This window comes from Sander vitreus, chromosome 2, assembly GCF_031162955.1.
Source record: "Sander vitreus isolate 19-12246 chromosome 2, sanVit1, whole genome shotgun sequence".
Classification (NCBI taxonomy): domain Eukaryota; kingdom Metazoa; phylum Chordata; class Actinopteri; order Perciformes; family Percidae; genus Sander; species Sander vitreus.
In genome coordinates, this window is record NC_135856.1 from 26,991,757 (window position 1) to 27,097,993 (window position 106,237).

Sequence of the window (106,237 nt, forward strand, 5' to 3'; positions counted from 1 at the left end):
ACAGCACAAAGACCAGCCTGGTCTCCGGCAATTTCATTATAATGAGCACAATTTCTAAAAATGATAACCTTCCGTGTGCAAGTAAAATGAGAGAATTGCAGTTTTCAGTCCCAACAGGATTACATGGCAGCTTCGCACCTGGAAAAGGGCAATAGTTTGACATTGCAGCTTTACTGTCTACCACTCTATTTCAGAGGTCAGGGTGACAGAAAGCTAGGACGCAAGTTGCTTAAGATAATAACACCGGTAAAATATTGCATCTATGTCATGATTGGTACATAAGCATAGAGGAGTGTCGTCTTTACACACTTGTCCACAAGTATAGAATTTCAGCACCTGTGCTCATTTTTCTGACTCTTTTGAGGTTGTTTTGTTTGTACTGACAGTGCTGCTCTTGGACTCTGGGAAACTGCCACTGCACAGAGCAGCCTGTTCCCAGGTGCAGTCATATCAAGGCTTGCACAGGACAGCGATGTTTGAACACCCTAATCCTCAGCCTTCATTCTTCCCAAACTTCAATAGCCGCCGCTGTTGCCACTTCCCCCCACAACAACTGCCTCTGTAATGTTTTGCACACAAACCGAAAAAAGAGGGCCCGTGCTGCAACAAACATTCGTTAGACCTTCAAAGGAGAGCCGAACCTGCTTGATGATAAAACACTGTTTTGACCCGTCTCTTTGAAGAATGTTACAATACATGAACTGTACCAAAAGCTTGATCACACATACACTTGTACAAACGCTCTCATCCACACACACACACACACACACACACACACACACACACACACACATGGGTATACATACAAAATGACGCAAGGAAAAGATGGATAGCAGGAGCGAGTACAGTCCATTTTGCTGCAACCTTCAGATCAATCCAAAAACGAAAGGGCACGGTTCTCGCCCTATCAGTATAACAGAGTCTGTTGACCTTTTTAAATGAGTGAAAGATACGCTAAGGTAAAGTAAACAGTGGTTTGTTTGCAGCATCATGGAAAGCTGTATTGATCCCTGTTCTCAGTAAAGGTCATGCACTTGAGAGGTGATTGTTATTAGATAAGCAAAAAAAACTTTCCGTTTTTCGGTGGCAAAGGCAGACAATGATTTTTAATTGTATTAGATCCGTCATATTGCAGCACTGGAAGTTTATTTTCATTTTATGCACATATTTGTGTTATGTACTGTACTTAAGCTTGGCTTTGGCCGGACATCTGTGCTGAATCAGCAGTAGAGTTGTGTGTGTGACGGGTCATTAGCTAACAAGGGCCAGTCTAATTTCTGCTAAATAGCTATTAACTGCAGGGAAGGCAGCCAGAAAGGGATGAATGTACTCTCAGCAGTCTCCATGTGGTGCATTTCATGTCTATAATGCTGTAGTGCTTTTGGCAATCAGGTCATCATTGTAGCGCTTGTTTTCTTGGTTTTCATTAAAATGTAGTCAGGTTGTAATAGCTCCACAAAAACAATCTGTGTATCTGTCTCCCTGTCTGCCACTTTGTTTCTTCCTTCCTTCCTTTCTTTGTTTCTTTGTTTCTTTCTTTGTTTCTTTCTTTGTTTCTTAATTTCTTTTTTTCTTTCTTTCTTACTTTCTTTCTGTCTTTTCTTTTTGGATACGGAGCTCAAATAATTTATAACTACCAAATTGTTCGATAGGCATGTAAAGGTATGTTCTCTGCAGGGGACCTGTTCCATCTTTGTTCTAAAATGTGTGGGCGAGCCAATCACAAGTGAATATACAAAACATTTACAAAAACTGATGTCACCCTGACAACAAAACATGAAGAAGAACATTTGGATTTAATTAATCTGGGCTCCTAATAGCTCATTTCACTTTTAACATGGTTTAATGACAATTGTTTCAATAAGAGCATATTAAGAGGTATGTGTTGAGGTGCTCTTGCTACGACTGACAGGTGTCTCAGGCTATTACTCTCAACTGGTGCTTGTTGCTTGCTTGCTTTTCCTTGTTTCCAAATTGGAATTTTTGACAGCAAGCAAGTCAAACTCAACTCCAGACTTCAAAACATCTGTTCAGAAAGTCGCATGTGACATCACAGATCCTTTTTTCCTAACACTGTATGTATGACATGAAGCGTATTCTGATGCCAGATGTGAACAGCTGTCCCTCTAAACTGGATGTAAACATAATCTGGGTGCACGACATAGGAGGGCCTCTGAAACCTTCATTTTTAATCCCAGGACTCCTGTTTGCATGTGAAGGCCCATTTATATGTGATTATGCATTACACATATACTGCCACAAGGCATTATTCAGTTTAAAAAGCCATAAACAGTATGTAAAGCACGACTCTTTGTTATGCTGATGAGGCGTTGTCTTGATAATTAGCTGACTGACTTGGCTGCTGTGTGCATCTGCCTGAACTTCTACATCTAAATAAGCTTAATATTTCAGCAGCATTACCAGTTTTTTTTGTTTTTTTTATTCCAACAAATCAAAAACGTAACAGTGGGATTACTGAACCTAAACATGCTCCAAAGGCGACACGTCTTTTCAGCAACAAGTGTCAAAATGTCAGGAAGTAGTGTGTGTGATGTCTTTCTCTAAGGGACAGAGGGTGGAAACTGATGTATTAAAAATAATCCTGAGCACTGCAAGCAGGCACATTTTACCCCATTATATCTAATTGAATGACAGACAGTGAAGAAAGGGCTTTCACTCATAAAGCAACTGACGAGCTCCCACGGAGACAAGGAAGTTGATGAAAATGGAATGAGTTATTCCTTCAAGGTCTTTTAAAAAAAAAAAGTTTATGTATGGAATATTGATCTAGACAAAATGTGACATGATAATGACCCTGCTGTGTGTGCTTGCCTCTGGCTCATCTCTTCGTGCTGTTGTGAGTCCTCAAGACTGCTGCTAACAAAGAAAGAAAGAAAGAAGCCCATCAAACATTGATGAATGCCACTCTCCACCTACTGCTTCACTGATTTGCATCTCTGTCCTGGCACTGATTTCCAGCTCTGGGACTTGCAGCGGGGACTTCAACACGCATTACTTATATAAAGTGTTGCCCCTTTTAAAAACACACAAGTATAACACACTGGCACAGACACACACACACATACAGAGGAACATATTGCCTTATTACAATGACAACGCTGTTAGGGCCACCAGCGCAGCCCTCTCTGAACATGTCCTGAGGGTAGATTATTTGCCATCGAAGCCATTTTTTTCCTGCTGTGGGTCTTTGAGAAAAAGAGACAGGGCTGAGGTCCATCTCACAGTGTCAGTTTCATGCACTTAATGCGCCATGAGAATACATCTCTCATGTCCCATGAATGTTGAATTAACTCTGGGGAGCAAGAAGCAAACATGAAAAGACATTGCTGGCTGGCAATCTGACCACCAAATCTACACCCATATATATGCTGATTTGAAGATAACCATCAATGGATTTCCATTGACTGATTGGTGGGATTGCTGTGGACTAAGTACACACGGCCATACAGTGGTAAGAGCGAATTACGTTTAACCATGTATGCAGCTAAGTAGTTCACATTGCTGTCACTACTAACTTCATTTAATATTGCATGTGGAGTGTATGTGGTGTTTTCTTTTGTAGGGTGGAAATGTTCCACCAAAACAAGTTCCTTCCCAAGACTATTTTGCAGAGCCAGCATCGCTATATCTGGAACGTAGCACCGCCCAAGAAGATTGTGATTGGTTTAAAGAAATGCAAACAACCCAGAGTGTTTTTTCCTCCTATCCTAGAATGTATGTGTGCTGTAGCCAGACCTTACTACGCAGCATAGGTCTGGCAATGCGAGACAAAATTTTGGGTTACCTGTGGCAAAGAACTGGTGATTTACAGACATCAGCAACAAGACACCTACAATTACAAAAGAGTAATTTGTACCTGTCGTGAAAAAGGATACCATCTGAACGTGGTGGCCTGTCTGTTTGCCGGAGAAGTGATTACACAAAATATTGTCTGCAGGCAAGGACCAAGCACCCATCTTCTGCTATGACTGTGCCAAGGTTGACACACATTATTCCAGCACATAAATGTTCTCTGTTTTGTACACAAGATTGAGAGAAAAGAGAATGAGGCAAACTTTAGTCCTTTTAGATGGTTTTATTTACTCCCAGGAGAGATTTTACATCCCCCAGATCTGAGGATTAGGAAGCAGCGGGAGGGCCTTAAGGCATTTCCTAAGCTGTCTAAATCTGAGACGTGATATGGCTCCTATTAGATAAGCAAATGTGTCTGTAAATACATAATACATGACTGCCAGAGGACTTTGATTGGCTTGTTTTTGTACAAAGAATGCAATTGAAGAGTGAGGCGGTGTCTTGTAGAGCCCGAATGAATACACTGTGAAGGACTTAATGGTTTCGTTTTATTTGCAATTTTCTGTTTGCTGAGCACCAGTTTGTTCAAGGGAAAATGTGGGCTGGGTGGGAGTGAAAGGCAACATCATCCTCAGGGCTTCAAAGCACTCCCAATCCTCTGTATCACTGTCTTAAAGCCCTTAACAGCAAATGAACACACAGCACTGGGTGTCTGCTGTTTTGAGTGGCTTGTTGACACGTGAAACTGTCCTTGTAAAGCAGAAGGTTTCCGACATCTGTTTCTTGCTGATATATACAAATTCACAACTTTAATAGCAATGACAAATTATCTGTGCTCCCAGGGTGGGAGATGAGTAATGTGTGTTAACATGAATTGGAGCGCTGCATCATTTTCATGTGCAACAACAAGAGGATGGAGGTTTCTCTGCAAGCACCAGCCTCCATTACAAGGCTTTACTAATCCATCCATGCAAATCCATGTCCAAAATGCGCCTTTTGTGTATAATCCCGACACAATTTCTGTGGGATTAGGATTTAGTATAAAGACAAAAATGACTGGTGGAGTACAGTACATCAAAAATATCAGCCAGTGTTGTGTTCAATTTGTTGTTTATCCCCCACCGCCTTAATATATTACATCACATCAAAGAGCCTCCCAAAAGTGAAAACTGAAGAAGGTGTAACCAGATTCTGTAAATTCACAAGCTGCTGCGTATGTACGAAAAATAACTGCAGAACCAGAGAGGTAGTCTGCTCGCAAAGTCAGATTAAATTACTCTAAACAAGACCAGTGTCAGTCTTCTCACACTACGTTTTTGTGCATTTCCCAGGATAGTTCAACATGTTGGCTACTTTTTTACACTACGGTTAGGGTTAGGTGAACAAGGTATTACATATTCACTAGCAGGCTTTAGAGGTGCCCGGAAAGAAGGTTTTGTTACCTTTGGACTAGTCTATATCGATGACGTTTAATTTCCGGGATTGTTCAGGTGCTGCCGGAAATTCCGCCGGATGTCCCTCATTTCGGCCAGATGTCCGTCACCTTCCGCTTTCTTTGTGTTGGAATTCTAAACTCCGGTGGATTTCTGAGGACTATGGTTAACTGCTCCTCAGATCTCTGCAGGGTAAATCCAGACAGCTAGCTAGACTATCTGTCCAATCTGAGTTTTCTGTTGCACGACTAAAACAACTTTGAACGTACACATGTTCCACCAAAACAAGTTCTATTTTGCAGAGGCACCGTGGCTTCGTCCAGCGCGTAGCGCTGCTCGATACGATTGTGATTGGTTTTAAGAAATGGCAATAAACCAGAGCACGTTTTTCTCCCATCCCGGATTGCTGTGTGGACTAGCCAGACCCTCCTCCGCAGCGCTGTGGAGGAAGGTCTGGCAATGCGAGACTACCTTTAGACAGAGCTAGGCTAGCTGTTTCCCTGTCTTCAGTCTTTATGCTAAGCTAGGCTAACTGACTATAGCTTCATATTTAACAAAATTGTGAAACACTTGTCTGTATTGAAAAAATATAAAAAGAGAGAATAAAATACACTAAAATATTAAAAAGACAGAATTATTGTGAGTCAGTGCCCCTTCTCTTCTTGGGTGACTAGATGGACTTTAAAAACAGGCCTAATAGGGCGAACAGTCTGTTTACAGTACATTTTGAATGCACTACTGTGATCCATCTGGGGACCTCTCCAGGGACGGCCATCTTATTTGGATAATGAACCAGTGAATAACAAAGAGCATCGAAATGCAACCAAGTCTGAGTCAAATGAAGAGTTTATAAACAGGAAAAAAGGGGTTATTGATTTCCCTGAGGACATGATGGAGGTTTGCATGCAGAGACTAATCTATTTCACACCTTTTACTTTTCACTTGCACGCTCTCTTAAAGTTACACCACCAAATAAATAATGCAGTGTTAACTCTACAAATAGGTTGTGCCATAAATAGCACAGTGTATTCTTGTGTCATTTCTTTTCTTTTTTTTTGTTAGGTAATTACGGAAGCTTCTACAACCAAGGGGCTCTGCTAAGATAATCTCATGCTTTGCTTGAGGCAGCATGAAGACTTTATTTTCAGAGCACAGCAGTTTGTATCCAGCTGCAGGGGAAATGTCAATTGTTTATAATTATTCACATAATGTTCTCATGTTATTATCTACTCCCGCACACTGAAATTACAAGGTACATTGTGTGACAAAATAATGCCCAAAATATCAGTTTTTTTGGGTAGTAGTTCACTTTGCGATAATGTGTTCTCTTTTTGCGCAGAGGCCCATCTTAAGAACAGGGCCACCAGCTCTGGGAGGGTCAGTGCCTTCACTTGAGGACACTACAGCAGGGTGGATATTGAATTATTTTAATCTCTCTTACAGTTAAGCTCTGCCTCAGGATTCAGATTCTACAGATTGGTTGGTGGGAGAAACGGATACCTGGGTGCTCTATTGCTGCAGGCGCACTACAAATCATCTGAATCTTTTCCTGATCTCTCTCCAGTTTCAAGTTGCAGGGGAACCTACAGCTTAAGACATTAGTCACAGGGGAAAGGAGAAGTAATTCACTCAGCACGCCAGTCTGTGCCCGTTTCCTAACATCTCTCAACAACACGAGGACGATCTGCAGCGGATTAGTATGACTCCAAGAGGAAATTGAGCCTGCAGTGTGTTACATGAGAGGAAATGTGCAGCATACTGTATATACTCTTTCATAATGAGGCTTTTAGACAGAAGACTGGAGTGTCTTTCACACCAGTATGGCACAGGAGACGGATGAGCCAGCCTTCAAGCTATGACACTATACATAGTCAGAGTGACATAAAGAAAATTCTCCAATAAAAAGCCTCCTAGATGTTATTCCCTCAGTGCCTCCTGATTTCAAGTTGATGTAGGATTATCTAGTTGATTTAACTTATTATTATGGGACTGGCTGTGTTCCCCAATGCAAACACTGTCCTCCCCATACATATATAGGGTCTATACGGCACTAGGACCTTACTTACCCCTAGCAGCCAGGACTGCAAACACTAAGGTAAGATCAAAGCAGTGGAACCAGCCCTGGGCATCATCTGACCTGAATTCAATTAAAGCTTTACAGGCAGATCAGAGGGAAGGCTAAAAAGAGAGAGGGAGAGAGAGAAGAAAAAGGCTGTTTCAGATACCTAACATTGTCTAGGACAAAGGTGGGAGCAAGGTAGAGGGGAGACCAGGAGAGGAGAGAGAGATGAAACATTACACACTTGCTCTCTGACACACAAGCTCAATCTTTCCCTCCCTCCCTCTCTCCCTCCTTATTTTCCTTCTCTCTCTCTCTCTCTCTCTCTCTCTCTCACACACACACACACACACACACACACACACACACACACACACACACACACACACACACACACACACACACACACACATGCACACACACCAAACCAAACCCATAGGTCTTGTTCGTTTACTCAGCCTGTGGGCAAATGTGACTTTAATGAGCCAGTGCTGAATGGACATTAGGCGGAGATTCTCACGCTGGACCACTGGCTCCAACAGCCCCGCTCTGCTCTGGCATTTTTTGGCTGCCACTTCACAGCATGGTGTCAAGTTTAGTTGTTAACCACATGTTCGAGGAGCCGAATGGAGACATTTGCTTCTCTGATGCTCAAGTGTGCTGACTGATCACTACTCAAACTACAGTACACTGTGGTTTCTTAAAGGGTTGGAGAACACAAGAACACAATCCATAATAAACAGAATGAATTGAGAAAGCCATCAACAAATAAACATGCTGTGGGGTTGGTTGCTTAGAATTCTGGAGAGAATAAACAAGGCTAAACTGCAGGCAACACACTGAGCTGTGCATGCATGGAATGACTGAGGCATCCGTGACGTCAGAGCCGAAGGTGTAAGACCCTGGATGTCTTTAGGGAGATCTCATACATCCCTACTTTCAAACTTTGTGGTTTTTCAAATGACTTTCAAGTTCTTTTGGTATAGGCTACTAAAAAAAAAGACCTGCAACCAAATGTGTTTCAATTACTGTTTATTAAAAGAAAGAAAAAAATGCATCCAACTAGAATATGCTGAAGGAATAAATATGCACCAGACATACATTTCACGTTTTAATAATTCCATTAGACTAAGTGTTATCATGCATGACAAATAATCAGATAAGCAGAAATCCAAAGCATAAAGGCTAATAATCACAGACATCAGTTGTTGGTGTGACTTCCTTTCTCTCCGCCCCCTCAGTAGCTCTGTCACTTATCCGAATAGCAGTAGCTGATGACGGAAAGAAAATCACGACTTTGCTATTTCTTTACTATTTTTTTTTTTTTTTTTGGTCTCCTTGCGCGCTCCTATCAGGGTTACGATATTTCCGATATCACCTGAAGGCAGCAACCGCACGCAACTCCACCTGAATCGTTGTGGAGGAGAGGAGCGAGGCAAACCATAGCCTAACAACTCTCTACTGTATCAAGCCACCAAGTGGGATGACTCTGAGCGGATCGGAACAGAAGGCTCTGAAAACGGTGAGGGACTGAAGAGGAATAAGGTGACGGATTATCACAAACAGAAGCCTCCCTCATCTGAGACATGCTCACAAAGAACATTTCCCAAAAAACTGCCGGGATTTATGTGAAGTGAAGTTTGGAGCGGCAGCCGGGCGATCACCCAGCTGGTCTGGTGAGTAGCTTGGAGTAAAATTAGAACACAGGCTCGTGGTTTTGTGTCTAAATGAGGCTTAAATGACTCTTAAAACTTTGTGTTCAACTCGGAGCACATTTTAAAAGTGTGTTTCTGCCCGACTTGTGCCAAACAACCAAATGCGCAAATACGCACGCTTAGCTCACTCAAACGCACCTGCACGCACGCACACGCGCACGCACACACACACACACACACACACACACACACACACACACACACACACACACACAGGCAGGAGCAGTACAAGTTGACAAGTTGTCAAGCTGCATGGAGCACACAGGCTTTCTGCAGGCGCACCAGCTGGATCACCGCAGTCCGGGCAAGAGCAGTGAGACAGCGCCATCAATCGCATATCAGCCACACTCCTGAGCGCCTGTAGAGGGAATGTAGTGCAGCTTTTGGTCTGAGAAGCAGTCAGGATGGCTGTGTTAGGAAAAGGGGTTGATGGGATCAGCGCCTTCATGGCGAGTGTATACTTCCACCATCACTCAGTCACCCTGCTCTAATGCCAAAATACAGATCCATGGGGCGCACCGCTGGACACTACATTTCCAAGCCCTGACCCAGGCTATCAAAAGACGATAACATGAGAAGAAGATAATCTCCAGAATTGATGTGAAAACACCTGAATTGAAACCACACGCGCAAGAAAACTTTGTATTTGCAATTTATCATCGTGAGGGATGCCCTGAACTTTATCCACCTTTTTTATTGCTGACAACAACATTATGATGCGAGTTCACGGGTCATTGTTCAGCACAGCAAGCAAAAAATATTGTCTAATTGACACTACATGTAGTGTTTTTAGCTTGCCACCAGCTTAACGTCAGAATACTGGACTCACCTTTTTTATTTGTCAAAAAAGAGCCCAGTCACGGCACATAAGTGGTTTGGGCAGCAGCTGAGGAGGTGAATATTGGATTAACGTTAGTCCCATTTAAGCAGGGCGAGGTTTTGCCCTTCGTAAGGATATCTCACGTGCCGTAGCCTAACGTCAAGAGGACCTTCGTGTAGGTTATTTAAAAAAAGAATGATGGTAATGATAAACAAAGATGAAGCAAAATACATCGAAAAAAAGAGAATTCATAGGGAGAAAAAAAAAGTCCCAACAGAGTCACATAGGGTATTTCTAAATTAGCCTACATCTCTAAATATCAATGAGCAATTTGAGCAAAAAAATACATTACAAAAAATAATGGCAGCTATATCATCTACTCATTTTATAATCAACATTCCCGTCACAAGTGGATGTATAGGGATTTAACAGTTTTGGTGATATCATTTCAGTAAAAGACACTCCTATAGGCTATTGGGGTCCTAATTGGTTACGAGATTATGATTCATCTGATTTAGTTGAGCACAGCCTTTTGGCCTTTTTCTGATTTTTTTTTTTTTTTTTTTTTTATAAATTACAATGGTCAACCACAGTAAATCAAAGTAGCCTAGTCTACCCTGGTCCTGGGTTCACAGCGGAAAGGTTTTATCCCGCTATCAGCCGGTAAGTAGATCCGGACGTGCGCAGCGCGGAGAGATACCGGGCAGCTCCAGTATGGGAGAGAAAGGGAAGGAGTGAGGAAAAAGAGAGCGGCTGCCTGGTGGTGGTAGATGGAGTAACGGAGAGGAGACAAGTCCACGTATTACCATGCCGAGATTTGGACTACATAAACTACATGCAAAACCTCCAAATATATGAGATTTATAATAGAAAAGGTACGTGAATCATTGTTTTTGTACGCGGTGGTCCTTTAGCTTCTTTAGCGTTTAGCTTCTGCATCTGTAACGAGTAAAAAAAGTTGAGATAGGTTAGGTCGGCTATTGTGAGCTGCGGGCTGTGAAAGAAACCAGTCGCCGCTGCTTTCTCTACCTCTTTAGGGGAAGTTTAGCCTCAGCAAAACTATTGGTTTAGTGTCGTTTTGGACAGCACAGTGTTTTTTGTATGTTGTTATTTACCCTCACAGTAGTTCATGCGTTGTTTTACGTTTTGTCGGAAAAGTGTGGAGTGCTTTTTCAAGCCAATCTCTGCTCAGCGCACGGCTACCATCGTTTCATGAAGCGAATGGCTTTAGTTGGGGGATGGGGTTTGAAATTAAACAGTCTGGAGGCACCTAACTTATTTTCTTGAAATATTGTATTTTTTTCTTCTTAATGAAAACAGGTCACTGGTTAGAGGTCGCAGAGAAACCGAATTAAAAAAAAGCATCTTGTGTTGTAGGCTATGTGTAAAAAAATAATAAAAATAAAGTAGAAGTTTCAGTTTAGTTTGAATTTTTACAATGGTCGCCCACAAGCAGATGGTTCTTTTGTACCTGCAGGCGATAGTCTCAGATTTAAGGTATTTTCAGTTAGACGCTGTCACTTATTAACCCCACATAACGCATTAATAACTAAACCCTGCACGGGTCATTTTGACACGCCAAAAGTACATAATGTAGGTTTTAGACACAGCACTTTTGCGCAGACATAGCGACGTCTTGCTTTTATTTGTCTTTGTACCTACGGACTCACACCCAGCCCGAGACGTTGTAAAGCGGCTGTAAACGAATGAATCTGCAATTTTAAAGCAGTTTCATAGTCATAACTCGATGACATAGAAAACAGCACCCTTGTATTTGATTTACCACGGCAGGCTTTCTTACTAGCAGAAAAGTCCATTTATTGAATTAGATAGTTGTTTTTGCAGGTGTAATTATTATTTTGTTTTAATCCTGAGTGGGTGAGCAGAAATAACATTTTTAATGCATTTCTATACACGGAAAGAATAATGCAGTATTAAATGTGCAGTCTTACATTGAAACTACTTTTGCATCGAAAAGGAAATTAAAGATTTACAGATGTTCTTATTGCCAGTTCTTTCTCTGAGCTCATTAAGCTGATGTTTGGATAAATGATGTTCCTCTGTTATTTAAGTGCACATATGGCATCTTGCATTGTGCAGACATCTTGTCACCTGACTGACCGCTCTGCTTTATCTTATTACCACATGAAAACCTATTTTGGCTATTTATCATTCCGGCCATCACTTGTCATGACATTTAAAGGAGTCTGGGAAGGTGCACAGTGATGAAAGGAAGACAGTTTTCGGCAATTTACATCTTTTCATGAGGGATGATTTTAGAAAATGCTGATTTCATGTGGTTATTTGCGATTAATTGTAATTACAGTTAGTTTGATGTACTAAAGGCACTTGCACGATGCTGTGTTATAATACTAACAATTATATTTTGTTTGTTTCCAGGTGGTTCTGTGAAGATCACGGTACGATAATGGGTAAGCACTTGGTTTCACTGCTTGTGCTGCTCCTGCAGCTCCTCTGTGGCTGCGCAGGGAACCAAAGGATGGCGAGGGCCCCCTCCATGCAATTCACCCACTCTGTTTACAATGCCACCATATATGAGAACTCTGCTGCTAAGACTTACTTGGAGAGTCACACCAAGATGGGGATCTATATCACAAACCCAGCCTGGGAGATACGGTACAAAATCATCTCTGGAGACAATGAGAACTTATTCAAAGCAGAGGACTACCTGCTTGGAGATTTCAGTTTTTTGCGAATAAGGACCAAAGGAGGCAGCACTGCCATTCTGAACCGGGAGGTTAAAGACCACTACATGCTGACTGTTAAAGCTTCAGAGAGGAGCACTAGTTTTGAGTGTCGCACTAGAGTTAAGGTGCAGGTACAGGACACCAATGATCTGAGGCCTCTCTTCTCGCCAACATCCTATAGCATCTCGCTGCCAGAGAACACTGCCATACGCACAAGTGTGGCCAAAGTCACGGCAACGGATGCAGATATCGGTACCAACGGAGAATACTACTATAGTTTCAGGGAGTGGACGGACATGTTTGCCGTTCATCCAACAAGCGGTGTAGTGACACTGACCGGCAAACTCGACCACTCTGAGACAAAGCTGTACGAGTTGGAGATCCTTGCAGTGGACAGAGGAATGAAACTGTATGGCAGCAGTGGCTTCAGTAGCATGGCCAAACTCACAGTGAGGGTGGAGCAGGCCAATGAGCATGCACCTGTAATCACTGCCGCAACCTTGGCCCCCTCAGATGCAGACCGTGACCCCACCTATGCTATCGTGACAGTGGAGGACAGTGACCAGGGACCAAATGGCGAGATAGCCTCATTGAGTATTGTGGCTGGTGACCCTCTTCAGCAGTTCAAGGCTGTGAGAAGCAGCCCCGGGAGCAAGGAGTATAAAATAAAAGCTGTCAAAGATGTAGACTGGGACAGCCAGCCTTTTGGATACAACCTCACTTTACAGGCGAAGGACAAAGGCAGCCCCCCTCAATTTTCATCTGCTAAATTGGTACATGTCACTTCTGCACAGTTCAAAGTGGGCCCTCCTATATTTGAAAAGGCTGTTTACAGAGTCAATCTAAGTGAATTTGCCCCTCTTCTCACACCTGTCACTATGGTAACAGCTGTGCCAAAGTATCCACAGCTAAAGTACGCCTTTAAACACAAATCTGACAGGAACAGATTTACTATCAATCCCGATACTGGCTTGATCAGCACGTCAGGACCAATCAATGCTGATTTTGCCCCCCGTTTTGAGCTAGACGTGATCACTAGTGACAAAAACGCGGCAACTAAAGTGATCGTTGATGTGATTGATGTGAATAACAATGCACCTGAGTTCCAGCAGACATCTTACAAGGCCAGTGTCGACGAGAATGTACCCATAGGGACCAGTGTGGTAACAGTTAAAGCCACTGATTTGGACACAGGTGATAATGGCTATGTGACCTACAGCATTACCAATATGAGCCCTCAACCATTTGTCATCGACTACTTCTCTGGTGTCATCAGTACCTCAGAGGTCCTAGATTATGAGCTCATGCCAAGGATTTATAATCTTAAAGTCAGGGCGTCAGATTGGGGATCCCCTTACCGGAGAGAGGTGGAGGTATCAGTCACCATAACATTAAATAACCTGAATGACAATAAGCCCTTGTTTGAAAATGTAGACTGTGAAGTGACTGTGCCAAGGGATCACGGCGAGGGAGAGCAGATAACAACTGTGTCTGCCATAGATGCTGATGAGCTGCAGCTAGTACGGTACCATATTAAAGCTGGGAATGATTTGGATCTGTTCGAACTGAACCCAAACTCTGGCGTGCTTTCCCTGAAGCACACGCTGAGTGAGGGAGAGGCGGCTAAAGTTTCCTTTCATAGTTTACGAGTCATTGCGACGGACGGCGAACGCGAGACTCAGCCAATGGTCATGAACATAACTGTCATCACGGCACGCAAGCCCGTCCAGTTAAAATGTGTCGAAACTGGTATCGCTACCATGTTGGCTGAAAAGCTACTCCAGGGCAGCAAAATCCACACGCAAACTGAGCCGGATGACAACTTTATGGACTTCCACTCTGTCAACCGGTATGCTCCTCAGTTTGCAGAGTCTTTCCCTAGTGTTATTGAAGTCAAAGAGGACCTGCCTGTTGGGGCCCGGATTGTCCATTTGAGTGCCACGGACTCAGACAGCGGCTTCAATGGGAAACTAGTCTACGTTATTTCAGGAGGGGACACAGAAAGCCGCTTCAAAGTAGATATGGAAACCGGTTGGCTTTTGGTTTATTCCCCTTTTGACAGGGAAACAACAGACCAGTACACCCTCAACATTACAGTTTATGACCTCGGCTTACCACAGAAATCCTCATCACGCCTCTTGGGTGTTAAGATCCTAGATGCAAATGATAACAGCCCTCAATTTTTGCAAGATTCGTATTCAGTTGAAATAAGTGAGAGCACGCCTGTCGGGACAGAAATCATCCAAGTGGATTCGACAGACAGGGATCAAGGAGATAATGGAGTCCTGAAGTACTCAATTTTGGGAGGCACAGATCATTTCGCGATCCATGAGGAGACCGGTGTTGTGACTGTGACAAAGCCGTTGGATCGCGAGCTCCATCCAGTTTATGTCTTGAAGATCGCAGCACGCGACCAGGCAGTGACCGAGCCACAGTTGGTGTCCACAGTGCCTCTTAAAATTACCTTGGAAGATGTGAATGATAATCCACCTAGATTTGTCCCCCCTAACTATCGCGTGAAGATAAGGGAAGACCTTCCTATCGGTACGGTAATTATGTGGCTGGAGGCTCACGATCCCGATATTGGACCTTCCAGTCAGGTACGATACAGCCTTATTGATAACGGAGACGGGAATTTTGAAGTAGACAAACTCAGCGGTGCTCTGCGGATCGTGCAAAATCTAGACTATGAGACAAAACAGGTGTACAACCTGACGGCAAAAGCTAAAGACAAAGGGAAGCCCATGTCCTTGTCGTCAACCTGCTTCATTGAGGTGGACATCGTGGATGTGAATGAGAATCTCTACAGGCCTTTGTTCCGATCATTTGTGGAAAAGGGATTTATAAAAGAGGATGCACTTGTCGGGACTTCGGTGATGACTGTATCAGCTGAAGATGAAGACAAAGGCCAAGACGGACAGATTCGGTACTCCATACGAGATGGATCTGGCCTGGGGATATTTACCATAGATGAGGAAACTGGTAAGTCTCTTTTCTCTGTGTTACTGTAGAGCTGTGTGAAGCTTGTGTTTTTCGTTTGAAATATGGATGCATGAGCTTGAAATAATTTGCATAAGGAAAGTTTTATGCAGCTAGAGTTTATTCAGTTCATTTCATTGTGTGGAACAATGAGGTAAGGGAGTCTTCCAGGAGACGGGTAAGGTTCCTGATTCCAGTCATTCTTTTCTCTTTGGGAGAATTGACGGCAGGAGCAGATGGACCAGCTGTCTCTCAGACCTGTGTGGACATTCTTGAGTAGTTGTTGTGGTGTGAAGATGTTTCTAAGTGGTTTCACCTCCTCTTTTTGCAGCCCTGTATTAATACATACTCTTTTTCTTTTAAATACTGCCAATTTAGAAAATGGTCATGGTTTGTTGGAGCTAAGATTAAAACATTATAATAGCATTTACAAATGTAACGTTTTTTAATAACATCATATGAAGGCAGGATTTGCTTGCAGGTTTCTTATTATGCTGCAGAAAATATGTTAATACTTTCTCAGCTGCCCAGAATGATTTTAACAGCTGACTCATATTAGCTCAAAATAAGCAGTCTGGAATTCCAGGAGTTCCTACCCATAACCTGGCAATCCCCTGATTTGGATGTTTTGGACTTGGCTTGCTGCCCTCCTTTTAAAACTTAGTAACCACATTCTCGAGCAGCTTAATGCCCCCCCCCCCCCCCATTTGAAATAAAAACATATCTCTGCATTATACATATTTAATGTCTAAATGGGGCAGTGAATCTTAATGCATAATACATTGATTTCTCTTGGCACGTGTAACCTCAAAGGTCCATATCTACATAAGAAAGCTGGAAATGCAATGTATTAGTGTGCTGCTGACCTGTACCGTTCTAAAAGTGGTTTATATTTTTAGTTTAATGTTTATTAAGGATCCGATATACTGTATGTGAATAATTCAATAAGTTGACAGGAAGTTTCCTCTGTGAACCTGTTGGGAAATACTTGCTTCTGTCTGGTACATTTAGTATGAGGAGACAAGCCTTTATGAAGGATCTGTCCTACAGGGCTGTGTGTCAGCTGTGGTGTGTCTGTGATTGTTTCTGTGGTAGTGGTTGGATTCTGATTTATAATGAGATTTTGCAGACATGCTGCGAGCATAAACTAGTGACTGTATTTGCCTTCGTGCAAAAATTACAAGTGCTGCTTCATGATGTTTTATTCCAGTTTCTTCCTTTTTTTGTACTAAATTGACTGTAATGGAAGTTAGGACTGGGCGATAGGGAGAAAGTCAGATATCACGATATTCTTGACCAAATACCTCGATATCGAGGCGATATTCTAGGGTTGACAATTGGTGCTTTAACAAAACATCTTCACACTTAGATTATAGATAAATAATCATCACATTATGTGGACGTAATTAGAGATGGTCCAATACCATTTTTTGCTTCCCGATACCGATTGCGATACCTGAACTTGCGTATCGGCCGATACGGAGTACCGATCCGATACTAGTGTGTCATATATTTTATTATGTTTTAAGAACTGTATACTACTATCCCTGTATGGATGTGATATGATTTCTATCTTTGTTGTTGGTCTGGCTCAGGTTAAACTCTTTGTGAAACATGAATGCCACAGAACGTTCTTTTATTATCCAGTTTGACAGTCAGTTATAACGGAAAAAGAACATAAATAAACTACTTTAACGTATTTTTTTTGGTATCTGGAGATGTTTCGATACCGATACCAGTATCGGTATCGGTATCGGCTCCGATACTGCCTAAATGCTGGTATCGGTATCGGGAAGTACTGAGTTTATGCACCGATCCGATACCACGTAATAAAGCCCTAAAGAAAAAATACGTTAAAGTAGTTCATTTATATTCTTTTTCCGTTATAACTGACTGTCAAACTGGAGAATAAAAGAACGTTCTGTGGCATTCCTGTTTCACAAAGAGTTTAACCTGAGCCAGACTGACAACAAAGATAGAAATCATATCACATCCATACATGGATAGTATACAGTTCTTAAAACATAATAAAATATATGACACACTAGTATCGGATCGGTACTCGGTATCGGAATCGGTATCGGGAAGCAAAAAATGGTATCGGACCATCTCTACTGGTATTGGTATCGGAACATCTCTAGACGTAATGTCTAAGTGGGGAAAAGGCAAATAATAGAACAGCTGGAACAGTCTGGTAAGTTCAGAAAAGTACATCACTTTACTGTAATGTAACAACACCTGTGTCATATCACGATATTGCGATATCCCAAATCTAAGACAATATCTAGTCTCATATCATGATATCGATATAATATAGATATATTGCCCAGCCCTAATGGAAGTTGAATTTTGCAAGGAGTAGTATAGATTTAAGATGGACTGCAGTGCTAGAGAATTAGGCTTGATAGGGCCACATGCAGGCCAGTGGTAGTCCATGTCTAACTCAAAATCTTGTGTAGGGTTACAGAGACAGGGAGCCTGGTCTGATCTTCTACTTAATCCCAGAGGCCTATATTAAGTGATTATCAGGAGGTGCAATGATAGGATTGTCCTGGGTTGGGTCCTGTTATTATGGATTACATCTGAGGTCAGTAGACAACTAAATACAGCCAAGGTGGTAATGCCCCTCCTATGATTTCACTAGATGAACTGTGTGTGGTTTGTAAGACTGCCATATGCATTTAGAATATTTTCTTCTAAAAAGGAAAATATAAGCAGGGGTGCACTCAACGCTATATATTCAGTTCTGCAGCTGCATGTTGTGAATCTAAACCAGAATGTTCTAAAATAGTTAAAAATTGGAAAACAAATGAAAAAGCGGTGTAAGGAAAAATGCCAGGAGCCACACACCTTCAGTCATGGAATTTCTTTTTTAGGGTGGGAGGGAAGACTGTTCTACTTGCCGCTTGTAATTCTAAACCCATGCAGTTTTGTTTGTTAAGAGTACATCAGTGTACTGCATGGTTTTTATCTATGTTGTGTTGTTGTGTTTGTTCTATCATCAGAGTATAAATCACTATTCTTAGTTTTAGCTATTCCTCTTACAGTGGCATCCACAATAACACAGTAACAATACTAGTTTGTGGGTAACAAAGTGTTGCTGTGAAAAAAAAAAACATTGCACTGTGTGGTGTTTGATGCTAGAAGTAGGCCTAGTGAGTGATTCTCCTAGAGTAGGCGTATCTAACAAATCTGAACATGGGTTGTATTTTAGAACAGGCTTGCTACCCACTTGACTGACGTTCCCAAACCACACAAGGAACAAACAATGTTATTTGTTTGTGAGACATTGCGATTAAATTTAAAAGTGGTAATTGCTGTTTATTGAATGTCATCATGTTCTCATTTACATCAATGCAGAGTAAAAGAAACCCTTTTATGCAAGCATCTTTACCAGCTATGGTTCCTATTCTGTCGGACTGCTCAGGGAGTCCATGGCAACTGTTTGCCCGGACATTCTCTGTGTTATTAAAAACTCTGTGGTCACTGGCTCAGTGCCATCTTAATTTAAACTTACTCTTATCAAGACTCTTTTCTGGGCCCCTTCCCATGCTGCTGTAGACCAAATGTACCATTCCTCGCTTTAATTGGAAAACTTGCCAATAGTTAAAGTGAATTTTGACTGACAGGGACCTAAACGGAACTTTAATGTAGCCTACTGAAAGCACTCCAAGTGCTTATGTTTAACATATTAACCAACATGGAGATTCAGCAGAAATAAAAGATGGACATTTTGCTGTCGAATATAAGTCCAGCATTAGCTTTTAACCGTGGTTTATTCAACCAATCTTGAGAAATATATCTGCATCTCATAGTTTGCAAGACGTTTGAGTTCCTTTGCCACCCACCAGTGCACTTTGTTTGTCCACCATTTTATGCTGGGGAGGAAGCACACACTTTACTCGCGATGAGGGCTTGTATGCCAAGTGGCTGGCTACAGTTTTACATGTTTAGGCCCTTGAGGTCAACCGATATGGATTTTCAAGGGCTCATGCCAATTTTGAAGAGGCAAGTGTGGCAAATGGACAATTTATTGTCCTCTTCAGAAAGGCTATAAAACCATGGAAAACTATTTTTAAAGATAGCTGTTTTAGACTAGACACACCCTCGGCTGTCAGTATGGCTGCAGAGTAATCCAAAAGAGCACTGCATATTGTATGTGGGTCTGTAGTGAAGACAGTTGTGAGGATTGTAACTCCTTGTGCAGGGTCCAACTATAATATCGGTCTTGCACATAAAATCAGTAGTAAATATGTCAAAGGATAGTCCTGAACAAACAAACACTTCCAAAAGTTGCAGTAGTATTGAGATGAGCAATGAAACAATTATTATCATCATGCACCTAATCAAGTCTCCACTCCTCTAAGTACACACCTGACTCACATTCCCCCTGACACACCTTCAGATATCAACCAAAAGGGTGAGGTTTTTTATTACTTTATTGCCAATGAGTAACTGTCGTTTCATTTCCTTATGCTGGGATGACTAAAGGCCCTGACACACCAACCAGACGGCCGACCGTCGGCAGAAAAGGCAGTCGGACTGATCAGTCGGGTCCCCGAGGTCCAAAAAGTTCCTCAGAACACACTGAGGCGACGCCGACTTGAGTGTACGCTCTGCGCGTGCGCGAAACGTAATACGTCTCCATAGCAGCAGGCGGCGCTGCTCTGTATTGTTTCCATTAACAGTCTGATTATTTCCCAGAAAATGAAAACCGGCAGCTGATTGGACGAACGCGTCACATGGTTCTTTTTTCTCCGGAAATTCACAGCCAGACTGTCATGGCGGCTTGTTCAGAATACGATCTCATATTGTACTAAAGTAGTTCACCGAAACGTGTTTCTGAAAACATTTTAAGCGAGAAATAGGCCATGCAGCTGCTGAATCTGTCTTCATTTCAGATCAACAAAGGTCAGTTTAAAAGATTTTCATCAGATTTTGAGCAGCTCATCCGCTCCCCATTTCCGGGCGAGTCCCGACTGCCCTGTCTCCAGACTGAACATGTCGGGTCGGCCCAAATGAAGGCCGATGGCTCCTTGTACGGGACACACCGAACAGACTCGAGTCACCGACCTCGCCAGACGGTCCGACGGCTGATTATCGGGCTGGTGTGTCTCCTCTATAAGGGAGAAATCAAAACACTGCCCTAATTGATCAAAAACTCAGACTAGACAATTGCAGAAAAATGGGAAAGTCAAAGGGAAAGAGCCAACTTCACAAAAGGCCTTTTTCAGTCCATTTAGATAAACCATTGCACAACTTCATCTCAGGCGGCAGGATGGAGTATTCTTAGATTCAAAAATGTCCTGAGTGTTTGAATTGAAGGATGTTGGATAGTGAAGTCCTTGGCTTTGCATTTGTGCAAGGGAGCCACACACCTTCAAGAATCTGCAGTTAAGAATGTCTGTAAACAAACGCTGCTTATAAATTAGATTTGTAAATCACACAGGGTCCTAGATGATACTAATGCCGTGCGAATAGGGCTTTAGATTAGTTTAGCTATATAAATGTAGATATACATTGTATGCATTAACACCCAATCGTTGCGTGAACATCAACTAAAGTAGGCCACAGGACAATCAATTTGTGCATCTCCACTTGAAAGTAAAGAGTAACTCAAGGCTATATTGCCGTGGAGGTGATGGTATGGAGCTACAACACAACTTACCTTGAAAATGTGCTCAAAAGCAAGTTGTGTCTCAGTTTGAAGTGAACTAATCCAGCATACATGGTGACCAGAGCAGAGAGTGTTCAGTCTAGATGAGACACAGACGTTGATTGTATAATGTATGCATTGCCCTTTCTTGGTGGATAATATATTCATTGCCCTTTCACTTTAATCTGTTTGCAGCCTGTGCTGTAAATGTGTTCTATGTGAAAGCAAATGAAACAGTTTGATGCATAATGACAAAGTCCTGTTAGTGTGTTTTCCATTCCCCCCAAAAAACTGCCTGTCCTTCACTTCTTTCCCCATTGTTCTCCATTCAAGGTAAACAGATTCTTGGCAATAATGAAAATGCTTGTATTTGTTTATGGTCAGTCTTTTGGCATCAAGTATAGCTAGCTAAAAGTGAGAACTGTTGCCCTCTGTCCATAATTTTCCATCCAGTACCTATATGTTTGAGATAAAAGTGGGACAGCAAAGTGGCACATGATTCCAAGTAGTCTTTGCTTGAGTGCTGTTACTGTGGAGACGGGACCAGGAATGTGCAGCGGGACAAAGTTGATTGTAGGTTGCTAAATAGAAAACACACTTTCCCTAGTTAAAAGTATGTTGTTCTCTCAGTCCATTAAATCTTTTTAAAGAAACGTAAGGCTGCCTTGTGCAGAGGATGTGCTTCATTATGTGTATGCTAACACTATCATGAATTAGAGCTATACTCTCTATTCCTGTTGATGTACTATGGATAGTAGACTTTTCACTTTTAAAGCAGTGTTTTTTTTTCAGTGGGCCCCAAGGAACATTCAGAAGTCCATAATGACGTTACGTACATTTGCTTATTTAATTTAGTAAAATACAAACCTGGTTTCATTAAACAGTTTGAGTTTGTTGTTATTTAATACTTCAAGCCACTGGTGCTAAACAGAACCACTGCCATGAACAGCATTGTATAGCATTACGGAGTACAAACAGAAGTGATATTTTGAAAACATTAGCATCTTCCCCACAGACACATTTTCAGCATCTTCACCAGGGGCTCTCGATCTGAATTATGGCAGAGATATAAGAGATACCGACGTGCTCTTATCCTTTTATTCAAACTTCAGCAAAGTCCTATTTCAAGCATTTCATGCTGTCTGGTACTTGACAAGAGACCTGACCACAAATACATTAAGGTGCAGTGAAGTGTGTGTACTAAAATTCATTCACCTGTCTTTCAACCAATAATTTGTTGACTGACACTAATATTGGAGGACGGGGGGTCAAATTGGGGGGAATTCTTTTTAAATTTTAACTACATTTATTTTTGCCAAATCTCTTAAAGATTAGAACTCTAGGATGTGGACACAACAACATCACCACCTTCACAAGATAATATAACCCAGTGACTTCTTTGCCTTGCTAAATAGTTTGAAATTATGGGAAATTTGCCTATTCACTTTCTTGCCGCAAGTTAGGCTAGATGAGAAGATCAATACCACTAGTGTTTGAATGGTTGATATGAAGCTACCACCATCAGCCGGTTATCTTAGCTTAAAGACTGCAACAGGTGGGAACTTTATATCTTGTTTGTTTAATCCGTAGATAAACTAAGGTGTAAAAACACCAGGTTGTGGTTTTACACGGCGTTGTGTTTCCGATGTTTTTTTGGCTGTGCATAGTCTTGGAGTTGTTGTTACAGTGAGGTTGCCAGGAAACCAGCAGGGACTCAAGATATATAACAAGTTAATTAGTAAGCTTCAGAGGTACTAATAGGTGGATTTTGTTACCATACCTATTTTAGCGGTTTCCCCGTTTCGGTTTTTAAGCTTGTATATAGGCCTATATTTTTTTGTTAAAACTTTTGTTGCGTCTGTTCGAGAGGTAGCCTATCGAACTGTAGTCACGTTCTATGATGATTGGCTTCGCTTCATGGGTGAGAAGCCAGCAGGAGATCATTTCCTGGTCAGTGCAGTCGCATCTGGGCAGATGACATGAATCTCAACTCATATGAAGGGAAAATTGTTTGCTTTGAGCTCAAAGTCTACATCCTCCTTAGGCTAGCTGGGGTTACCATGTACAATGGGAATATATATATAGAGAGTAGTAGAGAGCGTAGGAAGAAAGAAAAAATATTCAGAGGGGTGGGGATATAGATATGCATGAAGACGGACCCTGTGTTTCCCTCATTGTTACCAAAGGCACAGGCAGAGAGCTAGGAGGCATTATAACAACACCTAAATAATACTGTGATATTGAATCAAGGAGTATTGCTCTAAGGCCTGTTCAAAGGCCTTTGAAATAACGCTGTTCCCAGTAACAATGGAAGCTTTGTATCGTCAGCTAAGTCCCAAAAAGCTATCTCAACTGGAATTAATAGGCAATTTTCTTTTAAACAAGGAAAGAAAAAAATATACAGACATGCATCACAGCAATGTACCAAGTGTATCAAAATATGTTTTGTCATTCTCTTTCCAAGGCCAAATGCTTGTCATGTTTTCTCAAGGCACCCTTTTACATTATGGCTTATTAAGACATTTTGAACTCATTATCAAGTACTGGCTGTAAAAAAAACAATCAAAAACTATAGGATTACACTGATAGACTCAGTGTTTTCCATTGTTAGGCTGGTGAAATGATGGAGCTTGTCTTGAGTACCATGTTCCCTTTAGCCAGCTGTTGACAGCCATTTCTCTGTCGGTACTGACAGTATACAGCGTGCACAGTAATGCATGAAGTGTAAATGGCTCACTGGCTCAATAGACCGGGATATTGAAGGAGATAAGATAGACATGGCTTTTGTGTGATACTGTATCATTGTTATGATTATCTCTGAGACCTATCAGAATGTTTTATGACCACTGTGTACCCTTCAAACAAAACAAGAGGAATTGAAAAGAGAGAAAGGTCCAAGGCACTCTTCTTACAAAAAGTTAAAAAAAAAACTTGATTTAAATGGCTATTTCATATTTAAATCTTTAGTACATTTAAAATAGAACTGGAAAGCAACCCACGTGTATCGGCACTAAACAGCCTTCTTTAGGGTAAAAAACAGAGGAATTAAGGTAAGCGAGAGAGCCATGACACTAACTGTAAGCCTATTTACATGTACAATTAGTTACAACGTGTTTACTACACATTGCTATATTAATATGGGTTACACAAAGTAGTTCTAATGTAGATATTAGTTGTTACTAAGTGTTGGCACCGCACTTACTGCCAGGTGTAACAGTTGCATGGCTAACTGAATTAGCTGACAAAGCTAACGTTAGCTCGCTAATATGGAATGTGGTCGACACATCAAAGTGCAGCTAAAAAATAAACAATGTTTTTTTAATTACAGTACCAGTCAAACGTTTGGACACACTTTCTCATTCAAGTGAATGGGAAAGTGTGTCCAAACCTTTGACTGGTACTGTATATGTTACAAAAACAACACAAGGTACCTGAAATAATAGAACTTTATGCTAGTGACGTTTTGCTAAATTACTTAGCTAAGGTCGCATAATCAAATATTTCCCACTCATGCTAAACTGCATGAATACTGCAAACTAATCTTTAGTTTGAAACTAGCTAGTAGTTACTAAGAACTTTGGAAGGACACACACTTAGCAAAACCATTACACACAAAATTAGTAATAGACTTACGAATAGACCGTGCAACCCAGTCCATATGCATTTTTATTTTATTTACAGTGACTTAAGGTTTTAAGAATTTTTTGCCTTTGACTAAAAAAAAAAAACTCATCATATTGCACCGCTATTATGAAGTCAATGCACCAGACAATGCTTTGAATAATACAACAACAAAACCTCGGACCATACTTTTTAGATCTATGAAATTTTCAAAAGGTTTCAGGCATTGCAACAGGCTTGATGTCTTTGAAGCACGGATCTTGGCTACAGATGTCTGGGAACTTTGGGATGATGTGATATTAAGTTTCTGGCTAACAGAAAGCCTACAACGTGGTAGTGGAATTTGAAGCATTTTGCCAGGACTGTGGAAAGAGAAGAGGGGATAAAGCACTGAGAAAGTTAATGTAAGCATGTGAGCGAGAGGCCTGTGAAGAGTGAGGAATGTGGGGTAGGGGTGAGCGGAATTACCGGAGGTAGTTCAAAGCAAACCCAGATTTTTCAACTGCAGAATGAACAAGGAAGTCCTGGAGTACGCTGAACCAGTAGCACGTAATCACAACATTTTGGGTGAATAATCAAATTCCCATAGTCGGGGTGAAATGAGAAAATCAGCACAACTGCCAATCTGGAATTTGTGAGTCTTAATCTTGTATTGACAGCATATACTATAGTACACTACTTTGTTTCACTTGACAACTTGTGACATGCAGTGAACAGTTTCAAGCTGATTTTCAAAAGCAAATGTCACCCTCTTCCAACTGTGGCTTCATTGTTACTGGAAGTTGTAGTACACTCGTATATAAAATACCTGTTGGTCTTGATAATTTGAAATCCTTAATGGCTGTCTGAAGGCTCCACTACGCTGTCACTGTGCTCAAGTAACTTTGAAGAACAAAGCCAGAGGAAAAAGAAAAGAGCAAGGGGAAAGAAAGTTTTTTTTTCTTGTGGCCTATGGACAGGTTTTGCCCCTGCCTCAGTGGGTAGGCTAGGTATATGGAATAGGTGTGGCAACTAAATTCTTCAGATTCGTCTTTCATGTGCCTTGTTTGTAACTCGTCAGCCAAAGTTCGTGGCAGCTTTTCATACTCTGTGCCGTTTTACACATTTTAGGTCAAGTTGTTTTGTTTTGAGTCTCTGACAGTCCTTCCAGAAAAATGCGGAGTTTTTTTGTGGTTGGTGCGGGCAAAAATCCTTGATTATGCGGCACGTTTTCTTAAAAAATGCGCTGGAATATGCGGTATATTTATGCAATTTTATGCGATGAAATTGCGGGAACTTGCAAAAACTGCAGTTTCATCATGGCTTCATCGCGGGGTTTGCAGCTTTTCGATGAATGTTCACGTCGCGTAATTACGTCACTTCATAACGTCACTTCATAACGTCACTTCATAACGTCACTTCATAACGTCACTTCATAACGTCACTTCATAACGTTCCAATGGCAACAGGGGAAAATGGCTGCTCTTGTGTGAAGTAAACGCAACATTTTTCAACTTTCTGCTAAGATATATGTGACTTTTTTGCAACGAAAATGCGGGGATTATGAAATCATGCAAGCCCCGCATATTTTGTGCGGAAATCGGCAATTAATGCGCCGAAAGTGCGCCGTATTTGAAAAAAATGCGCCCCCCGCATAAATATGTGGAATTTGGCTGATTATGCATTGAATTATGCGATCGCATAATCGCGTTTTTCTGGAGGGACTGTTCAGAGATAAATATGGCCAAAGTAAAAAAAAATTGTGCAAGTTGACATTGGCATTTAGTTTGAAAAGGTGAAATTGTGGACAATTGTGGACAGTAACATTCCTCTTGCAGCTGCAGTTGTATTCTTGTTGCAAGTTATTAACTGCAACATATGAAGTTATCTCCTTTATGCTGACAGAATCAGGGTGAAGAACTTTGAGCAAAACGCATGACACTGGAGAAAGTGGAATTGTTCTGCTAGGCTGGTTTCTGCCAGTCAAACACATGAGCATTCAAGCATGGGCTTCTCCTTGGCACAGGCACAAAAGAGTTCTCATACTTTCCCATTTGTCTCTTATTTTCTCTTGTACTTTGTCTTATTAGCACTTTGCTCTATTCCACCAGTTCCCTCTCTACGGTTGTCCGATACATTTATCTTCCTATCCTTTTGTGTTTCTGCTCTGGATGCCTCACATTCACATCTGCATGTCTTAATTATGTCTAACAATTGCAATTACCTGCACATAGATTCTTCCATAATTGCGATAATTGCAAAAAAAAGTAGTAGTAGTATTTTATATCTGTTATTCTTATTTTATGACTTCTCCAAATGTTTGGTTGTGTTTGTCTCTGTGTATTGTCAGCTCTAAGCCATTAGTTCAACTATACAGAGTCAACTAATTTGCATTCTTGATGTACTGGTCAATATTGTTTTTCGCCATGGGGTCCTTGGCTTTAGGAAACATTAGGGAGCTACTTATTTTCCCTTGCCTGCTTACCCCTCTTATTACACGCCTCAAGCTAAGTTGAGAGAGCTATAATGATGACTAATAACAAGAGAGGATCCCAGGCCGAAAATGCAGGGACGGCAAAGTAAAGTGGGGCGAGAGAATAAATGAGCTGTGCCACCAAACTCCCCTTCCGTGTTAAAATTGAGAATTTTGTGAGAAGCCATTTGGAGCGATATCTCTTTTCTGATAAATCTGTCTTTACCCAAGGCAAAAGGTTTGGCTGCTCTCAGTTGCACTCCGTTCTCGCAGTTCATCAAGTTACAGCAGGTAAACAAAGGCAGCGGCAGCAAAGAGGTGGTCTATGTAAACTATTTGAACCTTAGAAATGTGTCCTTATGTGTATGGTTTTGTTGAGGCTCCCTTATCTGGGCGACCAGTTAGTGTGTTATAGATTCAGTCTAGGAAAAATGGACAATACCCATAACCGGTAATGATACGGGTGTGCTTAGACCATCATTCACTTTTATTAGTTTGCAGATAATAGTACAATGAAATAAAGCCATACATTTCCATTTCACTTATCAAGGTTATAGAGGTATCGCAAATACCACAAACATGAAAATGGTTGTTATTAAAAAGGTTGTCAGGGTTTCCATTGCCTGAAAGATATCTATGTGTTTATGTTACCCTTCGCTGCCTTATATTGTTATTTGTGCTTGTTGAAATAATGGGACTTTATATGTGCAAGTAATCCAAATAATTTGGTGTTTTTTCATTATCAACAGCTCATTTTTTTTTCATTTAGGTAACTGCTATATTATGGCATCCACATGCCTAACAGTTAATGGATTTTCCCACTTTTTGTTATTGTCAGATTCTTATTGCTTTGCATCAGGTTCACGTTGTGCCATTTTTCCTGCCTGTATTGAATAATTCAAAAATCTTAGTCTGGTTATAATTGAATTATTAGCAGTCATGTGAACACATTAGGAAGGCGAAAACTTTTCACAAGCAAACTAACACATAGCCTAGGCTTCAAACTGAAACACCCCTACACCTATTTAAACACACACTGAAAAGGTGAGGGCTTGTAAGTGGGCCCAGGTTGGAATGCAAAGCACTAAAGCAAATTCACTTCTGTGAACTTTGCTGTTAGCTTTTCCTCAGAAAGATCAGAAAGAACATTCACACTGCTTGCCAGTTTCTGCTTTTCAAACATTTTAACTAGTGTTCAAGTGGAGAGGTCAAGCACCTATGTCCGCGTTTTAACAGTTAACCAATTACATAGCATTTTTTATGGCATTAAAACGTACCTTGTTGATACAAATTTTACACCTTGGGTCTTTTGCCGTAGTGCATTGGGACATAATTACTCAAAACACCTTTGTGATATTTAACCTTAACTGCATTCAGACTTTCCTATATCCTCAGTCAGTCCCATAATTTCACATATCCCCCTTAGTTCTTTCAGTTTGCCAAACTGACCCATCCTCCAATTTTCCATTTAACCATTGTCAACTTATACAACTCACAGGTCTCTGAAAGCTCTTTTGTTTGCGCAGCTGAAGGCTACAGCCCAACATGGCAGTAAAAAAAAAAAAAAACTTCCCTGCCAGTGAATGTAAACAGGAGAACACTGACTGGTTGTTGTTAATGTACCACCATGACATGTTTCAGTCTAAATGCCTTCAACCAACCTCCTATATCCGCTTGTTCAAGCTTCTGTTCTCTTCATTGCAACAAATCGATCTCAGAGGTCACTGATAGTGCAGGCAGTGATGTAAAACTCATGGCATGTGTTGCACATAAACATGTTCCCTGACATAACGCAGGCTAAAGAGTATGTTTACGTCTTTCCCATCTCTCAGGTGTTATCCGAACACAAGAACTCTTGGATCATGAGACAACACCTCACTACTGGCTCACAGTCTATGCAATGGATCGCGGCGTGGTGCCGCTCTCTGCCTTCGTCGAGGTCTACATCGAAGTGCAGGACGTCAACGACAATGCACCGCAAACCTCAGAACCCGTTTACTACCCTTCCGTCATGGAGAATTCCCCTAAAGATGTGTCAATCATCCAGATAAATGCAGTTGATCCAGACGCCAAGGCCAGCGATAAACTCACCTACAGGATCACCAGCGGCAATCCCCAGGGTTTCTTTGCCGTTAACGCCAAGACAGGTAAGATTGCTGTGACTGTGATGGAAATTTATGTCACTATTACCACACAATTGCTTCCTCAGAACAGGAAGTCCCTGCTCTGACTCATGAGGTCATATTGTATTCCAAGAATAATGGTAACCTTGAACATGGCTGCTTACTCAAGAAAGAAACCTTTAACAACTACAAAGAAATCAGCTCATACTCAAACTTTGAAGGATAGCCCTATTTCCAGTGTACAGTTTATCTAACCATCTAAATGATTAAATATTAAAAACAATAGCTTGTTGTACGATCACAGGTCACATCTTATTCTTTTCATGTAAGCAGGGATCAATTGGGATATACTAACTGGTTCATCCAAAGCCAGCAACTACTTTAAATGTCACAAATGTGGCAAACATATATAAAGAATTATACTATATATTAAATGACTTGGGGCCAGGTTTTGAGATGTACTGTAGTGCATGGCTGACAGGCTAGTGAGCTGCTGTGAGGTTCCTGTTCCCTTTCTTGTGAAAAGGGAAGAGCAGTGTGAACACCATATTTTAGCCCAGGACAGGAGTGGGTTGTGCCTACAGGGGTTTTTTCCACTCTAACACTCTAAAGTGTATTCTCATATGGTACTCTGCAAATGGTGTGATGATTAATATTTCATTGGATTCTTTTAAAGTTGCAGGAGCCGGCTATGTTTAGTTGAATAGCAGTGAAAATACTTCTAATAGGTGAAAAAAAGAAGCTCCATGTACATCCAGAGCCTCTCCGTAAATGTTTTCAGTAGGGCTGTCAGCATTAACACGTTAATCGCGATGCGATTAAGGGCCGAGCATAACGCGTAATTTTTTTTTAATCGCATTAATCTATTTTACACTTCACTCGGCTTTGCGTCGTGCATAACAGGCTACTATTTTGACCCTTTGCAGCATCGTTACTTATCATCAAGCTGCCACTTCCTCCTAACACCTTCCTGCTGTTGCAGGCTGCAGGCATGATGGAGAAAGACAGTAGCAATAACTCTGAATGGAGCTTTTTATTTTCCAAAACTCCCGGACGGTTCGTAGACAAGTCGAAAGCCATATGCACGTTGTGTAAAGCCGAATTAAAACATCACCGAAGCACGTCAAGCTTGAGCTACCACCTACGGAGCTAAGCATATAGTTCAGTTAACGTGATGCTAACGCTAGCATGCTACCCACTCAAGCAAAGCAGTATTTTGGAGAGTGCTACTTGCCGACCTGTCGATGAAACCAAATCCCAAAAAATTACTACAGCTCTTGCGAAATGGGTGGCAAATAACTGCAGACTGGTCAGCATCATAGAGGCCTGGGTCTTAAAGACGTACTACGGTTGGCATGTTCTGACCTGTCTCATTGCTGTTGAGGGGGACAGCAGCCCCACACACAGCCTGTATGACACGGAGAAAGCAGCCACAGTGGAACTGCTGCAAGGTGCTGCAAACGCTGTCTCATTAACCGGGGATCACTGGACGTCAGTGAGTAATCAACATTATTTAGGAGTTACTAAACACTATATTGACTCTGGTAAGGATAGGGATTTTTAGTTTTTTAGTTAGGTACTTGGAGTAATTGTGCAATAATGACAGATTCACACATTTTTCTTTTGTTTACAGTAAATAAATAATTACAAATCTTAAAATCAAGTTCATAAAGTCTTTCTTTGCATTCATTTGATTCCCAATCAAGACACACTGGTAAGAATTGCTTTTGATTGTTAATATGTACTTAAAAACTGTTCTGAAATGCAAAATAATAGAATTTTAATCATGTGATAAAATATGCGATTAATCGCGAAGTATAGAACTTTAAAAAATTAATCGTTTGACAGCCCCAGTTGTCAGATTTATTCTCGCAATGCTGGACTGGAGTGTGATTCCACTGAAGAGTGTGTTCTACACGTGTGCATAAACCCACTCAGAGCCATTAGCTTTGTCAATATAAAAATATAAAATAAATCAAGAACAATAATCAGTTAGTGTGAACTTAAATTACTTCCATTTTGACTATCATAGATCACAGTAGCAACATGAGATGGTTAAACTCTGTATGTCTCTGAAAGTGCCAGTTACTTAATTAGTTATTCTTTCTTACCTAGCTTACACACAGCTTCGAATGCAAGTGCTCATTAAACTGAAATGAGGAATGGGCAGCGAAGCAGTTGCTCCAGTTTGTCCTCACTGACGTGTGTGTGGTCCTGTTTCCCAAGGTTGTCACATCAACAAACGAAAGAGTTATTTTTGTTGGAAGTGGCAATGTGAATTTTTCTGACCAAATAAGGATTTATCATGTAGCATGCCTCCCAAACAAGCCTCACTGTAATGCTGGGCACTCCCCAACGGACAGGAAAAGAAAGAAAAAATAAAAGATGAAGAAAAGGGGAAACCTTAGATATGAGGACACATAAGGTTGGTGTTTCATCTACATGCATGATAAGATCAGCTTACATTATGGTGATAAGAACTCGGGGTGGCTGGAAACGCAAAGTGCTGGGAAATTGAATATTTTTCTTTTGACAAAGCAGTCATACATAACATAGGCAGACCTAATATCTTTACAATCATATGTCTTCCAGATATATTCTTTTTTGTGTGTGTGTGTGTGTGTGTGTGTGTGTGTGTTTTTGCCCTTCTATGGACGACAATATGGGACCATACCTGGAAAGGAATGTTTACACTGAAGCAGCTGATCTTGAACTGAATGGCATGGCATTGCCTTTTGGTTTTTATTTTTGATTAAAATATTAAAATATTCTTTGATTCATAGTTTTCTTTATCCAGGCCTACAGTGAATTATCACTTATTCAGCAGTTGAAAGTCTTCTTAGCTCACATATCTGAAGCAATTATGAAGCTTAGGGTCAAAGCCACTGTGGACAGAACCTCTTCATAGTAGAATTGTCTTTGCGTGGTTCTCTTTTTTTTAAACGAGTGTCAGAAGAGCTCTGTAAAAAAAACTGGTTTAACGGAGGACACTGAAGCATAAAAAATAAGAGCCATTCACGCATATCAAAGCATGTTAAAACTTTTAACAGTGGGACACCAGAGCTCCTTGAGTCAAGTTAAACAAAGAGTGGTTTGGACAAAGACAACTTCATTAAATCCCTGCGTCGTTGCTTTGATTTTCTTTCTTCATAGTTTGTGAAGATTGCAGCAGAGAGTGGAGGTAGACAGGTGGGTGGGGAGAGAAAACAAGAGAAAACAGGGAGCCAAGTGTAGCTGCTTACTAGACAGTGATATATGCCAGTTAAAATGACAGTAACATGTTTACTAGCCAATGTTTTTAGTTGAATTGAATGTCTTGAGGAACGATTACAAGTTATATTTTATTTAATATATCTGTGGTATTAAACAAGATGAAAATAGGCCTGATATCTCTCCACATTATCAACTCAATATGGCTTTCCCACCGCATATTACAGGTTTTTGAAAATGTTTAAATTTACATGTAAGTCTCTGTAATTACATGTTCTAAAATTGCATTGGAAGCATAGGCCCTTGGCATCTCTACAAAGCTCTACAAAGGGGTGGGAAAAAGGAAAAGATGTTAAGGCCTATGTTTTGTGTGTGGGTTTTGGAACATGCATGTGTTCCAAGCTAACTAGCTAGCCTTCTATCATGGACTACAGCCTTGTGCATACACTCAAGCTTCAAACACATATGAAGACTTCGCTTGACACCTTGGGTGGCGTTGGATGCCCTTTTCCCGCACAGACCCACATTGACTCCATAAAGCCCAGGATGAAAGGCTTAGGCCCACCTTATTTCTGCCAAGTAAACAAGTCCTGCTGTTTTGGCTGTTCTCTGACTTTAGTTTGTCATTAAAGTGCAAGGCCAGCTCTTCTCTCTAGCAGACACTACTGCAATCCCAACGTTAGAGAGCTTAGAACTTAACGGTTTGATATAGCTTTGCTTTCAAGGGGATTGGAACAAGCAGAGAGAAAAGGAGGCAGAGCCACGTCGGGTGAAAATTGTGCCAGTCAGCTGGATATGAATTAAGTGTTCTAAAGCAGTATGAGATCAGTGAATTTGAATAATGCTGTTTGGGTTTGAAATTTTCAAAGATGAACCAGTGCTCAGTTGTGTGATGGCACAGATCTCATCCCACCCACAGACATGACAACGGTTGTTTTCGGCTCCTAAGCCTTGATTTGGCAGCTGAGAAGAATTGTATTCGCTGGATAAAAGACTCAGCAGGATATGGGCTGAGACAGATAGATAATGTGTGTTCTCTATGTAAAATGTCTAAATGTTATTAAATGCTGTTTATTACTTGGGTACAAATTAGAATGATGATGGTTTGGCCACACACTCACACAGTACTTTAGACAGCTAGTCCACTAGTTGTCTAGTTTTATTTTCTGTATGAAGGAGTTGTCAGAGCTCTGAGCTAGTTCATCTGAGGTTGTTGACATGAGTTGCCCACCTTTTCTGTGGTAGAGTGAGCAGTGTTCATTACCTGGTGAATCACTCTCTCTCTCTCTCTCTCTCTCTCTCTCTCTCTCTCTCTCTCTCTCTCTCTTCCCTGAAATGCTGTCATTGTACTTGGACGTACTGGACTTTGAGCAGAGCTCTTATGCCAGAAAACACACACACACACACACACACACACACACACACACGCACACACACGCACACACACGCACACACACACAGGAAGTTTGGTTTGTCATATCTAAGTTAAGGAGAGAGAGCTGGAGCAAAGATCACTCCGATAGCTATCTTATCTTGCTAAATGCTCATTAATCTACTTCCTGTTGTACCTATTCTTCCTTTTCTTGTGTAGTATAAGTACTTTCCAAAGCTTCTCTAATTGTCCCAGTGCATTGACTTTTTCGAACATAGCATAATTAGTCTGTGGTGGCCTGACCTATAAGATTTTTGCTCAGAGCACCGAAAGCCTGTTGAAAACTCCACCCTATAATGATGGTGCCTATCTGTATTCGTCACCAGACAATGGTGTAGTTATAGCGGACAAGAGCATGCCTTTAATAGGATATGGCTGTCTATACCTGATTATGTTTGCCCTTTTAATGGCAGCTTCCATTCCAGTGGTTAAACCCAAATAAAGAACGATACACCCAGGTGAATTCTTACAGTCGTATTGAACAATTGTGGCCCATCCTTTTTCTTTGCCTGCAGCCAGCAACTCATTGTCATCAATTTAAAAGGAGTGCCGTGGGTAATGCTTTGGCAAGCTTGGATACTTTCGACAGGTTTTATGTGCATTTGTCACCCCTGGGGTTGAATGAAAAGGTAAGGGAAAACAGCCACTGGGATTGCAGCTGCAAATCATCCATTTTTTTGTGGGGCTTAAATCAACTTTCAGTAATGCCTAATCTGTTTGAGAGAGAAAACACACACCCTGGTGTTTTCAGTGGTTTACCAAAGCCCCGACCACTATTAGGGGAAGTGAGATAGGAAATGGATGCTTCCAACAACTTCCTGATGTTTCCGGTGATTTGGGGCCGGAACAATTGTTACAGCTCTCAAGAGAGATTGTGAAAAGAGAATGTGAAAATGAAAAATGTCTGATTGTCTTCTTAAAAACTTCAAAGAACGGCCATGGTGGCTTAGTTGGCAAAGATTCAGTTTAACCACAGTATCTTTGAAACACGTCCCATAACGCGACATGATCTTTTTAATCTTGTCATTGTGGGTGTCCAATGTTTTCATTCTATCTTGCCTTATTTTTATGAACATGGAGCAGAAACTTTAATTGAAGAAAATGCTATCAAAAATTTTGTGTGAAGATTTTCCTGAAATTCCTGCAAAAAGGAGGGATAAGCTAACATTTACTCACCTCTCAACGTTATAAAATCACCACAGGAGAACTGTGATTCATTCAGTGCAAAGTGAAGCCAAACCATTATGTGCAACCTCTTGACCTACATGTAAAAACAAAACAAGACCTGACCCACTTGTTCTTTATGTGTGAAATGAAGCCTAGTAACTACGACAATCAAGTGACACCTTTTAATTAGACAATTGATTGGTTGATTTGCTGGTATTTTGAAAGAAAGTTTTATTTGACAGTGGCAAACCCGTGTGGGATTGCAGAGGCATCGCTCAAGACAGTGTATTGACAAATCTGTCGCAGCAGAGATGCACTGCCATTAGTGTTATTGTTACAATAAGGTCGAGTAAGTTGAACCAAAGCAAAGATTAAACTGACATTATGATTACAATGTGCAGTGTTTTAGTTTGAATTTTTGATCTCTTAAAATGTTCCTGATCAATTGTTAATGTGGAAGCGCAGTGAGATACCTCTGTTAAATGGACCAGGTCACTCTTGTCGGTGCACATCAAAATGCCTCACCTACTTAAGTGAACCGTACACACAAGCACTTTAAAGGTGAAAGGTGTAAAATTGCCTTGAAAAAATTAACAGTACAAAGCTACAACGTGTGGACCACTGTGTGTGCAAATTTGTAGGCAGCAAAACATTTGACTGTATTCGTTTTGTATTCTTAGTATAATGTTGCCTTCGGGCCCCATGATACCTTGTAAAGACCTGGTCAAACCATAAGTTGGCACAGTGAATGTCATTCGTGCATCCTCTTAAAATATTTGGTTCTAGAAGTTTTGTGATGTAGTGACTACTCGCAAGACTAGTTGGTGAACTGGTGTTGCTGGTAAGCTAACACGCTAACCAGCTGGAAACATACCAGCGTTAGTTAGTAACAATAGCTCTTCAAGCTTCTTTGTATCTATAATGCAGTTTACTCCCCCAGGGCATTTTGTTCTTTGGGTTGTACATCATGTCATTCAACAAAAAGTGTTAATGAAAAGGGAAGTTAAGCTTTTGAAGCTAACGAGCTTGCTTACTGTCAGTTAGCAGGCCCCAGTGAATTCATTGACTCTCTGTCTTCAAACCATTCCTCTTTTGTGGAGCAGTTCATACTCCAACAGAGGAGGTTAAATAAAAGTGAATGATGCAACACAGTAAATAAGCTACATTAAAGGACAATTCCGGCGCAAAACGAACCTATGGGTTATTAACAGATGTGTACCCACTTGATCGTTCTCTGGGACATGTTTTCATGCTAATCGAATGTGTTTGTAGCTTGAAACAAGCTAGCGCGGACCGCTGATTAGCTTAAAACGCTAGTATTCGGGGCACAGGGAAAGTAAAAACAAATTGCTATTTTGTACCACTAAAAAGGCTCAAAATATTCGTTCATGTTTACATGCGGCCGCCGTCATGAAAAACAGTCATGACTTACAGCTGGCAATGCAAACTAAAATCAAAAGCAATTTGCTCAATGTATCTGAAATAATCGCACCGAAGTAAAACATAACTTGTCTAGTGTACTTACTCAGTGGATAACTCTCCATGTGGTCCCTCCGGTCTGGGTCGCCGTCTCCATTTTATTTTCGGGACATGGAAAAAAGTTTCAAGTGCAGCCCTGTTTATCAGAGAGGGGAAATCTTCAGACTGTACAAAACACTGCGTCTCTTGGGTGTCGCGACGCAACAGGTCCCACTCCGTGCAACGCAGACACTCCTGTTCGGTGGCCATAGCTTCACAATGTCTGCAGGTACACCACCAATTTCCCGAAGTACGAGGCTGTGTTGCGGCATTGACTACCGGTAGCTCTCTCTCTCTCGTAGCCCTTTCACGGAGCTCCCGCAGCTCTTCGTTCAATAAACTGTCTGTACACTTACAATGTTCTCAATGCTTTGGTTAACATTTAGGGACCCTCATTATGCTACCATTGAAGTTTGGTGATATCTTGAGCCTTTTTAATGGTATAAATAGTGATTTGTTTTTACTTTCCCTTTGGCCCGAATACTAGCGTTGTAAGCTAATCAGCGGTCCGCGCTAGCTTGTTTCAAGCTTCAATTAGCATGAAAACGTCCCAGAGAACGATTGAGTGGGTACACATCTGTTAATAACCCCTAGTTTCGTTTTGAGCCGGAATTGTCCTTTAACCTCCTCCATTTTAGACTCCTTGGCTTTTCCTTTCCCTCAAAGGTCAGTACTGTCAAGACACATTGCTGTTGCTCAACAGCACAAATTTGTGGGTCAAACTCAACCAAAGTTAAACTCAGTGTGAAAGATTTGCCCAGATTTACTTTGCCTTAGCGAACAAATCCACCTGTCATTCACTGTTTTAATGCAGGTGAAACCAACAGACAATATCCTAGTGTATGTATTGTAAGGAGTGCTAGGCTTTAATGTATGAACACACATATCTGTTGGAAAAAATGGACTTCATCCACCAATGAAAATTGTGCATATATGGTCTCTCCATGCAAGTTCTACAGATCCTTGCTAAGGATTACATTTTGCACCAATTCTCTGCCCTTCCAGAACTCGCTAGTTCAACCTTCATAATTTTTATACTCTACTATAACCAAAAGTATTTGATTGACAGGTGGGCAGTGTAATTGGCCTTGCAGATGTATTCTTATATAAGAATATAAATTTGACTGATGAAAATTGACAGACCAGTGTGAAATCTATGAGGGAGAGAAGGGAAAACCATTAAAACAAGATGTGTAACAAATAGGTATCAAAACCAAACTATCTGCCTGCGATCACAACATGGGTACATTTCTCCCACACGGTCTCCTACCGATCTGTGATGCCTTGTCTTTAATACCACCCAGAGTTTATGTGTACATATCAGAATTGACATCCATCAAAACTACCAGTAAGCACGATGGTACCTCAGCTGCTCCACTGCTTCCAAGCATCCCATCCATTTACACAACTCCCCACAACATTCACTTTCACCAGCACTTGGGAACCTGAATCCCCCATAGCCCTAAGTCTTCCATGACGTGCTTGTCTTTTCGGATTACAAATAAACCTTGCAGCTGTGAGGTGCTGAGATATCTCGATCCTAATGCAAACATAGCTTCCCCGCTAAATGCCTTTTACTCATTTTCACAAAGACCATATTATGTATTAATGTGTTTAGTGTATTGGCTTCTATGTCCTCTCATTGGAGGAATTCTGTGTTTCTGGAACAGGACCTCAGTTAGACTACACTGCCATTTAAATGGCATGCCAAGCATTGCTTTTCTTCTCAATAAAATATCTCAATCAGTAGCTCTTGTTCAGCAGCATTTTGAAGAGTCTGTTATAAAGAAAGCGACAAACAGCTCCTAGTCTAATGTACCAATCAGTCCCATCTTAAACTCCCAGAGTCCTTTGGACGTTGGTCTCCCACTGTTTTCATTTGAGAGGATAGATGGCATCATGAGCAGTGAAAAGTGATACTTTTCACAGTGTTGTTTTAGGCTTGAGTAGCAGACACATGACTCATAATGAAGCTGTGAATATTGATATAGCTGTCTGGGGTTGAACGTTGGGTTTCGGGATAAGAAATGTTGCAGTCTTTGTTCATTATTTTCCACACACGAGAGAAATAGCAAGCATTTAAATAATTAATTTTCAAAACATAGTGTCAGTTCACAGCAACAGTACTAAATATCTCAAGGACTTTAAAATTGCACAAGTCCTGCCACTGCAGACACCCAGCACATTCCCGATGTGTGTCGTATAAATATGTGTGTCACTCTAAAGACTGCTAATCACAGCAGTAATGCCTGGGTATGAACCGGCCCAACAATGTCCTAGACTCCTTAACTCCCTCCAGGCCTCCATTTTGGAGCAGTGGTTGTAGCGCTCAAGGACATGGTTGAGAGTGCCACCGCTGCTTTGCTGTTGTTTTTCTCCCCCTCTCAAAACAGCATGGCTATAATTACTGTCGGCCCAGCTCAGCCCACGCCTGAGGATGGCTTTTGTGTGTGTGTACGTGTGTGTGTGTGTGTGTGTTTTGTGACAAAGGCTGCGGGTTGGAAGTACAGACTTCTCTGGTGAGCTTTGGCTTACCAAACAATCATTTTACAGTTCCTTAACATTTAGAGATAGAGAGGTATGCACCTTTATTGGCTGGAACACTATTGCCAGCATAGTCCTACATAAAAGGACCATTTCTTCTGTGCATGTAGGTTTTTTCTTTTTTTTTTTTTTTTACGAGTGGTGGATGATTGCGGGATAAGTTTAAATAGATTTGGAGTTTACAAAGTTTAGATTTTTTGGAAGCTAGTTGTTTCCAAAAGTGAGATCAGTGCTCAGATATTAGAGTGGGCGGCAAGTCCCGTGGTCAGAGATCTGGCAGCGAGCTGGCAGCATGCCACACAAAAATGGAAACAGAAGCAAACAAAAGCAGTTTAAGCCACAACACAACATGCATCAAAATAGCTTTACTCATCCGCGGTGGACGCAACATATGTTTTTGCATTTGAGATGTTTGATTCTACTCCCAGACATCTCTACATCTCGAAGTGGATGCTGGTTTTATGCTCCATCAAAATTCTAAAATACTTCAACTTTAAAAATACGAGAGAGCAGTAAAATTGAGCTTGCGATTCAAACAATTTCACCAAGAGGCCATGCCCCAAAACCGCTAAGCTGACTATTGTAAAGCTGATACATATAGTGAATTAATCGATCAGTTTGTTGACAGAAAATAAATCTGCAACTATTCTGAAAATTGATTGCCTAATGGTTTAAAGTCATCTTACCAGAGAAAATGATAAAGACAATACCCAGTTCCAGTTTCTCCAATTGGAAGATTACCTGCTTTACTTTTTCTTTCTAAACTGAATAGACTCCTCATTAGGTTTTAGGACATTTTTAACAATTGTCTGGAATTTTATAGACTAAAACAATGAATCTGTTAATAGAGACAATAATTGCCATATTAATCAATAATGAAAATGATCAGCCCTAGACTACTCAGCACACCTGTGGAACACACTTTATGTGATTGAAAAGTGGAACCTTGGACAGACCATATGATTAAAGGCAAATGCTCACCACATGACGGACTGTCATGTTGCATGAGAGACGTGTATAAAGAATACACAGTTTGGCAGAAAATGTAGCCGCCCTGCTGGGAGAAGGTCAGCATCCTGCTGTTGCCAAAGGCACAATTGCACCTGGAAGGATAGCCATACACGCTTGATATTAACGACACCTTGCCAACTGAACTGCTTCTCTTGACAATGGAATTTCAGCAGGTTGTAGTTAGTACATGAAACCTGAGGTACCTGAGGTCTGCTGTTGCTATTTTAACTTTAACTAACCACAGTGCACTAAGGACAAAATCACTTTTCACTCCCTCTTTCGCTTTACTTTTTTGCTTGCCCGTGCACTCTTTCCAAATTTCCCATCTTATTTTCAGCTGGAGGTAGCAGAGCTATTTTTTGTGTCAGGCGGATAAAAAGAGAGAGAGAGAGAGAGATTACACCTCAACCAAAATATGCAAGAGTTTTGAGCAACGCGTATACCCATAAACAAAGGGCATTCAGTGATGTGCTACCTGTGTCATTAACTCATCTTCCAGTGTGCCTGCTGTTGCAGCGTCAAGGTGTAAATTATGTTTGTGAATTGGGACTTCTCTGCAGTCTTTAGAAAACCCAAATTTCTATTCGCCAGAGTGGCCAGTCTTTTTGTGAATTCATTGGTTTTGCTCATGCTATGTTTTGTTGCAGTGCTGTGCTTCTGTCCGGAGAGTATACTGTTTACATTACAAGCACTGTCTCTGTTATGATACCTAGCCAAAGCCTTGATTAGGCAGCGGATTTGCAGACGAATTATAAATCAGTGACTCGGTGTGGTTAATGCTGTCATCTGTATTCTGCTCTATAATACATGTACAAAGAGAGAAGTTACCTAACACAGCACACAGGGGTGCTTAAAAACATTATCATCCATCAGCTTCAGCCTGGCTAAAGCACATGAATAATTAGTCAGCGTTGATTTTTTCTTTGTGGTAATTAAAATGTGTCCTTCATATTTGCACCTGCAATGGTTGCCATTTCAAATGAATGTAAAACTAATATTTAAATGTGTTGCCCATCAATATGTAGCTATGTTAGATAAGCAGAGCAAAGAAATGAGTTGCATCTACAGGAAGTGGTGTTTATAGTATTTTTGACAGAATATCAGTAGACCTATATCTTTGCAGCTTACTGTGAAGATTAAATAAAGCCTAGGAAGGAGAGGATAAGAAAGGGGGAGAAAAAAGGGGGGAGCAAAAGCGCCTCGCTCATATGCCTCAATTGCAGTGCTGAGGGAGGGCTATTTCAGGACCTGTAAGTTGTGGCCTGCTATTCTCGTTGCAGGCATATGTGCCATTGATGGGTTTGGGTTTCGGAAATCCTTTGCTTTATGCTAATCAGGCGCAGTGTGGCAAGCAGGCGGCTCTGGTGCGGTTGAAGTTGGCATATCTACTCTACACTCAGTGTCTCTGCAAAGTTGCAATTATATTGGTAGTGAGAACAGAACACTGCTTATAATGTAGCCATGTAGCAATATCCTTCCCCTCCTTTTCTTCTCTTCTCTTGTTTGTGAATTTAATTCAAAATTGGATTAGCCAGGAACTAAAGACTCAAGCTTGTTTTATTTTCACTTTTGTCAAAACTTGGCTCAACAAAGTCCCCTCTGTGCAATTGATCTCACACAACAATCAATCCTCCTACTTAAAATGAACGATGGAGCTCAAAAAGACCGTTGAAACCCAGCAGGATCTTTTTCTAAAGTTTCCTTTTCTCTGTTTCAAAGAGTCCTCAGTACTGGGGGCGATGTCGGACTATTTATTCAGCTTGTTGAAGAATTAAAAGCAGGGTGTCGAGTCTGTGCTGCTGTTTGGATACTATTTGCAGACCTTTGTGATATTTCACATATGTAAGGCAGTGTGGTGGGCTGTCTGGCAACTGGTTTGACCAAAAACAGGGAAGACCTACTGGGAGAGCACTCCTCCAGATGCAAACTCTTAACTCATGGGTGACTGATGAGGTAACCAGCAGGGTTCCGATTATGTCACCCAACAGTGAGTGGGAGTTTAATTAATCGAATGTTGTTTCACTGCCCCAGTGTTTTCTGGAAGTGTCTCTTTGGCTCTTGATAACATGATCTACAAATTGAATTAGTCCACCATATAGCCTACTGACACTGGCTATTTGATGCAGATATCAATATTTTGAGAGTTTAAGAAATCCAATATATCGTCAAACAATATATTGGCCAACATTATTATCCAAAACGCATTTCGGACAAGGATCCCTACAATTTGGTTATTAAAGAAGTGTGACCATGATTTGTGCTGAGTGGGACATGCTCGCTGATAGTTTCTAAGCTACCTCAAACATATTTGGAGTTTCTGTTCTGCAACTCCTTGTTTTTATCGGCCGACATACACTGACACCGATATATATATCTGCAGTAACAATAGCCTCTGGTCCAGCATTTTCAGTGATATTTAGTTTGTGATTTAATGATTGCTTTGTCATGTAAAATATTTTATAAAATAGAGCAACAGAAATGGATTCACGTGGTTGTTGTTTCATGTAATTAATTCTATATGCATGTAATTCATATTATTATTGATTGTCTCCACCAGGTCTGGTTACAACTACTTCCAGAAAACTGGACAGGGAGCAACAAGACGAGCACATTCTTGAGGTAAGCACTTTATTTTGTCACATTTTCAACTCTAAAGAAAAAGCTATGGACGGGTCAGTGGCAGCCTCTCTTATTTATGTGAAAATGAATTACTGACATTATAATTAGAAAGAAACTACATTTTCTGTCTCAGAGGTTTGGCATTTCCAGCCAACTTTGGCTAAGTGCCACATGTTTCCAACAAAAACAAGTCTTCTTGTATATGCAAGAAAAGGTCCCTTTGGAATCATTTCACCTAGAACTGATTTCCGGATGGGGTAGAAGGGAGAGGTGGAAGGTGTGTAGAAGAGCCTGGTGACTGTGCCTTTGTTCTTTCCCACTGTTCCGTCTCGTGGATGGAGCAAGCTGGGACAGGAAACTGTTGTCAAATCATCAGGTCAATGTCTTAACTTGTGGGTTTTATATTGAGCTGGGCTCTGTTGTCTCCTGATCTGTTGTCCTCCCTCTTTCTCAACACAGAACCGAGGTTGATAATAGGCGTTTTAATTGTGTTTCCGGTGATGACAGGGAGCAGATTGGACGCCTTTTAATTATTGTTAGAAGTTAACACAATTCAGTGATCACTGGGTGACGGATAATGCTGATACATCTGGTGCCAGAGCAGTGTTGTATTTCATACGCTGATTGTACATTGCACTGCACTAATTGCATTACTGGGGAATAAGGGAAGACTGTGTTATTTTAAAGTGCTCATATTATGCTCATTTTCAGGTTCATACTTGTATTTAGAGGTTTTATCTGAATAGGTTTACATGGTTTCATTTTCAAAAAACACCATATTTTTGTTGTACTGCACATTGCTGCAGCTCCTTTTTTCACCCTGTGTGTTGAGCTCTCTGTTTTAGTTACAGAGTGAGGCATCTCACTTCTAGTCTATCTTTGTTGGGAGTCGCACATGTGCAGTAGCTAGGTAAGGACTACTAGCCAGTCAGAAGCAGAGTATGAGGGCGTGCCATGCTAGCAGCTAGTCTAGCATTAAAACGTGTTACAAAGTGACGCAGGTTCGTCACGGAAGTAAAGGCTGGACTACAATAGAGCTGTTTGGAGCAGTTTGTGAACAGTGTTTTCTGTTGGAGATGGTAAGACCCTTTGGGGTGGACTTTGAGCTTTTTCACTATGTAAAATCACAAAAAGATATATAACACAATAAAGGAAAGGGAAAAAGCCAAAAAGCATAATATGAGCACTTTAAGGAAATGTTTTACTGATGAGTGAAATTGATTCAACAAGGTTGCAAGAAAGAAACAACTAAATTGAATCTTGTTGACTACACCTTTTGAATTTGTGAATACTATTGGATATCATGGTCAAAAAGGTTCCTATGAAAACCCAAAGCTCCTCCTTCTAGCGGTTTGCTCTCCACATAGAATTGCTACTTCCAACATGTGGTTGAAAGCTGTTGAACTACTAGGTTGGAATTGGTGTCTGATTCAAAGTATTTTTGTTTGTAAAAAGAAAAGAAAAAAGAAGCACCCAACTAAGCTAAGCTAAGCTGAGTTCAAGAATTGTGTTTGTTTGTCTAATGACAACATGCCTCCAGACAGACATTTATCAACCACATTAAACGCCCAGCTCAAACTCTGGACGACTTTAATGTTGCGCCAAATTCAACACGCCTATTCTCTTCATGCTAATATTCTTTGCCTTTCTTTGTAATGTGTATTGCTAAAGCGTACAATGATATCAGATACTGTAACTCCAGTGCACAAAGAACCAACATTTTTCTGAAAAATAACTAATAAAAAGTCTCTCTTGCACATTCCTATTTAATTTGAACATGAGTTGGAGGTTGGAGGGATAATTTAAAGCAAGTAACTTTTGACCTAAATAGGTAGAAAGCGGCTGAGTGAACACAGCCTGGAAAGAGCTGCGTCACCATGACAACTTTAGAAGTTTGTGCGTGTTGGTCACTGGTTATTGAGAATCCAGCAGGAAGCACTTTATTGGGCCAAACATTCATGGAGCAGCACAAACCTATAAACCCTACATTTGACCCTCTCGACACACACACACACACACACACACACACACACACACACACACACACACACACACACACACACACACACACACACACACACACACACACACACACACACACACACACACACACCTTAGTGTATCCTCAGGGCAGCTAATCAAGGGATAATCATGACTCAGAAGAATATATATGTGTGCGCACATTCCTTTGTGTTTGAACTGGGTGCTGGCAGAACAAATCTAATCAAAGTCCTAACCAGTGTTGAAGTTTTTGCACAAGCTTGTTGTAGAAGAAGAAATGCAACATGTGGGGCCATGTGGAACATGTGGAGCAATTAGGGTGGGGGCTGTGTCAGCATTGTTTGCACCAAATGCCAAGAGGAGGTGGAGGGAGCACAGGGGGCCTTCGGCTTTTATGATAAGAAGGATGGGGGTTGGTAGTCGTCGTGTGCCTGTGCGTGAAAGAGACGGAGAGCACAAGGTAGAAAGGCAGCGGGGGATTTGAGAAAAGGCAAAGCTGCTCCTGATGGTCTGAGTGTTGGTTCTAGCGGCAGGATGAGAGACCTCCGTCCCAGGAAGGAGGGGGTGGGTAAATAGCAAAAGTGGGACAAGCCAGGACATGCTTAGGATTCAGGTCTGGGACTATAGAGAGAACATTATAATGGAAAGGCAGAGGTGAATGGGCTGTTCACATCTGTTGTCTGGATCCTATCCCAGCATGCAGTTGGCAAGACGAAGTGTACCTGGATAGGTTGCTAATCTGGCCTATTTGACTAAGATATTAGATCCTACTCAGTCAATTTTTTTTTCTGATTAATGATTTAATCTACAAAATGTACAAAAAAAATAATAAACAGACTTGACCAGTGTAGTCTTTAGATTGGTTGAATTGTCTGACCAGCACTCCAAAATCTAAAGGTACTGAGTTTACGACACTTAATCAGAAATCCTCACATATGAGAAGCTGAAACCAGCGAATATTAATTTATATTTTTGTCTTAAGAAATTATTTCATTGATTAGTCCACTATTGATGGTCACTTATCAAAATAGTATCAACAATTAATCAACTGACACAACATTGGACACCATATTAAGTGACAGCTAATATCTCTTTTTTGACCAAATAATTCCATGTACTATAAAGCCAAATGGACCACACTAAAGAAGTTAACTACAGTAGGAATTAAACTTCCACTTTGATCATTCTTGTTTGGGTTTCCACTGCATATGAAGAACTGTGAGGAGTGGGCTAATTCAAAAAATGCTTTTGATTAAACTCATAGTTTGCCAAAAGGTTTTTGGTCCCCTAGGAAAGGTCCTGCAGTAGAAACATGCTAGAAGTAGCCATCTTGTACCAATGAGATATCTTTTCTTTTTTTCTCAATGTAATTTAAAAGTGCAGCAGACATTAGTAACTCCTCTGAAATGCACGTTTGACAATAACTGTAAAAGAGAGTGAGTTGCTCTATGTAAACATGACACCGTGTAAACATCTGCTTTCCACTTCCAAAATCCTGCACAATTTGTCCTGATCCCCAGGTTATTTTAGTTAACATTGAATGCATTAAAACTAGAGATGCACCGATTCCAACTTTCTAGGCCGATTCTGAATTTCTTTGAGTTAGGTCAGCCGATACCGATTTTAGCCAATTCCGATTTAATTTTTTCTAACCACTTTACAGCACACACAAATATTTATTTTCTATCTTTTCTTTAATAGAACATTTTGCACAGAACAGAGAACATTTTTTGAACAGATAATGGATCACTATAAAATAGAACTATATTTCCCGGTGTGGGAAATTCACACACATCTAAAGGTCAATGTTAGAACCATTTCCTTCTTTTCACATCCAATATCCAACAAAAAAAATGTGATTTGGGTTTTTGGTGTCGTTCCTCCACGCCCTACTTTTTCCTTGCAGGTGTTGCATATTGCAAACTTGTTATGTTCTGCACACACGCTGAAGAATTTCCAAACAGCTGACATGTTGCTCATGTTGTTAATTCACGAGGTTCCCTACACGTGCGAGAATAGCGCGGACACGCGCTTCACACCGCGAGCGGGTACGCGCGACACACGGCGGGATAGTTGAGAGAAAGGAAAAAGAGACTTTGCTGTCGCGTCCGTGTGTGCGTGCGTCATTGAGAACTGTAACTCGTATAACTTATGTTGTCAGTTAATTGTAGCATTGACCGGCATTGAAATCGACATATGTCAGACTGGCCGAGCACGTGAAAACCGGCCAATTCCAGTCACTGGCCGGTCTATCGGTGCATCTCTAATTAAAACAACATTACTTGCATATGGTCGTTCAGAAAAAGCTAAAGGTTTTGCAATAGATAATCAGAACATAATGGATTGGCTGACTTCACTTGACAGCAGTGCTATACTGATGCAATGAGACACACTCCCTCTGGTGTAACTTTGCTGTCTTTTGTGTGGTTCGCCTAATTACCAAACAAAGGCTTTTGATGAAAATGTTCCAAAGAGAGATGGTGTAGTAATGAATAGTGTGCATGCACACAGTTACACACATAGCAGTTTTGTTGAGGTACTGTGCTGGGACATTTCATTTCAATACTTAATAGGCCTACTTCCACAAACAGAGTGCCTTTTCTAGGTATTTTACATAATCGGGGATATCAGTCACTATACTTCATATATAAAGCTCATGTGATCATAATGGAAATGTTCAGTACACAGGACAGGATGGGCACCAACATATCCTCCCAGAGAGAAACATCCCATTTAATTAATTCCACTCATGTGAATAGCACAGACAGCTGCAGACACTGCGAGAAAAACAAAAACACATTACTTTAGTAATTGAAACTATAGCACAAAATGGTGTGTGCCTGGCACTGGACTCCTGACTGGTTTTAGTGAAGCACTTAGCAGATGGTCTTAAATGACTGTGACATTTGTTCTCCCCTTCTACAGTATTTTGCAGCTTGAAGCGAGAAATGCTCAAATCTATGCCAGCGCTCAGACGCACAACCCTTGAGCCCATTTCTCTAGGACTACGTGGAAATTGTGTTTGTTTAGGTCAGCCTGTGGCTCTTTGCTTTTAATTAAACTTTTCCAACTGTGCACTCCAAGACACATGCCAGTGTTGAACCATGGCGCATATTACAAAGCAGAAGTATGCCACCAGTAACGCTTGATGTCATGGCTTAAATTAAGGCCCCAATAATGATTCAGTTGTGCGACACTGTCTTTTATACTCAGTACTTCTGGGGTTTTAAAAGCCCTCGGCCTTTAGTTGAGTGCAGTAAGGCTTAATGGTTATTAGCAGTGCAAAATCTTTGTTTGTAAGTTCGACACACAACAGCAGAGTCAGTGCAGATGGTGCTATCAGAGTGAAGAGGTGCAGCTAATTAAAAATAATTAGCTCTGGTGGGTTGTTCGTATCGCAGCCATGCAAGCTACTGTTGTCATGATCACAGGCAAACATATTAAACATTATTTCATATTAGGAAAGTTTTAAGTTCACCACATCAGCCTCTAGATTAAACAAAGCCTGAATACACCAACCCATCAGTGACTCCACAGGGGCAACAGTGGATCCAGTATTATTTTAGAAAGTAAGAAAGTGTCTTTTTTTGCTAATTTTAAATTGGCTCTTTTACATTATTTCATTTCCAAAGTGATATTGTTCATTACATCACAAAATGCAAAGTGCAAAAGAGCTGATACTGAATGTATACTCCCTGATTGATTTAGGTGCTTGTGACCGTGTACCTTAATGCATAAAATTAGATTATTAAATCCTTATTTTTAGGTTAAAATAGGGGCTCAAGAGTCTAAAAGCCCCACTAATGTCATGCTGCACTTAACATTCACGCAGACCAAGTCATTTGAACCAAACAATCACACAACCAAGGGACCAAAATTGCTGCTATCAAAGTCCTGCACTCTCTCTCTATATCAGGGTTGCAAATACATAAAACACAATTAAGTCTTGTATTTCCCTGCTGGCGAATTTTGCCTTACAAGACTCGGAGATTTGTATTGGTAGTTTATTTTAAAAAAAAATCCCCCTTTTCACAACATCAAACCACTTTTGGTCAGAGAAGTAGCATATTATATGGAGTACTTTATGACTGAGTATGTGACTGGATTCATACATTATACTGTGGAGATTAGACTATTAGGTCATTGGGTAACTGATGTACTGTATATTTGCATTTTTAAGTGAAGAAGGTGTATTGGAAAAGACTCCCTGCCAGCAAAGAAAGAAAGAAGTGGAATGAAAGCATGATGAAGGGGAAAAAAGGCACGCTCCCCGTTTTTCAGCTCTTCTTTGATTCGTCTTAGGCTTTGGAATGATGAGTTTCTAACACAGCTGTCTTGATCTTGACACTTTTACATGATGTTCAATGATTTAGCTGGAATTATCAACCTTTTTAGGTATTTACTGCTTCTTGTTCCAAAACTCGAACATTATAACTGTTGAAGGGATGCATGTCTTTACTGTATCTAAATGAAAACAAAAAGGGCATGAGATAAATTGAATGGAATTTATAGTTCACTGCATCAGATAATATTTGCTTCCTGGTTGTCAGCCCCAAGCCTTTGAGGCCTACGCACGTCTTGTTCTGAAGTATTTATTCTTTCTCCTCAGATCACAGTCACTGACCATGGCGTTCCTGCCAAATCCACCACTGTCCGCGTCATCGTCCGAGTTCTTGACGAGAATGACAACAGGCCGTTGTTCCTGGAGAAGATCTACAAGATCAAGCTCCCGGAGCGGGAGAGGCCGGAGAGAGACCGAGCCACGAAGAGAGACCCGGTGTATCGGGTCATTGCATCAGACCGTGATGAGGGACCCAATTCCGAGATCTCTTACAGCATCGAGGAGGGAGATGAAAACGGAAAGTTCTTCATCGAGCCCAAGACCGGCCTGGTGTCTTCCAAGAAGTTCTCTTCTGCTGGAGAATACGACATCCTTACAGTGAGTATCTAATCCCATTATTGTTTTACTGATTTAATCTCCTCTTCCTCTCAAGTTTTCTTACCCCATTTGTTTCTCCACCCTCCTTTTTGTTTTTGTTTTTGTGTTTAAAAATATATATAAAATACACATAAAAGATAATTGGTCCACACACATCATGTTGGTCCACAAGTGAAGAAGGAAATTGCTTGCAAAAAGCTTCTACTTTACACTGTAGGGAGCATGTTCCAAGCACCAGTTCACACTATCCAATTAGGATCTCATTGTTACAAGGATGTACAGTATTTTTGCTGTATTACCATGGTCTTATTACTGTGGTGCCTTCTTCATCAAGAGCCACATTTATCAATCATTGCTGGGACTTCTTTTTGGCCGATAACAGCCATTGTTACAGTGAACAGCTCTACAGCACCAATTTCTACTCATCTTGGCAGCTGTTTTTTAAGTATTAGAATAACTGATATGTGTAAAAAAAAAAAAAAAATGTTATCTTTCAATCTTCCACCTGTGAGACAAAGAACAAGAACTTGCCGCAGTGTAGTCATCACAGTCGGCTGTCCAAACCGCCGAGGTGATACTTAACGCTAATCTTTTTTGGTTTAAACTGGTTTTCACCTAGATTTTTATGTCCCCACACAGCCAAAGTTGTGTTTCCTACTGCAAGAAGACACTGCCCACCAGAGTTTACAGTAATTGAAGTCCACACAAAAGGTTGAATCACAAGAGAATACCACACAAAAGGTGTTTTGTTATTCAAAATGCACGGTTCTCTTGCCGTGTTGATAGCTCAAAGTATAGAAAAGCTTTTACGATTGAAACACAACCACTTCTGTGAAGTAGTGCCATAAATCAGTGCTTATACTTTACTACAATTTAATATGGTTTATTGGAGTATTTTAGCTGTAAGCATTAACTAGCAAGCTACATAACCAAACATTTTACTCCTGAAGAGTGTCAGGCAGAGGAACCACCAGAGAGCTGCACAGAAACTCATTTGCAACAAAATCTTGCATAACACTGTGTAACGTCTTTCATTCCCCGCCTCTCTCTCAGATTAAAGCCGTCGACAATGGACGCCCTCAAAAATCCTCCTCTTGTCGTCTGCATATCGAGTGGATTCCCAAGCCAGAATTGCCAGCCGATGCAGCTCCCCTGCTTTTCGAGGAGTCCCCATTCACGTTTTCTGTAATGGAAAGCGACCCTGTGGCGCACATGGTGGGGGTCGTTGCCACAGAATCCTCTGAAGTTCCCGTGTGGTTTGAAATCACAGGTATTGCCTCCTTCACATGGTTCTCTGTCGTGTGTATGCATGCATACTGCAGAAAAGCTCCATGTCATAGAAATGCACCGTAGGTGGAAAAGGTCTTTTTAGGACCAACATAGTGTTTGTGCGTGATATGTCTGGGTAATATGGAAAATTAATTTAAAGAAAACTGTAATTTAAAAGACAATATTGTTTTATAGTACAAAGTATATTATGAGTTTAAGTTGTTCGTCATATTAGACCGCATGGCAGTGAGAAGTCAAATTTGAACAAACATTTTCAGCTGGCATTCCCAAGTTTTAAGGTAAAAATCTGACTTCCTTAGCCAAGTTGGCTGCCTTACAAAGCCAATATGCAGTCACTATATGTATATATTTGGTCAAAACTGACTTTCTGGCATTTGTTTAACAATATGAAAAATTATCATACCATAGAAATGTATAATTTTTGTGAAAACAGCATAGTATTGTTACAGAACGTAAGACAATTAGACAGCTAAAAGCAGTAGAAGCGCATCAAGTGTAAGCTAGCGGGGAAGATAGCCACGGCTAGCCTTAGCTAAATCTAAAACAAAATGTACTCACAGATGTTTCCCTGGCTGTATTCTGTAACTGAAATATATCCATTTTGATGAACAAACATATTGATAATTCAGTTTGATACTAAATGTGGAGGCTGTAGATAAATCCAGTTATGATGGAGAACAGCTAAACTTCAGCGAAACTAGCTTAGCAGTGTGGCAGTAGCTGCGATCTAAACTTTTGACTCAAGTGGATTTCATGTGAATTATTTACTACCTTAAAATATTGAGTTAGACAGACATTTAAAGCCTATAATTATGGACTTTAATTAAAATAAAGTTTTTTTTTTTTTTAAATGATCCAAAATGGACAAAAAAGGTGAAAGAACACATTTTGTCCGTAAATACTGTGATTCCCCCTGAAGAGTGTAAAAAGGCAGGTGCAGTGCAGCATTTATGGCAGTTAATGTATGTAGGTTCTTCATCAACCTAAACATGCATAAAATGAAGGCAAAACCAGTTACCAGTCAGCCAGTTTTAGAGCTTATCAGTTTCATTGTGTCTGTATTACTGCTCTCTTCCTTTGTAGAGCAGATTAGATTACACAATTGTATCATGAGTTAATAGCTCACAAACAATAAATATTGATAGTTGTCCTAGCTTCCCTGTGTGAGCCAAGTGAGATTTAGTATATTGCCTTTCAATTTTAATTGGCAGCTCGGTTTTGAAGTGTTAAAATTTAATTTGTCCTCTCTTGAATGTGTTTTATTTTTACATTTTTGAAAGGCACTTTGTGCATGAGAAGACTTAAATTGACTGCTTTCAAAAATGCTTGCCTCTTATTCCTTCCTGCCACCCTGTCCTCCCTTTAATCAATGTCTGACTGACACGTCTCTTTTCTTCTCTTCTCTCTTTCTGTGCTCTGCTTACTGCTTTCCTCTTTTCTCTGGAATGTTCTGTTTGGTTGGATTTTTGCAAGACGGCATAGAGGATACTGAGATGTTTTACATCCTACAGATGGCTTGTGACCACAACTGTACAGCAGAAGGTAGCTGCTGGGATTTCCTAATAGGCTGTGCTGTATTAAGAAATCATCCTAGACTGTGTTGGTGCTGCCTGTTGGCTGTGATTCAATTGTGTTGTGCCGTTGGATTGATGTTGTGTCACATTTTTTCCCCGAAACCTGTGACCTGATTAAGAGTCTCAAGAGAAGAAGGGGAAACCTTCTCTCCTTACCTTGTGTGAATTAGAGCTCCATTTTATATCCACTGCTGTGTGGAGTTTAGCATCATGGTATATAAAAGGATGTATTGTGGTGTTATACAGGGCTGCACAATATATCGTTTTTTTTTATTTTTTTTTTATCGTCATCGCAATATCAACTCGCGCAAGGCTGCGAGACACAAAACATTTTTTTTTTATGTTGAAAGAAAATATCACTAGAAAACCACACATTAAAATGTAATGCCATTCTTTTTTAGTGGTGCCTTTATATCAATTCAATGGTCAATTTGTTCACTAAAAGAATGTTGGAAATTATTTGTTTTGAATTCAACATTGTAGTAGCAATTTTATTTTATTTTAGCAAAATACTGAAAGCAGCAGAACTGAGAATCACACTTTAATATCCGTTTATTTATCGCAAGTAATATCGTTATCGCGATATTCAACAACGTCATCGCTTATCGCATATGTGCAGCCCTGTTATACATTCATCACTGTTATGTACCCATCCTGTTTGTGTTAGAATGAATTGCATGAAATAGCTATTATGTCAATACTTTTTTTAGATCAAAACCAAATCTGTACTGATAGTTAATGATATCATCAACATTACTGTATCTATTCATTATTGTCTTTGACATCAGTGCAGCAAAAAAAAGAAGAAAAAACAAAAGGATGTTTGTATGCCCATCTCAGCGCCCCATTTTGTGTTTGTGTAACCTTGCTACATGCACACAACTAAGCGATGATTTGTCGCTAATCTTTTGTCCTTTTTTGTTTGTACAAAAAAAAAAAATTCCACAGGTGGTAATTATGACAGCCGCTTTGACGTGGGCAAGGCCAGTGGAACCTTGATTGTTGCACGGCCCCTGGACTCCGAGCAGAAATCAAATTACAACTTGACGGTGGAAGCCACAGATGGGACACGAACTGTCAGCACCCAGGTAATTGAAACACTAATGAAACGGTTGGAAGCTGATGAGGCGTTGTCATGGTTCTGTTTTTCTTATGTGAGAAATAGCAGGAGCAAAGGGACGGGTAATGAGTGAAGCATTGCCCTAACTGTCCTGTTAGTTGTGATGTGTTTACGTTGTGATGCTCTCAACTGGCCCGGGAAAATGACAGTTTATTGGTTTGCGTCTCATTACATCGTTACATGACCTGACTTCTAACTATTTAGTGTAGCCTTGAAAAAAAACTGGAGAGGTAACACAAAAAAATATGGTACGGTATATGATATGGTCAGGCTGTGCTGTTAAAAGACATCTTTTATTGTCTGTTGCTGCCTGTGTGGTGTGGTTAAATTGTGTTTAATCACCAGATTGACATTTTGGGAAATATGCTTATTTACTTTCATGGCAAGATTTAGATAATACCACTCTCATATCTGTTTGTTCAATGCAAGGCTACAACCAGCAGCTACCATGTTTATCTTGGCATTCGGACTGGAAACGGGGAGACTATGTTGAGGTTATGTGCAGGACCATTTTGTAGCCGGGTGAAGTGCTTCGCTGGGTAACTGGCAACCTTACAGTGATGAAAAGACTCCCAAAACTTTAGAGATGGTAAGGTAGGGAGATTTTCCCCTTTCTGACAGAGCCAGGGTAACTGTTCCCCCTTGTTTCCTAGTCTTCCTAGTCCTAAAATAAATTAACCATCTCCTGGCTGTAGATTGATATTTTGGATTGATATAAAGCAAATGAGCATATTCCCTCAAACTTTTTATTTTAAAGGATCTTTTTTGAAGTGGGGTTGTATGGGGTATTGGTTTAAGTATGCTTTATTTAGAATATATTCAGTGCTTCGAGTTGCTGTCAGACAGCACTTTCCAGTGAGGAACTGAAGCCGTTATATCCATCTATGCTCTCTTCAAAGCCACCAGACTCATTTGACAAAAGCAGTAATTTTACCTCATAGAACACGGCAGTTGCTGGTCGACTGCTGGCGTTTTAAAAAGTTAGTTCGGATTCAATGGATTGAACAGTTATGTTTTTTGTAGAAAGAAAGAAAGAAAGAAAGAAATATTCTAAAGCAGACTTAATGAATACACTTTTGTTGAACACGTTTTCAAACCATGACATGGGTAGTCAGTGTTCCTCCTCCTCTGTTCTCTCCCATCTCAGTTGAGCATTGAACTCCAGGAATCTTCCATTGTCTCATTCCTGACGCAGAGCTTCTGTGATGATGGTGCCGTCTAGCCAGTTTTTTTTTTTTAAGCATACAGTACATTCTTGAGCCCCCTTCACTCCTCCCTCTGCTGTGTTTCTCCCTCTCTGAACCTGTGAATCTTCTCTGAGAGAAACAGATTGCTTTGGTATTTTCTGAAAAGACTCTAAATACCTGAATATATTACACTCATACATATACAATTATGCTCATGCTACAGTCCAGAAACTGCCAAATCAACTGAAATAAGCTTATATGCAGTAGAAGACAAATATTAGGTACTACTGTATAAGACCCTATGTGAACCATTTTGATGAAAGATGAAAGTTAAAGTTTCTTCCAAAAACTTCCAAAGCAGTGGCATACTTGCATTTTAATACACTAATATGCTAATTTAATCCTTCTTGCATATATCTTGCTCCCCAGCTGATACCAAAGCTGAACTGCCACGATAAAAGCTTTTAAGCATGCAAGTGGTCTTTGGTTTTTGTTGAGATGGTCATGCCTTGTCCATGAGATTTAGAAGTTTTTTTTACATGGTCGTTTTGGGTCATATGGGATGGTGGCATTCAAAATGTTTTGTCCTTTGTCCTCAAAGCGGAGCTTCAGAGAACTGTAGCTGGAAAAGAATCTATTTGTTGTCACTCCGTATGAATAAAGCCTTTCATCATCTGGCTGCTGTGCTCCACTGAGCCTTGTATGAAGCGTCGCCTTCCCTGGCATTTTGCAGCTCATCCGAGGAAGCAGCACGTCCTTTAGTTTAGTGCAGAACCTTAAAAAACAGCCGCAGTACCTATTTTCTCAGCTATGATTTTCTCTCCACATTAAGCACGTTTCTTTAAAGCCCTGGCAACAGACACTTATTTAAAAGCATCTCAGCAATACTGCACGCTGTGACATTTTAAGTCAAATTAATCACATTCAAAGGTTAACTTATTCAAAAGATCCAATTCTCAGGAGGAGCTTGATACTCAGTGGGGCCGACTGTACTGGCAACCCTTTCACATGACAGGGAATGATATAATTTTGTTTGATTTTTAATAGTGATGTTATAAAATGTCATTTACACCAAAAACACCTAGACTGCCCGACTGCCTATCTTCAAAAGTTATAGCAGCATACTTTGCACACTACCTCAGCATGATCACAAGTTTGACTGTTACTGCTTGGTGATCAGCTTTATTAAAATCCGTCTCTACAAGCCATCACAGCTCATTTCAACCACCAGTTTCACACAAGAAATGGGTCAAAGAATAATCACTTGTACAGTATATCAGATAAAGCTTATTTCCTGCAACAGGGCACTGTTTCGCTGTGCATGCACATGCCTTTTTAATGTATTATTAGAGCTGTGTCTGATAGGCTCTCTTGTAGATGAGTGTTAGTATCTTAGATACAGTCCTGTGGACCCAGCTGATCACTGTAGGTCAGCTGTTTTCCATAGAGGGAACGGATTTACTGAATTTGTATGCTCCATAAACCAAACTTGTGACATGATTTAGGCCAGTTGCCTGGAAGATGCTGAGAGCCAAATAGGTGACTGAAAAAGGCATACAGTATTATCGTCAGAGACTTTAGCAATCCACAAAAATTGTAGGCTAGTAATATAAAGACATCCCTGAAAGTGGAAATGTATTGTTTTATTATTTTTTAAAAAAACAAAATCCTAACTTGTGTTGGCCTGTAAGCTTTTGTTGTTTTGAAAATCGCAATTTAGCTGATTATTACATATTTTATTATTTCATATTTCATATTTATTATAACCTTTATTTGAACAGGAGAAACCCATTGAGATTAAGAATCTCTTTTTTAAGGGTGACCTGGCCAAGACATGCAGCAGCATATAATAACATGTAGTTATAGACAAGAAACACAAGAGGACATAGTTAATAGAACTGTAATAAAGCAAAGCAATTCACATTACATCAATTTCAAATAGACAGTTTTGTAACCAGGAAAAGTGATTATCAAACACTGACATCTTAAATAGTCTGCCTGTTTCTTTCACATTTGATATATCACATACAGTATCAGTTGGTTGACTTGCACATATGTGCGGGGGGGCCTTAAATGTCCTGTGGATTCAGAGTACTGAGTGCTTCATGTTTCAGGAAATCCATCTGAGTGTTTTGGCTACTAACTTGTTTATCCGATAACATTGTTCAGCATTGACAGTATTTGCTCTGTCAGCAGGGCTTTTAACAGAAAACTGTAAATGCACCTCTTGCAGAGAAATACATGTTTTTTTTTTGTTACGAGTAACCAATGGGGCTAGGGTTTCAAAGGTTGTGTCAAACCACACTGAAATGTTTTCATTTACTTTTTAAGTTGCTTGGCTATTATTTCAAGGCAGGCAAATAATATTAACCCCTTAGTTAATTCACTTGATTGTTCAGAATTCGGATAAACACTTGAAGACATGTTATAATCTGTAGCTTATTACATAAAAGACAGATGTTCAGAGTAGTCAATTGTCTCTGTATCTGTGTTTGCAACAATCCAATAAGAGACTATTTTAATAGGAAATCAAATGCAAAAGAGTTGTTTGTTATTGAATATGAATTAGTTTTCTTTGCGGACAGCATGTTTACCTTTTAAAAAAAGTCATACTGAATTCCACTGCAAATTAGATCTACCCGATCACGCACAATGTCGGACTTATCTATTCCTCAAATCAAAGTCATGTGGAAGCTGTGCTGCCAGACGGTATGGCCTATTTTCTCTTTCCTTGGAATGTTTTTTTTCTCCCTTTTTGTTCTCTCTCTCTCTCTCTCTCTCTCTCTCTCTCTCTCTCTCTATCCCTCTTTGTCTTTCTTTCTGATTTTCTCCCTCTCCGTTTTTCAAGGAGCTCCACATTTATTGGCCAGGCATGCAGGCATGATGATGATGATTATTCTGTTTAGGTAGAATAAAATGCAAACAAGGGCACTGGACCTCTGTGGATAGTGGGCTGTGTTAATCCTGTTTTGGGAACATGTTGGAGTGCTTGGTGCCAGTGCCTTGCCTTTGCCCAGAACCTGCCACCTGGCAGGGGGGGCTTCCTCTCCTACACATGGCACAGGAGGACAATGAGCACAATGCAAGCCCCTAGGTGTCCTTTTTTTCTGGATACACAACACACAAAAGGTGTTTCGTTATTCAGAAGCCTGTGTTTTCTTTTGTGATCTCTTAAGCACGCTTTTCTTTTTGAGTGTTTATTTTATTTTCAAATGCCAGTGACAAACTATGAGCTGGAAATTGAAACATAATGTTAACTCCAACCTGCCTGGGGCTCCAGTGGTGATATCAGTATGAAGCTCATGGTCTGTGGGAGGTCTATGGGAAACAGTCGGCCTTTCTGTTATGTGCTTTCCATTTGAACGCTGTAATTCCATGAAGGTGTCTCTGAAGGATCAGCTGATGATGTAGACAAGGGGTGCCGCATTCTAGCTCGGGCACCTCATAGCCAGGAGCTGCGCCAACAAGGCAGGCTCGGCATGCAGCCCAGCCTCCCTTCCCCCACCTCCAACTATATGACATCCTCCCGTGGCCATGCAGAAGTACCTCAAGCTGTTCTGCTCACAATCTGTTCCTGGTCTGCTGTTTCTCATGTTATCTCAGTCCACATTACAAAGACTCTCTTTATGTCTCACTCGAAGGCTTACCTTATTCAGTCACAGTTATGTTTTCTTACCTTCTGTATCAAAGCTGACTATTGTATCTAGGACTTATTTTTTTATGCATTTTATTCTGTTTGTGTATATCTTTCATTACCACCCACAACCTGTCTTTTCTAAATTTGACCATTTCCCTGAGCTTTCTTTTGTTTTTTCACCGTCACTTCTCTTTCATACTCTCATCTCACCCTCACAGCACTTTTTTTGTCTTTAGTATCTCCATCTGTCACGTCTGTGTCTCAGTCTCAATCTTGTTCCTCTTCAAATTTCCCAGAGGAAGCCATATACTACAGAGTTTTTTTCTTCACCAGCATGTCTGCTGCAGTCAGGCTGTATCATGCTGCTTTAGGATGTTTGGGGGCAAAGTTCCTTTGAAGTGTTGTAGAGCCTCCTTGCAAAAGGAACAACCGAGTTTGTGTGCATATAGAGACTGAATAGCCTTTTGTGTGCTTTCTAAACCATCTGACATAGTACATTATGGATAGATGTGGATACTACTGACCAGGTTCCATTCCTTTCTGCTTCTTGACAGCACTATCAGCTCTTGCCACCTTCCTCACTATTCACAAGACGTGTTATCTAACCCTGGCCAGATTGAGACACATTGGACAGCCTCTTTGTGTGGATGCATGTGTGGAAGTGCAAATGTTATGAGCCTGTGTGTGTGGGTGCATGCATGTGCATCTGTTTGTGTGAAAGATTTATTGTGAGACATCGCGGATGTGGTGCTATATGATGTCTGGCATGACATGAGAAGACATGCTTGGAAAGACATAGCTTGTCAGCCCGCTGATGGTGCAACATACACTAGCGGCTCTGTTTCATACGCTGTTTCAGGGTAAATTCCACATTAGGAAATTATATTTATTTTACATTACGCATCCTGATTAGCAGTGCGACATGGGTCGCTCATGACTTGTGGCAAAGAGCCAGTTTTTTTTAGCACTGACAGACAGCATGCAGCCCAACGCTCCCCCTGCAAGATGACATCTGTGAGCTTCAACAGCATTGCCAACATCACAGCACACAGCAGATTGTAAATGTTATCAGTGCTGTCAGGTTGAGTCTATATTTGTCTCTGATATAGGCTCAACAAACAGTATTATGACGAAAAACAACAGTGGGCATTTGTGTTGACCAGAGATCTGACAAATCCTGGTCAGCTAGTGAGCTACCAACTGGTCAGAACTATTGTGACTATAGTCCCCTTCACTGTTCCTGCACCAAACAGCTCGGCTTTGCCATTTTCCTTGAGGGACATCACCCCCTGGTGTTTGGTATGCAGGTGTCTAATCTATGGTGATCCCTTTGTTCCTCATGTTTGGCAACGGTAGAAGCCCCTCGCTGGTCTGGGAAGCAGAGATGGCATTCCAGCAGCTCTCCATAATCCTCTGTCGGAAGTCCACTAGACGAGTGGCTGGTGTTGATAAAACATGCTCCCAGTGGAATTTTACAGTTTGGGGATGTTAGATGCTTTGTTGTGTGTGTGTTGTGGCAAAAAAACACAGAGGCTGCACTTTTTGCTGTCCAAAGCAAGAAGCACACGTGTAGAGATTGGTTTCATGGATTTGAGTCTAAGCGGTCGTTTGTGAAAACATAAGCAGAATATTGTATCTGCTAAACAGTAACACTAAAACATGTTTAACCATCCTAAAACGTATATGACTTTTAGACATGTTATATATTGTTAATATCCATGGATCGGCTTTCTAACCTATCACAGTTGACAACTCACTGTTGAATGGTTGATTACACATGTACTCTCAATTTAATAACCCACTCCTGTACGTAGCTCACAGTTCATTTAGATGCATTGTGGTTTTTCAGCATTGATTTCTTGTTTTCACTGTTAGCAGCATCAAGTTGCACTTCAGTTAAAATATTGCTTTTGCCATTAGATGTATGTATCGATTTGGTCTATATTGACATAACGCTGCGCATTACTGAAGAGTATGGGAGGACTTAAAGTTCAAGTTAAATGTGTGTTTGTGTAAAATATTAAGTATGTAATTTATGTTTTTGCACATAATCCTAACACTAACTGTAACCCTTACAGAAACTTAATCCAGTTTGGGGACCACTGCTTCAGAATTACCCTCTTCGTGCTTTTCATCAACTAAATGTTCAACAGTAACTTGTAACACTTGAATTGTTTTGACTGATGCAGCCATCGAGTTATCCTCTGAAACATGGCCATCTGAAGTATTTTGGGAGATGATGGAAGTCCGGTGTTAAAAATGTATATTCTCTAAAATGTATTTTTCTTCTATAGGTGCTTATCCGTGTCATTGACACCAACAACCACCGGCCACAGTTCTCTCAGGAGGTGTATGAGGTTAATGTCCCTGAAGACAAACCAGCAGGGACTGAGGTGCTGCAGATCAGCGCCGTGGACAGAGACGAGAAGAACAAACTGACCTTTACTCTCCTGAGCAGCACCGATCCCTTCAGCCTGAGGAAGTTCAGACTAGACCCAGGAACTGGCACGCTGTACACAGCTGAGCGACTGGATCATGAGACCATGCATCGTCACATCCTCACTGTCATGGTATGAATCAATGAACACTGACAATTTAGCAATAGCTTGATAAATTATAAAATGTTCCTACATATGGTTTAATGGAGTTTATTTTGGAAATGTTTGCTTCATTGGAAAAATTAAACACCCGTGAAATTAAGATACGTTTGTGTTTTTCTATGCTTTTCAAAATATGAATAATTTGCTTTTTTATTATGTTACTATTGAAGTATGAATTATCGCTTGAAGGCTCTGACACTGTTTCTTCCTTTTCTTCCCCCCTCCTCTGTCTGTCTGTCTCTTTTTAAATTTCACTTCTCTAGGTCCGAGACCAGGACATCCCAGTAAAGAGGAACCTTGTGCGTGTTATTGTCAATGTGGATGACACTAATGACAATGCACCCTGGTTTATAGGCACACCTTACTCTGGCCGTGTGTTTGAATCTGCAGCTGTAGGCTCGGCTGTGCTCCAGGTCACAGCTCTTGACAAAGACAAGGGATATAACGCAGACATTGTCTACAGCATTGAATCAGGTAAATGCACACAAAAGTTGCTGTGCCATTCTGTTGAGCCACAGTTTCCCTAGTTTCTTTTCTCATAGCAGAAAGCTTTCATTGTAAATGAATGCAAATGAAATCAGCTCGTAAAAAATGCATGAGTCATCTTGAGTCCGGCTGCCCACTGGATCTTGATTATGAATGGAATACTTTACAAAGAGTAGGAGAATATTGGAGACTTTGTCTAGAGGATCTCCAAATACGTGAGAGATGGGTAGATCCCCCCTCAGAATTTCCCACGATGATTTTCTCCTACAATATGCTGTTTTATGACAACAAGAAACGTGGCTATTAGCTTTTTGTTTGAATACATGCATATTTGACATAGCTAAAATTACTTAGTGTAATTGAATTGTTGCTTGCTTTGTTTTGAGTGAAACTGATGGTTTAGACGACTGGCTTGAAAAGGACTTAGCATTTCTGACATTGCAAATGCTTGTCAACCACATCTTCCTGGTACAACACTTTTTTTACCATATATGTTTTGCATTAATTACCAGGCACATGGATCAGAATTGGAAATCTGTAGTACAGCCACATTAATATATTCTTCTTTTGTTGTCTATTTCTTGCAGGAAATGTTGCAAACTCATTTGCCATCAACCCTGTTCTTGGGACAATTACAGTAGCCAAAGAGCTTGATCGCAGCAGCAAGACCCTGTTTGAACTGACCGTTAAAGCATCTGATAATGGAATACCTCCACTGTCAACTACAGCCAATGTACACATTATGGTAACAGTTTCTGACAATGCAGCCCCCAGATTCACCGAAAAAGAGTTCTCTGCAGAAGTCAGTGAATCAGTCCATCCAGGAAGTTTTGTGAGCTTGGTCACAGCCAACAGCCAGTCATCTGTTTTCTATCAAATAAAAGGTGGCAACATCAACCACGCATTTGATATAAACCCTAACGCGGGAGTGGTTGTGACCCAGAAAGCTTTAGACTATGAGACCGCCTCTCAATACAAGCTCATCATACAGGGCACCAACATGGCGGGACTTGCCAGCAACGCAACTCTACTGATTCATCTCAAGGATGAAAATGACAATACTCCAATCTTTCTCCAGAGGGAATTCAAAGGAGTAATCAGCGAGTCTGCCCCAGTCAACAGTGTTGTTCTGACCCGTGAAAACACTCCTTTTGTCATTCGTGCCTCAGATGCTGATTGCGACCAGAATGCCATGCTCATCTACCAAATTGTCGAACCTTATGCACATAACTATTTCGCCATTGACTCAAGCACGGGAGCAATCAGAATCACAGCAGCTTTGGATTATGAACAGAGGAGTGTTTTCCGCTTCACAGTCCAGGTCCATGATCTAGGAATGCCACGGCTATTTGCAGAGACGCCAGCCAACGTGACCGTTGAAGTAATTGATGTTAATGACTGTCCACCAGTTTTTAGCCAAGAACTCTATGAGACAACCATCGTAGTGCCAACTTACAAAGGGGTGGAAGTCATTAAAGTCAATGCTACAGACTCAGACTCTAGGCCTAACTCCAAACTTATCTTCTCCATCTCTGAGGGAAATATTGGTGATAAATTTAAAATTGATCCAATCGCAGGCATAATTTCTATTCAGAATATCACACAGCTCAGGAGCAGATATGAATTAAAGGTCAGGGTTTCCGATGGTAGATTTGCTACTGTTGCTGCAGTGAAGATAAATGTAAAGGAAAACAAGGAGAGTAAGCTGAAGTTCACCAGGGAGTCCTACAAAGCCCACATCCAAGAAAACCTTTCTGAGAAAAAAACACTAGCTGTCATTGCTGCTGTTGGGAACCAGGTGAACGAGCCCTTGTTTTACAAAATTCTGAACCCTGACAGCAGATTTGAAATCAGCCACACATCTGGAGTAATCTCAACCACTGGGATTCCATTTGATCGCGAGGCACAGGACACATTCGATATAGTTGTTGAGGTCACCAGAGAGGACAAATCTGAAGATGGGGCTCACGTTCTTGTAACTGTGACAGTTGAAGATGTAAATGACAACAAACCTATGTTTGTGAACCTTCCCTATCATGCCCTGGTCCAGATGGACACGGAGGAAGGCCAGGTCATCCGACAAGTCACAGCAGTGGACAAAGACATGGGCCCGAATGCAGAAATCCATTATCACCTGAAGGAACACCAGGAGCACTTTCAAATTAGCCCCTCTGGTGAAATCGCCCTGAAAAAGAAATTTGAAAAGGATTCGCTTAACACAGACTTTGTCGTCGTTGTTATGGCAAAGGATAATGGAGAGGTAGCACTCACAGCAGAAGTAGAAGTGCCAATAACAGTGGTGAACAAAGCAATGCCTGTGTTTGAGAAGCCCTTTTACAGCATTGAAATCCCTGAAAACATTCCCTTACACACACCTGTGCTTCATGTACAGGCCAATGATTCTGAAGGCCCTCGTATTGTGTACACCATCTCTGAAGGAGATCCTTTCAAACAGTTCTCAATTGATTTCAACACAGGTGTTATTCATGTGATTCAGCCTCTGGACTTTGAGACACACCCTGCCTATAAATTAAATGTAAGAGCCACAGATTCTCTGACTGGAGCACACTCTGAAGTGTTTGTTGATATCATACTGGAAGATGTAAATGACAACGCCCCTGTGTTCCTGTCGAAGGCGTACTATGCCAATATTTCAGAGGCCTCTGTCATTGGTACATCAATTTTGCAAGTTGATGCCAAAGACCCTGATACTGGTAATAACCAAGAAGTATTCTTTCAGTTGGTTGAGGAAAAAGGGAAGAGTTCAGATTATTTCACTGTTGACCGTCACACAGGAATAATCTCTACAGCCCAAGTTCTTGATCATGAGAAGATCCAGCAGCACAAGCTGAGAGTCCGCGTTGTGGACGGAGGAGTTCCAGCCCTATCGAGTGATGTCATTGTGACGATAGACGTTACCGACCTGAATGACAATGCTCCAATATTTACAGAGCACACTTACAGAACTACTATTAGCGAGTTAGCCCCGCGTGGACACTTCATCACCCAAGTCCAGGCATCTGATGCTGATAGCTCAGACTCTGATACGTTGGAGTTCTCCATTATATCCGGCAATGAGGATCAGAACTTTTCCATCGACAAACACACAGGCGCCATTGCCATTTCCAACCACCGTCGGCCACATATGCAGCCTCTTTACAAACTCAGTGTATCAGTATCAGACGGTGTATTCAGAAGCTCAGCCCTTGTCATGGTAACAGTTACTGGCGCCAACTTCCACAACCCCACCTTCTCTCAGGTGGACTATGTGGTAGAGCTTGTTGAAAACTCACCTATTGGTACCTTGGTAGCAGAAGCAAAGGCGACAGATGATGACGAAGGCACTTATGGGCAAATAACATACCAGATTGTCAATGACTTTGCAAAAGACAAATTTTCTGTCAATGAAAATGGAGAGATTTTCACTCTTGAGAGCCTTGATCGCGAAATTACAGTTGAAAAGGTTATTCCTATTTCTCTTATAGCTAAAGACGGCGGTGGAAAAGTAGGCTTTTCTATAGTGAATGTCATTCTCACAGATGTCAATGACAATGCCCCACAATTCAGGGCAGCTGAGTACAAAGCCACTATTGCATCAGATGTCCCAAGGGGAACCTCTGTGGTTAAAATTGCTGCTTCAGACATGGATGAGGGAAGCAATGCTGACATTGAGTATTCAATTGAAGCAGATGTTGAAAATGTGGAGGAGAACTTTGAAATCCACCCAACCTCTGGAGTCATTACAACCAAAGAGAGTCTCATTGGACTTGAAAATGAGTTCTATGCATTTTTTGTGAGGGCGAAGGATACTGGGAATCCACCCAAACATTCTGTTGTACAGGTATACATCAGGATTGTTGCACCAGAGACACCAATTCCCAAATTTGCTGAACCACATTACCGCTACACAATTGCTGAAGACCTTCCCATTGGCACAGAGATCGATGTAATTCAGACTGAGAGTGAGCAACCAGTCGTTTACAGCCTTGTGAAGGGCAACACTCCCGAGAGCAATGAAGATGAGGTTTTTGTTGTAGACAGAGACAGTGGGGCCTTAAAGCTTCAGAAAAGCCTTGACCATGAGACGACCAAATGGTACCAACTCACTTTGCTTTCCCAAACTAAACATGAGAACTATGACATAGTGACATCTGTAAATGTTAACATCCAAGTGAAGGACCTTAATGACAACAAACCTGTCTTTGAGTCACACCCTTACGAGGCTGTCGTTGTGGAAAACCTTCCAAGTGGGGCTCAAGTGATCCAAGTCAAAGCCACCGACCAAGACTCTGGAACCAACGGCCATGTCATTTACAGCCTCGACCCCAAGCAGAACTCGCAGGAGATCTCCGAGCTGTTTGCTATTAATAGTGAAACGGGATGGGTGACCACCTTAAAAGAGCTAGACCGCGAAAAGATGAACAAATACACAATCGCCGTCCTAGCCACAGACCAAGGCGAAAAAGTCCAACACGTTAATGGCACCAGAGTGGAGGTGACTGTCGCTGACGTGAACGACAACCCGCCCCGCTTCACTGCAGAGATCTACAAAGGCACAGTCAGTGAAGATGACCCTCCTCCCAGCGGAGTCATCGCTATACTCAGCACTACAGATGATGATTCTGAGGACATCAATAAACAAGTGAACTACTTTATCACAGGTGGGCATTTATTATTATTATTATTATTATTGTTATTATTATTAGAAATATTATAAGTAAGCCCAGACAGTTTACACCCTACTCCTTTGTGTAACAGTTTTTCATAAACAGAGTTAAGGGGGGATTATCCGTTTATGCCACTTAATATGATGATAATATCTCATCTTTGAAACATTACGCAGTCCTATTAGGAGTTAGGAGTCTTGAGTTATCCCCTAATCTGCCAAAGCTCAAGGCAAATATTAAGGTCATCATAATACAGAAATATATAATTATCTCAATAATGCTTTGAAATGTACTGGGAGGGAATACTTCCTCTGGTGCTAATTAGCAAGTATAATTAACTAGTCTGGGAATATTATCAAAAGGAATCAGAATGCAGCATTAATTCATTTACATTTCCTGTTGTTTCTTGGTTTGCAGGATTGCTTGCGAACCAAACATATTTGATTTAGAAATAAGGGTTTGCTTTGTGAAGATAATTTCAGTAATTATTGAAAGATATTTAGTGGAATGCAGTTTAAAATGCTGGATAGACCCATATCCTTGTGTTTTTTTAATGACTGCTGCTGCTTTGCTGCCTCTGAATTGTTGATCATTCGGAAGTGCTATATTTCTTTTTAACACCAAACAGGAGGGGACCCACTTGGCCAATTTGCCATTGAACACATTCAGAATGAATGGAAGGTCTCTGTCAGGAAGCCCTTGGATCGTGAAGAGAAGGACAATTATCTCCTTAACATTACTGCCAGTGATGGCATCTTTACTGCCAAAGCCGTTGTAGAGGTCAAGGTGCTGGATGCCAATGACAACAGCCCTGTATGCCTAAAGGTAAATTCCATTTTTTTTCCGACTGTGTTGTCATTTCAGCACTTAATTTGTGTTTGTTGTGCCCTTTTCTTGCTGGTATTCACTATTATTCCTTCCCCTCTTTCATCTTTTCATTTTCCTCTTATTCATCCGTCCTCCAGTCCCTGTACAGCGAGAGCGTCCCAGAGGACTCCCCTGCCGGCAGGCTCGTCTTACAGGTCTCTGCAACAGATGACGACATCCGCTCAAACGCCCAAATCTCTTATGAGCTCCAGGGAGTTGGATCTGAATTGTTCGTCATTGACTCTGATACAGGTGTGTATCTGCGTGTTAACAAGAATGGATGCAAATGTTTATGTGTATGAAGAAGAGCACGGCAGCGGTCTTACATTCTAGTCTTAAAATTTGAGAATTGTGATCCCTCTGCAAAATATTTTTTTTGAGGATACACTAAGGTGTGTGTGTGTGTGTGTGTGTGTGTGTGTGTGTGTGTGTGTGTGTGTGTGTGTGTGTGTGTGTGTGTGTGCACCATTATTAGCAATAGAAGAGGCAAGCATGTTTTCTTGTGCCCAGTTGTTATTTACTTTTTAAAACAGCCAAGAACATTTCCCTGTGGGGCAGATGAAAGACCCACAGTGACACTAAAATCCAGCGTTGCACACTTAAATTGAATTTATGAGCGCTATACTTCTCTTGCCTGCAAATAATTTCTTCTAGGAGACCCTCTAAATCAGAGATTCCATCTGGCTGCTAGGATAAAAAAAAAGAAAGAAAAAAGAAGAAAAAAAATACCAGTTAATCACCACCAACCTGTTTTTAAAAGAAAATGCAAAATTAAAGCAGGAAAGTACGAAATAGATAGCCAGTAGATTTAAGGAGCTATACAATATTTCTGCTGCTGCATACAATCCGAAAATAATGTAAAAAAACGTCAAAATGTCATGTTTGATATGCTGAGAGACTAACACTAAGGCAACAATATCATCCAGCTGTCTTTTGGCAACTCCTACTACTGAGTTTCTAGCAGCAGTGCTACTGTTATGGAGAGGGGATGGTTTTTTTCTTCAGTGCAGACAAGTAGGATTATTGCAGATGAGGACCGCCAAGAGACTGCAGTTTTCCAAGAGAGGTTGTGGTAATGCTGGCTGTCTCACATCCCAGGGTACTTCCAAGCTGCTCTCAGCTGCCAATTCTGATGGTTTCCTTCATCCCTCCAGTCTCTTTGCCATTTTCTTCCATCTTCTCGCGCTTCAATTACTTATTTATTCCCCTCTTCTCTCCCCTGAAAGCCATCATTTGTTTGGATGTTTTTTTACTTGGTTAGTAGACAGCAGATAAAGGGGTTACAGTGCTTTAGATTATACGTGGTTTGTCTTATATACAGTCTTATATACATTAACTCAATCGTCAGATTCATTGCTTACACAAATTTTGTGAAAGTTGTTGTTTTTTTTTACTGTATATTCTTTAAATAGCAAATTGTATCTTTCTACTCCCCAAAGAGTTTATGTCTTTATTTGTGTGTATTTTGCTCAAAAATCTTCCGTCCCACCTTCAGGGGAGTTGAAGACTTCACAGCCCTTAGACCGAGAGGAGCAGGACAAGCACACATTCAAAGTGCGGGCGGTGGACGGAGGAGGACGGTACTGCGAGGCTGACGTCCACATCACTGTTGAAGACGTCAACGACAACCCGCCTCAGTTCTCGTCCGATCCCTACACCATTACTGTCTTCGAGAACACAGAGACGGGCACTTATGTGGCAAAACTACTGGCAAACGATATTGATACTGGTGAGTTTATTCTCAGGCACAATATCGGTCCATTACCTGAAAAATCAAATGTACAACAAGGAAAGAGAATCCATTACCTACTATAACGTTCGCTAAGCCCTGCCTTCTTATGTACTGTCGCTATGCCTGTCGAGCTGTCTGTTCTCTCACAGCATTGTGGAGCTTACAACGATAACGGGGGCAGATTTGATTTCAGACAGTGGAAAATATAAGCAGGCTTCAAATTTCTAGCCAGCGGCCATCCATTTATGCTGGTTAATGTTTGACAGGCCTACTATGCCTAGTTACAGTTGCTGAGCCATGATTGGACAACTTTTAATATTAAAGCTATTTTAGATTATCCTTTGAAAGCTCTTGCTCTTCACAAATGCCGCTACATCATGCTTAAATGCCAACAAAGACATTACTTAATGTCACAATGAAAATAAAAAGCACATGTGATTCAAAAATATTATAAACAGCATGCATATGCATCTTGGCTAAATGCTGACCCACAATGCACGGGTTATTATACTATAATAGTAACTGCATTACTCTAAATGGCAAGAGGGAGGGATAACAAATGTGGAATTTCATGAATGATCAAACCCTCAAATTAAAAGCTCCATTAAGCTATAATGGAATTCCTCTCTCTTCAAGCTGAATTCTCAAAAGGGCTGATTGTAATTTTCCATTCGCCTGGTGCCAATTCACAGGGCCACATATTCATCTCCAGCGTCTTCACCTTTCAGCAAGCATTGCCAACCACTGAGAGACTCACAAGTAGGGTTGGGCATTGTTTAGATTTTAATGATTCTGATTCCAATTCCGATTCTTCTTTTCGATTCCGGTTCTTTGAGGGGTGGAGTTGAAACGGGTCATTTGCCTATTTTCACAAGTAAGAGTCAATGGTTTGCAGTTTTACTGCTTTTTCAATGTAAAATAAAGCCACACTAGAGCGCTGCTTACTGTGCTCCAAGGCTGCAACACAACAAGCGCCTGGCCGCTTCGGAAACCAAAACTTGCACATATTAAATTGGGAAGCGATGATCGGATTTGAAACCAAATCCTCTAAACGATTCCAAACGATTCCAATAAAGAAACGATTCCGAGTAGGAATCGGTTATCGATGCCCAACCCTACTCACAAGTGGCTAAGACTGAGAACTTAAGTCGTGCAGTTAAACAGTCATTTAGGCTCCTTTAGACTTTATCCAAGAAACTATTGGACCTGCTGTTCCAGATTACACCGCTACACTACACATTTAGTTTAGTGGAGCACAAACCATTCTGGCCTGTTTACTGTCAGAGAATTGACACCTTCTCTTTCTATTTCTTTTTTCTGTCCCGTGTTTTGGGTGGACTGACAGCTTGACAGTATGAAAGGGATGCTAGAATTGGATCCCTCAGAGAGAAACTTAAAATGGTGAATGGAAAGCGCTGGTATTAAGATGTTTCTTCCCTGAGGCTTTGCTGGCACACAATTTGCTTCATTTTGAATATCAAGGATAAGGGTAGTTGAAGGAGGGGTGGAGAAAAAAAGGTGCTTCCTGCAGTTTAGCCAGGGGCAATAATTATTTAGAGTTACACTTTGTGAAGCAGAGGGGGATTTGATTAGTATTTCTCTCACATGTGTGGGTATCCACACATGTGAGAGTTCTTTTTTTGTGTGTCTATCTAGTATTTTTTGCTTCAGGTGCCAGCTTAAAGCACAACTGGCAGATCCCAAGCAACACGTAGAGTGTATAAGAAGAATTAGATGTTGTAGCTTTGACCCAGTTCACTCAGGCTTCAGTCAACTGTCTTAGCAGGCAACCAGCAAATTGTGAAACATAATGTAACCCTCTTCCGAAGAGAAAAGAGTTGCTTCAACCTCCATCGATATTTGTCTCTGCATATCTCTGTGAGGACTCGTTCTTGGCCCCGGCTGCTGTGTGCCACTGCATCAATGATTTGGCTGCCCATTTGGCTGGAAGATGTTTGATACTTGCCCACATTGCTGCTCCTCAGTTCAGCCTGCTGTTACAATCTCGGAAAAGGCAGCACTTATCAGTGCGGGATGGTTTTGAACCAGACAGACACACAGATCCAGACTGGTGGCCTTGATCCGTGATAAACTAAAGTTATGCGAGTACACATTCCTACTTTATCCTTTATCACTCTGCCTGGACTCGAGTGTCCCTCCTGTGGAGGAATTTAATCATTTTCTGCTTTGTCCACTGTGGTGCTGCACCAGATTCATATATGTTCCTGACAATCTTGCCTTCAATACTGTAGAAAAAGATGCCTTAAAGTGCCAGCCAAATGATGTCGGCGTTGCTTCAAAGATCAGTGTGCAGTTAGCATGTTTGTTTTTAGCAATATCGTAGAGATTTACATGAATAAAGGTGCTGAACATTGTCTTTAATATAGTGCTGCAACTAAGATTTTTTTTATTAATCCGCTGATTATTTTCTTGATTAATAACTTATTTGATTAATAAAAAGTAGTGCTTTCAAATGTCTTTTTTTAATTAAATCACAAAAGATATTCAGTTTATTTACTATCATATATGGCAAATAAGTTGCAGAATAATGTTCTATTAATCAACTCATTCCAGCTCTCCCTTAATATTAAACAGTCCAGTCATGGGACTGAGATGGGCATACACTCATAAACATACTTGTATGCGGCAATATGGCCAATCGAGATTCAGCACAGATCACTTAACCACCAATAAGCAGTTGTCTCAAGGACGATCAGACCAGATAAAAGTGATGGGAAACCATATAAGCAGGGCTCCCCATGGTAGTCTCCAGCATGATAATGACATCCACGTAGGACGGGGGCACTTACCTGATAAATGGGAATATAATAGCGTATTCCAAATGGGGGCCACCTGCAGAAAGGCATTATGATTATTATTGTGATCCGTCTCTGTCTCGTTGCTGGGAGCGTCTTGCTAGTGGGAGGACATGAGTTATGAGGATGGCATGGAATAGACGTTTACAGCTCCTGTTTTTCAGAGGCTGTGTGAAAGATGGATGTGTCGGACTGAGAATAGAGGGCGACGATTTTAATCATTCAAGAATCAATACATCAATATAAGAATCAATATGCTTGTTACACCCTGTACTTAACAGTGTATTTCTGTTGATGTGGCTATTTATCTTATTGGTGAAGATAACATTTTACTTAGCAGTTTAATCACTGCGATGTGGGTACAGGGACAGGGTGTAAACTGAGAGGTATCACATGTTAACGAACAGGTACGATTGTCAAAAATACATAAATTTTTTCTGTCATCCCAGGTCTTAACAGCGACATCCTCTACTCATTGGGCGATTCTGCTGATGGATTTTTCTCAATTGACGAGCACACCGGTGTTATTAGCCTGGAACGCCCCCTAGACCGCGAGGTGCAGTCGACATATGAGCTGAAAGCCCGCGCCAGTGACCAGGGCTCCCCGCGGCTCTCCTCGCTTTGCCAGGTGGTGATCTCCGTCCTGGACATCAACGACAATCCCCCGGTGTTTGAGCACCGCGAATACACGGCTACGCTGTCTGAGGATGTGGCGGTGGGCACACAGGTGCTCAGAGTGCAGGCTGCCAGCCGGGACATGGAGGCTAACGGAGAGATCTCTTACAGCATCATCAGTGGGAATGAGCATGGCATGTTCAGCGTGGACCCCCGCACTGGTATGTGGTAGCATGAAATAGATGATTTTTTCCTTTTTTATATTCTTCTAAGTCAGCTTTTAATGTGCTCTTAGCTTTTTCCCTATTGACTGTGTAACAAAAACTTTAGTATTACTGCAGGGTTTTTCCTGACTCAGAAAGAGCCTTTGGGGGGTGACTACGCAAGACGGCAAGCATGATGGATTTCCGTACAGTAAAGGCAATGACAATGAATTATTTGACAGAAATCAATGCATGTGCCTGTCATTTTTGACAATTTGATAAACAAAACTGTCTATTTTGCTTAAGTAAATGAAACCCCAGTTAACAAAACTGCTTAAAAAATTATATTTATACTTAAATACTACTGGTAAAATCATCGGGAGAGTCCCACACAGCCTGACTCTGGGCAGTAAAACTGAGATTAGCGCTCCTATTCAAGTTTATGTTCTGCTTGTTCAACGGTTGTTTGGTAAACTGCAATTAAGAATTTGAAATCATTTTGGCACTGGTGATTTTCCTTTGGTGCTGGCTAAAACCTCTTTGGGGGGGGTGCCAAAACTTCCTCTATGCAGGAAAAACCCAAACAAATATTGAATTAAAAGAAAAAAACTTTGATAAGTTTACCAAATTAAATTAGATTGTTTGTGTCACCACTGGGGGTTAAAGGTACATTGTGTGTCTTTAACCACTGGTAGCACTGTGGAGCAGTGTTTTTTACAAGAGGGTTCCTGTTTTCTTTATATGGTGTACACGCACACAAGGAAGCACATTCCTGCTCAGGTTCCACACTATTGCACTGATCAACAGTTGGTGTCGGCAGCGTGCAAAGAAGCATAGCAATGGGCAAACAAAGGTAATGAAGAAGAAGACTGCTAGCAAGCAAACATGAATGTAAACAATGCGCAACTAAGCTATGAACAAAAATCTGCTTTTTGCAAGATTTTTGTTCATCAGGTTTGTTGCGCTTCAAGGATACACATACAAGGTATTTTGTTTACAAGAAAGTCCACAGGGCACAGGGAGTTAAACATGAAGAGCTTCATCGCCCATGCCGTCTAATTGTTGTTGAGTCTACACAGTCTGCATTCCTGTCTTAACGTTATCATGGCATCATGTTAAATTGCCATGGGGACAAACAACCCAAAAAAATTGCAGTATCATTTAGCAATCCCAAACATCTTATCTTGCATGTAAATATTTACAAAACATTTGCAAATTGAACTGCAAACAGTGCTCAACCATAACTGAATTTCACTTGAATTTCCGGTTGAACTGTGATTGGCTAGCTTCACTGCTGCAACGCGACACCAAAGAAAGAAAAACAAAAAACTAGGATACCTTTCTGTTGTCTCGATGCAAGTTAGAGCAGCTGAGCCAAGCAGAGCGTTTGAATTTCAAATGAGAGTCAATTGCGGATGCCGAATTTGACTACTGGTTTGCGGTGCATTACAGCTGGAAATGTTTGCATGTCGAGTTCAAAATGAGTTTTTTAGGATAATCCCCTTGAGATGTATCATCTCGTTTTCGAGGGGGTTCCCCTACAAACCAGTTGACAAAAGTTATGGCAGCAGCAAAAGAAGGAATGACTTCCAGTAGGTTATCCCAAAAAAGGTATTTGGCACACTGTGGAATCATAGGGATTTTTTTAATATTTAAATAACATATTGGTATTGAAGTGTGAATTCTTGTGACATGACAGCAGCTCTCCCTACTTCCCTACCGCTCTGACTTTCTGCTGTCTCTTTGTCCTCAGGTGACATCTTTGTGATTGAGGGGTTGGACTACGAGGTCTCCCATGAATACTACATCACCTTAGAGGCTACAGATGGTGGCTCGCCACCGCTCAGCGACATGGCCACTGTGAACATCAACCTGACTGATGTCAACGACAACAGACCTGTCTTCAGCCAGGACATCTACACAGCTGTCATCAGCGAGGACACGGAGCTGGGGAAGACTGTGATGGCGGTAAGAACATACATGCTGTGCTATCTTCAGGGACATGTTTGAATACAATAGTTGCTTGTTGTGGGGCAGTAACCCGTAATTACTGTAAAGCTGCATGCTGGGTGAAAGACATTTTCCTTCTCTCTCTCTTTACTTCTTCCTCTATTTAGATCTGTCAGTTTGTTCACCCTCTCATTGTGTATTTCTCCCTCATAGCCTTTTTTCCTCTCTGCCCATTACTCACTGCATACACTATCTCATATCAGCACCTGTGGCAAATCACCATCTGGCGGAACAGCTAAATTAGGACCGATGCTCTTCATGCTCACTGCACCCCTGTTCTCATGAATTATCTGACACACTTGCTCAAACAGTTTAATTGAAAGGCATTTGACTCATTAAGCCCCTATCCTAGATAAGGCTTTCTCTACCTTTTGCATGTAAAATGTTTCTCTCCATCTATTTCTGTCTACCCCCGCAGCCCACCTCTCCTCCCTCCCCTAATAAAGGACCTCTGCTTGTGGCCATTTATCTGTGTGTTTAATGTACCTGAATATAAATTATCCATCAGAAAATTAGATGTTAATACCTGCCGTTGTCTCATACTTGTAACTCTTCAGTGTCTTCTAAATTTCCCCGGGGATCCCTTTCAATAAGTGACGGTTGGTGGGTTTTAAGACTGTGTGTGTGTTCCTGTGTGTTTTTTGGAAAAGGGTGCTCAGGAGAAAATAGGGGTGGTATGGTTCACAAAACCCACGGTTCGGTTCGTATCACGGTTTTAGGGTCACGTTTTTTTCGGTTCTGTACGGTTCTTGTTATTTTTTCTTTAAATCTTTAACACTCCAGAAATATACTTCATCATATCATATATAGCTTAATTATCCACAATGTAGGATACAGTATTAAATAATTATATATTTATATCATGTAATCATGTACAAACTGAATTTGACTTGACTTTAAGCACATTATTGGGACCATCTCTGAGGAAAGCTAGCTGAGATTTTGATACAGCAACATTGATGATTTCAACATGCTTTTCATTTATTTGGCAAAAAAAGGAGAATGTGTATTGCCATCTACAGGAACTTATGTGCCTTTTTAGCACATGAAGATTGAAATATTACAGAATATCAATTGAAATAACTTGCATTTATCAAACTGCCAACTTCAGTGTAGCTCTTACAAAAATGTATCCTTTAAAAGAAAAAGAGAGGAACTCTTAAAGCTCTGTCTTTTGAAGAAGTCAGAATACGTTAAACATAAAAACAGTTTACATTGTTATTTAATTTCCTATCCTGGCCTGGGCTGGGACACACAGTCATAAAGTACTTATTGGACTTATCATTGGACTTACAATAAGGAGTGTAGCTGTCAGGTCCTCCTGTATACGTCTCATCTCCGTTTTTCCTGCATCCACCGTGTGTGTATGTGTGTGCGCGCGTCAGTCGCGGGGAGAACTGAGCAGCCCCGCCCGCTGCAGAGACCTGACAGGATCTAAACTGCAGCCGTTTCAGCGACTTTAGAGTGAAAAAAACGTTACAGTACATTGATGTTAAAACGTTTACAGGTTGGCAGGACGGTCTGAAATGTTTTGCACGGTCTTTAGCTGTACGTTTTGTTGGTAACTTGTCCACACCTCTTCTTTCGCGCGAAAGGGAAACTGAGGTCACATACGGGCACGAGGCTACATTGCGCATGCGTCGAACCATGCGGCACACACACGCTCCGAGCCGAGACAAGCGGACTGAGCGGTTCGGATGTTTTTTCATGAACCGTACCACCCCTAGGAGAAAAGATAGGTTGTATGCATCTAGGGCTGCAGCTTTTGATTATTGTAGTTGTCGAGTATTCTACTGATTATTACATAGATAAATTTAGGGAATCGGATAAGACATAGTTTTTGCTTTACTAAAAAACAATAGTAATTAGTGGTTCGTGCAGCTGAACATACAATAGGTGGTGCCCTACCGCGCCAAAAGGACACTCACACCAGGCGATGCAAGAAAAAGGCTAGGAAAATTATTAAAGATCCAGACCACCCGGGTAATAGCCTTTTCACCGTGTTGAGGTCGGGAAGAAGGTACCGGATACACCAAGCCAGCATTGAGAGGCTGCCCTCAGGACACTAGGATCCTAAATAAGGACAAATATATATATTTATTATTATTATTATTAATAAAAATGGCCGAGTCCGAGGTGGCGTCTTCAGATGTTTAATTTTGTTCGACAGTCAAAACAATCAAACAGAAAATTTTAGATATCGGAAAAACTGGAACAAGAAAATGTTTGTCATTTTTGCTAGAAAAAAACACTCAAACAATAAATCCATGATCACAATAGTTGCTGATTATTTACTGTCGATCGACTCATCGATTAATCGACAAATGGTCTCAGCTGTACAATAGTGCTTTAAAGCTCCTGAAAACTTCTTAAACCCAATGTATTTCTCTCAAACAATAAATGTTCATAAAAACAAAGAAAAATGTAAGAAAAAAAAAAACATTCTTAGTTACTATGTTTTAAGAGTTAAATGCTCAAAATCTGCTTCATCAGAAATGTGGTTGTGTGGTTTTCAACAATCCATCCACAGTCATCAATCACATCCTGATTGGTGCATGGGGTGCCATGCACTTTAAACAAGTGAAGAGCACAGACCAAAACACAAAAGAAGAAATCGCTCTCTTCTTCTAAATGTGGCAGATAACTGTGTGTTCATGTAGGAACCTATCGTAAGTAAGAACCTTGAAAAAATATGTTTTTATAGCCTTTACACGTGTTAACATATAATATGCAAAGGCGTTAAATTGTCATTCGAATAGTCAAGGATTGTTGAGTGATTGTTGTTTTGATTGTTTGATTGATCCAAAGGTGATGGCTGAGGATCTTGACGGGCCTTCTTACGATCACGTGCGGTACTCCATCGTGGACGGTAACCAAGGCAGCCCCTTCACCATTGATCCGGTCCGAGGAGAGCTGAGAGTTGCTCGCCAGCTGGACAGAGAGAGAGTAAGAGAAACAGCAGATACAATGCTGACTGTACACACAGAGTTTAATCCACCGAGGAACCAATTGCACTCTGTGCAGAATCCAATCAGAGTCATGTCGAGCCTAATAGGGAAGCCTGTTTACTGATTTCCACTGCGTTGTTATTGCTTACAAAAGCAGTGTTGCATGTATGGTGATTCTCTCCCCCGCTCTTCTCAGACTTCAGGGTACACTCTGATGGTGGTAGCCTCAGACAACGGGCTGCCCGCTCTTTCCAGCAGCGCCATGATCAACATAGACATCTCAGACGTCAATGACAACCCGCCACTTTTCTCCCAGGCCAACTACAGCCTCATCATCCAGGTGAGAGGGGGAAAAGGGGTCAGTATGGAAGGCTGATTAGAAGTTGAGCTGAGGATGAGAATGAGGTAGATGGAAAGAGAGAGGGATGTGCAGGGGGCATTGCAGTGGACACAGAGAGAGGGATTAACAGGGAGGAGGAATAATGGGAGACTGTGCGACTAGAATGTCAAGAAGCAAGTAGGAGGTTGGAGCAAGAACAGAGGAGAGAAACGGGAGAAAGGAGGGGGGGAAGGCAGGGAATTAAAAGACAGAGGCTGCATCTTAAGTATGAGAATTCACATAAGGGATGGAAGGAAAAGGCTGCAAGGCAGGAGTGGTGAAGAGTGGGAATGTGCAAGATACAGAGCTGATAATGGGTGGTTGGCTGGAGTGAAGGGAAAATGAGAAGAATGAAATGCATCTGTATTCCAGTTTTAGGAGAAATCGAAAGATAATAATTCCAAAGTTAGGACGGAAGATGATTTGTTTCCAATGTTCCTGTCTGTTTAGAAAACTGAAAAAGCAATTTATAAGATACTTTGAGGAGACACTGCACACATTGTACACAGCTCAAGCACTTCAGGATGAAACATTGTTTTGCCTCTGACAAAATCCTGACTGGCTTTATTTTACTTCCTATGGTACCTTGATCAAAGTTAGGCACAAAATCACACTAAAACAGAAGAAGAAAGAAACACAGGATGTACACACTGTACCCATCACCAGGAACATCAAGAGTTAAAATTGACTTTTAGAGTCAGGACTTAAAAGGAATCAACAGATGGGACAGATCTAAAGCCCATTCAGGGACAGAAAACACTAAAGAACAGGCCTTAATTGTGAAACTGACATGGTCCCTTTTACTAGGACTCATCAGAAGTATGGTGGACCAGCCGTTGGACAAGCACAACTGACAAATACCAGCACCAGTAGAGGAAGATTAAGTCACCCACTCAAATCTTTAAAGCGGCCATAATCCGTATTTTTATATTAGCAATGGATTGAAATTCCGGGATTGTTCAGGTGCAGTTGGAAATTCCGCCGGATGCCCCTCATTTTGGCCGGATGTCTGCCACCTTCCGCTATCTTTGTGTTGTAATTTTACACTTAGGTTGATTTCTGAGGACTATGGTTAACTGCTCCTCAGATCTCTGCAGGGTAAATCCAGACAGCTAGCTAGACTATCTGTCCAATCTGAGTTTACTGTTGCACGACTAAAACAACCTTTGAATGTACACGTTCCACCAAAACAAGTTCCTTCCCGAGGCTATTTTGCAGAGGCACCATTGCTCCGTCTTGAGCTTAGCACCGCCCAAGACAATTGTGATTGGTTTAAAGAAATGCCAATAAACCAGAGCACGTTTTTCTCCCATCCCGGAATGCTGTGTGGACTAGCCAGACCCTCCTCCACAGCGCTGTTGATGAAGATCTGGCAATGTGCAACTTAGTTGGAGATATATATATATATATACATATATAGGAACGCTTTGGTTTTTTCATTTTCCACTGTAAAAAAAGAAAATTCAGTTATTTGTTTAGTTTCAGCACCGTTCAAATTTCTCTTATGTCAGCAATGTTCTATGCATATCTTACCTTCTGAAAAACAATACATTGTCAAACATTACATAACATTACGTGAAGAGAGCATCCGGAGAACCACCTCCTCTCTTCACGAATATTAACCATGCCTCTCTTGTATCCCACAGGAGAATCGACCAAAAGGCACGAGTGTTCTTCAGCTCATCGTAACGGATCGGGACGCTTCCCACAACGGCCCACCATTCACCTTTGCCATCGTGGATGGGAACGAGGGCGACGCTTTCCACATCAATCAGCAGGGAGCTCTTGTGGCCGTGGGGGCGCTGAATAGGAAAAGTAAAGAACACTACCTACTTCAAGCACAAGTGAGTCACAGCGCCGATGAGAAACCACAGTTGAGAGGTTGTATTGATTTAACCGTCAAGCCGCAGCAACCTGATCTATTTGTCTTCCCTCTTTTCCCTCTCTGTACCTTTTCTCTGTCATGCTCACTCTAGCCCCCCCCCTCACTCCCCCAACTAGTCAATGTTTGTCCCTCCATTTTTTAAACCTTTTGAAAATATATACAATATAAAGCTTTTCACCGTGCTGAATTTAAATAGACATACAATAAAGCTGCTGCATCAGAGTGTATCTCACAGGAGAATCACAAATCAAAGACTGCTTTGAGTTGGCACGTTAACGTGTGTTGCTGGGTGTTGATGTGTCAGGAAAGAACAGGAGAAAGAAACAAGTGGGCAGATGGAATACGAAATGTAAGTGTGATGTCTCGTTACGTGAGATGCACACTCAGATTTGAGTCACATTTAGTTTTTTCTTGCAGAACAGATGACCATGTGAATGTTAACATGCGTGATCTATAGATGATTTGTTGGCTTTAATATCAGTGCACCTACAGTATGTCGATGCCGTCCACCTAGGGATATCAGTGAAAGAGCTTGATTGCCCTCTGCTGTTTAAAAAATAAAGCTTGCAGATATGAACTTAACAGTGCACATTATTTCCTCTTCTCATCCCTCATGTTCAGGTGTCAGACAGTGGCAGACCTCAGCTCTTTTCCACCGCCTTCATCAGTGTACGCATCATCGAGGAGAGCGTCTACCCCCCTGCCATTCTTCCACTGGACATCTTTGTGACAACCGCCGGCGATGAATACCCCGGTGGTGTCCTGGGCAAGATCCACGCCACCGACCAAGACGTCTACGACACCCTCACCTACAGCCTCGCCCCCTCTTCCTCATCACCCTCAGATGAGAGTGGCGCCTTGTTTTCAGTCTCCGCCTCCGACGGCAAAGTCATCGCCTTACGACCACTCGACATCGGCCACTACCCTCTCAACGTGACGGTGACTGACGGGCGCTTCACCACAGCGGCCGACGTCACTGTGCACATTAGGCAGGCAACGCGTCAGGCTCTGGACAACTCTATTGCGGTGCGCTTTGCGAATATTGCCCCAGAGGAGTTCATCGGGGATTACTGGCGCAACTTCCAGCGGGCACTGAGGAACATCGCCGGAGTCAGGAGGAGTGAAGTCCAGTTAGTGAGCCTGCAGCCTTCAGAGCAAGGAGATCTGGATGTGCTGTTGGCTCTAGAGAGATCTGGCAGCCCCTACCAATCTCAGGAGGTGAGAGGAGCCACGATTACTTTTTTTTTATGTTTCTACATGTTGATTTGTAGCTACTGGTACCAAATAGGGGTGGGCCGTATTGTCTTTTGAAGTGCTACAGAACCGATATGTTGCTGCAAAATATCAATATTTTGATTTAATAAAATAAGGCGCTCTGAATAGATTTTCCCTTCTCCCAGCGTCAAGCAGCACTTCATGGCTCCTCGAGGTGGCGCTCAACACATGAATGAGGGAAACTTAAACATAATTTAATTGTGCTTTTTTCTAACAGTTTGGACTTGCAGTGAATAAAGAAAGAAAGCCTGTACTTAACCTTTTTTTTACAGACATTTTGTATTCATAGTTAGACCGATATCGTGATGTATCATTATAGGATTGTCTAGCAATTTATTCCATGTAATGTGTATCATATCGTATCATGAGGTACCTTGTGATTCCCACCCCTAGTACCAAACTTGTACATAACAGTGTTATTTTGTTGTTGGGCTGCAACTAACAATCATCAAACAGATTCATTATTTACTCTATAAAGTGTCAGGAATTTGTGAAAACTGTCATAATGTCATCATTAGGAGATGTCTTCAAATTACTTTTTTTTTTTTTGCCAGACCAACAGTCCAAAACCCAAAGCTATTCAGTTTGCGATGACATACAAAAAAAGAGGAGAAAAAGCTGATGTTCATTTGTCTTCAGGTCGTTTTCCGTAAGCTGAACTCCTCTGCAGCTGTGATCGAGGAAATGACGGGGGTTCGGATCGTGCGGGTGGTGCAGAAGCTGTGTGCAGGTCTGCACTGCCCGTTAAGCTTCTGCGATGAGGTCATCTCCCTGGACAAGGCCGCCATGTCCACTTACAGCACGGCTCGCCTCAGCTTTGTTACCCTGCGACACCTGAGAACTGCCACCTGCCAGTGTGAAGGTACACACACACACACACACACACACACACATGCACATTTACGGTCTGTTAGAAACTCCCATTCTAAGTGGAAGTATGTTGGCATTTAGGTGGCAGATGTCCCGTGTTGAACAACCTGTGTGAGAACAACCCCTGCCCTGAGGGAATGGAATGTTTGGCAGATCCAAGAGATACTGTGTTCAGTTGTGTGTGTCCAGAGGGCAAAAAGGGCAAATGTTCTGGTAAGACAACCCACCTCTTTCTTTGTGTTCCCAGATGTTTTTTGTCCTTTACCCATCTCCAGCTTCTTCCAGTTGTAGCGATAATTCAAATACAGTAATCTAAAGTTGATGCTGCATGCGTGTCCCACCTCTTTTTGATACATGTCTATTACTTCCTGTCAGATGGCCACTCACTGACGTTCAGCGGCAGCGGCTATGTGAAATACCTTCTGATGGAGAACGAGAACAATGAGTTAATGAAACTGTCTCTGAGGCTCAGGACCTTCTCCAGCCATGCTACTGTCATGTACGCCAAAGGAACCGACTACAGTATCCTCGAGGTGTGTGTGTGTGTGTGTGTGTGTGTGTGTGTGTGTGGGTAAACATATTTGTCCAGCTTTATTAACAGTGCATTCATTACTTCAGCGTCTTTTAAACTAAAATGATAAACTCACTTATCATAATTAAGTCTAGGCTGACTGTCCCTCTGCATTTCTGAGCTTGTCTCTCTATTACTGCCAAGCATAACAAATGAATAAATACAAAACTGACCCACCCTGCCATGTGTACCAATCAACTTTGCTGAAGGGTTCAAAAAAGATATTTTTAAACCTATTTCACATAAGGGAGGATGGGAATTTGGTGGTGGGTTAAAAAGAATCTCACACACAAGAGCTATTTTAGTGCTGGGAGGGAAACAGAAAGCAGTTTTCCACACATTCCTTTTCTGTCTGTCTGGTATAGGAGTCTACACGCCCGACATTAGACTAAAACCTGGCTGGCTAAGAGGCAGTTATTGTTTATCAGACGGTCATTTAAGGCTTTGAATTTCTGAACAGAAGTTATACTGTTGTATAAAGATATTTTCCTGTAAACCTAGTAGGCTATAGCTAATAGACATTTGTTTGCTCTTTAGCAAGATAATATTAAAAATTATTTCATGACATGGTAATAAATTGATGCAAACTGTATTTTCTGATAGGGAGTGATTTATGACAGTGTCAGACATTGATTTATAGCAGTAACTTGATGATTTCATTACGATTTCTCCGCCCAAGTTTTAATCTTGTGAAGTGTTAATGAAACAGGGGAAATAAAGAGCAGAATTGATTAAGATGAATAACCTACCTGGTATATGCTGGTTGTTGATCATGTTCTTATTCAGTGTTTTTTCGGACTCTGATAGATTGTGAACGGCCGTCTGCAGTACAAGTTTGACTGCGGCAGCGGGCCCGGCCTGGTGTCAGTCCACAGCGCTCAGGTTAACGACGGCGAGTGGCACTCTCTCACACTGGAGGTGGATGGTAACTACGCTAAGCTTGTGCTGGACCGGGTGCACGCCGCCTCGGGCACAGCACCGGGCACCTTGCGAACCCTCAACCTCGACAACAGCATTTACTTTGGCGGACACGTGCGCCAGCTCACCTCGGCTCGCCACGGGCGCAGCCTGCCCGTCACCAACGGGCTCCGCGGCTGCATGGAGGCCATCACTCTGAACGGCCAGGAGCTGCCTCTCAACACCAAAGCACAGCGGGCCTACGCCGTGCTGGAGGACATTGTGGACGTGACCCCAGGCTGTGCACTCGCACCAGCTGAGAGTTGTTCCAGCAACCCATGTGCCAACGGAGGGAGCTGCAACTCGCTGCCTAATGGAGGTACATAATGTCCTGCTCAGCTCATTGCACTCATAGTTTCACTGGAGTTGCTTTAAGGGAAACCCGCTGGCAGGCGTCATTTTCATGTCGTGCGGCAGAGTTTTTGCCGACTTGTGAGCGCCGGGGGAGTAGACTCGGTGCCGTTCATCTGCATGTGCTACCAGCGCTGCAGTGACACAAACCTGGTTAAAAATCAGCATAGTTTACCTTTTAAGTCAAATTTCAAATTGTCCATTTTCCGTATCTGTACATTATCTTAGGTCTCGGCAAGGTTTAACAGGAGTTTTAATTGTGCCCTAAATTCCTTGTCTATTTATGTACCAAACTAGCACTGTAACTTCCTTTTTACTACTTGCAAACAGCTGTAGCGACTGAAGAGGTGAACCTGTTCTTTTATTCAAGACAGGCTATTGGAGACAGGCATCTTTTATCATAGTTTTGCAAGACGTCTCCCTGTTTTTCTGATGTGCTCCTATTGCTGTTTATTTGTACTTAGTGCTGTTTGCTATTAATGCAAACTCAACATTTCTGCATCTGTATCACATTAAAAACCTGCCAGCAGTTCAGGGTGCATAATCCCTCACCATCTCTGGAAGGCGTTGTTGTTTAGGCGTGTTGAATTTCAGTAATCAGCTGAAACAAAAACTAAAAACTGTGTAGTAAGCATGTAATTGTGATATTGGAATTAATGTAAATTATGTAGAATAATGCGTGGCTTACGCACGTGGCGTACCTGTTTTAAGAGAAAACTCACCTCCAGCAATTCTTTCCAAACTGGCTTGGATTTGAGTATTTACAGTAGTTCAAAAAGCGTCATTGTCTTCATAAGTCTTTCTTTCTGAATTTCACAGGCTACTTCTGTAAGTGTCCTGCCTCTTTCATGGGCACCCACTGTGAGATTGGCATAAGTCCTTGTGCCTCCAACCCCTGCCTGTATGGGGGCACCTGCGTACCTCGTGCAGACGACTTCTACTGCCAGTGCAGAGGCCAGTACTCAGGACAAAGGTATAACATCCTCTTTGGTCTTGATTATACATAGAAAAGGTGAACATTTTCCCCAAGCTTACAGCAGAGATGCCGTCTTGGTAGAATGACTTTGCACGTGTGTCTGTGTGATAATGATGATGATGTGATGAACCTAAACAAAGGCAAAGTTATCACTGTACTTTATACACATAGTTTTACTTCTAATATCGGAACTACGTCAGGGAAAATTTGGAGACCGGTAATCTGCCTTCATGAATTATGTCTTATGCATTACTTTACACTGTAGTATATCCTGCAGCCACATACAACTTATGTTTGTAAAAACACCTTTCAGAAATGTAGTCTTTATATAATTTTTTGAGGTTTCTTAAGTGAACTTGTTTTGAATTCAGGTGCCAGTTGGGGCCGTACTGCAGAGACAACCCCTGTCAAAACAGTGGGAAGTGTATTGACAGCCTGGATGGTCCAGTATGTGAGTGTGAAGCAGGCTTCCAGGGAGACAGGTACGTACATGTTGCAGGGTTTCCACGGGGTCTTAAAAAGTCTATAATTTGCTGAAGATTTGTGTTCTAGGTCTTAAATTATTTTAAACAGGTCTTAATTTTCCTATGTCAATGTAACGCTACCTCTAATACTCATTGAAAGGTTCCCGCAGCGCTTTTTTTATTCTGGGGTGTTGTAGTTTTTCTGTCGCTAGTCCAAATATAATTTGCTGTATTACAACTACAAATGAGACCAACATGCAACTTATATTGCAGCCATTCTAGACACCAGTCCTAGAATGCCAATGAGGAAATTGGGGAATTATTTCAAAAATGTTTCCGGACTCTGACATCTGACTAGGTTTTTGATGTCATGATATAGGTCTTAAATTTCATTCGTAATGGTCTTAAAAAGTCTTACATTTGACTTGGTGAAACCTGTAGAAACCCTGTGTTGTGTTTAAACACATAAACTGAACTCACTAAATGATTTAATATCTCCAACTAGACAAGTGTGATATCAGCAGTTTGTAACACGCCTCACTAAATCCCAATGTATTGTCCAGGTGCCTGAGCGATGTCGATGAGTGCATCAAGAACCCCTGTGCCAACGGCGGCCAGTGCCAGAACACATACGGCGCCTACAAGTGCAACTGCTCGCTGGGATTCAACGGAAAGATGTGTGAACTCGCCGCCGAGGTCCGCAATGAATTTGTCTCCACCTCCTGGAACATCGGCCTGGAGGAGGTGATTGGCATCGTGGTGTTTGTGTCCAGCATCTTCATCCTGGTCCTCCTCTTCATCATCATCCGCAAGAAGGCTTGTCGCAGAAAGTCAAAGGGCGGCAACGACGACAAACATCTCGGAGGTTCAAACGTGCCTCACTCCTTCCTCCAGAGGCCCTACTTTGACGCCAAACTCAACAAGAACATCTACTCGGACATCCCGCCGCAGGTCCCTGTGAGGCCCATCTCCTACACTCCCAGCATTCCAAGCGACTCACGGAACAACCTGGACAGGAACTCGTTTGAGGGCTCAGCCATCCCGGAGCACCCTGAGTTCAGCACCTTCAACCCGGACTCTGTGCACGGACACCGCAAGACTGTGGCCGTGTGCAGTGTAGCACCCAATCTCCCACCTCCGCCACCCTCCAACTCTGTCTCAGACAGTGACTCCATCCAGAAGCCAAACTGGGACTATGATTATGATGGTAAGTTCTCATCAGCTTTAAGCCAAGTCCATTCTGTTTATATACTATAGTGCCAAATCACAACTGAAGTTATCACACCTGTGCCAACGCAGGAGTTACATTGAGTTCCAAATTACTACTATCATGACGTTTATTGCATTTAAGAAAATGAATATTGAATTTAACAATTCAAAAGTATCATTCACTTTCAGTGGAATCCAATCATGAAGATAGTGAAATTCTGGGTAACACTATTTTATGTAGGTCCCTAATTATCTAATATAGATTTCTTGGAAGTTTCCTGTACAAATTGGTTCAAATCTGGTTAAATAGTTTTTAGTTAAATACTAGTTTAACGTCGTCTCCATTTACTCTATAATTTGTACCGAATGATTTAGCTCTTGCCAGGAAACTTACTTAATTTGATAGCAAATTCTGTTTACCAAATGAATTCCAAACTAAATTTAAAGAAAGCTGTGGTTTTACCTATGATAATAAGAGTTTTGCCTCATGCATAACAGTGGCGCACAGTTAATTTAACATACATTGTCCATATTGCGATTTGACACCAGAAAATATACGTGTTTGATATTGATTTTCTACTATTTAAAAGTCCCATGGGAATTCGAAAAGCAGCAACACCCTACAAGGACTTGTATTTTTGTCTTTTCAAAAGTTAATTTGTTGCGCATCCCTATACTAATTGATTTCAACCATACAGCTTTCTATATCTCATCCATATACTGTGGGTTATACGCTAAAATGAAAATGTGCTTTGTCTTCCAGCTAAAGTGGTGGACCTAGACCCGTGTCTGACCAAGAAGCCTTTGGAGGACAGTGCCTGTCACCCGTACAACACCAGGGGCAGCATGTCTGAGGTCCAGTCCCTCAGCTCCTTCCAGTCAGAGTCCTGCGACGATAACGGTACGCAGCATGTTAAATCTATCTATCTATCATCTGAGAAAAACTAGACAAGACAGCATACAGTAGTTTGCAAAGTGCCATGTTTTATAACACACTAGGGCTGCACGATATGAGGGAAATATGCGATGATATTACTTGCGATAAACAAATAGATATTAAAATGTACTCAGTTCTGCATTTCTGCTGCTTTCAGTATTCTTCTAAAATACAAGAAATTGCTTGTTGATTTTAAAAAAACAAAGGAAAGGAAATCAAGGAATACTGAATTAAACATAAAAGGCACAACTAAAAAAAGAACGACAGTTACAGGTGCTGTTTTCTACTGATATGTTCCTTCAACTAACACAAAAAAATCTGTCGCGACATGTCGCAGCCTTTAGCAACATGTATATTGCGCCAGTTGATATCGTGGCAACAATAAGAAAAACGACATATTGTGCAGCTCTATAACACACACACACATGTATGAGATGTTATTCTGCACTTGTGATGATCGATTTCTTCTTTTCTTTTGTCTGATCAGCGTGCAGGGTTGTGTTCCCTCTTGTCTTGTAGAGCCTTGTGGATTTCGATGCTAACTCTGTTTCTTTGCATGCTCACAATGGATGGCCCGAAATGGTGGCTCTGGGGTCACATGTTCTTTTCTCTTTCTTTTTGCTGCGGGGCTTCAGCTCCCATATGGATCAAATCAGTCCACAGATCCAGAACAAGGTTTTAAATAGGGGGGGTCCAGCCTGTAAGTCCTCAATCATTACCGGTACAGACGGAAGCAATCACAAGAATTTGCCCTGTGTAATTCTCCCTGGATTATATAGATATATAAAAACATTCCGACCCTGTTTTCTAATCCGCCGGCTCTCAGTTTACCTGTGTTCAAAAGGAGTTTGATGACTTACCTAGATGGCAGTTATGTTCTGTTTGAAAATCGCTCCCAAGGTCATTGACTGTGACAGATGATTATTTTTTTTCATTTAAAGCATGCCTTTTCTTCTTCTTCTTTTGTTTGTCTCTTCTTTTTTTGTTTCAAAATGTAGCTACAAACGGATGTTTAAAGCAAACATCAAGGAACATATCACAAGGGTATACATACACGCATATGTTGTGTTCTCCTGTAATTTCCTCTTCATATCTCCCTTATTACCCTGTCATTACTGGGATATCATGATGGGGATTGTGCTGCTCCTAAGTCATCAAAACCTTCCATATCTTCCACGGGAAACACAAATGAATCCGAAATTGAATTAGAACTTGAATACTTCCTAAACAAGTCTTTTCTGTTTCCTCATTTCCCCAGCTTGTTTTCCTAAACACACACACACACACAGTGTGTCGGGGTTGGAAATGCGTTTATATCTCCAGGGATTTTCACTGATTCTTCCATCTGTACTGTCAATGGCACCCCGTAGCATCTCAGTATGTTGTTGCTGTTGTGTGTTATCTTGCACAAAACAAAACCAGACCCCCCCCCCCCCCCCAGTGTCGCCTTCCACCATCGTCTTGTGCCCAGCCATGAACCCCCCCTTCACGACCCACCCCCCCTTGACATTCAGTGTCGACACAGAAAGAAAAAAAAAGTGTCCAGCAACCAGGACAGTTTGGGACGGGAAGTGTGTCGCTTGTGTTGGAATCACTCCCAACCTCCATGCACTCCATATGTGTTCTTTTTTTATTTTTACATTATAAAAGCATTTGTAATCTAATGCTAGATCTCTTCCACCCACTCTCCTTTTTCCGCTGCCTCCCACAAGCCTCCATAATGACTGTAATCCACCTTGTCAATTCCGCCGTTGACACGGTGGAAGGAGAAGGTACTCTTTTATTGCTTCCATCTGCCAGTAGTTTGGTTCTTGGTGTTGGGATGTGAAGTGCAGGTTCCAGAGCTGCCATTATCTTACACTGACGAATCTCGTCTGACCCTGGCGTGTTCCTTTCTTTTTCGATTCAGCTTCTAATTAAAAAAAGATATGCAAATACTAAATTAAACAGGCACATAAGTGTTGCCTTCAAGTCTCCGTATTGATCTTTGCCAACTTTTGATTACACGCCTCATAAAGTCTGTTTAAGAAAATGGCAAACCTGTTGTCCATTAATTATCCTGTCACTCTCTTTATCATTATTATGTTTCTCAGTGTTTCGTTATGTCCCTCATCCCATTTCATTTCATTCGTGGTCTAAAGCTTGATTTATGCTTCTGTGTAAAATCTACGCCGTTGCTACGTACGTAGGTACGTGGAGACACGGACCCTACGCCGGACCCTACGCCGGAGCGTGACGTGTACCTGTCGAAAAATGTAACTACACGTCGCGGCGACGTAAACAACATGAAATCAAGGAGAGGGTTAACTTTTCCTGCTACAGATTTCCCACCGTGGTCAGAAAACACAGGGGAGACACTTTGTTTCTCTCACTATGACTCTAGAGTCGCTACTCGCTCCGAAGCTAATCGTCGTCACTCTCTCACTTCTCCCTCGCTCTATCACCCACTCCCCACACACACACACACACATGCCGGCTCGACGCATACACCAGCGCACAAGTATAAACATCAGGCCACTTACGTAGGCTACAGCGAAAGCTCGGCGTGGAGCCTCAGCAGAACCATAAATCAAGCTTAAGCCAATTGTTCTTTCCTCTCAGGTTTTAATGTGACTTGTTGTTTCTCTTTCTCTCCTCCTCGCCTCATATAAAGAGTCTTTTTTGGCTCATGATCTCAAGAACCCGAGAGGTGACTTTTTACATCTTTGTTTGCCTGATGTTCATTGGTGTTCCCCCGATCCCCACCCTTTAACTCTTAACCACTAACCCCGGAGCTTAATGAGAGAGTTAAACCTGCTCTGTGAGGCCAAGCTGGTGTAACACCGAGTTCTTTCTGCATCATTGGCCTCTTAAGGTGTTACGTCTGCCTCTGTAAGATTATTTAACACCCTAAAAAACATCCCCACGCATGGCTTCGATGTTGTGACAACACTGAAAGAAAATGTTAATTTGATTATATGATCAGTAACTAATTGGCAATTTAACTGATTGGATGGAAGTCTTTGTGTCTGTTAGTGCTGTTAAGAGTTTGTCACAGCCTTTACGGTGACTATTTTCAACACTTGAAACCCTGAAATTCACTGGATGTTAAAGTGGTTTAGTTATCCTGTAAGTCCCCACATCAGTTTTCAATATGATTTGTCTGGTGAACAGTTGTAGAGGACAACTCTGTCTTTAAAGGACAAATCCGATAACACGTTAATAACATGTGTACCGAGTCAACCGTTCTCTGGGATATGTTTTCATGCTAATTGAATGTGACCAGTTTTAGCGCAAACCGCTAATTAGCTTATAATGCTAGTCGTCGGGGCAAGGGTAACGTAAAAAGAAATCACTATTTCTATACCACTAACAAGGCTCAAAATAGCACCACACTTCCACGGTAGCGTAATGAGGGTCCCTAAATGTAAACTGAAGCATTGAGAACTTTGTAAGTGTACAGACAGTTTATTATAAAAAGATAGTTTATAAAGACAGTATCGTTCACGTATACAGGCAGGCGCCATCTTGGGAAAACAGTCACGACCAGTCGAACCACGAACGCCGTGCTTGAGCTATGTTACTGGTTACTGGTTGACTGTTTTCCCAAGACGGCGCCCGCATGAACGGTACTGTCTTTCTAAACTATCTTTTTAATAAACTGTCTGTACACTTACAAAGTTCTCAATGCTTCGGTTTACATGTTAGGTTCATTTTGCGCTGGATTTGACCTTTAAGTCACAACAATAAGTGCGTCTTTAGCTTGAATAATTGGGCATATAACCATGTGAAAGAGAATGTGTGGTATAATTACTAGGGGTTCAAATTAAACCTATAGACTAAGGATTTTACTATGAAAATACTCAACGCAAATGTTTTGTCTACACATATCTTTGGACGATAACAAGATGTAACTGAACAAATAACAGGGAGACAGAACAGATCTTGATAACTTGTTTTTTTTTATGTCACTGTGTCTTTAAGTCTGCGAATGTGTCTGCAGTGTGTTAAATAGTAACTCTCACAAAGTGGTGTGAAGTGTTTATTAATGCAAAACTCATTGTGTTTGTGTGACGTATTGTGCTACTGTTGCATGGTGTGGGTTTTTAACATTAACATGATGTCGTTTGGTGAACGTTAATTGTACTGTATGTGAGCTTTGGTGCGGAATACTAATGTGTGTGTTTGTGCTTTGGGCTTTCCCTTCTCCAACAGGATATCACTGGGACACATCTGATTGGATGCCAAGTGTTCAACTTCCTGGAATCCAGGAGTTTCCACAGTATGAGGTTGTGGAGTCGCCCGCCCCTCTGTACAGCGACCCGAGTGCCATCGACACCGACTACTATCCCGGCGGCTTCGACATTGAGAGCGACTTCCCTCCGCCGCCGGAGGGCTTCCCTGCAAACGACGACCTGCCGCCACCACCGTTGCCAGAGTACGGCGACCGCTGTGACACGCTGCGGCCCATGGGCAGAGATTTTGACCCGTCTGGGACCGGTCCGGGCGGCCCGGCCGGGGTCCGCCAGCGCCCGGCCCTGCCCCAGCTCTACAGCCTTAACCAGTACCTGCCACAGCACTCCTACCCAGGCGACGGCGGCGACACCGAGGGCCAAGGTGCCACTTCCACCTCAGGCACCACCACCCCGGCTTCCACCATGGGCACCGGTGGCTACAGAGGGGGATACCCTTTAGGTTGTAGTCGGGACTTTGACTCCTCAGCTTTGGACAACATGTCCATGTCTCTGTACATGTCCACAGCCTCCTGCTCGGACATGTCGGCGTGCTGCGAGGAGTCCGAGGCGATGATAAGCGACTACGAGAGCGGCGACGAGGGCCACTTTGAGCGGCTGTCCATCCCGGCGCTGGACTCCCAACAGCACACTGAAGTCTGACACTGGATCCAAACAAAAGTGCCTGAACCCACAGCTACACCTTATGTTAACCCCTCACACACAACCCACACTAAAACATGCACAGTATGCGTACACAGAAACACAACACACACACACACACACACACACACACACACACACACACACACACACACACACACATACATATACATTCACACACACACACACACACAATGAATTGGGTCTAAACACGGGGGTTGTTGAGACTGGTTGTGAAGATCTCATGAAGCTATAGGAGAGACTGTAGCATCTTAACATCTGCTCAGTCCAACTTCTGCCCCTTTGAGTTGGCGTTGCCATTGCTTTAATTGTCTGTCATCATACACAGGAAGTGGATTGTCCGAAGGGACAACGTCAATGTAGAACAGGAAAAGCATCGTGAGAAAAAAAAAAAAAAGAATATCTCTGTTTCTATAAATACAACCAAGCAAAATGTTTTTTATACAAGTCCTCATTTTCAATGTAAATTTAAATGTACAGTTTTGATTTCAAAGTTTACTAGGTTTTGTAGATATTCTATGCTTTTATTTTCAAAAAGAGTTAAATGGTGTGACATTATCAGCCTTACTGTGCTTACATTCGCAAAAAAAAAGAGGAAACGTTAGAAAAAGAGTGAGAAGAAAAGAGCGTGGCTTTTCCGAACTGTGTACTCGTAAAGTTTATTGTCTCCTGCTCATTTCAAAAAGGGTCTTCAATGAACGACTGCATATTCTTGTTGGTTTTTTTTAATTTGTTTGTTTGTAAATTTTGACTTTGGAACCTCTTTATTTTTCCACCAAGAAAATGGGACCCAATATATTTATAGTGCAGAGTTATCCATGGACACGTGACTTTTTCAGGTGTCTATGTGTGTGTGAGCAATGCTATGGTCTTGTTAAGGTTTTTATTGAATACTGCCACAAGCTCACGCTTTCCTACTGGCAATAAATTATTCCTAAAAAATATCTCTGCTGTCTGTGTGCAATTATTTACAAACTGTATTCATGAATAGAAGTTGTTCAGTAGTAGCAGTAATCTGGGTACAATTCATTTGTTTGGATGGCTGGAATAGTAATACAAACGGGTCACTTTTTATTTTAGTTCTTTAAAATGCTGTAATATTTTTAAACAAAATGATTAATCCACTATTTGAAAAGATTATTGGCAGGGTAATCAGCAATGGAAATTATTTTTAGTTGCAGCCCTACAATCCATTGCAATATATGTGACAAATGAAATTTTGTTTTAAATCGTATATATACAGTGACATCATTATATTTATCAGAGCATTTAACAAGCAGTGGCCAACTGTCATTAGAAACTCATGGCATGCAGCCAAAGATACAACACTCAAAAGTTTATTTTGAATTCTTGTAGAGATCTCAAAGTTGTCACACATACCACATATGTCAGGCTGAATGTTAGGGCAATGTGAATAAAATAGTACACAAGACAGCTAGAATATTTCAGTTTGATGGAATGCTGCAGCAATAAAATACATGGAGTCTTGGTTTTGAATATTTCACTCAGTGTTAACATCATTAAGCTTTAATAAAGCCTTGGAACAAGCTGATCCAGAGTGTATACAGGACATTCAGAAAGTATTGAGAATCCTTCACTTTTTGTCATGTTGCAGCCTTATGCTAAAATAGCTTTAATTAATTCAGTCTATAGTCACTCAATTCCCCATAATGACAAAGCAAAAACAGGATTTTAGACATTTTTGCAATTGAATGCAAACGGAAACATCACATTGACAGCCACCACATGTATTAAAAAGAGAAACCTAAAATATCAAAATAACAAGTATTCAGACCCTTTGCTTTGACATGAGGTGTAGCCCAGGTGCCTCCCATTTCTCTTGATCATCTTTGAGATGTTTCTACACCTTGATTGAAGTCCACCTGTGGTAAATTCAATTGATTGGACATGACATGGACATTGGAAAGGCACACACCTCACCTTTATGGGGGGGGGGGAATATTTTAATGATTTCAGCATAAGGCTGCAACATAACAAAATATGAAATGAACGAAGAGGCCTGAATACTTCCTGAATCACTGTATAATACTGTCAGATCGTGTGGACTAAGATGAGTTAATGTTATAGTAGTCTCGCATTGCCAGACCTTCCTCCACAGCGCTACACAGGAGGGTCTGGCTAGTCCACACAGCATTCCGGGATGGAAGAAAAACGTGCTCTCGGTTATTGTCATTTCTTTAAACCAATCACAATCGTCTTGTGCGGGGCTAAGGAGGAACTTGTTTTGGTGGAACATGTGTACGTTGAACAATCACGGAAATGAAACATTTAACTGCTTAAATTATGCTCGAATTAAACATTTGTGAGTCCAACTTTTGGATTGCCAGGTTGTGACAAATGCATTTATACATTTTCTTGTCAGGAAGGTCTCTCCAATGAACTGAACACACTCTGTGATTGTACTACAGTCACGTGATGAAAATAGTGGTCCTGCTGTCTTTTGTGTTAGCGCCACTGGGGGACATCAGAGTTAGACATTTTTAAATTGCAAACATACAGTAGTGACTTTAACAGCACGCTTGATGGATTACTGACTTACTCATGTTATAATAAGCTTAGGGTTACATAAATCCTTCATAAAGCATGCCTCGTTAGAAGGTGGAACCAAGTTGAAAGGTCATGCTGTTTAATTCGTCTGGCTTCCTCATTTCTCACCAAACTAAACCAGCCCCCAATGCGTTCATTTTGACCCAACTAAAAAACAAGCTTGTTTCTTTTTGTTAAGTTTTAAAAGCAGAGCCCTTGCATCTTTTGGGTTAGGGGTTAGGGGTTAGGATTAGACATCCTGGTTGCACATTTACCCTCCAGTATATTTAATTAGGTAAAGTTTCATTGAGTGTAAGTTATAAGAAAAGCATCACTTAGGTTTACACAGAAAATGTGCTCAGTAATTCTTGAACTGCTTTCCCATACAGTAAGCATTGCCACTCCGATGCCGTGTTGTCATGCACGACATGACAACACGGCATCGGAGTGGCAATGACATTCCTTGGTTTAAAAACAATTAGCTCTTGGGTCTGTCAATTCATTTGTCACCCCAAAAGGAGGCTGTTGCTAAGACCGATTAGAGGAAATGGACAATTCTTTCTCAGTTGGCTTGCAGAATTAAAAAGCATTTTTAGGAACGGCGCTCAGGTTTCACATGTGGAATGAAACTTCTCCACAGTCTGAGAGGTATAATGTGAAGAATAACATACAGTACATCCCAAACTCTAGCAGTGGTTGTATTCGAAATCACTTTGCAGCCACTCGTGCTGCTTAATCTCATGCTTGGTGGATCCAATTAACTCTGGATATGGCACCAGATGTTTTCCCCTTTAAATAAATTAAGATCTTTAGACCTGTTAATGCATTATTCATAATCAGGAATGCAGTACTGTGGGAAAGGAGGTGTTCCGCTTCAGGGGATGGAGTTATTAGCTTTCACTTGGGAGGCTGCGAGTCTGTAATACTGTATGAAAACCACAAGATGGCTGCATATGGCAACTCATAAAAGCCGGAGGAGGACAGGATGGTTCTGAGTTCCAAAAACAGCAGAGCAACCTGGAGTCTCATCAAATGATTTCACTCAGTGGCTCCTTCTGGATGAATGAAGGAACACAGATCAACCCAATAAGCCAATTCATGGATCAGTTGGTATGAAAACCTGCACAATGTAAACTTAAAATATTCATTATTTCCCTCACACTGCTCTGTCTACCAGTAAGTGATGAAACTCTTCTCTGCCCTTTAAAGCCAAAAAGCCATTTAAAAAAAAATTTAAATAATAGGTCCATATACTTTATACATGTATGCCATTCACGTACGATTAGTCTTTCATCAATCATACCTCAAGCTATAATTTTCTGTTTGCGCAGAATGTTAGCACAGGACTATTTATAAATGCGAGCTGAGGTTCCTCGGACAAAGTGCAAATATTAAATACCTCAAAAATCAAGTCAAATCAAACAGAAGTGTCTGAGAGAAACCCAGAGGGTGATTAACAAAAAACGTGTTGTTTAAACATGTCTATACAGAACCGACTGTCTGACTGAAGAAGAACAATAATGTGCCTAGTCATTCATGACAATTATACCGACCCAGAAATGTCCAATCTATACTAAAATACTTGATGGTGAGGTGATATTAGCATTGACCCACCACAGCTGTCTGCCCCGACATTATTCTCCATAGACAATGCAGACGGGGACAAACGGAGAGCTGCTGCAGGAAAACACCCTCTTGTTGACCTTGTTAGCCTGGTCACAATAGAAGCAGCCGGCAGAAAACCTCAGGGGAAGATTCCTGTCATGTCAATTTGAGCTGCATCACATATCTTGAAGACATGTTTCATTGTGGAGGAACCCGTTTAGCAGTGCTGTGTTGTGTGTTGTTAGAATAATTTCCCAGGTGAAATGTAGCACTAATGGTATTATTAGAATGAATGTGGACACACTTTTAAAAAAACAGCTGTGCAAAAAGTGGAGTTTATTAAAAGGGCACTTGTTGACATGAAGATCCGTTTACACATCATGAGGAGTACTGTCTTCTGTGGCTTAGAGTTTTGTTAAGTCTGAGAAAATAACCCCGATGATACTGCCATAGTGATATCTTGTTAACTTGTTCTAGTTGCAATATCTCAATTATTACACGTTTCCTTTTTAAACTTGATTTACTTTTTTTCATATTCAAGTTTTTCAGTGTTCTATAGCCTGCTACATAAAACTACTATTACTACTGACTATACGTACACACCGCCGCCGACTTGAGCTTCTAAAGATAGCGGAAGTCATTCATTTTCAATGGAAGCTAATCTAATCTGCAGCGTTTTGAGCGACCAGGGCGTCAATCAGAAAGTTGAAAGTAGGTCAACTTTATGGTAATGAGCTATGACGCGGTTCAGCGGCAAGCAGCGGCAAACACCAGCAACCAATCGACTTTTCAATTTTATTTGGAAAAACAAGATGCATTATGTGAAAAAATCTTTTATTATGAACACCTTTGAACGTGGTGGTCTAAATTTTCTTGTTTTTACAACCCTTAATAATACTTTTAAAATAAATTGGATAAAGCATTTTCTAAATAATCCCACATCTACATGGAATTTTATACCTAACTATATTTTCTCTAAGATTGGTGGTCTAGAATATTTACTTTTGTGTGATTATAAAATAGAAAAAATTCCCATAATTTTATCTAAATTCCACAAACAAATGCTCTTAGCATGGTCGTTAATCTACAAACATAATTTCTCCCCACATAGGTGCTTCATCTGGAATAATCAGTTTATTAAATTCAAGAATAAATCTTTATTTTATAAAACTTGGTTCAATAATAACATAATTCTAGTATCCTAAACTAACTACTAAATGATAATGGATCGTTGCTGGATTATTCTGAATTCCTTCACACTTTTGGCATTCCAATCACCCCAAGAGAGTTTGCAATTGTTATGGATGCCATCCCATCTGGTGTTTTAACTCTCTTAAAAGGGACTGGAAAACCAGATTGCCTACCAGCTTTGGACCCTAAGTTGACCTCAGTTGGTAATATATTTTTCGCTACCACAACGAGGAATAATAATCGTAACATTCGCTCTTTATTCCAGAGAGATGTCACCAGCACCCCTAATGTTGTTCCCTATTGGTCTAACTTTGTTGACAACCTGAATTGGGGGAATATATGGAACCTTCCTTACAAATACCTCCTTATGAATAAAGTAACAGAAGTCTCTTTCAAAATCATACATAGGTATTATCCTGCTAAGCAATATCTCCTTAGGTTTAAGCTTGACATATGTGTTAACTGTTCTTTTTGTGGAATATGTCCAGAAACAATGGTGCACCTGTTCTGGCAATGTCCCTACACCACCACTTTCTTGATTTTTCTTTGTTGTGGAAAGATGTACTGTTTGGTTTCCATGACAACAAAAGTAAAAAACAGAAAGAAATATACCTAATTAATTTATTGATCATTTTAGGGAAATATCATCTTCACAAAGCCAAATTTAGTAACTCTAAACCTTCTTTTATTGCTTTTGGTAAGGAAACGTAACAGTACATCAAAACCATCTATGATTCAAAAAATAAGAAAGCTGCTAAAACCATTCAGTTATGCTCTATTTTTAATGTATATATTTGAAACTCCCCCTGGCTCTGTTCTTGACATATGTTTTTTTCTGTATTAATGACTCTGTTTGCTTGCTTTTACTGTTTGTATCGTAAAGATTTAATAAAGATTTATTAAAAAACAAAAAAACACAACCAGCAACCAATCGAATATAGACGTCCTTCGCGCTGGCTGATTCCGGAGAAACATACGATGTCAACTTTCGTTCCTACAAAAACATTAGTTCCGAGAAAATGGAGGAAAAATTCATCATTGCCGTTGCTGGGTTCCCTATCATTTATGATATGACGTTGTTTGCGTATACGGACCAGTTAACGTTACATGCCGGTCACATCGTCTCTAAACAGCCCGCTCACAGTGAAGTCCTGCACGGATCAACAGCTGGCGGCTGCTCGCTCTGCCTGCATGCTGCTGCGGTTCAGCGGCTAACGAGCGAGCTAACTGCTAACAGACACCGCTGCGACCAACAACCAATACAAATTCTGTCATTATATATGTAATTTATAAAAGCTTTCTAGTGTCAATGTATTGGCCGTGCAGTGGCTGCTTGTGCTTTTTCCATGATCGAACATAGAATGCTGCCACGTCAGAGCGGCCAAAGCGTCAAACAGCTTCCCCGTACTTTTTGACCGTCCTTGACCGGGCGGCCAGAGCTTCTTTGCAGCTCAAGTCGGTGGCAGTGTGTACATACAGTGATGATGACAATTGTATGACTTAATTTTGTGAAAATGCTTTGAAACTTTTAATATTTTATTGATATGCATCTCTCTGGGTAATGATGTCATGCATAGTTGCTGTCCAACCAAATGTGTTTGTATGGGTTGATAGAACAAAATGTAAAATGTAAACCCTTGAAAATGCATCGACACAGAGCTGAACACAAAGCTGGTTATTTTGAATGAGGTTTTTTTTACATGGTTTTCACAGGACAGCATGTGTAATTAAATTATCTGATTATCTGATATGTAGGATTTAGTATTAATGGAGTTTTGGCCAATTGTAGCGACTAAAAGCCAAAATCTCAGGCCCTGCTGCTTCTATCTTGACCCTTCATGGTTTATTATGTCTCTTGCAAGTCCCCCAACTTTATGGAAGTTTAATAGTAAATCACGGGAGGAGCCTTTTTAAAAGGAGCTGAGAAACCCAATACTGGTTTTTAAATAACAATCCCAAACACAATATAAATAGGAACCCATAAAACATAAAGCACGTGACTTCAATCAGTGGACAATGAATTATTCAGTTTAACTCCTCAGGGGGAGAGAATCTATTAAATTAAATAGTATCAATACATAAGGGGGAAAGTCTATCCACTGGACTGTTTTTTTGTTGTTATTAAATCAATAACAAAAAACCCCCAAAAAACTAATTGTCTCCCTCTATTTATGCTAAAGTAAACCAGTTACAGTATTATGTGTTTTGCACAATCATGTGCTCTGAGAAAATGTGTGTGTGTGTGTGTGTGTGTGTGTGTGTGCGCGCGTTAGAGTGAGAGACGCACACACACAAGAGACCACTGACCTCAATAATCCTCTACCAGCATACACATCTCTTTCATGGGTGGAGCTCAGCTGTTGTCACGGCAACTGGCCGAGCGGAGGAGGAGGAGGAGGAGGAGGAAGCAGCGGCAGATAAAAGCAAACACTCTTGTTTCTCTATGGGATGTAGTGATGATCAGTGAAGCGGCAGAGACATGCCGGGGCTGTGTCGGGACCGCACTCATTACATTACTTCTGTCTCCTCTCCTTCATTTTGCTGACAGCTCTTTCAAATGAGAGACGCTGGCAGGAGTGTGTGTGTGTGTGTGTGCGCGTGCGTGTGTGTAGGGAGGGTCCTGTCGGCACCCTCCTGTCCTCATCACAGGTGCATCTGCCTTTTCCCTCCTCCCACACACAGCGACTTTCCTTTTGCCACTGTCACCCCTCCTTTTCATCCCCTTCTTCTCCCACAAAACTCGTAACGGCTCTCTTGAACCAGTTTCTTTGTTTGGCGTGATGGAACCATACAGTCGTGTGCATCTCTTCCTCCACCTCTCTCTGTCAGCCAATAAAGTGAAGAAGCTTCTTTGGGGGTACATTACTCTTTTTTTTCCTGCTCCTTCAGATCAATTCACTTTAAATTCAAAGGTGCTCAACTGGCATAAAAAAACAAAAAAAAAAGCATCTGTGTCATCTTTTACCTCTCATGTTTTTCTAAAGGCCAAAGAAGAAAATGACAATGTGGCATTAAGCAAGCGTTCATACTGTAGGTGCGTCCTGTGCCGGAGCGTCATGCTGTTTACTTTTTAAGAGCATTTTCGTAAATGGAAACCCTTGTAGCGGTAGTGTGCTTTCCTAAAAGCATGAGAGTTAAAACAAAACATAGTATCCCCTGCCGATATGTCTCTTTCCCTCTCAGATGCAAAATGACGTAGATCTCGCTGGCGCGCCAGGATTTAAATCTAATTTAATTAGATTTAGAGTGGAGGTCGCGCACCACTCTATTTTTTTCAGCGGCGCACGGAAACAGGAAGCATGGACGAGTTCGAGGGCAAGCTTTCCGAGCAAGCGCGCCAATAGCAACTGCATTCTGACTGGTACCGGATGCCAGGACTCTCAGAGTGACTGCAAGTCTCTCTTGTAAACTTACTGGGTTAAGATGAGTTCTTTTATGGTGAATGAAAGGCTTGATCCGATGAAGAAGGTCATCGAATCATTGTGCAGACATTCTGAAGTATTCAAAGTGCTTCTCTTCGTCTATCATCCTCATTTGTTTCACGAGGATATTGAACTCACCATATTTATGTCTGCCGTTATTCAGAGGCGGGCACTAATTACAGTTTGTGATGAACCAGGGCCAATGAAAAAAAATCAGCGAACACTAGCTAGATTTAACAGCTGATTGATGGTGAAGTTCAAATTCTATTTTCCCCTTTTAAACCCATGGATGCATTATAATAATTGGATAGTGATACCAAATCACTACCAAAATGGTGCCTATTCAGTTCAATAACAATTGCTTGATTGGCACATAGAGCAAAAAAGTTTCTCAGCTTCCAGGTCCGGGTTTACTTCTGTGATATGTGGCCTAATGAATATGTGCAGTAGTGTTTCTCCTGCAGTTCCCGCTCACCCCATAGACTTTACATTGTGCTGACGTCACAGGTTTTTTAAATCGCTTTTCTTGGTTCAGGGAAGGTTTAGGAAGGTTTCAAATATAAGAAGTCCATGGATTTCAAATTCAGAATAGAAAAGGTCATAGTCTACCTTATTTGCAGTTCGAGGTGTCCTGTCAGTTTTACAGCTTTACAGATGTCTCTTTTACAATGATGGCCAATGGGAAACATGCTTGGGCCCCAGGGGGGATTTTCATTGCAATACCATGAGTGGCTACTGAAAGACATTGGCTGCAAAGGCTGAGCGACAGCACCATATCCCCTTGCGTAAAAAACTGACAGCCGCAAATAGCCTGACCCTTAATAAACCAGCGGACTACATAATCAGCCTAACAGTTCTCCTCTCATTTGTTCAAGCCTCCCTTAAATGCACATGCAATGAGGAGAGAGGCGCAGCTTGCAGACACTCACAAAAATGACATGCAACTTGCGACTCCAGCCTGCTGTGCCTGCTTGATTGACACAGCAAATTTTGTGGGGCATAATGCGTCACATCTGCCTTAGAGTGCCCTGAGTTTGCTAGAACTGTATGAGTGGCTCGGCAGGGGTTAAACAACATCAATAAAAGCTTGCTACTCATAGCTTTTAGTCGTCTGTTCCTTTTAAAAGGAACAGACGTCTCAAATCGCCAGGGCTGCGCTTTGTCACCAATCCTGTTTGTAGTATTTATGGACAGGATATCGAGGCGTAGTCGGGGTGGAGAGGGGTTGCAGTTCGGTGGGCTGGGGATCTCATTGCTGCTTTTTGCAGATGATGTGGTCCTGATGGCATCATCGGCCTGTGACCTTCAGCACTCACTGGATCGGTTCGCAGCCGAGTGTGAAGCGGCTGGGATGAGGATCAGCACCTCTAAATCGGAGGCCATGGTTCTCAGCAGGAAACCGACAGAGTGCCTTCTCCAGGTAGGGAATGAGTCCTTACCCCAAGTGAAGGAGTTCAAGTACCTTGGGGTCTTGTTCGTGAGTGATCGGACAATGGAGCGGGAGATTGGTCGGAGAATCGGCACAGCGGGTGCGGTATTACATTCAATTTACCGCACCGTTGTGACGAAAAGAGAGCTGAGCCAGAAGGCAAAGCTCTCAATCTACCGGTCAGTTTTTGTTCCTACCCTCACCTATGGTCATGAAGGCTGGGTCATGACCGAAAGAACAAGATCCAGGGTACAAGCGGCCGAAATGGGTTTCCTCAGGAGGGTGGCTGGCGTCTCCCTTAGAGATAGGGTGAGAAGCTCAGTTATCCGTGAGGAGCTCGGAGTAGAGCCGCTGCTCCTTCGCGTCGAAAGGAGCCAGTTGAGGTGGTTCGGGCATCTGGTAAGGATGCCCCCTGGGCGCCTCCCTAGGGAGGTGTTCCAGGCACGTCCAGCTGGGAGGAGGCCCCGGGGAAGACCCAGGACTAGGTGGAGGGATTATATCTTCAACCTGGCCTGGGAACGCCTCGGGATCCCCCAGTCGGAGCTGGTTAATGTGGCTCGGGAAAGGGAAGTTTGGGGTCCCCTGCTGGAGCTGCTACCCCCGCGAACCGATACCGGATAAGCGGACGAAGATGGATGGATGGACGTCTCAAATCGCTAACAGTACGAGAGGAAAAAATGTTTTGTATCAACGTTCGTAGGCTACAGGGCTACGATGTGCTCCAGTCACTATTGGTTGCAGGTTGTGAGCTGTCAGCACGGGGTAGCGTCTCCTAGCAATGCTGTCCCTAAAATATAGAGGTGTACGATTCAGAAAATGTCACGATTCAATTCTGATTTTTAGGTTCAAGATTCGATTCCATATCGATTTTCGATTCAAAAACGATTCTCGATTCAAAAAACGATTCACAGTATGTAAATGTAGTTACTTTTCCCATGTGATTGCAGTAGACATACAATTTAAAAGAAAAGAAACACAACAAATTAAATGTAGTTTGACATTACTTTATGTCTTCATACAAAAATAATAACTTTTGCAACTAAAAACTGCCAAGCTTTGGCCAGCTTTCAAATACATTTAATTCAAGTATAAAACTGTTAAATAAAAAGAGCTTTTACATTTAGCTTTAAAGTGCTGTACTCAGATCAAACAAAACATACTGCTAAATGTGGTTTAAGGAGTACTTCAGCTACCAGGTTGACTGTTGAAATGTGAACTCGACTGGGCACATTGAACTTCCTAAAATTAGGCCCTTTCAACAGAACTTTTGTGATGTGTCAGAATGACATAATGGATACACATTTAGGTGTATGTGTGTGTGTGTGTGTGTGTGTGTGTGTGTGTGTGTGTGTGTGTAACCAGTTCATAGTCCACCACTGGCTGGAATCTGTACATTCTTTTGCAGAAACAGAAGCTGGTCTAGCGTTACGTGTTTTGGAGTGAGCATGCTCGGCTGTGCAGTTACGATGTCTCCGGCAGTTGAGAACACTCTCTCTGACACAACGGTGGGAGTTTAGAGCATTGAAAGAGTGCGTTGGTTGACTGGCACGTTAGGAGGAGGTACTTTAGGTTGTTGTTCGTCCACGTCTTTAATGTTAATCTCTGGGTGATGCTGTACCATGTGAGTTCTCAAGTTTGTGGTGTTTCCAAAATACTTAACTTTCACTTTGCAAAGCCTGCATATAGCATGATTCCTATCAAGTTCCGTCTTCCCCTCAAGGTTATAAAAGCCGAATTGTGTCCAAACTCTCGCCTTCAATGAGGATGGAGCGTTCTCTTAATACATCTATGTGATAGAGCAGGCTGAATAATTCTTTCTGAGGTTTGTCATTGTTTGCGCCGACTAAACTACTTCCGCTGCACTCGTTCTTCTTCTGATTTTTTTTTGCACACCCCTACTAAAATATTAGTTAACTGCTGTCATGGGAACGGCCCACCCAGAGGCCTGACACTTCGAAGCTCTTTCCACAAATAGGACCAAAAAAGGGTTTCTCTTTTGAGAAATGTAAAAAATAATAATAAAAAAAAAAAGATTTAAAAAAAAAACCTGTAAGATGTCTGTTTTGACAAGACTGTAACTTTGGTAATTTTAAATAATAAGAGTCTTTCTCTACAGTATTCATGACTCAAGGGTGGACAAAGACTCCTACAATCCCTGACTTGCAATGGATGTAATTGGGTTTAATTGCTGCAATGAACCGGTAATCATGTAAGCCATAAAGTATGTATACCCAGTTAATTTCCAGTAAAAGAAAGGGCACCACTTTTTCCATGATCTGTAAATGTTGAATTGCAGGCAAATTGCAGCTCTGATGAATGGAAAATGTTCCACTAGTTATGCTGATGCTACTAAAGTTAGTTTTATCATTAGGCAAAATGGAAATGATTGAACATAAGCAAATTACACAGAGATTCAGCCTTTCCTTTTCTCCTGTCTTTTCTCTACCAGTCTTCATTTACTTTCTTACAATATGTCTGCTGTATTGTCTCACAAAATGCTATAATTATTCAAAATCTGTCCTTTTTTTTTTTTTTCCTCCCTCAACTTTCTTTTGATATTCAGGAGGGCTTTCTGTAATGTGTTTTTTGAATGCACTAAAGATTACAGCGTGTGCTGAACAATGTCTGCTAGCAGAGCAGTTCTGACTGCATATGTAATATAGAGAGACGGACAGGGAGAGATAATGATCATATTTTGCATGAATGCAATTCACAAACATTTTAATGAGCTCTATAATAATAATAATAATAATAATAATGATGAGCTCTTTGTACTTTAAAATGATATGATACAAGGCAATGGGATGGAGGATAAAGGAAGTTAGAAGGCAGCTCAGGATTATTATGGCTAATACTTTTGGGATGTTGTTGAGTAGTAACACAATAATGTTGTGAGCCACAGAAAGGGATGAAAGATGAGAGAATAAAAAGCAAAGTCAGGGTTTGATTATGTATTACTTTTTTGAACATATTAAAGTTTTGAATAAGTCCCAGGATACGTATTTTGGTTATATACTGTAACTGTTATGTGACACACACACACACACACACACACACACACACACACACACACACAAATACACAGCCTATAAAGTAAACGCCTCTTTATTATCATAAAACATATTTTCTAACTGTATCCCCCCTTGTCATTTTTGTTGCTATGAACGTGTATAGGGTCAAGTGCCAACAACTAACAATTGAAATAATAATAAAAAACATATAGTCCGACCAATAATCACTCATATAATTACAATTTGGCATATCTAAACAAAATCAATAATTACCTTAAGACCTGAGCTAATTTTAGACATTGATTGTGGTTACAAATGAAAACTGCAATTATGTAAGAGAATTGACAATTAGACAATTATGTAATAATTGTTACAGGCCTAACTATATAAACAAATGTCCTCATGGTGTCTGGAAGAATTAGCTGTCAACTTTATGATGCAAGCTGTCCACAGCTGTCCGAGCCTGTCTCCACTGCATCCACCTGCGAGGTTGTCCGTTGCGTGTCTGCCTGGCATACGCCGATATTATGGCCGATATTTAACGCGCCAGTCCTCATCCATACAGTGGCATGCATCACGTAGCTCTACGCTGTGAGCGCCGTCTAGCAGAGAGCCACAAACTTAACGGAAAAAAGAGCCTCTTAAAACGCAACTTGCTAATGCAAAATTTGCACTAGAAATTTACTAGTTA

General features: G+C 41.3%; 1 protein-coding gene across 2 annotated transcripts; it reads left to right on the forward strand.

Moving 5' to 3' along the window:
* The first annotated feature begins 8,777 nt into the window (after positions 1-8,777).
* fat1a (FAT atypical cadherin 1a) lies at positions 8,778-93,285 on the forward strand. Of its 2 annotated transcripts, none has more exons than XM_078263349.1 (28): positions 8,778-8,981; positions 12,241-15,530; positions 29,089-29,403; positions 42,819-42,880; positions 49,491-49,820; positions 50,874-51,090; positions 53,633-53,772; positions 60,923-61,198; positions 61,492-61,702; positions 62,302-66,375; positions 67,010-67,206; positions 67,347-67,500; positions 68,744-68,977; positions 72,246-72,632; positions 74,368-74,582; positions 77,433-77,570; positions 77,769-77,912; positions 79,598-79,795; positions 80,458-81,054; positions 81,751-81,973; positions 82,063-82,194; positions 82,357-82,514; positions 83,360-83,828; positions 84,680-84,833; positions 85,208-85,318; positions 85,864-86,507; positions 87,273-87,410; positions 91,641-93,285. In XM_078263349.1, exons 2-28 carry the CDS (start codon positions 12,269-12,271, stop codon positions 92,318-92,320), a joined length of 13,860 nt encoding a protein of 4,619 aa, XP_078119475.1. In that variant the 5' UTR covers positions 8,778-8,981; positions 12,241-12,268; the 3' UTR covers positions 92,321-93,285. The 2 variants fall into 2 exon arrangements, with proteins under 2 accessions (XP_078119475.1, XP_078119468.1); XM_078263342.1 differs by lacking the exon at positions 8,778-8,981 and adding an exon at positions 10,583-10,715.
* The last annotated feature ends 12,952 nt before the right edge of the window (positions 93,286-106,237 follow it).

What these genes read in the sequence shown, in the direction of transcription:
- fat1a (XM_078263349.1), top strand. Translation starts at nt 12,269, where the DNA reads ATGGGTAAGCACTTGGTTTCACTGCTTGTGCTGCTCCTGCAGCTCCTC. An exon ending in CGTGTGGTTTGAAATCACAG is followed by an intron (nt 51,091 to 53,632) that starts GTATTGCCTCCT and finishes AAAATTCCACAG; the next exon opens with GTGGTAATTATGACAGCCGC. An exon ending in CACGAACTGTCAGCACCCAG is followed by an intron (nt 53,773 to 60,922) that starts GTAATTGAAACA and finishes TTTCTTCTATAG; the next exon opens with GTGCTTATCCGTGTCATTGA.